The sequence below is a fragment of the Jatropha curcas genome, chromosome 11 (assembly GCF_041381405.1).
Source record: "Jatropha curcas cultivar XTBG-Jc1 chromosome 11, XTBG_Jcur_1.0, whole genome shotgun sequence".
Lineage (NCBI taxonomy): Eukaryota > Viridiplantae > Streptophyta > Magnoliopsida > Malpighiales > Euphorbiaceae > Jatropha > Jatropha curcas.
Window position 1 is genome coordinate 10,317,636 of NC_143161.1, and position 144,179 is coordinate 10,461,814.

Sequence of the window (144,179 nt, forward strand, 5' to 3'; positions counted from 1 at the left end):
CTTATACATGCCACAATTCTTAGTTACATAAAATACTAATCAACTACCAAAATATCTCTTCAGCTCTGATGCTACTCTTCAGGTCTTTAAGCAGCAAGCACAATCTTCAAACTGTGCGTGATAAAAATCAACACGCTGAGTGGATGACTCAGTGGTGCTAAATAACTAACAATTAAAATAACAAGAAATAGCCAAGGCAAAACTCGCAAGTGCTTTAATTATATAAATACCGAAATTGCATTAATGTAGTGAAAACACTGTGAAAGCAATAAGAAGATTATAAGTACAAATATGTCGTCATTCTTTTATAGCAAAAATAAAATTTCACTCTTTTTAGTTAAGGCTCGTACTAATACAGAATGAATATAAGCAGATTTGATCGTGGCCTATGTTAGCGCCACCCCCATTACACAATCGTGGCCTATGAAAGCGCCACCCCCCTCACATAATCGTGACCTATGAAAGCGCCACCCTCATCACACAAGTAAGCGCGTCCGCCTATTTATAAGGGCTGATAACCCTAGCGTATGATCATAGCTTTGTATAACCAAATCAATTCATACCACATTTCAATCATGCATAGTAGAGCCCAAATCAAAATCATTCTTTCACGAAGGACTTTCTTACTTATTCAAAATTCTTAATCAAAACACTTCATTACTAAATACCCATCATTTCAAAATATCTCAACTTACAACTTACAAAAATTACCACATTCTTCAAAAGAAATATTTCAAATAGATATATATACTTAATATAGTATAAAAGTACATATATCAAGAAATTTTCAGCATTTTCATAAACTTGACCTTTGCTGGGTTTTTAAAACATAAATTGAGTTATGGGTCTCCAAATTAACTGAAATTAGATTCATTAGAAAGCTAAGACGAAATGCTACAAATGTTATGAAGGGAACACAGCCCAGATCCATCAATAAGATAGCAAACAAAAGCTCAGAACATAGACCAATAGATCAGACCTGATTCAGTAGAACTAAGTCCAATGTTTATTGAATTCCTATTTAACAAAACACTAAAATTAAACTAATCCAGAACGAGAGAAGTCTCAAGACACAGGGCAACAACTTTTGTGAAGAACTCAGAACCTAATCTTGTCATATAGTGGTAAAAAATGGGCACTCAATTTAGTAATGCATGTGGCCCGACACAATAGAGTCAGTTTGGGTGTTTCAGCCATAAGTTGAGCTATGTATCTCCAAATTGGACACGAGAGGATGGGATGGAAAGCTAAAAGGTAGAACTACACCTTTTATGAAGGACTCAGACATAAATGGAAATTAGAAAGGATAGAAAAATGGTCCTTCATCTCACTCAAAAACACGTTTTTCCCAAATTCAGCTTACTTTAACCGTGAAAGGAACATGAACAACAAAGATACAAGGTAGAAATGTCTACCACACCATACATACTCATCAAACATCATCCAAGAGCATGTAATTGCAACCAAAATTCAACAAATCAATCATTTCATACAAAATCCCAAAAGATACACATGATAGCATAAAGGCACAAAATCAAAAATTTGAGTAAGGTAAGTGTGTTTATAAGCACTAACCTTCAAAACAAGCTTTAACAAGCTTGAATCAAAGCTTCTCAAGCTTTGGTCTTGCCCTTATCCTTTGTAGAAGGCTCTCCACCCTCTACATGTAAGAAACTCAAAATCAAACAAAGAAAACAAAGAAAAGAAGTACTTGGAGCATGATTAAGCATGTATATGCTAAAAGAAAACTCTAAACCCAAAAATAATTAACTTATCATAAAATCACTTACTTGACCCAACTAGGAAAATCACCAAATTTCATGAAATTAGTCACCAAATATTACTTCTCTCGCTTCACTCTCTAAGATTTATTACTTAAATCAAGTTAGATGGGGTGAATTTGATGTGCTTACTAAGTAAGAATTGAAGAAGAAGAAGAAGAAGAAGAAGAAGGAGACGTGTAGGAAAAGAAGAAGAAGGAAAAAAATTGTTGCTCAATAATTGATGGTTGCCTTTAATAAAGCAACTAAAGGGTGTTTTGGTCTTTTCTCCAAATTAGATGGCTAGGATTAAGTCACTAGTAATCTAAGTCACTATAAATATTCTCCAATTAAATTCCTTCAAAATATTATTTATCTCCACAAAACTTTCTAATTTACTCCATAAAAAAAAATAATTCCTCATATTTTCTTACTTAATATAACACCATAATTCACTATTCACAAATTCTCTAAATTCTCCAAAAATATTCCTTACTTACTTTCTACCCATAAAAACCATGCATACATGCTCCAAAAATGTTAAATAAAATATTGAACATAAGTAGTAATTTTTCCGGACAAAAAATAATATCAACGTCCGAACCGGTGGTACTATTCACAGACCGGTAAACTACTATTGAAACACAGGAAAAACGGGGCGTTACAAACCTCCTCTCTTTTATGGACAGTTCACTAAGGGTATAATGTGTCCTTTTAAATTTATCATTTCATTTCTCTCTTTGTTTTTAAGTCATTTAACGGCGAAACACCCCATTTTCAGACGGAAGGACCTTTTCGTTAGACGGAGTTAAAGGTCAGGGACTAGTTATATATTACATAAAACGTCAGGGATTACTTAGATAATTATGGCAAACTCGAGGGACTAAATAATAATTTTCCCTTAATAAAACAATTAAATTACCTAACTTTAAAGCCACATGTAAAAAATAATAATATATTTTATGATAATTAATTAATTTTTTTAGTATTAAATTTTAGTCATATTTTATTCTTTTTGTTTAAAATTATTTACTAATTTTTTTATTCTTTTCGTAAAAGCCAAATTTGAGATTGTTTTAGCATTTTTATAACCTATATTTTCAATTTTACTTAATAAAAATATATTTTAAATATTATATATAAAATTCTGGTTGAGCCATATTGAATCCGATCGAATCCTCCGGTTTAATGAACCCAACCTTTACTGATTCACTGACCGGTCCGATGCTCAGAATATTGGTTGTTACTATCTTAGTGTATATCAGCTGTTTTACTAATGTTTTATCAAACTTAAAAGAAAAACATTTTGACTGCTTACATTCAAAGTTGTTGTCGAATGTGGGATCTCGCCCGAGCATAGTTCCTATTAAGGAAATTGAAACACTCATTTAAAATAGAACTACATAGAAAAAAGCCTCTTTAATCTAATGTTGCTTTTAGAAAAAGAGTCGTCACATTATGTTTAATTATTAAAAAGAAAACTTAAAGAAAAAAAATCCTAATTTGACTCCAAGAAAAATATTTATCCAATGGAAAAGTGCATTACAACTCAAAGCCAAATATGATTCGGAGATTAGATTTTCAATTTAAAATAATAAATCAATTGGCTCGAAATTAAAATAAAATTAGAAAGAAAATCAATTTTCACAAAAATTTATATTATACATGGACATATAAATATGCATGAATAAATATTATAAATAATATTCATCTATAAAATACTATATTTAAATAAAACTAAGGAGTATTACTTTTAGCCACTTGATGAGAATTCCAAGATAATCACACATCTTCCAATGGAGTCAAACTTATTTCATGGAATAGTCTCTCAAACTTCTCAAATATGCCGACATATAAATAAATTTTATGCGTATATTGACAAATGTCTAAATGTAATAGGCTGCATAAGAATTTTTGTTAAAACTATTGTATCTCTAAATAATTTTGTGACCATATTATATGTTCGCATATAAAATTTTACCCAAATTTGTGCTCATATAATTCAAGTGTGTACATTATTATTCTCTTGTACTAAACAATTGCATGAAAATATGAATAAATATGTTCGTCATAATTAAAATAGGATACATATTATGTCAAATAAAGAGAGAATGCATTTTCAATTCTTCTTTTGGCAAACATAAGGACATTAAATGCTTAACTCATATTTTGTCTGCTATTGTCTTGTTTCTCTCACAAAATTAATGCAGATAACAAAGCTAGGTTAAGGGCATTATAGTTTTTTCTTTGGCATTCTTTTCAAAGTTTCCAAATCAAGTAAATTATCTATATAAAAAAAACACTCGAATTAGATATTTTCTCTATATAAATATAATAGAGGAAGTATTATATATGTGTATAAACAAAATTGAGGGATACCATCTTTTGGGATAGAGCATTTATTGCCTAACTTGTGTTTTTTGCAGAAGTGCTAGTGCCTTCTATGTGACATCCTACTGAATCGAGTCGTTGCATTGAGAGAATCGAGTCGAGTCAGACTGAACCAGAACCCGATTTGAGCCATTAGAGTCCAGAGTGAGGTAGAATGAGATTTAAATTAAATCATTAAAAGAATATAAAGATTTAGACTCAATTGAAATAAAAGTATAAGGATTAGGACCGAATTGAAATAAAGTATAAAGTTTAGGTATTAAATGATAACATATTGAAAATTTAGGTAATATTTGGTAATTTTTTAACATACTAGAAGATATATTTAGAGGTTACCCGAAAATTCCATTCACTTTACTTCTCTATCTTCTCCTATGTCTTCTTCCTTCACTTTACCTTCTCCATCTTCTCCTAAATCTTCCTCCATTTTCTACCTTAACATTCAACCTTTCAAGCATTAAATTCAACCTATAACTCTATCCAAGTAAGTTGAATTTCTTGAATTTCATAATTTAGTGAGACTTTGGATGATTAATAAGATGTTATTATGTTTAGGAGAGGTGAGCTCAAAGTGAGAAGAAAAAGGAAGCTAAGAAGAAAGTTTAAAGCTTTTTGGTTAAAGGTTGATATCTCTTTTAGTTTAACAAATTTTATTGCATGAGAAAATATGTAATGTGATGATAGTGATAAGATATGTTGCTGAATGTTGAGTAATAGGTCTGAGAATGTTGATAAAGCATGGGATGCATTGAATAAATGAATTGGATATTGATTTCATGCTGAAACAGGTTTGTTGGAAAACTGACCAGTAACTTCAACCTGAATTTGAACCTGTTTACCGATGGAATTAGGAAGTGGTACAGAAGAGTTATTTGTTCTTTCATGTTTTAGCTGTTTATGAGCTTTGGAATCACCTAAATTGGACTTATAAATGGAAAGATATGCCCAATACAAATTGTGTAGGATGAAACTGGGCGGACTGGAAGGTGCTACTTTAGCTCAATATTTGACTACTTTACCAACATATTTCAGAGAGGTCATAGAAGATATATTTGTACCTTAATGTGTTAGCTAACCATATAATTTAGAATCACCTAAATTGGCCTTATAAATTAAGAGATATGACTAAAATGGTACAAACTGTGCAGGCTGGAAACGAATAGATGGGCAGACTGGAAGTTGCTACTTTAATTCAATATTTGACTACTTTACTAATATATTTCAAAGAGGTGATAGAAGACATATTTGTACCCTAATGTGTTAGCTAACCATAGAATTTATAATGACCTAAATTGGACTTAAGAAGAAAGAGTTATGCTAGAATTTGTGAAACATGTATAGGCTGCCTTGACAGATTTTAAGGCTACATTAGAAATGATGTTGGAATGCATATGTAGATTCATTCAGCCTAAGATTAGTACTTAAATTAAAATAAAAAATTTCCTTAATCTGAATGGTCTAAATTAAGTTACATAAAGATTAGTAAGAGTTGCGTTGCGGGTGCAACAGTTAGATTAATTTCATGCAAGTTCCTTTACAAGTTATCAATTGTTTGCATTATTACTCAATCGATATTACTTGTAGTTGTCTATGAAATCCTTTTAAAGCATGAACCAGGTTAGCGACGTATAGAATGAGACAGCATACAGGTAAACAGTACGGTTTATGCATTTTATGAATAATACAGATAATATACTCCACTGAGGTTAGGTAGAAACCACATAGATAAGGCTATGTCACGACCTAGGATAGCATATCTGTGTCCCATACAGTTTGGTACTTCGGCTACAGGCCGTTGAGTGGATATGATTTATATACAGGTCATAGCAGCCCAGCCATACAGTATTCATCTAGTTTCATACAGTCTTTCTTATCACTTCGGTTTCACTGTAACCTTATGGAGCCATACAGTTATGAAATTGTGTTATTTATAAATTATACGATGTTTAATAAAAATTGTATAATTCATACAGCATAATGAACAGCAGGTAAGACCATGAAAGTATAATGATATGTGTGCTTACATGCTTATTTATTTAATTCTTATTAAGTTGAGATATCCACTGAGCTTTATTTGCTCAGCGAGTTATCTGTTTTAACTCGCAGGTTTTGGGTCTGGACCGTAGAGAGTCATCTTTACAACTGCTGCAGTTCATCTTTTGAAGACCCAGTCTTCAGGGTACCTACTCATTTTGATATTTTGGTTCTGTGGCATGTACAGGGCATATAGTTGGGCCCATTTCATTGTGGAAAATAGTGTAATGTCTTGTATATATTAAATAAATGTCTGTATATAAATGATGTATAAAGCAACAACATGACATAATATTTAGCATACAGGATGATATCAGCATGACAGGACATAGGTTCAACTAGATTGTAGCGTCTCAGCTCGGTTCATTCGGGTTCACGGGTGGACCGGGAAGGGATGTTACATTCTGAGTTCTAAATGTTGTATTGTGGAAAATAGTATAATGTCTTGTATATATTAAATAAATGTCTGTATATAAATGATGTATAAAGCAACAACATGACATAATATTTAGCATACAGGATGATATCAGCATGACAGGACATAGGTTCAACCAGATTGTAGCATCTCAGCTCGGTTCATTCGGGTTCACGGGTGGACCGGGAAGGGATGTTACATTCTGAGTTCTAAATGTTGTATGGTTTGCTTCAAACTCTTGACCACCTCATCCATAGTTGGTCGTTCTTTTGGATTCTCATTCAGACAACTATCTGCTAATTTAGCGATTTTCTCTATTGCTGTGATAGAGAAATGTCTTTAAAACCTACAAGAATCCGAAATCATTATCTTACAGCAAGTAGAACACATGTTGTAGAAAGTGTAATTCTTTGTGAAATATGAAATCTTTGTCTTTTTTTTCCCTTTTTATGTATATTTCCAAAATTTCAATAGAATGCTTTATAGAAATTCATAATCTTTTTTCATCTTTAGTGCAATTTTTAAGTTGGTGCATGAATTTCCATCAATACATGGACAATGATCATACTACTGTAACTATAATAGTCTTAGACTTTTAAGTAATATAATCCTAGATCCCTAAACCTAGGAGACAAAGCACTAATTGCTCGGAGACAATGAGATAAAACAATGTTCTTGACCACAAGACTTTTACAAGGTTATTTTTTAGTGCCCATAAGTTCTTCAACTCTATCACCGTGAAAATTAGCAAGAAAATTTTGTATTCTATGATAGTCAGACATTTTAGCTAAATGCATTAATATATCAAAATGGAAAAACATATATTAGTCTAAATGCCAAAGTGTAATTACAAAAATAATTTATTCACTCGTGACGGAAATAAAAATGAAAAGAAAACAAATACAATAAGTTGATAAAAGTGACTAAGAATTAAATACTATTATTTCATATCACAAACTACTATTTTTTATTCAAATGCTTTAGAAAAGCTTTTAGCAACTCATGAAGGAAGAATAACTCTAAAAATAACAAGAATAAGTTAAATATAATAGGTGTGTAGAACAATTTATATTGTTCATTTGGCACTTTGAAGGAGGCGACATGTGCTTATAAAAATTTTTATATTAGTAACAAAGTCCACGAAATTACTTCTTCTTGAAATGGGAGTTCGTTTAAAGCTGATGAAGGATGTAGTTCTTCAGTTGAGACAACATCTTTAGAGAGGTTGATGCATGAGGAATTACTTTGATAAAATTATTTAAATAGATTTATATTGGAAATTTTAGCAGAAATAATTTTAACAAGTAAGAAGTATTGTAGTTTACATTCAAATTAAAATCGTCATTACTTATGGAATTTGTAAATAGTTTTACAATTCAAGACATTTTTGTTGTTAACTTGGGCTATAAACAACTAGTGGTATTAGCTTCGGTTCTAACTTTCTAATATTAACTTAATCTAAGAGAACAAGTTGTATTAGCTTGATCTCAAAATATTAGAGTGAAATGATGAAATTTAATTCATTTAACAATTTAATTTTCAATTTTTGTTGTTAGCATAATTTTTGATTGAGTATATAGATCTTATATTTTATGTATATATTAGAAGGTTATTTTATCTATATGTTAAAATTAACATTGCATGAATATAATGAGAATTTACAAAATAGAACATTTTGAATGATATTTTTAATAAAGGTAATTTCTAAAATTAATTATTTGGAAAATAAAAATAATTTAGTTAATATTTTCTCACTTACACATAAAGATATAGGGCATGGGTTAGCATAAACTGACGATATATTTTTTTTTTTTTGATATCAAAGCAATATGAGAATTATTTAATTTAAGAGGGAGAAAAGAGTTGTTTTAAAAAAAAAATTCTATCATGTCGTAGTATTAACATCCTTCCTAACCACAACATATAATTTCTAATAAAATGTTGGGTTCATACCATTCAGACCAGAAAATTTGTCCGGATGCATTGAAAACACAGCTTCTTTAATCTCATGCTCCTCAAATTTCTCATTTATCTTGAATGCATTATTTGCGGAAGTAGATTGATCAATGTAGTCATAGACAATTTCACCATCACATATTGAGATTTAAAAGGTTCACAATATAAGACAACATAAACTCCTTCAAACCTGTAGATTTGTCATGTTAAACCCCTACGTCGTCCTATAAGTTTTCAATTCCATTTTTTCTTTTTACGGGCGCTTGCCTTAGCATGAAAAAATGAGAATTGTTATCACTATCCCGCAACCAAAATTTCTTAGCCTATTATTTCTAAAACACCTCCAAATCATTAAGAATTGACTGATACTCCTTACTCGTAGCCTCATACAAACGAAGAGAATGAATATCTTTTTGGGACCGAATTCTATTCAATAGACGTTTGCAAGAATTGAGTCGATCCTTCTTCTACTTCAAAAATTGTCCACCCCATTTCATAAAAGCAGATTCGTTCCCAAATTGGAACACTGCCTAATCTACATTAAGCCTTTTCAATAATTTCCTCGTACTTTTCTTGTGACAACCAAAAATTTTCAAAATGAAACTTTGGAGAAGTATTCTCCTTTGCCAAACAACAACTTGAAGAATAATTGGAGAATTATCAAAAGTAATTGCATTAAGATTAAGAAATTTTGCCTAATGAAAAAGTTGATTCCATGCTCTATTTACAATTGCATTGTCCAAATGTTCCTCCACCCAAGCATTAGAACCTCTCCAATTCTCCCATGTAAATGGATAGTCCATTATATTCAAATAAAAAAGACCATTATCAAAAAGAGTCTACCGATACCCTTGCATAAGAGAATAAGGCTGACCGTATCTCTCTCTCTCTCTCTTTTGAATTGTGAAGAATATCATTGAAGTCACCAATGCAAACCTAGGGGAGGGATGATTGGAGGCTCCCAAGAATCTTTACGTTGACTCCTCTCAGGATATCCATAATATCCAGTGAGATGCCACTGAGGAGAGCTTGTCATATTAACAATAATATCAATATAAGAGGGAAAGACCTCAAAATAGACACATCGCCCTTATCTTTCAAGAACATCGCCAAACCACCCCCTTGGCCCACTCTATCAACAACATGACATCTGTTGTCAAGTTGCTTAAAAATATTTTTCATCCTCCATTTCACTGACTTGATTTCTATAAGAAAAACAAACTTGGGCCTATAAGATTGAACAATATCCTGAAGGACCTAAACTGTACGTGGGTTGCCTAGCCCGTGATTGTTTTAGCTTAGCCAATTCATGATGTTAGGTGGGCCTGAGATCCAGAACTCGTCTTCAACCCATTTTTTGGATCATTAATGTTTGTAACTTGATCAACATGCATATGGAAGTCAGCCCCTTTGTAGCCCAATATGCTAAGCCTAATAACCTCTACACTTTTCCTCTTTGGTTCCACAAGAATTAAACCTCAAAATTCAAATTTCCATCCTTTTTGGGTCCACGATAACCTCTCTCCAACTTCTCCTACTAGTATCTATAATTTATCCCAATGGTGAGTGAGATTCTCTCCTAACGGAATATGATATTCATTACCTCCTCCTTGAAACCTCGACACTACAAAAGGATTTACCACATCAGCATCATTCCAACCACCATCCTCTTCTTTTAACTTCTCCTCCCTCGATCACTATTGTCCAATATTTAGTTGGTTCCTCCGAGAAGGAGCCCGCATCCCAAGAGCCATAAGCTCTCTCTAAAGGCTAATCTTTACTTTTCAAGAGATGTGAACAAAAACTATCCATATGTCCAATCAAACCATAAATGAAATAGAAAGATGGAAGTCTTTCATATTTAAAAAGAACCTAAAACCGTTTTCCTTTTTCTTTTTTCAACTTCATCCATTGTTTTAAAGGTTTGGTAATTGATACGGATCAAGGAAGCAAGGTGAAGGATCCTCTAGCTCTACCCATGGGGCCAATCACAAGGGCTCGTGCAACCAAGCTACGAACAGCCTTGAATGCATTTGCTCAAGAACAAATCACATTGGAGCTTCAAGATCATAATTATGCAAGATGTGAGATTGAACTTGAAGAAGCACCAAAGCTTGTTATGATGCTTAAGGCGTGCAATGAGGCTGCCATTTGATGCATTTTACATGATTCTATACTTAGGCAAATTTAGGAGGTTGTTATCTTATTATGAGCTTAAGTATGGGTTGTGTAGGGCCTTCGGCCCATTTGCCCTATTTTGTTTAAATTCTTTTAGTGGACTTAATTAATTAAGTGTAAGGTTGGTTGGGCTTATTTTCTAGAGTAGGGCCAGCCTAAGTTAGTTAATGTTTAAGTCAGGATTGTTTTAAGTAGTTAGCTTGGACTTGTATTTAATTAAGCCCATTTGGGCCACATTAGGGATAAGCTTGGGCTAACTTAAGTTAATAGCTAAATTAGGGTTAGCTTAGGTTACTTATATTGTTGTAAGAGTTGCACAGCAGCCACCATTGAATTGAAATCAAAACAAAACGTTTTCTTCTTGTTCTTTCAAGAACAGATTGTGTTCTTCATAGAACCAAAATATCCTTAGTAGTTAAGCTTGTGAGTTCTACAAGATTAATTGCACCAAGAATTTCAGAGTTGTTTTCAAGAGTACTTGAAGGTAAGTTTCTGATTCTTGTTCTAAATTCCTTGCTTTCTCTCTTCAAGAGTACTTGGGGGTTAAATGGATTATCGGGTACTTTCGAGATTGCATGCTTTCCGCTAGATGTTCCTTGTTGATTTGCAAGAGTACTTGTTAATTGGCTAGGGTCGTATTAGTAATATAAATCTGAAATTGGATTCTCATATGCTGCCGACAAATTCCTTTAAAATTTCTTTCATTAACCATATCATAAGTTCCAACATAACCTCCAATTATTTTGGCCATAACCTCGTATAGAAATCCAAGCGGAAGTTTATGAACTTGAATCCAGATATCTGTATGCAGTAATGGAATAATTCATGCTTATTCATTACAAATCCACATTACTTAACAATATAGGATGTTGTCCAAATGTCAAAGGACTCATATCCAAGAACCTCTATGTATCCACTTTATGAAAAAACTGAAAAAGAAAATGATTCTTCCCATATTAGTAATATTCACTCCCTTTCCTAGTCTCCATAATGCTGCAATAGTCTGTTTAATAGCCATTAAATTAACCACTCGCTCTATTAGGAAAATACCCACAAGACAGAGCATAAAATCCACCTTGTCCCTCCTCTCCTCCCCCAAGCTACTCTTTACTACCACGACTCCTCCTTCCTCCTTATCTACTTGCGTCAAACAAAAAACATTCTATTCTAAATTAGTCTGACTGGAAGATGCCATAATGGTTTACAAAAAAAAAAAAAAGAAAAAAAGAAAAGAAGAAATTTTAACATAAGCACGAAACTAATTCCACTTATCAACAAACTTGTTAAAGGACAAGACTTTTCAGTTGAATTGTATGCCAGTATTCCGGTTTGTTTTGATACCATTAACAATTTTTAAAAGCGATAAGATTAATAATAAACTTTTTCATAGATAAAGAAAATTGAAATTAAATAAGCATAAATTGAAATTAAGTTAAACTATATCAAGACCCTAATAACATAAAATTATTTCAACATAATTGAGTAATTAAATTATGAACTTAAATTATATTTAATCCAAAACTCATGATGAATAAATAATTTTTTTTTGAGACAATGGTGAATAAAAAACTAATAAAGAGAATAAAAACTCTAATCATATTTTGTTCTTCATGTTGTAATTCCTGGTCTTTGCTATTGATGATCTTCCTTATTCTTGGCGTCAATCTCCAATTCAACGAGATACATTATCGATATAATTTTCTATATATTTTTTAATTCTTTCTTAAACTTTTGGGCTCACTCCTCTTCGGCGTGCCTTCTCTTTGCGCTTTGCGCCTAGGCTCAGCAGCTCTTCGCTTCACTCGGGTGCGCCTTTGCCTTGCCCTTCGCGCCTGGCTCAGCAGCCCTTTGCGCCTGGCTCAGCAGCCCTTTGCGCCTAGGCTCAGCAGCCCTTCGCTTCATTCGGGCGCGCCTTGGCCCTGCTCTTCGCGCCTGGCTCAGGAGCCCTTTGCGCCTATTGCGCCTTTAATTACCTTGATGGCCACTTTCTGAAAACCCTATAATTCCCACGTTTACTCAAAATTTGAAATAGAGCAAACTCAATCGAAGCACGGAAAAATGGAAAAAACGTTTACTCTTATTCAAACAATTGCCACGGCTGGAGTCTTCTCTGCCGTTTCCTTCTGGTTAATCTTAATTCTCATTTTCTTCTCAAATTTCAGTCACTTTCTCAAGAATCTGCTGGTTTTTGAAATTCCGATATTTCTTGAATTTGTTAGGTATGGTTTTATGTTTGGAAGAGAATCAGCCCGCAAGGAGCTCGGCGACTTGATTGAAGATCTTCGCCGTGGAAATTCCACATCAAATCCTCCTCCGCATTCCTAATTGGTACCTATCCGCTCAAATTTTCAATAAGTTGAATTTCTTTTTGTTTTTCTCGATATTTTTTCATCGAATAGTTGTAGTTAATGCTAGAGAGCATTGTGTATAATGTGGATGGATGATTGCTTAATTGCTTTCAGGACTGTGATTAGCTTTTGTTCTTTATATTTGCAATAGTTCATTGATACAGAGAAAACAAGATTATTGAGGCTGTTATCTCCAGAATCCTGATATTGTATTTGCCTTAGAATGCCCCTTTTTTTTTTTTTTTTTTTTTTTTGGTGGAGCTATGAATTTATAAAATTCATTATTCAATTTTGTCTGGCTGCGAGTGTCAAATGTTTAATTTTTTTTTTTTTTTTAAAAGCATATGAATGGAAGTTTGTGAGTTTTGATTTTTCTTTTTCATATTTTTATAGTATTAATAAAAACTACTATAGTGTTCCTCAGTTAACTTCCTATACAAAAAGAAAAATACCTAGTCCAACAGGAGACATCTTATGCATCTGATATTTCATTGACAAATATGCTACTTTTTTTAAGTCCGACGACAAGCCATTCTAATTATTAACTTTGAGATAACATAATTAGGAAGTAAAACCAACCTAAATGAGTAGTGTGTCTTAGGGAGAGAACCTAGCAATGAACGAAATCTTAACATGCTGCAATTCCAAGTGAATTAAATCCATTAGGCTACTGATGAGCTTTGGCTCAGTGGTACAGGATTCGTCTACAAAGCTGAGAAGTCTCAAGTTCCAACCAAATTTACTAAAAACAGAAAAGGCTACTGGGTTAAAACATATGTGGGTTTACTAACCACCTGAAAAGATGTATCTGAAAACTGTAGCATTGGTATTAACGACTTTAGATTTGGTAAGTTATGGAAACTTTAAGGAAACAGGCTATGAGCAAGGATAAACTGAAATGAAGAACTATAACTAATCCCAAACACCAGGCTGCCCTTTTAGCTGAAAACTCGCTTGCAAGAAGAATGAATTTAGCGTAAACTAGTTGACTTTGCAGAAAAAAACCTCTTCAGAAACTGAAATCTTCCTGCTTCTTAGAAATAGCAAATTCTCTGCAAACTATTTCCAGCTTTGGCCTTTAATCCTCCTGCTTTGAAAACTTCTATTTTTATCTGTCACTCTATTTGATTCAACTTCTACTAAACTCATTTGAGGTCTCTAGGCACACTTCTCTATAGGTTAGAAAGGTCGTGATTTGTGAATTAACAGAGTATGATGATATGCTAACAAAACTCTGCTTTGTTAAAGGATGCTATTCAATCTCTTATGCTAAACAGGTTTTGGTTCCTGCCAAACTTTCTAGCTTGAAATTACATTTTATTGTACCCATGACTCTCTCTCTGTCTCTCTCTATTTTTTTTTTTTAAATTTTCATAAAACTGAATAATGCTGGTGATTGCCTCCCCTAAGAGCCCATCTGGATTGAAGTGAAGGAGCAGTAAGCAACTAATGTAACCCTATTTGAAAGAAGTGAGTCAGAGAAGAGTAAGGTTAATAAAGGTAAGCCTTACCCTTCCTTAGTCCTCAATCTCAATTAATTTACAGTTAAGGGTAAACCTCACTTCTCTCCCTTCACCTCTTCCCAAACATAAAAGAATATACATTACCTTTCCTCTCTTACTCTTCCATTAATTCACCTCTTTTCAAACATGAAATGTTTATTATTATAATCTTCCTTACCCTCTCTTACCCTTCCATTGATTACCTTCCCTCACTCCATCCAAATAGACTGTAAAGGTTTAAACAGAATCTGTCTCAATGTAGCAAATCAAAATGCTTGCTTCCTAAGTGTCTGTGATCAACTAACTTCACCATCTTTCAGTTTTTTTTTTTTTTTTTGAATATTTTGATAATTAGATGTGTGGCATTTGCACCTTCTGTTCTTATACATGTGATAACTTAGTTTTTATCAGTCACCTATTGTCATTTTATTCTTCCATTCAATTAAAAACATTTGAATTCTTGTATTCTGACACATTTTGAATGTCTTTCTGGCTTCTAAAGTAGGTTATTTTTGAATAATGATGCCACTGCAACCTTTTATTTGAGAAAATATTGACCTCATAGTTTTACCCCCCTTTCGTTGTTTTTGGTTTGCGTTGTCTTTTTCTTATGAATGAGAACTAAAATGAAAGTAAAACTATTCATCTTAATGGCATTGGTTATACTTCATTTGAAAGGCTTAAGAGCTAGTAATATTGATGCACAGATGCATTACGGATTTTCATTGGATTAGTTGCTTATGAAGGTGCTTTTGTCAAGGTTGAAAGCATCAAGCAGGCAGTGAAAAAAAGGACTTTCATCTTTTTGACTAGGAATTGTTTCAAAAGAGGGTTCTAAAGTTGTTTGGGACTTGCCTAAAAGGTTCTCATAATGTCATTTGTTATGTTTAGTTTCATCTTTCGTTATACTCATCTATGGAATATGATCTGCTATGATGATGTTGAAGAATGGAATTTTGTCTTTAATTGAATTGATATTCCATCTTATGTCTGTGTAATTGTTTGAAATTGATCTGTTCACATGAGTACAGTTTATCTATATATTTTAAAGTTGCTTATTTCTTTTTATATTGTTGATTGTAGCAGCAATCAGCATTAGTCAAACATGTAATTGTTTGATTTATTTACTTTTTGAATGTATGATACAGATATATTGAATCCTAGCAGTCGTGTATTCTTGTGGACTTCACCCAAATATATTGGATCAATGGTCAAATAGTTATCACTTTTTGGCATAAAAAACTGCTAGGAAAGAGATTGGATGCTTAACACTATCTGTTAGTGATGTCTATATTAAGTCACAACATTTGAACCCCTACTCCTAATTGTGAATTTGAGACTCCTGGTCATTTTGGAGAGGATCACTTAGCAAGCCTGCCAGACTCTTCTTTTAGGCATTTTAGTGTGTAGGGAATTGAAATAAGCATAATTTTTTTGAGAAGTCTTATATTTTGTTTCTCTCCATATATAAAGGTTGTAACTCTATGGCACAACTGCATGTGGTTGAATATAAGTTTTTGGGTGCTAGAACCTTACATCAGCTACTCTTTTCAGTATTGGTCTAGCTTGTTGGTATTTGTGGAACCCAATTTTAATTGTGTTAATTTGCAAACTGACTTGGTAGATTCCCACAATACAATTTCAAATTGAATAGCATGCCCTTTGCTGTGTAATGATTGAGAATCCCAGAACCTCTACTACATTTTCTGGGTGGAGGTAGGGATGGGGAAGGAAGGGTAAATTTGGAAGGGCACCCATGAGGCCTTGACTTTCTGTTAAGGAGAGTTTTAACTTGAGGATGAGGGATAAGGAAGCAAGTTTTAGCTTTCTTTACCCCTTAAAGCCCCTAAATTTTGTCAATGCAAATTTGAGTGTAAGGATAGTGAATAACCTACAAAAAACTAAATGCAGTGCTGTTCGTCTTATCCTTTACATTTTTTTTCATTTTTTTTTATGAATGCTTTTGTAGTCCTAACACTTTACTTTGATGAACCTTCCTCACTTTCTCCCAAACAAGATGAGGTTCAATTTTTTAACTTCCTTCCATTTACTTTGGTGAACCTGCCCTTCCCCTACCCTCAACCCATTGAAATAGAGTTTAGGAGGTTGGGTGATATTTTATCATACCTGATGTTGGCTATGGTATCAACAGATCATTTTCTTCTTGGTTTCTGATGATATTGGTCTACTACAGGACAGTAATGTCTAAAATGGTTGGAAACCAGAGTACATATTAATGCCATTGCTATTGTCATGCACTTTAACCAAGATAAATTCCTTCTAATAATGATCTTGAACTGAAGTTGGGTCCTCTATCTTTCATATCCTACTATGGATACATTTCCAGACTCGTGTGATTCTCATTCACGAGGAAATTCTTCTATGCAATTGGTAATATAATGCATTGTTGAGAACGGCATGCTGTAGTGTTTCTCATATTATAGATTGTATGCATGTTGTTCTTGTCTGCCACTGAATGTTAGGGTCTGGCTTGGGTTTTAAATACCAGCAGATACCAGTTCTTGCAACTTTTCTTGATACCTGATGGTGATTTCAATTCAAATTCTAGTGAGAAATAGCCTGCCATAGTCAATTTGGCTGATTAATGTCCATTTTTGTTTCTTTAAAGTTTCACCTTTTCTATAAAAACCTGAAGTTTAGAACCATTCTTGTGAGCCTTCTATTGAACTCCTATCTGTTAACCCAAATTTAGTCTGTTTATAAAAATAATATCAACTCTTTATATGAAATTATTATGTTCGACAAAATGAGTTTAATTAAGTTTTAATTTTTTTTTTATTAATAATGTAGGCTTAATAGGAAATTTTAAACGTTGTTGCTTTCTTTTTGAACATTGTTATTGCTATGCCAATTGCGACAAGAAAATTACATGTTTTGTTTTTCAACAATAAGTTATTTTAGGTGTTGGGAGAATTAATATATTACGAACTCAATTACATTTATTTATTTATTTTTAAGTTGGCAGTAGAACTGGCCGTTTTATTGCATGATATTGATTCTGACCAATACCGCTATTTAAAACTCTGGGTACATATGTTTTTGATATTGATGCTCTCAACAACTTCTCAATGGGAGTCTTCTTTGACAATGTTTACTATGTATTTATTCTTGAAACTTGAATAAATTTTGTGTTTGTGTTTGTGTTTTAATAGCATTTGAACACAGAAATTGGTTTTGGGAAATGGAATAAGCAAATAAATTTAAAATGTGTGTATAAAGTTGAAAAATAATTACAATCACCAATTAATGTAGAAATAACAATGTATGTATGAATTTTAAATGCCTCTTTTAATTCAATTGTAGTGAGAAACAATTATGTTGAATGAAGACCAAGAACCCCAGGGGATTGACTCAAATCTCCAAGGGTTCCTTGAACAGGCCATGAAATAGTGGCCTATTTTCAAATTTTTGTAATTTGGACTGTACGACATTAGATATAAACATGAATTCTTATTCTTGTTTTCAACCATCTCAGCATATTGCATATGTTAAACGTATGGTGTATATGTATGATAAATTTTTTGCTTTAGTTGTCTCCCTCCTTTGCCTATGATACACTGGGCTGCGCGTCATGATTCATTAACATACAAGTGTTTAAATAAGAGCAGCTTCCTTTGTCCTTTTGACATTCTTATCCTTGATAAAGCGAACATAAAAGTTTGTTCCTTGGGTGTCACACTCTGGTAGTCTTTTGTTTTGGCCATGTTCTGACATGCTTTTAACAAACTCCACAAGGTTTCGCCAATTATCCGCTTCAAACAATTTCTTGTTCATTCGTAAGTATGTAAATGCTACTAATCCGTTACCAGATTCTGATCTACTTGTTGCCAAGACTTGTGCATGTGCACCTGCATCATATCTCTCCAATGCATTCTCTCCAGCCAATTCAACTCCAGCTGTCTTTGTGACCATCTTCACTTGTCGGACTAATCCTTCTGGTGAACAATTTGCACTTTCAGGTTGTTCCTTATCTTGCATTTCCATGCAGGTGAAATTGAATACAACTCCATGTTTGCTAAACGTTCGTGCTATTGGTAGGTAGCCATCGTGGTGTCTAGTGTTATAGTATCCTGCAGTGAGTTCTGCTGCATGGGATCTTGTTCTGTAATGCCAATGAATTCCAGCTACTTTTCCAGAAAGCTTTGCACCAGTTCCCTGAAATATTCCTTTAGCAGCAGCTAGGATTCCATCACCATGGTTTAGTAGCTTGCCTGAGTACCATTCTAAGAAAAACTGTCCATATTCAGTATTCCATGTTCCATCTCTTTGGAAAAATCCAGTTTCTTCAGGAAATTGTTTATAGTGGCCCGCGTTGTGGGGTCCACTGCGACCCCAATCCTTCTTTCCAATTGCTTCAGCTGATGCTTCCAGTGAAGCTTTCATGTACTGTTCAACACAGAAGTAGTGTTTTGGAATTAATCCTTTTGAAACTGAATAAATTAGAGTTTTCTGTTTTGTTTCAATGTTATGATTCCGTATCTTTCTTGCCTAAGCGACATCAATCATCTTGAAATGATGGGCCATTCAAGCAGTGATTTGTGCAGATTGTTTGATCAATACATTTGGAAGCACAGAATTTTAGGTTGCAAATTCAAAGTTTACCTTGTCATAACATTGGAATTCTCCAATTCCAGGAAACTTCCATGTCCCATTGCTTTCTGGATAAGATGGATATCTGAGCTCTCCACAAGGACCCATCCCCACTTGAATTTCCTGCAAAAAGAATATGAGTTAGTTTCTTAAGCTTCAAGAAATGACATCTCTGTCCATACGCAATGAAGACAGATTATGGGCTTGTGCTTTAGGGGCTTTTGGATAGGTTTTCTGTAAGAACTTGTTTGGTATAAATGAATTTCATAAAATATAAATCCACATTTTCATGTTTGGTTTAAATGAAAAAACATTTAGAAGTTTATATTCTTAATTCTGTGGAATTTGTTATGCTTCAACCAAATTCTATCAAAATGGATAGAATTTGCAATGAACTCTAAACCTAACAAGGGCTTAAGTCACAAAAATTAATGAATTCTAAGCGCAAGCTAGTAAAGCTAAGTATTTAAAATTGATCTTATAGTTAATCTATATATGAAATTTCATTTGTGAAGAAATTTTTTTGGGTGAAATGAATTCCATATGGATTTATTCCAAGCACTATGTAAGTGTTATTCATCTTGATTGGAGTGCTCTCCTTGGTTGTAGATATTTCTTTTCAATTGGTTTTGACTTCTGAAGTGGTCCAAACTGGTTCATTTTCTGACAAGCAACGGATTGGATTACAAGATGCTAAATTTACTTTTCGCTCTTCTTGAAATCCTTTTTTAGTTCATCCTTCTTCTGTAATTTTCCTTTTTTTGGTTAGCTTGAGGGGTAAGAGAAGAGCAAGTTGCAAAAGCACACTAATACACCTTAAAAGGTTAATAAGGAAGCAATGGCAACTCATATACTCTTCAAAAGGGATTTGTCAACATGACCAAGTATAAATTGTAGTTCCGTTCTAGAAGAAATATGAGATTGTCTAATAAAGGATGGGTTCTGTAGGTTGATTTATTGGAAGTAGGAGCATATTCAGGTTAAGAATTAAAAAAAATCAATAATATAACCTCTGAAAAAATTTTCTTAACTGATATTTTATTCTGGTTATGAGCTCAAGTCTCACCATTGAATCCAGGGTCCTAAACTTTTTCCTTTTTCTCTTTAATTCTTCTAGCATGCTGCATTAGTGTCTTTAATAGAGGGGCCAAATATTTTATTTTCTTCTGATTTTCTAAATTAGGATATATATTACTAATGGCCTCTATCTTCTTTTGTGGTATATTTTTATTCCCATACACTTCTGATTATAAGTGAACTTGTTTTGATCTATCAGCTGTACTACCATTAGGTTAATTTGAAACCATTAATAGTTAATTTCCTCTGTTTCCTGTTAGATGCATTCTTTGATGTAATCAACAGATGTGCTTCATGTGTGACCATATTCTTTTGTGGTTTCAGTTTATTATTTTGTTTTTTCTTTTGTGAAATAATTTGGTGAATTTTTGCTTTGTTTATTTTTCATCAATACTATCCACACTCACAAAGTATTACATCAAAAGGTATGAAGAATTGTAACTTACCACAATAACTTCTCCTAAGTAGTCGCTGAATCTGTTCCGGAAGCTTCTCATGTAATCGGTGTACGCCTGTATGGGTGTTCTTCCTCTTAGTACTGGTAATGAGTCACAACCCAAGGAAATGTACTCAGGATTCCTCCGGCCTGATCTGTCTGTGTAGACAAGATCTGGGTTTTTACTAATCTCTTCAAGCACCCATGGAGGTAGGGGAATGCTAAAATTGAAGAGAAAAAATGGATTAGTCACTGTTCAATCATTTTAAAGATCTGTTTTGCTGGTTTACATTGTAGTAAACTCGCCATAGTATGGAAATAACACAAGTCTTTGTCTAACAAAGATATAAAAAGAATTCAAGGATGAAAAGAAACTCCAAACTGAAAAACTCATTTTGAGAAACCTTGGGTGTAAAAGTATTATAGGTTGGACGCTTGAGCACTGTGCAAAATATTACTAGCCGAATAATTCTTTTCTTAAACTTGAAAGAAAAAATAATATTGAAATTAATAAACTATTAAATGTTTGACTCGGATTTGAATTGATGTCCTTTCATTGATTCCTCCTAAATTGCATTGATTTATCCTAAAGATTTCATTTCAATTGGAATTTGGTTATGCCCCATGTACGAAATCTACTTCTAAACAGTAAAAAGTGGAATGTAAATAACCTGCATGAATCTCCAACATTTCCTCCGCACTGATGGAAGGACATGACAACTTGAAGCTTCAGACCATGCTTTTGCACCATCTGCACAAGCTCAGCATATCCTTCCCAGTTGTACTTAAGAGGTCCATCTTTCTCCACCAGCCCCCACCAAGCATCAACCATTACTCCTGCTACTCCTGCACTCTTCAAGGCCATCAAGCTAGCATTCATTGCTCGTGGTTTATTCAAATTCCCCCTAATTGTTATTGTGTCTAGTGGCAACATCACAAACACAGGCACCTTAGTGTCATTGCTACTATGAGGACCTGATATTGCATGTACCTTCTCTCTCTTTTCACTTTCCATGCCCTCCATCATGAATATATTATCATGTGAGAGCTGTGCTTCTTGGACTGAGTTCTTTGCTTGAAGGCGGCCTGAGGGTTTGATTTGTGCAAAGCAAATTGTGCCAGAGAAATCATCAAACGATTTGAGGCTTTTGGTGTCTTTCAGATTGATAAAAGAAGTAGATGAATGCAGTGTTAAAGTCATATTTCTATTTGGTGTTTTTGAGAATTGAAGAGGGAGAAAAGAGATGTTGGAATGAGTGAATATCATGTGTGTTCTTTTATAAAGAAAAGTCTGGTTCAGGGTTTGAAGGAGACAATGTTGGTGGGCTCTAGTTTAAAAGAGAAAAAGTGCAAAAAATCAAAATTAGTCAGCATACCTTTCCAGTGTCTTTTTTCACTATACGCGGTTATACCTTTTCCACATATAATCAAGCTGGAAAAATTAAATATTCCAATATTTAATGTTCTCTCATTCAAATGATAAATTTTGCCTTTGATTGTAGGATATTGACTAAAGGATATATTTGACATCTTGTAGTTCTAAACTTTTTTGCTATGTATTTTATCCTATATTCACACTGTAAAACATGAATCTTTTGCACCGGCTTGCCTCGCAATAGAATATTGAAATATCTCTGATAATGTGAGTATTTTGATATTTTTAGCTGCTGCTGTGTTTGCACTAGTCTTTGTTGAAGGTTTCGATATTTTACTTTCACCAGCAAGCCACAAGGCTGTTTTAATCATCTCTCTCTCTCTCTCTCTCTCTCTCTCTCTCTCTCTCTATATATATATATATATATATATATATATATATATCTCTGTGTGTGTGCACGTGTGTATATATACGTGATAGTGCTGCTTTTCCCTATGTTTTGCATTTTTTTTTCCAGTGTTTTATATATATAATGGTAATTGTTATTGTTATTGCTTTTGTTTTTATTTGGTTTTAGGTGACTTGCAAGACAGTACGAGATATACTATTAATATGATCGTCCTGTAATTTGGTTATTTCAAACTTGCAAATCAAATCTTTTAGTATGCTAAGTTGCTAACTAATAGTTTGTTTTGTTTGTTTCATATCATTTTGGCAAAGGGCAAAGCCCCTCAAGTTTAGCCCATTATTTTCATGTTTGTCCTATTTTTGTGGCTCTAATTTATTGATAAATTTCAAAATTTCCTTGGTTCTGGTTACCTTTGGATAAGAAGACTGGGGGTTCCTTTTGGTTGGGAAAGCAAGTGGCTAAAATAAGGTCATTGCTTTCATTATTCTTGGAATTTTTCTTTTGTATACTCCCAAAGTCTCAACTATTTGAAGTCTAGCTGATCCACTGATTTACTATGTGTGTACTAAGCTTGCTGGGCTCCATTAGAGTTGTGAATTTGATCAATCCATCCAATCGATGTCAATGTGGTAAAAAGTTGCCTGAAATTGCTTCTTCTTCTTACTGTTGAGTTGAAAAAAAACAATGATATGCCTTTGAAACTAACTGAGAATATGAATCAGTGGGAGATGTAGAACTGGTTTTTGCATCTCTGCATTAGAATTCCAGTATTAATGACTGTTTCACCAATATCAAAGAACATGGAAAAGATAAACTTGATGTTAGTTTTCTACTTTAAGTGGTACCCGTAATTATTTACTGGTACAACTTTGCATTTGATGTATGTACATTTCAGGTTTTTGTTTAGTTTATGTGATAGCATAGAATAGGATGGGAACAAAATTTGAATATTCTTCAATTTGGTTGAGATTTTTAATTGTGGAATAATTATTCTTGGACTATTTATGAAATTACGTACTTATCTTTGTTTGAAAGTTTAAATGTGTAATAACTATTAAATTGAATAGGATAATTCACATGATTATAATACAAAATCCCCAAATTCATTTTTAGTCTATTTTATATTGTACAAAATGAATCCTCTAGTTGGTGGGTGGCCGGATATAATATACTGATTGAATAATTTGATTATTCTAGGATCATTGCACAAGGTTTTGGCTTCTCAAAGTTTGACCTTTTATGAAATTCCCATGTGTAAAAAATGGTAACTTCCTGCATTAAGAATAATACTCATTCTGTCTTGACAAAATTCAGATTACAAAGATTTCTACATTTTGTCTTTTGTTTTGTCATCTGAGTGTGGATACCATCGCCATGTGAGATGTGCAAATGAAGTTACAGATTGCTATTTTATATTTTTGAAGAAATGGCTTTGTAGATTACATGTGATAGCATGATGAACCATTCTAATATCTTTAGTCCTTTGCTCACTTTTTTCTCTTTTCTCTTCAGTACTCTACATTCAATATGGCTGTATGCATATATGCACGGTATGGCTTTTATACTTTATCCATTTAGTAGTGTACTTCTCTGCATGAATGATAATAGTAATTCTAATGCATTGCCTTTGCTCCTCAAATAAACTTAATGACGTCGCTAAAGATGCAATATTGTTGAACTGAATTGTTTACCTTAGAGGAAGAATACAAGTTTTATTGTGAGTTTAGCAAGTGGGTCCTCATTGATCGAAAAAGATAACTACGAATCTTTGACCTCTTGGATGTTGATACTTTGGTATTATTGATTGAGGTCTATTTGAGCTTAGTTATTGGCTGCTCGAGTTGTTAACCTACCATAGCAATTTTTTTTTTTTTTTTGGGATGTCAAACCTTATCTCTTCAAGTCTTTGTTTCTCTATCTCTCTTTCTCTCACACACACAAACACATCATGCACGTGCACAGACGTGTACATGAGCGTGCAAGCTCACATGTGCAAGAATTGTGCAGAAAATTTTGATGATAAGACTTGTTTTGTTACTGAATCTAGTGAACTGACATACACAAGAAAGAATAATTAAAAACAGATAATAAAGATGGGTTAAATTTAGAAAGAGAAGTAAAAAATAATACAGAGTTAAAGAAAAAGGAGAATGACCTTATATTTATATATAGTGGAGTGGGATTAGTTGGTCCTCTATCTTGTGTCTAACATGTACAAGTACAGGTGTAATCGCGGTGAACATTTAATTAATTACCATACATATGCTAATCAGGGTGAGTTCTTAGAAGTTGAGAATTTGAATGGATATAGGGATTATTGTGTCCTTTTAATTTGATCTTTTTGGCAGAGTAACTTGAATAGGCTGCTCAATTTATCCCAGATCAAATAAGATTTTTGAATTTAGACATTTATTTTTGTTCTTATTTTATTTTCAAGGTGGATAGAACATATTCTTAAACATCTTACATCACTCATTCGTTAGTATCACCATGACTTGGAATAAAATCTTTCTATTTGCTAGCTTTGCATAGAAAATGAAATGCTATGTATAAAGTTTGCTTGTAGGAACTTAGGCAGTGTGCCAGTATCTTTAATCTACTACAGGCTAAATGGAGAACAACTATTGTGGTGATATCTACCTTAAAAGGAAAAAATAGCTTTCTCTATATCCAGTCTAGTGGTGAAATTTTAGGGCGGGTGAAAACTTGTAAGATCAACTTACTTTGGTTGATATCTCTCTCTCTCTCTCTCTCTCTCTCTCTCTCAAACAAGGACAATTGAATCTGAAAGGGGAGAGGTGGGATCAACTTTTATTGGTAGATATAGTCGTCTCTCTCTATAGTTTCATTTTCATGAATAAAAATAATGTGATTTTTCTACGTGAGGAATGGAAAAGAAAAAAGGGAAAATACCAATTGCAAAATAAGCTACTATTGTCTTCTTGCATGAAAACAGGGGCAAGGGTCCCCCAACAAACTTTTAATTTCACATGCCTTTCCTTTCCCTTCTTGCTCTGTGGTTCTCCGTTGCTTGGATGTATTCCTTTCAAATCGATACGCATACCATCTTACAACCACTCCTTCAAGTGGCAATTGTCTAGCTTGTAAGATAATGCATATAGAGAAAAAGGGAAAGATTCACTTTTTTAATTGTTATGCTTATTTGATTTTATTATGACATTTACACGAATGTCTTGCCTTGTTTATTATCCCATGTGTAAATTTCCCTTATGCGACATCTTCTTTCAACAACTTCTTACTTCACATTTGATTGGCTCTTGGAGTAAGAATGAAATACAGTTCTTAAGAATATCATTCGTTTGCTTATTTTGTTCACAAGGAATTTAATTATTTTATTGTAATTTGAATTTATTTTGAAGCAACATGTCACTTTAAAGCATAGTTATTAAATTCAGTCTTATCCGGAGGATCAACCTGGAAACTCGGTGAATCGGCCTCAAAATCAGGCCGGTTTTACTTTGAACCATTTAAGAGAAACAAAATGAATTAGCTGACCTGTGGTTGAATTGGTCAACCCACAGATTCAATTAATCCAAATCGAGTTTTTGATATTTTTAATTTTTTTTAGTATGTTATAATTATTTTAAATTATAATTATTTAGTTAATATATATTATTAATATTTCATAACTCACTAATTTAACTGTTGACTCATTAGTTAAATCAATGACCCATCTAACTAGTTTTTTAACTGGGTCAATGTCCGGCTGGGTTTAATAACATTGCTTGAAAGTGTAAATTTTAAGATTATTACTAAATTCTTTTTAGTTATTCTCAGCTAAAATTGGAATAAAATTCCTACTATATATATGCATTTTTAATTTTTGTTTTACTTGTAACACAAGATAGGAATGGTTAGGTTCAAGCTTGTTGGTTATATTATATGGTCAAAAATTGGAACTTTGATTTCATAAGGTTTTGAATCCGTCAGTTTCTCATACGTCTGCTTCTCACTTTCGAAAGTTTCTGCAAGCTATTTGGTTTATTGAAACTTAACAAAAATAAGAATAAAATGAGAAATTCTAATAGAATATCTATTCCAAACTAGTATAATTTTTGAATCTTATCCGTATCTTTATGCTTGGTTTATTTTCAATTTATGGAAGTGGATGGAAAGAGGGGAAAATAAATAATTTTCATTTGAAATGAAAGGGAAAATGAGGAGAAATAAGTTTAGTTATATTTTTATTTTCCTAAAATAATTTTTATTTTTAATTATTATTGGAAAAAAATCTAAGTTATTAAAAGAACAAATTCTTTAATCATTTGTTCTTCTTGGTGAGATGTTTAAAACTTTGTCCCTTCTGATTTTAAATTGTAACTTTGCTTCTCATTTTTTCATCAAATCAGATTAAATCAGAGGCGAGTTCACAACATTGATCTAACCTCGCTGTATTCACCTATCTCATTTTCTTGTTCTTTTCAAACTTCAAAACTTTTAGTTTAAAAGGAAATGAAAGAAAAGACTTTTCCAATTTACTTTCTCAAATTATAAAAAAAAAAAAATCATATCCCAGCAATGTAATTATCCCTAATTAAATTGTTAACTCTATAAATAAAAAGGTGCTTTATGTCATAGGCTTATAAATGACTTGAGTATAAATTCGCTCATTAAAGATATATTTAAGATTCGAGTTGGCCCACCTTAAGCTTAAAATATCAAGCTCAAACTCAGTTTACTTTTTTTTTAAAACGGATATTGCTATTTATTTATATATCTTCACTCGTGTTTTCAATGAAAACCTGATAAAAGGAATTTAGAATATGTATATAAAAGTAAATTTTTCTCTCATCCGGCCTATTAGCTCAGTTGGTTAGAGCGTCGTGCTAATAACGCGAAGGTCGCAGGTTCGAGACCTGCATGGGCCATTTTTTAAATTTTTTTTCCTTTTATCTTTATGCAATGAAAATAATTTTAAAACTAACTAATCAATATGCAATTTCTTATTCATATAATGAAAAATTACTTTATAGTATATTGATGAGGTAACACAATTGTTATTGCTATATATGCAATGAAACTAATTTTAAAACTAATTTATATTATATTTATAAGGCAGCACAATTTTTATGTCATTTATGCAATGAAAATAAGTTTAAAACTAATTAATATGCAATTTATTTTTCAAATAATATAAATTATATTATATTATATTTGTAAGGTAATACAATTGTTATTGCTAAAGTATCAAAATATGCAACAAATATTAAAAAGTGAACATTAATATATTTTATCATTAAATTTAAATTAGAAAATAAATTAAAAGCATTCTCTAAAAAGTCAATTAAGTCACTATTTGGTCACGTTGTTCTTCTGTTTTTTAATATATAAAGCTAGAAAACAAAAAGAATATTTCATGAGTCATGACAGATGAAAAAAAAAAAAAAAAGAAACATAATATATTGTAAATATTTTTGAATTTGAAGTTGAAATCATATATTGCAAATCCCCCTATCTATCTATATATCTATTTATCTGTATATCTATCTTATCTATAATACTGATGTGACACTCTCATTTCTCAACATTCTATTTTTTTTTTTCTTTTTTTAAAAAAGTGTTGAGCTTTTTCTTTTTTTTCATGAATATTTTTTAAATTAATATTTTATAATATGTTATCTATATTAAATTATTTAAATTTAAATCGTAAAACTTTGTCTTCAACTTTATTTCTTATAACCTATTAATTCTTATCTCATTAACTCTGTATAAGCCAAATTTTTCTCACTTCTCTTATGATCACAATCAGATTCCATGAGCATCATGGTAGAAATTACAGAATCTGTGGTTGTTCATGTTGCAGTTTGGATTTGGATTGTGAGCAGTTAAGTCTAACCTCCTCACATTTTGGCATCAATTTGAATTGTTTTCATATGCATTGTTTATCATTGTCTCAATTTTGTAATTTTGTACTGTTAATTTATGGTGGTGTCATAATTTTAGCATTTTATACTAGAGAAAACATGTTAGAGGTAGATTGCCCACGTGTATTTCGAGAAATTATATTGAAACATTAAGTCTTGTGGACAAATTTATTGATCTTATGATTAAAGATGAAAAGATTGAGAATTGCTACCGTATTGATCATTTGCTGAAGAATTTCTGCAAGATAAGCTTGAGAAGGGTTTTAGTATCAGTGCTGAGATAAGGCAGTAGAATTGAACCATGTACCATATTCTTACCGTATTGGATGATCGCAAGAATTAGGTACTAAAACAAATAGTATAGAATTATTGTATATAAAAAAATGATATAATTTCATTTTATGATAATATTTTAATTTAATATGTTTTGGTGGTCTAATTTTTTTTGAAACATTTTATTAATATAAAACTAATTATACCGATTAATTATTTAAGTCTAAATTAAATGAATTAATTTGAACTTTTTTTTTGTGAAATCATAACATGTTAAAATTTTCAGTATTTATTACTAAATACAATAATTTCAAATTTACATTGAATAAAATAATTTAAAATTTTTATTAAATTTATAATTTTAAATCTCCATCAACTTTTCTAGAATCAAGTTAACTTATATTTATAATTTTAAATCTCCATCAACTTTTCTAGAATCAAGTTAACTTATATTTATAATTTTAAATCTCCATCAACTTTTCTGGAATCAAGTCAACTTATATTTATATATAAAGAGTTTATTTAATCTGGTTGAAATTAAATACCTAATGATTAAAAATTCTAATTTTATTATCTAAATCATCAGAAGTCAGTCATATCAATAATTTTATTTTAGAAAATTAATATTTATTTAAAATAATTATCTATCTATATCTTAATTTTTGAATTTTTTTACTTTATCCTTTTATTGGATTGATTAAGATATTTTATTTTCCTTAAGAGTTTCATAAGAAAAAAGTGAAATTCTATATATATATATATATATATTAACTTATATTTTTTTCGGGTCACAAATTTTCTAAATTTTGAAAAGTCTATATAGACTATGAAACCATATATATTAAACAATTTATAAATTATAAATAAATTAAAAACTAAAAGTATAATATATAATAAAAAAATTCAAGCAATGCGCGAGGCTTTACCTAGTGCTATTAAAAGGAGAATACAAACTAGAAATAAAGATTGCAATTTTTAAATAATTCCTCAAAAATTTTAGCAAACATACACTTCAAATGACATGAATGCACCTCATACCAAATAAACAAACTGCCTTTAATTAATATTATGAATATTTAATATAATTTAATATAAAACAAACAGACTCCTTGCATATTTAATACCATCTAAAAAAAATTTAATGCATTAAAACTAATTTAGAAATTAATGAATAGGAAGAACTAACGGATACCACTTGTATCCCTATAAAAGTAATTTTGACACTATTTGAAATGCATCCTCACATAGAACCCAATAGATCATTGTAAGTTTTCAACCAAAATGGAAATTTTCGATACCTTTTGTCTTATGGTAGTAATTCTAAGTCTTTCAAATGTTGCAATTGCATTCAATTTTGAAGTGCAATCACCTTCTTCACCTTCTTCACCTTCACCTTCACCTTCACCTTCACCACCATTAGAGGAAAGGCTAAGAATTGTCATATTTTTAGAGCAATGTAGAAAAGAAATTACTTATGGGTGTGTGGATGAGGTATTAAAATCAATATTTAAGGGAGGAATTGTTACAAATAAGTGTTGTATTGAGTTAGTGTCAATGGGAAAATCTTGTCATGGAGTATTTGTGAAGTATATGGCTCATGAACCACAGTTTAGAGCTCATCTACTGCAGTTCTTGGCAAAAGGGGAAGAAACATACAAGACTTGTAATTCAGTAAAGGTTATAAGGCAACTAAAAAATAAAAGGGAAAAAGATACCGTACGTCCTAGCTTGTTGCAAAATATTATTCATTTTAAGAGTCTCGACAGATCATTCTCTCACGGTTTGATTTCTAAATAAAGCCTTACCGTTCTATGTAAAAGGTCTTTTAGTCTAAAATGTCTCTATAATAAGCAACTACTTTAAAAGTTTTTAGTTTGAAGCAACTTCTTTGCAGCTTTATATATGTTTTAATTGATGTAAATTCAAAAATATAAGGGTTTGTTTGCTCTTTTCATTTTGTAGGATTGGCACTGTTTATGGCTGTTTTCTAATAATTAAAACTTGAATAAATAAATTTTGTAAAGCCTTACAAATCTTTTTTTTCGTTTTTTGGATTTAAGAATATTTTTATTCAATATAAAACAACATGAGTAGAAAGAAAATCAAATTATAGTAAATATTTCATCTAATTATTAAGGTTTTTAATTTTATAATTTTGTTTATATTTTATAACATTTAATTTTTTACTGAAAAATTAAAATAATATTAAACATCATTCTTGGTAAATAATAATAAATTATAAATTAAATAATAACTATCTACAATGAGAAATAACATGTGCAACACACATTTTTAAATGCTAGTATATCTATCTATATAAATATATAATTTCTAATGCCTAAATTCTTATGTGGCAACATGTTAGAATATAAAATGATATGAAATTTTATTTTTTTCATTATAATTAATATCCTTTATATTTAAATAAAAATTAAATGTTATTCATTAAATAATGGAGTTACAATTAAACTAATAAAATTTCATTATAATTAATATATAATAAATATAAAGATTTTATTAAATAGTTTTTACTCTATTTAAAAAAAAAAAACTAATGGAATTGTAATAGAGTCATAGTTAATAAAAATTAATTAAATAATATAATTAGATTAAAAAATAAAAATAAAATATTAATTTCAATTCACTAAAATTTATTTCTTAACATTAAATATTCTTATAATTCATTTAAAATTTGAATATATAAGAATTTCAAAGACAAAAAATAAACAATTAACTAAATATATTAATTAAATAATAAGAATTTGCTTACAATAATTAATTGTGTTAATTAATATTTTAGTTTAATATTTGAAAATTTAAAAAAGAACTTATAATTTCACATGTCATCATTTAATCAAAAATACATAAGCAAATTATTAATCAAGTATATATATATATATATATATATATATATATATTAATATAGTTATTATTACAAAAGATTATAATTGTACGTTTTAATTTAGTAAATTGATTATGTAATAAGAAAATTAATTTAATTAAAATTTAATATATATATATATATATATATATATATATATTAATATTAATATAAATTTTTCAACAAATGTAAAGAATTTTATATTAAATTTTAATAAAGGTAAAAAGTATAATAGTTAAATATAATTTAAATGATAAATATTGATATTATATATATTATAGATATGTTTTATTTTTTAGGAGATTCAATAGGCCGAAGGAACAATATGCACTACGCAATAGGGATAACCTTTACTTTACTCACCAAATTGATGAGGCCTCTTGGCCACAAGAGTTTTCGCCAATTTCGTAAAGACTTCTCACTCTCCAGATAAGTAGAAAACCAACCAGACCTCATATATATTATATATTATAGAATTAATAAACCTGATATTAATAAAGTTGTAAGCTCTATTTTATTTTGTCAAGCTAACACCAAATATCTTCGCTGTATTTTTCAAATTTTTATATCCGTAAAATTATAAATTTAGATAACAAAATAAAAGATAACTTTAATGCGTTAATTATCATGACTTATGCTTATAATTTTTTTTTGAAATATCTTGATTTAATTATTTGTTCTAATAAATTTTATCTTTTTTTAGATATATCTTTTCAAATGTCAATTATTATAATTTTGCTTATAATTTTCTCAGTGAAACATTAGATCCATTATTTTTCTTAATATATTTTATTTTATTTTTTTAATTGAATTGATTTCGAATGATTGACTTTTATAAAGAGTAAATCATGAGTATATATAATAAGTATAAACAACGTGCATCTTACTTTCACAAAACTACTCCCTTCATTCAATTATTTGTGTTTTGATTTGACTTGCACATGGATTTAGTTTATATGGTTAAACTATAATTTGAAATGGATGAAAAAAGGATAGTGTGACAAAAATTATAGGATGAAGAGAGTGGTGTGTATATATATATATATATATATATTTTGTATTCATAAATCTAAGCTTCATGACTTTGAGAAACCACTCACAGTAATTAATCAGTAATTTTTATTAGCTAAAATAGAGAAGTTTTTTTTTTGGAAGTATCATGTTATATCTTCTTCGCTTGTGATAAAAGTAGAAAAGTCAGAATGCAACTGAAGGTGAAGATGATACAACTATTACACTACAATCCTTATATACTTCTTCCCCTTTGGCCAGGAACTGATGAGGAGGATGAGCTTCAAAAACTGGTCCATTTTGTGCTATAACTGCTAGAAATTGATCATAACAAGCTTTTCCCGTTGACACCAACTTAACACAACACTCAGCTGTAACAATTCCACCCTTAAATGCAGAATTGAATATCTCCTCCCACCAGTACCAACTTTTCTGCTACATTCCTCTAATGGCTGTGAGGGCGAAGGAGAAGGTGATAGCGCAATTGCCACATTTGAAAGGCTTAGAATTACTACCATAAAACACAAGGTTTTGAACGTTTTCATTTTGAGGATGCATTTCAAGGAGTATGAAATTTCTTTTTTAGGTAAACAATTGGTGTCGGTTAGTTGTTGCCTGTTCAATGCATTTATATATTTGTTTAAATGATATTAAATATGTTTAAACGGCTAGATGTTCAAGTAATTTCAACATTATTTATGTATGTTTTTGAATTTATTGCATTATTACTGAAATTGTTTCTAATTTTAGGGTTGTAAGGGTGTGAATTTGAATCCAGTCAGACGTAAATTAACCAAAAAAAAAAAAAATTAGAAAACGAAAACGGATATAAATTAGAATAAAATAAAATAAAATAAATTCTAAACAAGTCTTGCAAGATTTCAATTTTTGGTTACATAAACAAGAATCTAAACCTGCATAGTTCCATGAAAACTACAAGATCATATAAATTGGCAAGTATATTTAGGTTTTATTGATGATATTTGCAATTAAAAACCCTTGCAAAGAGGGAACAAACCATGATATTGTCATACCATCTCAAATACATCCAACATTTTTATTTCTATCAAGATAAACTTATACATAAAAAATGAAGAACCTTCACCCTGCTATTGGAAACACAGAGCCGATTCGATCTCCAAAGCTGTAACATTTGATATTTACAGGGTATGGACCCAACTCTACATGATTATCTTGTCCACCCATATAGAAACACAGAGTATATAATGCAACTTCAAACTCTGGGCTCACACCCACTAAAATGGTTGATACAGATTTGAGAACACCATTCCATTCAAATTGAATGGAAAGCAACTGAGTTTCAGAGTCAGGCTGCAAAATAGAAATAGTAAAAGTAAGATACATTATAATACCTGTATTGGCTGATCTAAAATGAACCTAGTTTTATCAAAATAACATCTCAAACCTTAAAGGCCGAAACATTTTCTTTTTTTCAACTGAAGAATATAAAAGCAATATATATATATATAACAGCATTCACTTTCAAGTGTTTCAAAGGAGTTGCGAGGACTTATTCACTGCCAAGCTTCAATTGAGAACATCTTCCACTCAAATCAGTTATATTCATTTTTCAAGAAACCAGTTTAACTTGCTCTCCATTTCATTTTGCAAGTTTTAAGCACCATAATTTACAAGCAACGCTGGGTCCAAATGTCTAACGAGTTATTTATAAGTTCTCTTATCAAACTTAGCTCAACTTAACTTTTGAAATTGTCAAATAAACATTAGCTTTTCTTTTTTAACTAAAAAATGAAATTGTAATTATTGCCATATAATAAATGCCATGGAAATAGAGTAAAAAACTGAATAAAGTGAAACTCTTTCAGTGACAAACAAGGAAAACTTTTGTTGACATTTCTGAAGTACTGGCTACTCAGAGGATAAATAAGACCGCACGTGCATATGAAATACAATAAAAAAACTACTTCTACCAAGAAGATTACTTATTTTTCGCCTAATTAGAAGTTCAAGTAACATTCTTATTTCTACCTCAAATCATAATGGAATGAAAAGTGAGGATCAGATCACTTACAAACTGACCACGTCGCCTGGGGAGAATATAACCTTGATAATCAACATTTCCTTTTGCTTCTTCTAGATAAAACTGAACAAGTGAAAATAGAATTTGAGGACAAGTATATTTCCTAATATTCACAAGTAAAATTTACCATATAAACGATAAATGAATGATACAGTTATCCACAAGGAAACTGCAAATTTTTAAACTGATCATCAGGGACAATTATCGATATTTTCTTGCCAAATTTCAAAATGCAAACTGCACAATATATTATATAGTTATGAAAATAAAATATTTCAAGATGGATGTCGGGAAGACTTTTACTAAGGATGTCTAATAATACCATAGTATCTCATAACAACTCTAGTAATTGATTCAGTAGGATGTCTCATTATAAAGATTTGGCTTTCTGATAAGTAAATACAATAAAAAATGTGCTAAAGATATGCAAACTGATCATGCAAGAGCTGAGACCTGTGAGGCATGGGAACATGTTTATGACACGAAATGGACATGCCAACATGACATTTCTTACAAAAATTAGCACTTGACAGCGTTCAAAACTAAAGTGCAATGCTTCACAGGTTAAGATGTAATTAAAAAGAGAAAGATATTCCTTTCAAAAAAAATAATAAAACTGCAAATAAACATAAAAATAACACAGGAATATCAAAGAAATTTAGAAATGGAGAGTCTAGCAAGACAAACCTGAAGCCAATTATGGAAACCAGATACTTCTTGTTCCCCATGCTGCTTAACTTCTCCAACAAAAACATGCTCAAAAGCAGAAGAGGAACCAGATGTACCACCTCGACCATAGAGGTCGAACCAGAGACTTGACAATATTTTTTTAAAATCATGATAATCTTCAGATACAATGCCTTTACGGGCTAGATACTTGTGAAGATATTTAATTGGAGCAGTTCTGCTGATTTCTTCTATAAAAGCAGCTTGCTCTTGCCTCTCTTCAGAAGTGACAACTTCTTTGCACCCTTCATTTGGGTTGTAATTATCAAGCAAAGAACAAAAACGAGCAAAGGTAGGCCTCATTAATACATCTTCATTTAACCAGCTAAATAGGCTTCCTTCTGCCATATCTTCCTTCTCATAGACCTTCTTCCCTTCAGCGCAATCTATTTGATAGTCCTTGCCAGGAACCAAACGATTTCTATCAAGTTGCCAGAGCCTGTTGCAAGCTTGTGATAGGTCAGCAAGCTCCTCTTCTGAAGGTACTACATTTGCACCATCTTCAACATATTCAGAGTATTCTTGTTCACCAGAAGGTCTTTTGTATCCATGCCAATGATCCTTTTGAATCTGTCAATATGAAAATTAAAAACTTGTTCAACTCTTTCCAACCGAACAAGCAGGTCAACAAAGCAAAAATCAATCCTCCTTCCAATAAACTCTGGAGTTTCTGGAGAGATGATTCTATTGAACATATTGGATCAAGATTGCAGTACCGTGTGCCTTCTCTAAAATGTTGATGAGCAGAATGGAAATATACCTTATGTCGCTGCTTGGGATGCTTTTTGCCAACAGTCTCCCAACCATCATTGCTTTCCTCTCCTCCCTCCTATACAAGAAATTGAACAATGAGAGAATAAGCGTCAGGATTGGGTAGTGAAACTCAAACCATAATGCTAAATGAAACATTTCAAAATCCCCAGTAACCAACCTGTCTATTCCATTGGTTTTTGTTATAATCATGTTGCTCATCACCTTCACTTCTTTCATACTGTTCATGGAAATCAAACTTGTGAGATTTTGAAGAGAATCAATGGAGATTCCTGAGCGAATACAGAAACATGCAAAAGTAGAAAGAGAAAACATGAAGAGTAGTAATAGATCAATATTTAATGCCAATTCATTTTACAAATATGTTATGACAACCATTATCTTGCAGGAAACAAAGGTAAGTTCATAGAATCACCATAAAAACGCCTATATATATAGGCACCGCCGCAGACATTTAAAATTTCATAATTAAAAAGAAAAGAAGAGAAACGTGAATTTCCTAACTCTTTATTTATTCAAGTTCATTAGCGTTTGCCTTTGATTACATATTATTGGAATCAAAATTTATAAAACAAAATTGAATTGGATTTATAGCACATACATATGTGTCCCAACAAGAGCGTTAGCATTTGCATTTTATTGCATTAATGTCAATTATCAACCTAAACATTCGTCATCAATTTTTATGTTTATGCAAAGAAAAGTAAAGACGTTTAATCATTATTTGAGAGATTCAAATGATAAAACCACGATCAAATCAGAATTAACAGCAAAATGAATATAGAAACCTTCGGAGGCTGCATAGAAGGTCTTGAATCCGCTTCGCTCTGATCATTTAAATTCAAAAAACAAAAAGAAAGAAAAAGAAAAAAGAAATTTGATTAAAATGCTCTCCAATTCCAATCCACAAATTAAATAACGAAGAGAGAAAAAAAAAGAAAATTAATTAAAAAAAAAGCGAAAAACCTGTTTTATCCATTGATTTGTTGGACGATAACCATGAGCGGTATGATTGCTGCTTACTTGATCATCGTTATCCTGCTCCCCGGACACCACCTGTACATTTTAGCAAGGAAAAATATGACTCCAGCAGATAAAAAAAAAAAAAAAAAATGAAATGCAAGAGAAAGAAAGAGACAGAGACTACTCACTTCGGCCCAGCTGGATCTGGCCCGTTCATCTCGGGACTGTGAGGTCGATTCCTCATCTTTGTCGTCGTGGCCAAGCGCCACGTCCAGCAAGCCTTTGATCAGACCGTCCATTTTCCGTACACGGAAAGAGAGAGCTTTGACAGAGGAGATATTGTGGGAGTGAGATTTGGGGAGATGAGATGAGGAAGTAGAATTGAAGTCAAAGAAGGTGGAGAATGGCGGGTAATGGCAATATCCGTAATTATTGATCGTTGCCGACGAAATCAGAGGAATCGACGAGACATGTGTTGACATGTGGGTGTGAATGTGCTCACGTATAGTTCTGTAATTTATGGTTTGGTGACTTGGTGGGGGCCCTACGAGTTTGATTGAATCTGCACTAGTGCCTTTCGTGTTTGGTAGATTTAATCAGTATAATAAATAGGATAAATTTATTATTTTATCCCTCTATTTTATTAAAACTAATTAGTCTGTTATTATTAGTATTTTATTTTTTATTTTACTAAAATTAAATAGTCTGTCTCATTATTTTCACAAGTATATTAGATTTTGGAATTAATGTCAATTTGATCCTGAACTTATTTAGCAGGATTAAAAGAATTAGATTTGATCTTTTGGGTTAATTTAGCCCTTGAATTTGTATAAAACAATTAAAAAGATTTGATTTCACTTTTTAGTCCAATTTAACTCATGAACATATATAAAATAATTACAAAAATCATATTTGATATTTTGAGTCAATTTAACCTCTAATTCTTCATTGTACTTACAAAGTGAAATCATTATATAGACATTTACTAAAATTGTAGTTGAAATCGAGCTAACTAATTCATTAAAAAATTAATTAATTATAAAATATAAGAAAATGATATATGAAATGAATTGTATTTCTCTTTACCTTGATCAATGGTTTTAAGTTTATAAATATGTATTAATTTGAACATTTTAAAATTAACCTCTATTACTGGGTTATCGCTTATAAAATCTATGCATTTTTCATGTTGAATAAGTTAAAGTTATAATACATGTTTATAAATTTAATATATTACACGAAATGATATGTTTATGAATTTTAAATTTATATTCATAAGTGTTGAAAAAGTTTAATCTAAGTGTTCTTAGTGTAGGACAAAAAGGGATAAAAAGTTAATCATGTTAAATTAAATCAATTATTAATCTATAAAAATCAAAACAAGTTTAAGGGTTAAATTAACTTAAAAAATGAAATCGAATCTTTTTAATCATTTTATACAAATTCAAAGGCTAAATTGACTCAAAATGTCAAATTTGACCTTTTTAATCCTACTAAACAAATTCAAGGACCAAATTGAACTTTATTCCATTACTTTTTTTGCTAATGTTTAGATTCCATTCAACTAATACCATATCTCTTTGTCAATTTTTTTTATACTTTTACCTATTAATATTTTATGAAAAAGATAAAAATATTCTTTTATTTAAACCAAAAACAATACATTTTCAATGACAAAATTATTATTTTCTTATATTTTATCAAAATTAACTAATTCTTCTCTACATTTAAAGTAAAAAATAAATGAATTGACGCAGATAGTAGTATAACAGTTAGTAGTATAACAGTGCAAAATATATAAAAAATATATTTTAGAAAATATGGAGACAAATTAATTAATTTTGATAAATATAAAAGACCAAATATAAGGGTAAATACTATATAATTACTCATTTTTGGTTATGAATAAAGCCAATATGACGTTTGAACTTGTTTAGAGGAATAAAAAATATCAAATTTGACTTTTTCGGCTAATTTAACCTTTAAACTTGTTTAAAATGATTAAAAGATTATGTTTAGCTCGTAATTCTTTATTGTAGTTATAATGTGAAAATTTTTGTATAGAAATTATATAATTCGGATCACACTACATAATTTATTAAAAAACTAATTAAATAAGAAATAAAAGAGAATAATACATAGGGTGTATTGTATCTCCTTTTATTTTAACTGATTATTTTGAGTTCATAAATATATATTATTTTAAACATTTTAAAATTTACTTTTATTACTAAGTTATTGCATGTAAAATTCATGCATTTTTTATATTGAATAGATTAAAATTATACCACATATTTTGTAAATTTACTGTGTTAGAAGAAATGATGTTTTTATGGATTTTAAACTTATATTCCAAAGTGTTGAAAAGTTTGATCTTGGTGTTTTTAGTGGAAAATAAGAAGGGATGAAAGTCAATCCTACTAAATTGAATCAATTCATTTATTTGTAAAGATTAAAACAAATTTAAGGGATAAATTGATCTAAAAAGTCAAATATAATTTTTTTTTTTTTAAGAAAAAGAAGAGAATAACATAGCTTAAGTCATAATGTATCTAGGGTAAGCCACCCCACAATTATCATACTGCAGTAGACTAGCTAGGCCATGAGGAGGAGACTAAAAAATATGAGCGCTTAAAGTTAGAGTTGAGCCATAACATGCCAACCAATCTGTACACAAATTTCCTTCCATGTATATATGCGAAAGACGAACCTCTCAGCTTTTGGGAAGCATCTGCTGGATGTTCAACACCGGATTAGAAACCACAGAAGAAGTAATAACAACTGATTAACCAACGAGACAGCATGAGCATTATCCAGCTCCATAAGCAAGTGCCGACCCCTTTATGCCAAGCTAGATGCAAACCCACAAAGGCCCCAAAGCTCTGCCATAATAACTGAACAGCTACCCAAATTATAAGCAAAACAAAAACACCATCCCATTGCAACATTTTTTATTACACCCGTTATAGAAAGCCTTATTAGACTGAATAATAACCGAGCCATCACAGTTAAGCTTGAACCAACCCGCGGCTGGTGGATTCCATCCTAAATACCTGCACTCCCTAACACTACCCATTCGCAACACCTGATCTTGCTGTGAAGCCAAAATACTAATAGTAAAGTTACAAACCATCTCTATAGGATTAATTGGCTAACCTTCCTCTGGGGCCAAAATAGATTTATTTCTCCATTTCCATAAAAACCAACTGCCTAGAGCAAAAATTGAACTCCATGGACAACCATCAGACCTCACACCCATAGACTGCAAGTTAAAAACCACCCATCTATCAATCTCCATACACGAGAAGAACTCCATTCTCATTGCCGGAGGAACCAAAAGATCCCATAGCTGACACACCAGCATACAATCTCAAAGGACATCAAGAATTGTCTCCTTATGAACCAAGCAAATCGCACAAGTTGAGCTAGAGGCCAAGTGGCGATGCTGCCGTTCAACATTAATGAGCTAATGATTATGAACAGTTAACCAAAGAAACGTCTGGATTCGCTCTGGCCCTTTTTAAGCCCATACTACCTTCTAGATCGCAGCTCTATCAAGCCATCGATGCCTACTTAATGCAGTATAGGTAGATTTAACAGAGAAAGTACCGCTCAAAGAAAGACCCCAGTGCATCGAATCCTCCATCTCAGATAAAATATAGCTTTCGCACTGAGCAATCCTCTCAAGGATAGCAATCAGAAGAAAGCTTTCAAAATGATGCCACTTCCAATTACCAGTTTGATCAATAAACTCATAGAGGGGCTTATCAAAATCCTCAAGCGGAACCGGGACATAAGTAAGAGTCCATAAGGGGGCACATCCTGAATCCATTGATGCTGCCAAAATCGAATGGTCTTGCCATTCCCAATAGACCAATACACACCCTACAGCATGACCGACCAAACACGAATAATATTACGCTAAAGCTAAGAAGTACCCACTGTTTTTAAATTGATCAGGAAAAGGCCCAACCCTTTTGGTGTACTTACAACGGAGAACCTGCACCCATAAAGCATCATTGTTAACAAGTAAAACCCAAGCAAGTTTAACCATAAATGCCTCGTTAGAGACCTGAAGCTTTCTTAAATCCAAGCCGCCCATCTCCTTAAGTTGACATAGTTGATCCCATCGAATAAGAGACAGACCTCGCTTATGATGGTTCCAGCCCCAAATTAACTTCCTGCAATGTTTCTCAATCTCCAAACAAAGAGAAATAGGGACAGAGACAGTTTGAAAAACATAAGTAGGAATGGCCAGGAGAACAAACTTTGTGAGCGTAATCCTACTAGCCAGGGAGAGTTGCTGCGCTCCATCCTGAAAGTTTGGACTTCACCTTATCCAACAGAAAAGAGAAAGCTTTGGATTTAGATGTACCTTGAGTTAGAGAAATTCCCAAATATTTACCAAGATCAAAAGTAAGCCAAAAGCCACTCCGCTGGCTGATTTCCTACTGAAGCATGGGCAAGACATTCCTCGAAAAATAAAGGAGAGTCTTGGCCATATTAACCTTCTATCCTGAAATACTCGCAAAGTTCGCATTGACTTGCAGAAGAACATCCACTTGCAAGACCGTAGCTTCTGAAAAAAGAAACAAGTCATCAGCGAAAAAAGATGAGAAACCATAGGTCCCCTTCGACTAACCTTAAGAGGCTTCCACCGTTTAGATGTCACTTCTTGCTTGATAGAGTGAGCTAAACGCTCCATACATAGCACAAAGAGGTAAGGTGACAAAGGATCACCCTACTGAACCCCATGACTAGGAGTGAAGTAAGTCGACTGCTCACCATTCCATGCCACACTAAGAGAAGAAGAAGTAATACATTTCATAACAACTTGAATAATATTATCAGGTAAGCCAATATCAGATAAGGTTTGCTGAATAAACTCCCACCCCAACCTATCATAAGCCTTTCCAAATCAACCTTCACAGCCATCCAGCCATTGCCTGAGCGTTTATTCTTCATAGAGGGCACTAACTCTTGCGTGATAATAGTGTTATCTGTAATATGCCTCCCAGCAACAAAATTGACTTGTTCCTAACACACCAGTTTAGACAGAATAAGCTTAAGCCGATTAGCAATAATTTTCGTAACAACTTTAAACACCGTATTACAGAGACTGATAGGCCAAAATTCAGAAATATGTTTAAGAGAGTCATTTTCTGGGATCAGAACAATGAGACTCTTATTCAACTCCTTTATGTCAAATCGATCATAAAAAATGTCACTCACCACCCAAGACAAATCCAACCGACAATAGACCAATTGCGTTGAAAGAAATAAGGATGAAAACCATCGATCCCAAGGGCTTTATAGGGATCCATTTGAAACAAAACAACCTTAACTTCCTCCATAATGACCCTTTGACTTATATCCTCTTTCTCAGTATCAGTTAGAGGAGGAAAGAAGTTCAGTCCATTATACTACGGAAAAACTTGTCAATCTTCTTGGTAAAGCTTAGCAAAATAATCAACTGTCCATTGTTTCAAATGATCTGATTCGTACACCATAGGCCATCTTCCCCTTGCAAAGACCCAATTCTGTTCTTTCTATGCCTTTACATGGTAATCCCATGGAAATACCTAGTATTATGGTCCCCGTATAAGATCCACTGAGCCTGTGATTTTTGAAACCAAAACACTTCCTCTTCTTCCAATAATTGTTCCAGATTGGTAGACAACTTGCTCTCCAACTCAATCAAAAAGTTGCTTTGCTTAGTCTTTAACGCCCCTAGAACTCCTATAATACTAACTAGCAATGCCATTTTACGAGCATGCACACTACCCACCGTATCTCTATGCCATGTACGAAGAGAAGAAGCAAGACTACTAAGGGATTCAGCTATGTTACCACCTATTCTCCAACTATTCTACAAAATGTCTGAGAACCCAGGTTTATCTTGCCATGTAACCAGAACTTGAAACTCCCAACTCTGGGACCAACTGCACCATTACCAGATGGTATGAAGAGTAACAGATTATGATTTGATTTAACTCAGGGAAGATGAGAAACTGAAGAAGACGAAAATCAACTAAGCCAAGCATTATTATAGAGGACCCTATCCAACCTTTCCAAAATTTACCCTTGTTTCCACATAAACTTAGAGCCCTGAAACCCCAAATCAACCAACCCAGCATCGTCAAACCACTTTTGAAATAACCTATAGAAGCTTTGATCATTCACAGTACCACGCTTCTCATTACTTTTAAGGACAACATTAAAGTCCCCTGCAATGCATCAAGGAAGAACGCAACTATGGTTGAGGGACAAAAGATGATGCAATAAACCATTCCTGATAGAGAGGTTTGGACTAACATAAACCACAGTGAACAAAAAATGACAATTATGGTTGGAAGCCACCTGTTCTCTATGCCATGTATGAAGAGAAGAAGCAAATGTTCTCTATGCCACCTGTTCTCTTACTCGAAATGTCGAAGGGTGGATGGTCTTCTTGTAGGTTGCTCATGCTTTTGGTTAGCATCCACATCATAGGTAAACTCAAAGGGACTCCTTTGAGTGGTACCATGTATGCCTCTCATGTAACTTTTTTATTACCCATAACAGAAACAACTTCATTGTTATCAAAATAAAATTTCAATGTTAGGTACCTAATTGAGGAGACTACTTCTAACTCATATAGTGCGGGCCTATTGAGTATGGCATTATAAGGAAAATGAATGTCAGCCACCATGAATTCTATTTTGAGTCTTCTACAAATGTCTTCTATTCTGAGCTTCAGGGTTATGTCCATAACACTCGCCATCATGATTGGTTTTCTTGCCAGTCCTACTAGGGGAGTTTGGACTTTCTTGAATTTATTTTGATCAAGTTTAAGTGCATTGAATACTTCTAGTGTGATCAAGTTAACCACACTCCCATCTTCCACTATCATTATTTTTACTAGAAAGTTTCCCATGATTCCTTCAATGACCAAGGCATCATTGTGGGTGTGGGGAGTGTTTGCCATCTTCTTCTGAGAATGAGATCGGTGGTCGAACTGCAACTTCTGTTTGTGGTATGACCGGATAGATCTCCCGAGCTATCCTCTACCTAGCTGAATTATTGTCACCACCTGTAGAGCCACCAAATGTCATGTGAATAGTTCCTAATGGAATTCATTGTACTTGCTTTTGTCCTTGTGCCCCAATGTGTCCTCTTTCAATTTTCTAGGGTAATTTAGTTGTATTTTATCTCCTTATTTTCTCATCCAATCCAATATGTTCGAGTGTGACTTGTTCAGGGGAGTGAACTCTTTCTTTTAAAAGCTCCTATCTCCTCTGTGGTAGGGCGTCTTTATCGAGTAGCTAGCCGTTGGATGTCTGATCGGTGATCGTCGCCTAACTAGAGAGTGGTATCTTTTGCTATTGGTTTTTTCTTCCTTGAAGCTCTTCGCCATTGTGCCTCATAGGCTTTGTCCAGTTTGGTGTAATTATGTGCTCGGGCCATCAATTCTACAAAATTCAAAGGTGGATCAATGCTAAGGCTTTCAAATAGTTTGTTATACTTATAATTCTTAGACACTGTGCTAATCGCGACTTCATCGTTCAAGTTCTCCACTTGCATTGCCATATGTTGGAATTTGGAGACATACAATCTTAGGGTCTCGCCTTTTTCCCTTCTGAGGCCCATTAGGTCTGAGGAGATTTTCCTTGATGGTACACTCATTATGAATCGAGCTCAGAATGCAGCGGATAATTAGGAGAAGGATGAATAGATCATGTCTTTAATGTTTGATACCATTTTTGGGCTGCCCCCTTAAGTGTGACAGGGTACACTTTGCACATGAGGTCTTCTAGGTTTGTTTGAATGTACATCACAGTTCAAAAAGTTGCTAGGTGACTGTGGGGGTTAGTAGAACCATCATAAGTCTTAAAGTAGGCATTTTATACTTGGGTAGGAATGTTACACCTAAAGTGTTGGCGGGAGAGTCATCTTGGAGTCCATAATCTCCCATTTTGCCTATTTCCTTGCATTCTCATAAGATCTCTTGACAACATTTCTGAGGTTGGTGTTGTATACCCTTAGTTGAGTGTTGCTGGATTGTGGCTATCTGGGATAAATGTGCTCAAATCTGCTATTGATTTGGTTTCTGTGCGTTGTCTCGAGCCTGGAGTTTTGCCTTTTAGACATGTGTTGGGATCTATCTTGTTCGCCTTGCTAGCGATTCTCCTAATTATCCACAAAGGTTTGCCTACCACATTGTGGGGGAACTACTAATATGTGCTCTAGCACTACCGTGAATTGTGCTTATACCTGTGTTAGGGCTATCGCGACTTGGGGATCGATTGTTTGGGGAGGCGACATTATATTTTGTTCGCCTGTTTCTCATCTTTGACTATCAGCTTGGTCTTCCACATTGGTGAATTTTGCTGACTCGTTAGCCATGGTCAAGGGAGCGAAAGAGTAGAGTCTTTTGGGAGAGAGTGAGTTTTTGGAGTGTTTCATGCTCACCCCACCATTTGATAGTCTCAACAATTAATATTACTTCTGTTGTTAGTGTTGAAAGGGAAATTAGTGTAGAGAGTTTTTTCTGTGTTAATTCCCCTATCTCTTCTAAGGAAAGGTCCTCTATATATAGTAGAGGTAGGTGGTTAAGAAAATTAGATAGTGGAGATATTGCTCCATTAATTGGATGATTTGATAGGGATTCTAGGGGGATATGGTGGTCAAAAATAAATTTATTTAATATTTTTTAGTAATATTACCACATTCCTAGCCCGAAAAGAAAGAGATGAAAGAAACATGTTATTCCATCGAAAGAAGTTAATGGGCCACCCTTAGAAAACCATGAATGTTGCCCTAGTTAAAAATGGTTCTTCATGTGTGAAATCGCTGATGGGTGTGCCATAATGAGAGAGAAAGTAAAAATGATGTTTTCTTGCTATTGAGAGATCAGAATATTTCCCTAGGAAGAAGATGGATTTGATAATAATGTTTGATTTTAATTTGGAGTATAATTTTGATTTAAGAATACGAGATGAGAAGATTTTTCTTTTTTAGAAGAAGATTGATTTGAGAATATTGTTTGATTTTAATTTGAAATATTAATTTTAATTTTGATTTGTCATGTTTTTTTATCGAAGAGGAGGTGAGGTGGAAGACATATCATCATGCTTCAATGAATGTTTTTTTTCTTTTTTTCTTCTTTTTTTTTTAACGCTAGAGCTAATGTGCATAACTAACTTGCCACTTGGAAGAAATATTATTGTCTATGTCAAAATGCATGGAATTCATGAATGTGTGTGATTGATACAAAAAAAAAAAAGTGAAATCTACGAGTCACAAAGTCACTTTGGAATAGAGGGACACAACTTTTGAATGAATAATTCAGGAAACAAAATATGTATTCAAGCTTAAAATAAACCAAAGAAAAAAAAATCACTTGTCTGATTGAATCAAAAGGACTGAGGAGCAGATCACACTCACATTGTACCGATCAACCTCCACAAGGTATTCAATGCATGGGATCTCAATCCTTTGTTGGGAGGAACCGCTCTGCCTACTCTCATGAAGACGATTGATGTATTTGCTGCAACTCAACTTTCCAGAGAATGGTGTCGTGTAAGTATATTTAACTGGATCATTGAAGTTGTGTCATTGCTTTTGTATTGTGGGAATGGTAAATTTATGATAGATGTATGTTGCTTTTGCTTGCTAAGAGAAGCTGAAAACTAGAGATTTGGTTTAGATGGAAAAAGAAATTATATTTTCAATGGAAATATGTGCCTACCAAGTGTTTGTAAAAATGACAGAGTGAATAAGGAGCTAAATTATGAACGTGAACATGTTGCAAGCTGCCTTTCATGCTTCTAATAATCTGCAGTTTTGGTTTTGAAGTTGTTTCGTCTCTCTTCCTAGAGAGTTGTTTTCGTCTCTCTTCCTGGAGAGTTATTCTGGTTTAGATCTTGTCGTTGACACATTTTCTGATGGAGGATGAAGACCAAATTTCGAGGGAGGTGGCTAACTTATCAGTCAATGGTGCGTAACCGGCTAGACTTGTTTTTGAAAAAGACGAAGAACTCTCTACAACAATTCAAGTTTTTTAAAAAACATGGGGCTATTGGCTGGTTCTGTGAGTCCGACCCGCCATCAGACATGAGTACCATAAGTTGGAACTGTCGTGGACTGGGCAACCCATGAGCAGTACGTACTTTACGGGATATCATTAGTGATAAGAAGCCAAATTTTATTTTTCTTATTGAGACCCTTTATGCTTCTAATAAAGTTGTGGAACTACAATCTTTATTAGATTATGACGGGTTTGTTAATGTTGATTGTGTTGGCCATAGTGGTGGTTTGGCATTACTTTGAAAGGGTGTTTCGTCAGTAAATCTTATTAGTTCCGGTCCTAGATATATAGATGTTGAAGTGGATTTGCCCCGATTTGGTGTTTGGTGGCTCACGGGTTTCTATGGTGACCCAAATAGATCCAGAAGAAATAATTCTTGGCAGTTACTTCATGTTTTAGCTTCTCACAACGACTTGCCTTGGTTGTGTTTAGGAGACTTTAATGATATTCTTGCTTCGTCTGAAAAGCAAGGGGGTAGGGCTTAGCCTAATCATCTTATTCGGGGATTCCAAGCTGCTATCTTGGATGCACATTTGATTGATTTTCCTACGTCTGGTTATGCCTTCACTTAGGAACATGGTCGCTCTAGCGGTAATTTAATTGAGGCAAAACTCGATCGTGTTCTGGCCACTGACTCTTGGCGACAAAATTTCTCTCAAGCCCGGGCTATGGTTCTTGATAAGTCTTCATCCGACCATCTTCCGATTTACCTTGAAATACACCACTTTGTGCCTAGGGCTCAGGCTAGACGATTCCATTTCGAGAATAGCTGGCGGAGGGAGGCTGTTTGTAAGGATCTGATTAAGGGTTGTTGGCTGGAGACGATAGGTATGGCTTTGGTTGAAAGGATTTCTTGTTGCAGAGCACTTCTTGAGGTCTGGGAGGAAGAACTTCGCCATTATCAAAAAGGGGAATTTGCGACTTGCATGGCCGTCATGGCTGCTACAAGAGGTTCTCGTACCGCAGGGGATAATGTCCAGTTTCTTGAGGTGAAAAACAGGTACCAGGAATTATTGTTACAAAAGGAAATTTTTTGGAAACAACGTGCCAAAGAGTTCTGGTTGAGGGAAGTGATGCTAATACCCGTTTCTTCCATCGAAGAGCTTCAGCCCGTCAGCAACAGAATCAGATTTCTTCTTTGAGAGACGAATCTGGAAACTAGAGTCACTTGAACTCCGGGTTAGAGGATCTCATGGTTCGTTATTTTACGAATGTGTTTGCTTCCCAAAATTGCACCTCTACTTTGGTTTCCGATTTTACTTAGCCTGTTATCACCGAGGAGCAAAATGAGTTCTTGTTAGCTCCTCACTCAATTGAGGATGTTCGGGCAGTAGTGTTTGACATGAAGGCCGACAAAGCCCCGGGACTTGACGGGTTCAATCCTGGTTTCTACCAACGCTACTGGGACATTATAGGTAATGATATTGCTCAGAACTGTGTTGAGATAATTCACAGCAGGTCTATTCCTGATCATTTGAATGTGATTGGTTTGGTTTTGATTCCTAAGAAATCATCCCCAGAATCTATGACTGATTTGAGACCGATTGCCCTTTGCAATGTTTTGTTAAAAATCATTACTAAGCTGCTCGCAAATCCTCTTCGCACTATTCTTCCGCTTCTGATTTCGTAAAGCCAGAGTGCCTTTGTTGCGGGTAGGAATATTCAGGATAATTGTATTGTTGCTTTTAAAGCTTTACGTGCATTTCATAGGAAGACTAGGGGTTCTAATTTTTCTACAGCTGTCAAAATGGACATCAGCAAAGCATACGATAGAATGGAGTGGTCCTTTCTTCGCCAAATACTAACTAAGTTGGGTTTTCATGCTCTATGGATTAATCTTATCATGTCTAGTCTAACTTCGGTCAAGTACTGGATTTTGCAGAATAATAGAGAGCTTGGGCCCATTATCCCCACTCGGGGTTTGCGACAGGGAGACCCTCTATCCCCGTACTTATTCATCATCTGCGCTGAAGGCTTATCAAACATGATTCGCATGTCTATTCAGAATGGTAATCTGAGTGGTTTTCGAGTTTGTCGGGGTGGACCGTTAATTTCTCATCTATTTTTCGCTGATGACAGTTTGGTGTTTTTGAAGGCTTCGATTTAGGAATCTCAATCTCTCAAACATATTTTGGCTATGTATGAGGCAGAATTAGGGCAGAAGATAAATTTAAATAAGTCTTGCATTACTTTCAACGCTAATACCCCTCGGCACTCCAAAAATCAAATATGTTCCCTACTTTAGGTTGCGGAAAAGGATACTTTAGGTACTTACTTGGGTTTACCGTCACACATGGGTCGAAATAGGAAGGAGGTTTTTAATTATATTAAGGACCGAATGTGGAAGCCTTTAAACTCATGGGAGCTAAAGTCTCTCTCCCGTGTGGGAAGGGAAATTCTGTTAAAAATTGTTCTTCATGCTTTACCTAATTATCTTATGAGTCTTTTCTTGTTACCCAAGACTTTATGTATGGAATTGGAACGTATCATGAATCGGTTCTAGTGGGAAGTGGGCGGAATTACTCTCAGGGTATTCATTGGCTTTCTTGGAACAAATTGGCTATCCCGAAGGTATTCGGAGGGCTAGGATTTTGGAAAATTCATGAATTTAATATAGCTCTTCCAGGTAAATAGGGCTGGAAACTCATGGTAAGCTTGGATTCATTGGCTGCACGTGTTTTGAAAGCAAGGTATTTTCCGAATTGTAGTTTTCTGGAAGCTGATCTCGGCTCAAATCCGAGCTATGTTTGGCGAAGCATTTAGGGGTCTAAGAGTTTGATTCAAAGGGGATTATATTTGTGGGTTGGTAGTGGTTCGAATACATCTATTTGGGATTCTCCTTAGCTGTCTAATGAAGAGTGTTCTTTTATCTCCACTCCTAGACCACACGATAGTAATGCTTTCCTGGTTTCGAATCTTATTGTGCAACGAAGATGGGATGTCGAGCGGACTCGACGATTATTCAATGAAAGAGATGTTGCTTGTATCCTCTCTATTCCTTTAAGTAATCACATGGGAGATGACCGGGTTTGCTGGAAATTTGACACAAAAGGTACATATACAGTCAAGAGTGCTTACAGATTACTTCTGCATCACCCTCTTGCGTCACAATTTATGCCTACTATAAGTTGGACTCAGCTGTGGAAGATGAAGATCCCACCCAAAGTTACTAATTTCATTTGGCGTGCCGTATGTGATGTTCTACCTTGTAGGAGGAATTTATGCTCTCGGAAGGTGGACATTCAAGATATTTGCCCTCTATGTCTTGGACATTCTGAAACTAATCTTCATATTCTTGTCAACTGCCCTTTTTCAAGACAGGTTTGGACTCTCTCCCATCTTGGGTTTCGGTGGTCTTCGGCTATGTCTTTTGGGGAGTGGTTTCAGCAAGCCTCTAATTGCTTGACCTTGGAGAATTTGAGTTATGTTTCTATGGTGTATTCGGCATTATGGATCACCAGAAATGATATAGTATGGCATCAAAAAAGCAAAAATCCAGGGGGGTAAATTTGCTAGCTACGGGTGTTTGGCACGCATGGAAGGAAGCTAAGCTTCATGGTTTAGTAGTTCCTTCTCCAGCAAACTCAAATCGTACATGGAGTCCACCCCTGTTAACTGGATAAAAGTAAACACGGATGCTTCAACTGGAGTGGCTTCTGGTTATGTAGGTATTGGCACAGTAGTTAGGAATTCAGCCTTTGAGTTTATTACTGGCAAAGCGTGGAGATTTTCGGGTTTTTTCAATGCTAAGGTGGTTGAGGCCATAGCCACGAGAGAAGCTTTGAGCTGGATCAAGGATCACGGATGGAATTATATTTTATTGGAAATTGATTCTCAGTCAGTTGCAAATGCCATCAACAATATTACTATGAATGACTCGTCTGCTTTTGGCTTGATAATTCAGAACTGCAAATCTCTTTTGTCTGAGATATCAGTCGCAAAATGTAATTTTGTCTATAGGTCTGCGAATTTGGCTGCACATACGTTAGCAGTTGGAACACATTTCGAAGCAAGCTTGGGGGTTTGGAATTCTGTACCACCTCCTGTTCTACTTGATTTCTTGATTTCATAATAAAATTTTCTAATTTTAACTTCAAAAAAAAGCTCCAAATGTGTGCATCGATCAAGATGAAGTTTATCATATTCACAGTAGCCATTGTAAATGCAACTTTATGAAATTAAATACAAATTGTTGAAATTTCTAAATGAAACTAACAAAATAATTTTATGAAAAATATTAATATCTCCTTCTCTCTCCCCCTATTATTGTATCTTTTATGTATTTCTCTCCTAATTTTCAACTAAGGTTTTTATATATTTTGGAAATTAAATATTAATTAAAGAGGAGGAATAAATTACTTTTTTGGGCTATCATCCATTCACATAGCGTAGCAGTAGAGGGAGGAACGGGCAGCGTACTCCCTATCCCTAGCTCAATTCTACATAAATTGATGATTTTTTTTTTTTTATTAATTGGCCCTCTGTAGTTTTGATAATTTTTTTAACCTTCCCTAGCATCAATAAATCATAATCAGCCAAGTTCAAACGTCTCATTCGAGAAAAAGAAAAATAAAAAAAAGAAAAAACGAAAAGAAGAATATTATATGCTTAATTTTTATCACGAAAAAGCAAGAGAGATGTAAATTCATAGTCACAGTCTCACTTAAAGAAAACAATATGCTAAAAACAGTTCATTTGATTAAAAATACTCTCCAGGGCACAAGATCCTTGTGTAGATAAGGCTGCGTCGTTTAGAGAAGCTATCAGCTGGATAAAACGGAATGCTTTTCAAGGTGACTCTTTGCTTTTGGTACAAGCGCTAAATCGTACGTACAAAGTGTCTATAATCCTATTTTGGTAGCATAATTTTAGATTGTAAGCTCTTATTTAAAAAACTGAGTCCTGAACGTTTCATCAACCGATCAGAGAATAGAGTTGCTCACCTTCTAATAACTAATGCCTATTCTGTATCGGATCTTAAGAAGTGGATCTTGACCCTTCTAATTCCATCCTTTGTTCATGCTGTTTTAGCTAACGTTTCTTAATGAAATTGATTATATTCCTTTTTAAGAAAAGAAATATTATTACTTGGTCAAAAATAATCGTTTGAAGAAAACCCTGTACATGATAAAACCCTGTACATGATTGTAATCTGTTTTGTATACATCCAGGAAATTAAAAGCCCAACTATTTTGGAAAATCTATATTTCACTTGTAAGTTACTCTTATTCTTCCTGTGCTTCCAAGATCTCCACTTTACTGTGAGGATCATCAACAATCCTCACGGGCTTCCAATCGGATTCTTCCTTTATTTGCCTTAGAGCAACAAAGTGAAGAGCATCGCTTTTCACTTGATAAATATGACAAGCCCATGGATATGCATCTGGTGCTGACCATACCTTTTGCTCTTCAAATTCTGTTTGCTCCACTAGCCGTTCTGCTACGCATCGTACCAAATTGGGTTCTGGCTCCTCAAAACTTGCCACGGCAACACATCCAGGAGACACAAATCCCTCAGGAGCTCTTGGATGCCAAATTGACACTGGAGTTTTGTAGTCATCCGGACAATTTCTCCATACCTGCATAAATCCCTAGTGTTATGCTCAATGGCTAACGTCGTTGTAATCACATTGAATAACAGCTCCTCGGTAGCAAATTATTTTCATAAACTGATTGAAGGGTTTCTCACCAAGTCATAACCCACAGGAAGGGCAAATGATCTGTCCGCGTTATAATAAACGGCGGCAACATTTGGTGGATGGCTGCCAACATGAGCTATATCTCCAATAGAGATATACCTGGAAAAAAGATGTAATAATGTATTTCGGTATCAAAAGCATATTGAGCACATAAACAGCCTCTCATGGTGTAAAACATAATATATTGTAGACTGTGCATATGATATATGGAGATAATAGGATTCACAAGAACATAAACTAAACAGTAGCATACCCGTTCGGACATATGGGTCTCCAAATGGTACATATCTTAACATCATCAAGAACCTGAAAACCGAATTCATGAGTTGCATTAGCATGCAATGATATGTGGGACTCAGTTTAGCAAAGTAATCAAAGCAAAAACTCTGAGCATAGCTTGATTCATTGGAAAGCACCTGCTTCCTACACAATTTGCATCGACCTTTAGATTTTCGTTCACTGCTCCAAATCTTCAAAAAGGTTATACTGTGTTTTACAAATCTCCCTACATCGGATGCAGAACTTGATGAAGAAAGCTCTCCTGATTTGACAATTGCTTTACTTGGGGTAGGCAGTTCTCCACCGTCAGCTTCACTCCAAGAAAAATAGAAATGTCTCTGACTCGAAGGAACCTAAGCAAGTAGATATGGAGAAACCAATCAAAAACACAATCCAAGAAAAATCAAAAGTAGTTTTTGTCTAACCCCTTGTTTGGAATAAATGGCTTCCACAAAATTTTATGGAATTCATTTATAAATCTAAATTCTGTGTTTGGTATTAAAAAGAAAAAATTGAAAATTTAAATTCTATGGATTTGAAAATAACTAAATCAAATTCTACTAAAAAAGAGAGAATTTCCAAAAGAATTTCACAAACTTAAATAATCAAGAGTTTTGATAAAACTATCGATCCTCTTAGCCATCTATTATTATTTATGCTAAGGTTATTTTAGAAAATAAAAGCAAAAGAATTTTCAATTTTGAATTTATTCTAAACATGAAAATTTAAGATCTATGAACTAGCCCATGTTTGACTAGCCAAGTAGACAAACGATTTACATATGAATTCTATCTAGAATTCCTTGTCAATGAATTCCACATTTTCAATTCATTTATATCAAAAGAAGCGTAAAAGTAAAAAAAATTTATATTCAGTAATAACCTTTGGATTTAGACTCAAGCTTTTCATGTCAAATTGGTATGCTTTCCACATCCTACGTACTACAGAACATATCCTAACAGCTTGCGGTTCACTTCCCTCTGATTCTTCCTCAACATTGCATTTTATGACTCGAACAAAACTTTCTGCTCTATTAAAGTTCTTCAGATGGAGAAGTAAGTGAGACGGTTGGCGGCAGCCTGCTTTTGCCAGTTCCAGGGCCATGAGGTCTTCCCATGGCACATCCCACATGATCTTGGAAGGTTTTTTGTCCATCTTGTCTGGAGCCAGGCACTAGATTTAAACAGAGGATAAGGAAACTTTTTAGACAAGCATGATGAATAGAAAGAAAGATAAACATTAAGAAAAACTTGAAAGCAATCGATTTAGAAAATTGTTTGAGATATCTAAGGATGTGTCGTTTCTATTAACCTGCAGCAGCATGACTCGTTTGTTGGTCACTAAAACAATTCTTTGGTAAGGCACAAAAAAATATTCTTCAAAATAATCAGACAAAGCAAATTTGGAGGGCTCCTTAAATATTTCAGTACAGCCCAAACGTCGACTTGCTTCTGCAAGATAAAGTATCATCTGAAAACCAAAAGGAGAAGATTAATAATTATATCAAGAATTACATTCAAAATTTCGTTGTGAAAAATGATAGGATTAAGACTATCCTTAGGCATGCAATTTTAAGTTCTGATTGTGTTCCAATAACTTCATCCCAGAATTGCAGCCAACAATTGAAAGAGAACTGAATACCCTATCCAAATTTATTCTTCACCATAAAAGTTACAGAATCTCTCAATCACATGTTAGTTTTTTTATTTTCTTAGGATTATTAAGTTAAGACTAGAAAGGACCAATTGGATATTCCAGCTGAAACTAACTACGCTAATTCATTTAAGGATTACTAAAATTGTATGAAAAAGGCAGGAAAATCTAAAACCTAAAATATCAAGTTTTGACAATGCTGAATGACTTTATCTTGGACTTCAGGTTCTTTGTAGGGGAAAGAATTCTACTCACTCTTCCAGCCTCTAACACCATAACAAATAGGAGAACAAGTTACAATTCTATGTCTCAATCGTACTATCAGGATAAAGAGAAGACGATGCTTCCGAATATTTCAGTTGAGACAATGCTATTCAGTCAAGACTTGCCAAATATGAGACAAGGATAAACATCCAACTCCTAGCAATTTCAACATCAATTACATGTCTGAGATGTATTAATTTTTCAAAATATGTTTCAGTGTTCTAAAGCAAGCGATAACGCATAAGCAGCAGAAAACGTACCTGTCCAACTGCATCTTTCTCACTGTACTCCCTGAGAATACAATCAACACGAATAGCCCGAGGATTTCTAATTCTCTGGGAGGTGGTCTTGTTACTGATAACCTCTAAGCATTTAGAACAACTAGCACCTATTCCATCAACTGTCAGTGAGACAAAATCCAATGCCCCACTGACTGGTTGTACTATAAATCCTAAGCATGCACGTGCAACGCCATGAGCAAATCCAAATATACCATTTTCTCTGGCACTCTCAACTGGTTTTTTCACGACTCCAGACACCCCAAAGGCGACACCTTGGGCCAGAGCTTCTGTTCCTTGAATAATTCCATCACCTACCCCAGTGATTCTCCTTGATCGCACCTGTTACCATGTCAACTTTTTGCTTACAAACTAGATCAGATAAATAACATATCTGCATCAGGAAATTAACAATATTACCTGCTTAGATCGTAGTTGCAAAAACTGTCCATCAGTTGAAAGTTCAGCAAATCCTTTACTAAGAGAAGCCAACGTAGAACTTGTCATACCAAGTACATCAACAGAAAATATTAGATGTAAAGGATTATGGATCAGATCTCTCCAAATGCGATTTCCAATGGCAGGAATAATGGAACTTTGTCGCATGAATCTGTCTTGATGCATTACCCTCCTCAAATGCACCTAAATTTGAGATGCAATGTTACACCAATACTCCAAGTATTGCAATCATCGAAATAAGAAAACTTTGAGTTGCAATATTTGATATATTTGTGGAGAAAATAAAGCAACACAGATCTAAAATGTAACAAGCTCCAGTTACATTGAAAATAACACTGGAGAATGCCTAAGCCTGCCCCTGCTCCTCAAAGCTCAATCCCATAAAGAAAGAAGCAAAGAGAAAAAAAAGACTACATTGCTATTGAAAATACAGACACCAATTACTCAAACACACAATGAAACATGCACAAAGCAAACATTTCAAAGCAGCAAAAGCCTCTAAAGCATACAGAAATGCCAAGCTCTACTGAAAAAGACCAAAAAGGATAATCCAATGGCCAAGCCCCTTCACAATGTAAAATGGGACAAAAGAGATTCACTATGCTTGCAGAAAACCAATTAGTATTCACCTTGAAAACGTTGTAGACCAAACAAAAGCTCTTACTTTGAGCAACAACTTAGCCTTCCAAATTTTATTAACAGGGTCAGAGGAATGGTAAGGGAATAGTGACAGGATGAAGAAAGGGGAACCAGACATAGGCAGGATCCATATTTTTTTAAGGAGATCCAGATCTAGGTTTCCTGTCCAATTACTTTACTTTTAAGCAATTGAGCTAACCTGGATTTTGAATGCATTTCCAACAGCAGACAGAATGGGACTCCACACACCTAGAACCCCATGTGGTCTCTGAGTTGGTGCTGTCTCTAGGGATACCTTCAGCCTTACTTCTGAAACATCTATTAGCCTGAAAAGACAAGAACAGATATCTGTACATTAAAAACTCAAGTATCTTAGCGTATGCAGACTTTGAATTCCAGAAGGAGAATGAATTCTTTTCTTAGGGGAAAGAAAAAAACATATCTAAATCCCAAACAAATAAGCCCTTCGTAGCAGGACTCTAATGAAGGAAACATGAATACAACATTTTCTCCAGAAACTATCTAATTTTTCCATAGTGATATTCAGATCTCAAAGGAGACATTATCATCGATAAGGACTTGAGCAAGTTGGGTACTCATCAATTCAATTAAAACAAGGTGAAATGATAACTGCAAATGGAGGAATGAATGTCAGGTAATATAAACTATAAGAGAATAGAAATCATGGTGCAAACGAAAAGACAATAAGAAAGAGTAAGAAGTCAGTAGTCCAACTCCAGTAACAACTATGTGAATGTTCCTCACATGAGAAAATGCAGTGTGCATGAAATAGCCAATACATTTAACTAGTTTTCCTGGGGAATTATATACACATCTGACAACCTGCATGCATGAGAGATGGAGAGAGGAAGACATTGAATGAATCAGCTAGATGTGAGGAAAACCGTGTGAAGTACTATTCACATTTTTAACCTAATTTGGAAAGCAAAGAATCATTTCAGAACCCTAGTGTAAAGGAAACATAAATGGTGCATGTCTAGATTTTATGCAAGCATTGAACAACCATCATTTAACAAGATACAATAGCAATCAAGATTATCAAAAGTTGAAATCGCAGTAAGGCAAGAGCGAAACTCCCAGATGACATTAAATTTTTCAAAGAATACTACAGAATCAATTTTCTTCATAAGTGCAGTCACAGTTATGCATTAGAAAATGAGAATCTTACTCTACACGGATCTCTGGATCAACTTGTGTGACACTAGAACTTTGGGGGACACGGTCAAGCTGGATATTGTTGTAGAAATCTACAAACGCCCAGATAATAGGTTCATGGATATTAAGCCTCCATAACTTTTCAGTAACCTACAATTTCATATTTTCATAAGATCACAGATGTGTTGTGCTCTTCTAAGCACAATATAATTTACACTTCAAGAGATGTTCTGGTGAGGCAATACCCGTATGTATACATATGGATATACTTGGATGCCATCAGTGTTCTCATTGCGTTTTGTAATAGTCATCTTAAAAACTGGATGATGCATATCACTGGTCTGCTCAGGTGCCAACAGCACGGGCATCAAGGTTAGTGGAAGTTGATTGTCAAGCTGCAGATAACCCAATATGAGCTTCAACCTGGCACAACATTAGTAAACTTGATATGATTCAACAGCATTAAGGATGAAATATATCTAAAAGGTCCATTAAGGAATGGAATATGCCGTTTAGTGGATAAATTTTGCAATGATGAAGATATGGCACATAGTTTCAGGAAGTTGAAAGCAATGCAGAGATATTTGCATATCTTTCCCCTACATTTCATAGACAGTTTCATTTATGAAAAGGGTTTTATATAAGTATAGCACCTCATGTTGAACGAATTCAAAAAGCTATCTTATTATAGGAAGCAATACCTGCTCGTTCTCCCACCATCATAGCCAGTTGAATATGATACAAAAACTCTTTCCAAGTACAAGTAAGAGAGCTCTTTTGGTCTATGATCTACAACAGAAATCCCAACTACTCCCAACTCGACTATAAGCTCTACAGGTGAGGAGGCATTCTGCATCTCACTCTGCCTGTTAGAATTTCCCCAATACACAGCAGGTGTGAGAGATGTACTGTCTCCATTTGAAGTTGGACCCTTGTTATCTGTAAACCGAGCAAACTTGATATCTCCCATTTCTGTGACATGGAACTGTAATCCTGTTTCACTGTCCTCAGCAAAAGACATCCCAGTCCTTTCCAAATCAAATCTGCAAACACCAATTTTACCATTACCATCAATCTTGCAATCAATGAATTTCTGGCCATATGGATCTTCCCAAGAAAAGTTTGTTGTTGATAGAGGTTCCAATAAAATCCATGAATCATCGCCAAATCCTGACTGGCGAATGCTTATCCTCTTTCTAATTGTTCTGTTCTCAATCCTGTTTATAAAAGGTAGACAGGTTAGTCACATTGTGTCAGGGCGAAGTATGTACTTGTATTTATAGATCTGCAATAACTACCTGATTGGACCATCAGTTGACCCAAGCCGGAACACAACTATAAAGCGTGATCCTTCTTCAAAGCCTCGTACTTCTGCCCTCAAAATTTTTTGAGTGCCATTTGATCTCTTCAAAACTAGAAATAAGGTATCCTCTTTTGAAACTTGCACAGGGTATGACCATTCTGTATCTTCTAAACGAACCTAAAAATGTTTTCCAAAAAAATAAAGAAAGTTGAGTGCAGTGCTTGCAGCACCACAATTAATCAAAAAATTAATTTCACTGCACTTGGTTGGAAACTTTTACACTCTGTTGGGAAGATAAACTCTCACTGTCCATCATCTTTGCGGCTACTACCTAATTTTTACCCTGTACAATATAGGCTCGCATTTTTTTTTTTTTTCATTTGTTTCTTTCTGACATTGATCTTAAGTAAACAAACCACTCAAACTTCATGAGACAACTAAATTAACTGTTTAAGAAATTATAGAAAAGAGAACTCTTTCAAATACACACAGGTTCTGGAATTTGAACCACAGGATAGCTTACTTTACATCTATTGCTCTAACTCATTCATTCTTCTGGCTCTTATATATTTGTAAGTTTATATAGGTTTAGTACAAAATAATGATCTAATGCCCGAGTCATAAATTTCTTTGATCAATCTAACCAATATTTAACTTTTTTAACTTGCAAGAATGGCATCCTTTCAACAACTCCACTAACAGATTGTTGGAACATCAAGCTTATAACAAAAAAACAAAGTAAGAATCTCCACCTAAATCTTAGCCGATGATATCTCCACAGATCATTCCTCTGATTTAGGAACAGATTACAATTAATTTCCAGTAATTAATCTCTGTAATTCCTTTCCATATTCTGTTTGTATTCTCCCTATTTAAAGGGCCTTATACATCAATACAAATCATCAAGAATTCCAAATCCTCAAACACTTTCATGGTATCAGAGCTTCGGTTCTGAAAATTATCCCTCCCTCTCCTTTCTCTCTCATATTTTTTAGCTGCTGCCGCCGATAGCCATGACACAAACACCCACCTCCATTCACCCTGCCTACTCTGTGACTAACATCCAATCAAAAATAAGAACCCTAGATGGTAGCACAGTTACATACACATCATGGGTGAAATTATTCAAGTTTCATTCTATTGCATACCGTGTTCTTGATCACATTGATGACACGCCACCCCCAGCCTCTACAGATCCATCATACAGTGCTTGGAAAGAAATAGATGCCTTGGTGTCTCAATGGATTTACAGTACCGTGTCTGATGAACTGCTCACCCGCATCCTTGACACTGAAGCTACGGCTAGAAAAACATGGCTGAAACTTGAGAAAATCTTCCTTAGCAACAAGAAAGCAAAAGCGGCAGCTCTTGAAACAAAATTCGTTAATCTCACCCTTGCAGCCTGCAGTTCCGTTGATGATTACTGCAAGAAATTGAAAGACATCGCCGACCAACTGAACGATGTTGACCAACCAGTTACAGAATCCCGATTGGTCTTACAACTGGTTCGTGGCCTTCCTCAAGAATTCGACGCCATAGCTTCTCTTATTAACTCACAAAACGCAGACTGGGACCTTGCACGAACCATGTTGAATGATGAGGTCATTCGCCAGGCTGCACGACAACAAACCACCTCTGTCCTTGTCGCTCCAACCACGCAGACAAACCAAACCCAGCCGGCCACAACTCAACAACCTGAAAACAATCAGCCTCACAACAGTTCTTACCACTCCAATTATAGAGGCCGTGGTCGAGGCAGACGTGGCAGAGGCAGAGGACGCGGCTACAGGGGAAACTCTCCGGGGACTCCTTGGGCTATAACCCATCAGTCCGCCAATCAAACCTACCCAAAATGGGCTTGGTGGAACACTCCACCTTGTCCCTACCCAACACAAACTCCATGGCCACCAAATCATATTCAAAACACACCCAATGCCCATTATGCCGCTTATTCAGAACAGCAGCCATACGGCCCAGCACCACCATATCCCCCTCCACCGCATACTGGATATGATGCTTTAAGTCCTTCCGATCTCAGCCAAGCTTATAACACGATGCAACTCAACTACACAGATCCAAATCTGATCATGGATACAGGGGCAGAACGTCATGTCACCGACAACCGAGGTATGATTCGCAACCCTGACTCTTTTCCTGTTAACACTAAACTTTTAGTCGGCAACGGACACTATTTACCAATTGAGGGCTCAGGAACAGGTTACCTTCCCATCCTTAACCGTACATACATCCTCCCAAACATACTTTACAGCCCACAGATCATTAAAAATTTATTATCTGTCCGCCGTTTTACACGTGATAACAATATTTCTGTTGAATTTGACCCTTTTGGTTTCTCTTTGAAGGACCTCAAAACAGGACAGCTCCTTTCCCGCCACAATAGTACCGGAGATCTCTATCCTGTCACTCCACCAACCCTACCACCACAAGCTTGTTCAATCACATCTCCCAATTTACCTTGGCACGATCGCCTCGGTCACCCTGGCACACAAGTTTTAGATGTTTTAACCAAACAGTTTGGTCTTCCTTGTAATAAGAACAAGCATTTATTTTTTTGCAATTCTTGTCATTTATCTAATAGCAAACGATTACCTTTTTATGAGTCAAATTCCTTTACTTTTCCACCATTTGATATAATACACTGTGACTTGTGGACCTCCCCTATTCCAACCAAATCTGGATATAAATACTACATGGTGCTAATTGATAATTTTTCCAATTATGTGTGGGTATACCCTCTCAAGTTCAAATCTGAAACTTTCACCACCTTTACTAAATTCCATAAACTCATAGCCACCCAATTCAACCGCAATATCAAAACTTTTCAATGTGACTTGGGGGGAGAATTTGACAACCATAACTTTAAAATTTTTGCCCAACAACATGGTCTGTTATTCCGTTTTTCATGCCCCCAAACATCTTCCCAAAATGGTCGGGCTGAACGCATGATTCGTCGTCTCAACGACATCATCCGCTCACTCCTCATCCATGCTCAATTACCACCTATGTTTTGGGTCGAAGCACTTCACACTGCTGCCTATCTCCATAACATCCTTCCAACCAAACGTCTCAATTATTTCACACCCACTTTTGCCTTATATCTCCGCCACCCGACATACGATCACTTACGTGTGTTCGGGTGTGCTTGTTATCCCAATACCTCCGCAACCCAACCCCACAAATTACACCCAAGATCCGTTAGATGCATCTTCCTTGGATACCCTCCAGATTTTAGGGGATACCGATGCTTTGACCCTACAACCGGGAAGATCCTCATATCACGACATGTAACCTTTGATGAACAAACTTTCCCATACACCATTCCAACTCCACCCAAAACATACACATTTCTTGATGAACAACCACCACCAGGATTTCAGTTTATACAACCTCACCCAACACCAAACACCACCCAAACCCAAAAACGCCCAATCTCTCACCCCATAATATACACCCGCCGCCATAAACAACAGCCCCTTAACCCAGTCTCACAAAATCCCAACACTCAGACCACCGCTGTATCAAAACCTGCACAGAATACTCATCAAATGACCACCCGCTCCAAAGCTCGCCATGCCCTTATGACCACCTCAATTTCACCAATACCCACCTCTTATGCAAAAGCTTTTTCTGACCCTCATTGGTTAAGTGCTATGCAGGCTGAGTTTCGTGCTTTGCAGGAAAATGATACATGGGAACTCGTGCCTCGCCCTCCTGACCGACCAGTCATTCGGTGTATGTGGCTTTTTCGACACAAATTTAAATCAGATGGGTCACTTCAAAGGTACAAAGCACGTTTGGTGGTAAATGGCAAATCTCAAACGGTGGGCATTGACTGTGACGATACTTTTAGTCCCGTAGTGAAACCCGCTACTATACGGACTGTGTTATCCATTGCAGTTTCCCGTTCTTGGCCAATACACCAGTTGGATGTCAAAAACGCGTTTTTACATGGGCATTTAAATGAAACTGTTTTTATGCATCAACCCCCGGGTTTCACAGATAGAAGATACCCTCATTTTGTGTGCAGATTGAAAAAATCCCTTTATGGGCTCAAACAGGCTCCACGGGCATGGTACACCAGATTTGCAGCCCATCTGCTGTCTCATGGGTTTCGCAGCAGTGTGTGTGACAATTCCCTATTCATTTTCTCAAAGGGAAATCAGCTTGCTTATTTACTTCTGTATGTTGATGATATAGTGCTCACTGCCTCTTCTAATGAGTTATTGCAGAATATTATCCGCATGCTCTCACGAGAGTTTGCAATGACAGATTTGGGCCGGGTGCATCATTTCCTGGGAATCAAAGTGACACGGACATCTGGTGGGTTATTTTTGGATCAGTCTCAATACACAAAGGATATCATCTCCAGAGCTTCAATGTCCTCTTGCAAACCGTGTGCCACCCCAGTCGATCTATCATCAAAACTGAGTGCTTCTGATGGACCTCTCTTCCATGATCCAACATTATACCGCAGTCTTGCTGGCGCATTACAGTATCTCACATTCACACGCCCAGATATATCATATGCTGTTCAACAAATATGCCTCTTCATGCATGAACCGCGGGATCCACACTATGCCTTTCTCAAAAGAATAATCCGATATTTACAAGGCACAGTTGACTACGGTATAAGAATTGGCAAGACAAATACACATACCTTGGTAGCATACTCAGACGCAGATTGGGGTGGATGCCCAGACTCCAGAAGATCAACTAGTGGCTACTGTGTTTTCCTTGGTGATAATTTGATTTCATGGTCTTCAAAACGGCAGCCTACTATCTCACGGTCTAGTGCAGAGGCAGAATATAGAGGAGTAGCCAATGCTGTTGCAGAGACCACCTGGCTTCGCAATTTACTTCTGGAATTACACCTCTCACTTCAGCAGGCCTCTGTCGTATACTGTGACAATGTTTCCGCAGTGTATATGTCTGACAATCCTGTCCAGCATCAACGCACAAAACACATTGAGATCGACATACACTTTGTACGGGAGAAAGTTCGAATAGGCCACATTCGGGTCTCACATGTCCCATCTGCTTTTCAATATGCTGACATCTTCACCAAAGGCCTATCTCGACAGTTGTTCCAGTCATTTCGATCCAGCTTGAGCGTCTGTCCTCCGCCAGCTCAAACTGCGGGGGAGTCTTAGCCGATGATATCTCCACAGATCATTCCTCTGATTTAGGAACAGATTACAATTAATTTCCAGTAATTAATCTCTGTAATTCCTTTCCATATTCTGTTTGTATTCTCCCTATTTAAAGGGCCTTATACATCAATACAAATCATCAAGAATTCCAAATCCTCAAACACTTTCACTAAAATGCTAAGTAACTATAGAGTATCTAAGTCTATTCTCAATCTTCAAAATTAACCCTGGACTTGTAGATGGAGAATAATCATCATATGGTTTCTAGAACATATAATTTGACAATCCCATTGTTGTTAAAAGCATGCCTAGGCACAGCCTCTCTGCCTACCCTAACCCAGGGAAGGCACAACCCAGTAAGGCACACCTAGGAAGACTTGTGTCATGAGATTTTTAACTTTTGATCACTTCTGGTCCAATCTTTCCACGCTCTTGGAAGACTTTAGGGCAGCATGTGACACGTGGGCTAAGGGGTGCCTGTATTTTTCCCCCATAATTTTTTCCTATTGTTTTGACTCATTTTCTGGTTACGATTCAAGCATTTTGAAATTAAATATTATTGACAGAATCCTAATACTAAAAATGAAAAAGGAAACTTTAGAACTATCTTATCAACTATTACTAAAAAAATAAATAAATAACATAGACAAAGAAAGAGTATATCAAACGTATAATTCTCTCTCCAATCTCTTATAGCAAGCTCCATTTTGTACTTTGATTTAATTTCAAATTACACTTGCGTACTTATAAATGGCATCTTTTGGTGGATTTTTATTAAGTAATAATTTTTTTGTTCCTTTCAATATAGATCAAAAATTCTTATTTTCAGAGTTTCAAACAGTGTGTTCCTTTTTTAATGCCTAAAAGGTAGTTGCTGAAATAGGACAGAAATGGTATGTGCTTTACAGTAATTTAAAGGTATATAAGTTCATTTTATATTTGTCTAGTTAGTACATGTTGAACTCTATATTGTTGGACATCATGTGATTAGCACCTATTACAATTCAACTAGGAAGTATATTTTCTTCCCTTTTTTCTTTCCCAGTCAACATGCACCTTGTATCCACCAGGCACATGCCTAGGTCTGCAGTTTGTGCCTTGGCCTCCAGGACCCTTTCGGCTTTAGTGCCTTGGCCTTCAACAACACTGGATAGTCCATAATATAGATTTCCCTCAATTGGTTGAATAGAGGTAGTACTAGCATTCAAGCAAAATCTCTTGAATCTTTTTATTATCTTTCTTTTTGTCCTTTAACCTGTTTCTCATATCTCTACACAGAAGAACCCAGGTTCTAAAAGGATAAGACTCTCCTGTTCAATTTTTTTCTTCCTACAATAAATAAATATGGTCCAAAGGAACAATGCCGCAATCTAGCATCTTAAAGTTTCAAACAATATTATTGTTCAGGAGGAGCAAGCCTTAATGTAGCATTTTAAATTTTCAAATCATATCATTATTCAGGGTACAAATTTCAGTTGTATTTGGAAAAAATAATGCAAGTTGAAACCTCTTGATGGGTAAGTGTCACAAGATATCAAGCAATCAACAAGATTTATGAGATATGCTTCATTAAAATCTTAAGCAATATGCTCTATGATATTATATTAGAAGGTAAAGACATGTGACTCATGTTTTTTTATTTGTGGGACATTAGAATCCATAACCAGATGTGCAACTCAAGAATGTGAGTTTGACTTTTATAAAAAAAAGTGAAATTATGTGCACCTGACATCTCGAAAAAAACATAGAAAGGAAAAGAACCTGTTGAAGTATGTAGGTAATCCCAAATTGGATAAACATGAATTGAGTAAACGACATATAATAAGAAAGATGAACCAACCAAAATGGCTTAAGCCATTATGTCTTAAAGGTAAGCTCAATTCATTAAAACCCAAATTATTAAATACTTTGTTAATGAATTTGATTAATTATTCTTAGGGCCCAAATTCTTAACATGGCCTAGGACCTGAACCTGTATACGGGAAGTTCCCGTGTGGGTCATACCCTGATGGACCCGTGCTGTATGCTTGTCAAGTGGCCTAATTGCCACTTGATGGGAGAGTGTTGAAGTATGTGGATAATCCCACATTGGGTAAACATAAGTTGAGAATGGCATATAATGAGGAAGGACAAACCAAAAAGACTTAGGCCATTTTGTGTCAAAGGTAAGCCAACTCCCAAATTATTAAATACTTTGTTAATGAATTTGATTAATTACTCCTAGGCCCCAGACTCTTAACAGAACCATTCAGATCCTCAAATATGTTGGACAATATAAAATTAAAGGGACCTAAATTTTATCATTAAAGAGGTAAGTAAAAAATGAAGAGTGACCAAATAAGCATGGTTGAAAATATTGCTGATGCATTCAGTCAACTGACCTGGAGTTTATCTATCCCCTCAGTTTTGTGATGCACAAAGGAAATTCTTGAATCAAATGCATGGAGAACCTTTGGCTCATCTTGACTGTTTAACTTGATAAATATATCTTTACCAAGTCTGTTTGTGAAGGTCATAAATGGCCGCACAGATATCACCTAATAAAACAATATTTTAGTCAAACACCTCACAACTTGGAATACTTTTTGAAGTCTCTAAATTCCGTCACTACCTTGGTTGGGACAGATTGGTAAGGACATTGTTTTGTGGAAACAAATAACCTCATACAGTTACCACTGGCATTGTAAGCGTAAAGATCCAGTGATCCATCCTGACAATCAAAAGATAGCTTTACCAAGAATATCCTTTTCATGTGAAAAATGACAATTTGATAAGTAAATTTTCCTGATGCCTACCATGTCACCAAGGCGAGAAAGATCTGTAACAGGCCCAAAGTGCTGTTCCTGGCCAGTTTGAGCAATTGACACTGACAGACCTAAGAGATTAAAGTTCAAAGCCGAAGCAATTGTATAACCTTCATATATTTCCTCTTCAGTTATTTCCTCCAAAATTACTTCATTGCTCTTTTTGGATTCAAATGGAAAAGCTATCTTCCGTGTATGTTTTTTCCCTGACAGGTCTACAAGCCTACATGTAAGTGGAGGGCATCTGGCAACTGAAAACCAATAAGGGGCATAAACTCTAACGACCTTTGCTAGCAATGGTTGTTCCTTGTCATAATTTTGTTCCAGAATAAGTTGAATAATCCTGCAAATTTGATGATTTAGCAGAATATTAGACTACAAAGATATGTTCTTATATCTATTTTTAAAAAAATTTGAAAACGAAAGTGGCATATTGCATGCATCAGAACCTTCCAGAAACTGAACTTCTTAAGCTTATTGATTTTGATGGAGCTCCACTAGGATGCGATATAAGAACAGCTTCCTGCCAAATGGAAAAGGAGAATTTAGAAAAGATCAAAAGTGACTGCTATACCAACATAAAGTGTTATATCCATAAATCAACAAGACTGGATTAGCTTCTAAAACCTTACCTGTATTGGCAGCCACCCTCTCTGTGGAAGCAGAGAAAAGAACAAAGGTTTCCCTATATCGGCAGTGTGAATCTTCACTGTTTTTCCGGGAGAAAATATTCCCCTAGAACATGCAACAAAATGACCACTTCCTTGCATTTCAAGAACAGAGTATTCAGCTGCAAGGTGAAGAAAATTGCTGATAGATAATGGGGACTTGACCACAAGAGTCCAATCTTGAATAGGATCAGAACGAATGTCTTTTGCAATCTCTGTGGCTTGTATGCTTATACAAAACCACAATCTGCGAGAGCCATTTGAAGAGGTACCACTTACTTGGGTGCAATACAAAAGTTCTTCAGACTCTGAAAGAGTTGATACACATATTTCAGAACCTCTCAACTCGCCATTTTGCTTAGTTTGATCAGGCTTATTCACCACAGAACTCCAGGAATATTCATCAGAAGTCTTAAGACTTGAAGGTTTTAACTGCAAGACATACTTTCCAGGTTGTGTCAAGCCTGATAAGGGAAGAGGTACAGTATCTCCAGGTTTCAATGATCCAACAGGTATCTCATGCTTTGCTTCACTTGAAATTTTTCTCCTATTTCTGATCCATCTCCTTTGCCTTGCATGATTCACAAACTTTCGAGAATCAAATGGTTCAGGCCACTTTAGGCTCTCAATATCTGGAGAATAAACCCAACCCTCAGGGTTCTTAACAGACGATGTATCCAGATGCCAACCATCAATCCATTCCCAGCCTGATGGTATTTCAACTCCAAAAATAGCCTGAATAATTGACAACTATTACAAATAAGATTGTGTACATAGATAATTAACTCAAATTTTCTCTGATATGACAAAGATTATTGCATTGATAACTTACCTCGTGGTGGCCTCCAACTCCTGAGTGAACTGAAGAACTAACCCAACCAAGAGTAGGCGTGTAGGTTTCTGTTTCAAAGAATTCATCCGTCTGAACTTTACTGTCATTTTGTGAACCTCCAAGTTCCATTGAACTATCAGAAGCTTTGGGTACAAGGTGCAAATCAAGAACAAAATCTGTATTATTATGTACCGAAACCAGAGACCTTATGTTGACATATCTGTTGCCGTCCTTTACACTCACTTCACTGGCAACAACATTATTGCCTAATCTCCAACATGCAGCACGGGAAGCATAGTTTAGTCTGACAGTAGTCCAAGGCCCTTGCATGCTAGGACTGATCTGAATAAATCCAGATTTTCTGCCACCAATGAAAAATTCATTTCTCTCCTCAACTTCAGATCCTGGCGACAAGAGAACAGCACACCTTATTCTTCCAGATGATTTGTCGTGTTTATCCCCTTCATTCACAGTCTGCATGCAAATAACCAAGACTATAAATGTTTGCAAGAGGTTGCTACAATAGGTATTTCACAGAATATATAAGTTGAAAAGTCTCCAACATCATAATATTGATGTAGAAAGATGACATCACCATATGTTGCGCAGAGGACAAGTCTATCCAGCTCAAGTAATTCAGATAATCATACTGATTATGGTCATCTTGGATAGTTCTCGCTATCTCATTCAATGGTGCAGAAAAAAATCCAACAGGATCACCTGAGGAACCAACGTGAAGTCAAAAATCAAAAAGTCCAATGAATGTTTGCAAAAGATATATATCTTCTACAAATTTCATTTACTATACATCTTCTAGTTTTCTCATAAACCTCTAAAAAAAAGTCACCCAGTAATCCATTAATCCAGATCTAGAAAAGAAACAAAGTTGCCTATGCAAGAAAAGTTACCAACTAATCTAGTAATCCAGATCTAGTCCTACCAAAAGTATGTAATGGGAGGGAGAATAAACAGACAATTTTTTCCCTCAATAAACCAAGACCAGTGTGTTTGCTGCCCAAGAATTTTACGAATATGCCAAGCAATGAACAATGAGATACAAAAAATACCTTTTCCCATGTCAGTCACAATAAGTTCCAACAAGTAATTATCCTGAAAAAATTTACAGTTAGAAACAACAGAACATAAAAACATGAAGGCAATAAATTAGCATCCAAAAGAGATAATGGAAATATAAAATGAGAAATAAAAGAAAAGAATGCATCTTCTGAAATTTCAAGGACACTAAATCAAAGCTCATATCGAATTTTGAGATAAAAAAGTTCTGTCCTTGCAAAAGAGGATAGACGCGCACTATGTCAAATTCACATGTAAATACAGCAAACCTCCAAGATTTTCTTTTGCAAGCAAAAAAGAGTATTAATTACACAGCGGCATCTCATGTATAGTCATTACAAAGATCAACACAAAACCAACAATGAACAATTTACCATCAATAAATGCACATGGTCTATGAGTCATTCATTGAGTAAAAAAAAAGACATGAGGTTAAATTAAAGTGTTTGCATCCGACTTAACATCGATCATTGATCGTTGAGAACAAGATTTCTAGAGACGTGCATGGTACAAAAGCAACAAACTTAAAACATATAAGGCCAACTCTGCTTTTTAGCATCACTGTCAATTAATGGCAGTGGAGTAAATGGAAATATTAACGTAATTCTGCAGAAAAACCAAAACAAAAGGCAAGAGAAAATTAATGTACTTGTGATGACAAAGAGGGATCAAGAAGCCCAATGCTAAATCTGCCTATGAACTTCCATAGCTTATAACTATACAAAATTGTTTTATGTGATTAAATGAAAGCAATGGAGATGACTCAAAATTTAAAGATACAAGCGGCTCTAGGCAGTGCTGTTGCCATACAAGGTCTTATGGAAACATCCAATTGGTCTCCGCCAATCCTTGCTGAGATCAATTATCCATATGTTAATATGATGATAAAAAGATTTGCAGGCACAGTAATATTTCTTGAAGCAACTCCTCAAATCCCAACAGTATAAAAAGAGTTTTTTTTTTTGGGTAACAGTACAAAGAGAGTTAACAAACTATTATTAATAAAAACAAATTTTTCTTACTTACATGGCAATCGGTTTTAAAGAAAAAGATTTCATTCCAGTGGACCAATTCAAGCTCAGAAGAAGAGTTTGAGAGACTTCCACTTGTGCGAGCACTTTGTTGATGAAACAGAGATTCACCACCCAGACCTTGATTCGATGCAAGACGGATTGCTACAGTGTAGAGATTTGAAGCCAACCCCCTGCCTCTCGGTAGCTGCATCACGTATATAAACAGGTGACTGAAATAATCAAACTATTCTCAGAAAACACAGTATCCAAGCAAAAACAGTCTCAAAAATGTAAGGGGTAAGAGAGCGCAGAGCTATATAATCATCTGCATTGGGAGGAATCCAGAACATGTGTGTTAGCAAATATAGAAATATTCAAATGCACAAAAAAGAAGAGAAGCTCAGAGCAAACTAATCCAAAATCTACCGGCATTTCACATAATGAAGCAACAGATATTTGAGGACTACTTTAAGAGAGAACCTAACTACATTTCTGAACAGCTTATGGGCACTTTGTTTCTGAAAGGAAAATATAAAAAGAGCTTAAAAAGATAGGAGAGGAAAACTATAAAAAAGAAATTCATACCTGTGCATCCACTATGACAACTGTCACCATTGTCCTGACTTTTGCACAAAGCTCTCCATTTAAGTGAGACTCCAACATATTTTTTGAAACAGGAACTTTCAGAGGTTGCACATCCCCAGATGGCATTTTTATTATATCTGAGAGACCACCAATTTCAGTTGCCCGAATAAAAATGTCCTGACCAAGCTTGTTTTGTGGGGTTATATAATAATTTCTCCTCTGATGGATGTCAATTATAGGTCTTCCAACATAAGTAGGAGGAAATGCTTCCTATATGATCAAAGAGACTATCAGCTGATATAGACATATCGACGAATATACAATTGCAAAAGCACATACCACTCAGGATGGATGGGCGGGTGCGCATGTGTGCGTGCATGTGTGTGAGATAGAGAGAGACAGAGAGACAGAAGCATTAGTTTACTCTTTTTTTGTAATATTCGTGGACATGACTAAGATTATCCCAGCTTGCATAAGCTTGAATGATCATATTAGTATTAGATACAGTAACATTTAGGTTTAAATCCCTGGCTGAGACCAAGCGTAGCTGTGAAGTTGCCCCTGGAGCATTAATATCATATTGGTATCTGCAAATGACAACAAATTAGTAATTGACATAAAAATAACCTTTCCAGAAGGATTACATAGTCTAAAAACCTAGGTCATTGCATGTTTACAAAAATTCAAAGAAAAATTAAGGAGAAAAACTGTAGCATCACAAAATTAAGAAAATATTATAATATGTATCAGGATATAGCCAATTCCTTTTCCACAAGTAGTCATTAATATTCATATTTTCAAGACAAAATAAACAATGCCCTTAACACTATTCTAGGCCAAATAGAGGATCTGGCCTCTTAATAGTTCCAGGTCATTCCCTTGCAAGAATGTTACACAAAGTTTCCACTAAAGCCAAAGCATTTGTTTGATCAGTAAGCTTCGACAAGATGAATACCAACAACTAGCTGCACGTGTCAGTTTCAAAATCGTGAGTTTCAGATTCATTACTTTCTGCGTTCCTTTATTTTTAGATCCTTCTATAAGAGGCTTTTTACGAGGTGTTTGGAGAATTCAATATTCCCATCTAAATTTACTTTCAAAGGAAAACATATTTCCAGAAAAGCAATTCTAGTAATGTTGAATTTCATGTTTGATTATTAAATTTCTTTCAACATGTAACATTTGTGTTTAGCTAATATATGAAAAAATGTAATAGATTACAACAATATCCTCTACTTATATCTTTTATTTACTTTTCATTTAGATTTATACCATATATATATATATATATATATATATATATATATATATATTAATTTAATAAAGCTCTTATAAACCACCTGTTGTCTCTTGTATGGTTGTCTGTGCGTTGACTTGTGTATAAACTATTTAGGAGTTTACGTCTCCTAATTAGAATCAAATTTGGTTTCCTATTAAAACTTGTATTCTTGTGTATAAATAGGGTGTATTGATGTCATTAAATAATGGAAAATAGAGAAATAATTCTTTTTCTCTAAGATTTCAAGTTGGTATCAGAGCTAGCCCAGAATCAGATCAGAACTATTAGGGTCAATTTGGTTCCTTTTCGGTAAACCGTATAGGATTGAGAGTGGAGTGATACCACCCAGCTAAGAAGGTAGCCCAGCCGCTGATCAGTCTTCTGCCAGAAACCTGCGACTTCCTGGCAAAGCGCGTGAACTCACGCGCCTTAAGAACTTCCTCGTTTCTTCCACGCACCGGTGTGTGACCCACTTTTCCGGCGACCTTTTTCGGCGCAATTCCTTCCGGTCGTCTGTCTTTCCTCCGGCGACCCTATTCCAAGTGTTAAAACCAATTTTGGTTGAGGTTTCATTGGCTGTCTCTTTTAATTCACACAAAAACGGAACTGTTCCTGCCTATTTGCACCTGTTTCATTGATTTTTAACTATGGGTGATTTGAAAAAAACTATCGAAATTGCTGAACACGCTGAGATTAAATCTAGTTTTTCTAATGATAATCCCTCTTTGCAGATCAGTCCTGTAAAGCTTGATGGTACTAATTTCCTTGCTTGGTCAAGGTCTTTTCTCTTGTTTATTAAAGCTAGAGGACTACAGGGGTACCTTATTGGAACTAAAACCCAACCTACAATAAACAATTCAACCTTTGATAAATGGGATTTTGAAAATTCTCTTGTCATGTCTTGGCTTATTAATTCCATGCAACCTCAGATTTCTAGTGGGTATTTGATGTAGGATATTGCAAAAAAAATTTGGAAGCCTGTTTCCCAAACTTATTCTCAACATGGGAATGATGCACAAGTTTATGAAATTCGAAACAAAGTTCAAGGAACAAAGCAAGGTGAGATGACCATTAATCAGTATTATGCTGAATTGAATAGTTTGTGGCAGAAACTTGATTACTATGAAGATTATGATCCCAAATGTGAAGCTGATGTTGTAGGATATCAGAGGAAAGTTGAGAAGGGACGCATATATGATTTTCTTGCAGGTTTGAATACTGAATATGATCTGAAAAGGATTCAAATCTTGGGAAAAGACCCTATGCCTTCATTGCAACAGACATATTCCCATGCTCAACAGGAAGAAAGCCGCAGAGTGTCATGCTTACTACTACTTTTGCTGAGAAATCCAGAGTTCATATTTCTCAACCTGCACAAATACCCAGATTTCTCCAAAAGATACTAAATAATCGTGTTGAAAATTGCATGGACAACCAACTAGGGGTCATGGTGGTAAAAGGATGGGTTCCTCTAGACCTATTGCACACCAAGCTGAAGTACTAGCAGTTCTTGAAGCATCGTCTGTTGGGAGTTTCTCTACTGTGGAGGTATAATCACTAAATCGTCTTTTGTCAAAGTTCGAGTCTTCATCCACCTCTGCTGCTACTTCTAATTTTGTGCAATCAGGTACGACCCTTCTTGCTACTTCTATTGATGTCGATTCATGGTTTATAGATTAAGGAGCAAATAAACATATGATAGGCTCTTCTAATAAATTCATAACCTATTCATCTTGTTTTGGCAAAGAAACTGTTCGCATTGCAGATGGTTCTTTTGCACCTATTGCCCCAATTTTCTAGTAAATCTTTTATCTGTTAGTGCTATTACAAAATCCCTAAATTGCAACATTGAATCTTTTCCTACTCATTGTGTTTTGCAAGATCTGAGAACACGGAAGACGATTGGCTTTTGGTAGATTGCATGATGGCTTATATCTCCTGGAAAAGAGTTGCAGTTCTTCAGCTCCCTATTAACCCAAGCCCTATTAGAAAATCATAATAATCCTAGTCAAGAAATAATTATGTGGCATAGGCGATTAGGGCATCCCTCTTTTCTAGTCCTAAGGATGTTATATCCTAGTCTTTTTGAGCATTGTCAGTTAGAATCTTTAGTTTGTGATGTTTGCGGACTTGCTAAACATACAAGAAGTTCTTATATTTTCTATAATAATAAAAGTTCATTTCCTTTAATGACTATTCATTCTGATGTATGGGGTCCTACTTCTATTGTTTCATTATCCCGTTATAAATGTTTTGTTACCTTTATTGATTGTTGTACTAGATTAACTTGGGTTTATTTGCTAAAGGCAAAAGTTGAAGTGTTTTCTTAATTTAAGTCTTTTCATAACATGATTAGTAGACAATTTGATGCAAAGGTTAAAATTTTGAGAACTGATAATGGAACTGAGTATGTGAATAGCATGTTTCAAGCTTACTTAGACTCTAATGGAATCATACATCAAACTACCTGTGTAAATACTAGTGCTCAAAATGGGATGTCTGAAAGAAAAAACAGGCATTTACTTGAGGTAGCTAGATCACTTTTACTCACCATGAATGTTCCTAAGTCTTATTGGGGAGATAAAGTGCTCTCTGCAACTTATCTTATTAATAGGATGCCTCTTAGAACACTCAATTTCAAAAGTCCTATAGTTGTCTTTCAGGGTAGTACCTCATACATTGTTCCTCCAAAAGTGTTTTTTGTGAGTATGGATGTGACCTTAAGAGAATCTGAGCCTTATTTCTCCTAAACTCCTCTTCAGGGGGAGATTAGGTTAGAAGATGAGTCTCCTTTAGCTCCTATATCCGTGTCTATTCCTGAACAATTTGTAAATATAAACACTGGTGATAAGCGAGAACCTAAAGAGGGTAGACTTGATAGGCCATATTTAAAAAGGTATAGTCCAAGAGAGAAGGTTAATGCAATCACGCATGATACACCTGGTCAATCGTCATCTCTGCAATCAGCTCCTGAAAATCCATGTGTGAGTCCTCTATAACTCCCAGCTCTAATTCTGATTCAATTCCTTCTGTTAGTATTTTTTTTACCCTGACCCTGTAGTTGATGATGTTGATCTTCCCATTGCCCTTAGAAAAGGGGTTAGAACTTGTACCAAACATCCTATATTCTAATTTGTTTCTTATGACTCTTTATCACCTTCCTATAGAGCCTTTGAGTTGTTTGTTTCTTCTGTTTCTATTCCACAAAATTGGCAAGAAGCATATCAAGATCCAAAATGGAGACCAGCAATGGTGGAAGAGATGAAAGCTTTAGCAAAGAAAAGAACTTGAGAACTTGTTTCCCCTTCATTAGGGAAAAAACCAGTGAGATGCAAATGGGTATTCACAGTAAAGCACAGGGCAGATGGCACAGTTGAAAGGTACAAAGCCAAAATAGTGGCAAAGGGATTTACTCAGACCTGTGGAGTGGACTATCAGGAGACATTTGCTCCAGTTGCGAAGAGGAACACTATTAGAGTCCTATTGTTCTGTGCAGCCACCCTGGACTGGGGCCTAAAGCATGAGAAACCATGGTTCGATAGTTTCAGTAAGGTAAGATTTGTAGATTTGTAGATTGAAGAAAGCATTGTATGGGCTGAAACAATCACCTAAAGCATGGTTTGATAGTTTCAGTAAGGCCATGATCCTTCAGTTATTCTCAAAGCAATGTTGATCATACCTTGTTTATCAGACACTATAATGGTAAGATCACTTTACTAATTGTCTATGTTGATGATATGGTCGTGATTGGAGATGATGAAGAGGAGATTGTATGCTTAAAGAAGTTGTTGGCTCAAGAGTTTAAGATTAAGGACTTAGGGGGTCTGAGATATTTTCTGGGTATAGAAGTTGCTAGATCGGATAAATGGATCTTTCTCTCTCAAAGGAAACATATCTTGGATATCCTAAAAGAAACTGGCACGTTGGGTTGTAAACCAGCTGATTCTCCCATTGAAGTTAATCACAAATTGCAAGAAGGAAAGGGAGAACCGGTTGACTTGGGTCAATATCAGAGATTGGTAGGCAGATTGATTTATCTCTCACGTACTAGGCCTGATATAGCATATGTTGTAAGTCTAGTTAGTCAATATTTGCATGATCCACGTAGTTCTCATCTTGAAGCTGTCTTTCGTATTTTAAGATATTTAAAGTCTATGCCTGGAAGAGGTCTACTTTTCTCTAAGCATCGTCACCTAAAAATTGAAGCCTTTTCTGATGCTAATTGGACTGGATCCAGATGATAGGAAGTCAGCTTCTGGTCATTGTACCTTTATTGGAGGAAACTTAGTTACTTGGAGAAGTAAAAAGCAGACTGTAGTGGCCCGTTCGAGTGCAGAAGCGGAATATAGAGCTATGGCTCAAGGGGTCTGTGAACTGTTATAGTTAAGGAAGATAATGGAAGAATTGCGAATGTCGAAAGGAGAAGATTCGACCTTGTTTTGTGATAACAAGGTTGCCATTAGCATTGCTCAAAATCCAGTTCAGCATGATCGGACAAAGCACATAAAGATTGATAGACATTTTATAAAAGAGAAAATCATCCAAGGTGTTTTGAAGCTCTTACTCATGTGACTTCCGATAATCAGATTGCAGATGTTCTTACTAAAGGGCTTAATAGCAAACAGTTCCATAATTTGGTTTGCAAGTTGGGCATGTGCAGTATCTATGCACCAACTTGAAGGGGAGTGTTGTGTCTCATATGGTTGTCTATGTGTTGACTTGTGTATAGACTATTTAGGAGTTTACATCCCCTAATTAGAATCAGATTTGGTTTCCTATTGAAACTTTTGTATTCTTGTGTATAAATAGGGTGTATTGATGTCATTAAATAATAGAAAATAGAGAAATAATTCTTCCTCTCTAAGATTTCAAGTCCACCTATTAACATGAAATATAAGTATTATTAAAAAAGAACAATAAATATAAAATAATAATAAATTAAATGAATTGTGGAAAAAAAATGACAGAAGTACAAAAAATGATGAAAATCAACCAATGAGATATTTTAAAATTAAGGGTAATAATATCCATAATTTTTCAATATCATGGGAAGGTAACTTCTTTACCTCTTAAAATGAGAAAGTAAATGCCATATCCATAAATTCTTGAATCTATTTTTTCCATTAATATAATGTTCATATGTCAACCAAACACCGGAATCATGTATTCCCAAATCACTTTCTTGTGTGGTTCTAGTGAATAAATGCCTTCATTGTTATTATAAGTAATGGATTTGACGAGCAAGTTTACGGCACATTTTACTTGCAAAATGTATGGGCCTTAACAAAAAAGAAGCACCTTTCATGTATTTCTTTGCTTGCAGTGACAGTGCATGTTGCACAAAGTAATGCTACAACCTTTAAGGATGAACTCATTGCAGATCGTAAAGGACAAAAATGTATACACAGATTAATATGCCTGCAATTGTATCTATTTGGATCGGAAAATAAAATATCTTATTGTAAATCATATTACAATTTAATTCTTTTCCTTTCCCTCCCCTCTCCTCACCCCTTTCTCTTCTTCCTTCTTTTCCCCCTCCTCGAGATCATTAAAAATATTATCTTTTATTCAACTTATTAAATAATATTTCACTAATCTCTAAGATTAGTGACTTTCTTTAAGAAGTATAAACAAAACAAAGCCTTTGCTGGGGAAGAAATGAAAATTATTAAATTTTTTTTTTTCCATTTCATTCAGCACTAAAATAATTTTTTTGAATTTTAACCAAATGGGTGCAAAATGCTACCAAGTTTTCAAACTAGGGTGATAGTGCAAATTCACTGAAGGAATTCGATCTTTTTTTTTTTTTTTTTTTTTTCAGTGTCATAGGGCCTTCATTTTGCTTTGTGGACTTTCAATATAATTTGTTTCCTGCTGTTTAAAATGTATTCAGTACTGTAACACAAAACAACCCACCCCGTCTTCCCCTCCCCCCCAAAAAAAAACCAAAAAAAAGGCAGAAGTAGAATCAAATCAACGCGCTAGGGGATTCAATAGAATACAAGTTTCTATTAAGGGTCAATAGCAAAATCTCGAAACAATTAGGCCTTTTTAATGGTTTTAACAATTTTTCCTCTTCAAAGTTTAGACCATGTTTGCTATTATTTAAGCAAGTCACCTTCCTCTAGCCAGATGATGCATAAGAAAATCAAATCTATGTCTATATCCTGCCATTTTTCACAAACAAACTTCCAAAGAAGATATGATGCCTAAAATAATAATTTACCTCACAAATCCATCAACTGGTTCAATAAGTGGCTCCCATGATTCGTACTTGTCATTATACGATCTCGCAGCTAGAGAGAAGTTGACAGCGGAATTCAAGTAATCAGTTCTTCCATGCAAATTGAATCCTATGCCACTTAAAGATACATTGAATAATGGAACCATCTGCAAAGTCCAGGAGATAAATCAATACAATAATAGTTGAAATCATATATTGTCCTGTGTAGTTGTGTATAGTTGGTAATTTATTCTTCATTATAAAGGGTAGTTTAGGTATTTGCTTGTGGATCTAGCCCTATGTATAAATAGCCTTGTAAACAATTTTTACATAAGGAATGAAAATAACTCTTCAAACAACAATGTGTCTACCTGTTTTCTGAATTAGTGATCGAGATATTTCAAAACCAATTATACATTCAACTCAAACTTCCTGAAAAAATATTACAGAAAGATCAAGTAATCAAAATGCTTAGGCAAAACAGAAACCTATGGGTTTTTGATGGACCTCAGCCTAAGCCGTTAAGGGTACATTCCAGAAGGTCCAACGAAGGGCCCAAGATCAACATGGGGATTGCTGCATTGGGAATTAAGGAAGACACATCAGCCACACCAATGATTGGGACACCTGTCCAAATTCAGTTACAACCAAGGGGGTGATCGTGAATATAGTACAGCAGAGGGCAAGGAGGAGGGCATCTGAAAAAAATATTCCTTTTCATTCGTATTGATGGAGAGCTACTGAAGGCTCTTGGCTTGATTCTTAGGATTCAAGAATTCCCTTTTGTTCGAGTTTCTATTTCTCTTCTTCTTCATTTTCAATATCTGAAGATTGTAATCTGAAACACTTGGTTCTGAATTGAAATACAGATTTCTTCTCATATCCATTCTAGAATTCTTTGATCTTCTGTTTGGTTATTTCCTTACTCTATCAGTTCTACAGTCCAGATTATAGAAGATGGACTCTAGTAGGTCTTTCCATTACTAACTAGAACATTTGCATCAACTGCAAATTCTTCCACAAAAACTTTTCTTGCCTTTTCTTCCCTGTTATTAAACATTATCTAGAATCTGTTGTAAAGATGCAAGGCACCATTTTTCATAAAATCCTTCACTTGTTAAATTAAAGTTTGGGGTTTCAGATCCAAGAAGCTATGTCAATTAACATTGTAAATTGTAAAAGACCAACCAAACATAGACAGAAAGAAGATTATAAAAGGCAAAGGCAGCCAAATCTAAAAAGATCCTTTTCATTTCACTGAGCATTGTGTTACGATGCCAAAGTCATCTATACATGTTCCTAACATATAAGAATACCCAAAGACTTCAGAACTAATTGTTTAACTAACAACCAGATATTGGCTCACTCAGCATGTAACCGTACAAATAAGCAATCACCACCGAGTTTTCCCATGAATTGACCCAATGACCAGTTTCATAAATCTGACATTGCCATTTCCACATATACTAAAGGAAAGGACTGCAAATAGACAGAGATTCTTAGGTAGCTTAGCAGCTCTGTGTTGAAAAGAACAATCAACTGGGGAGAACAACATATACCAATTAATTTTTGTTCTAAGAACATTTTATTTTTTGGTAGATGCATGCATCAGTCAGTTATCTATCAGACTATACAAGACTCTAAATTCGAAAATCATATGCACTTTATCACAGCTTATGACAACTCCTCTTGCATTTCAACTCCAAAATTCACCTTGCAACATTTAAACAATATTGTCTGGGGTAGTCCCTAGAACTTTAATTGAGGAGAGATCTTAGTTAAAAATTAATACACCATTCTAACATTACTCTAGCTAATTTCCCCATTTCCTGGACTTCAAAAGCATGAAAATAAAACAGAAACAAAAGATAATTAATTAGCTTTTGCAATAGGAAAATTTTCCTAAATAAGCCTTGTCTATATGCATGATTTATGGCGAATCATAGATCAGAATATCAAATTCAGTCGACCACTTCAACTAAAACAACAGATAAGGTCAAAATACTGGCAATAAAATCAAATAAAGCTACAAGGAAGGAAAGCTCTCACCAAGCCACCATAATCATCAAAAATGGCTGCAGATAAAGTTCCAATTTCTGCATCAATGACAGTATCATCTGAACCACTTGGTATGTTAGGATCTGCCAACTTTAAAGCAAACCGTCTTGGAGGTCGTTTGAGACCACTTCGGACGATAAAGGTCCCCAACTCATTACCAACTGTCCATATGCTAAATGCTTCTGTTGTTAAGTTGAACTCAGATGTATCCCATGCACTTTCCTCTAGGAACTGATCCCCCGCAACCATATCACTACGCATGCACCTCAACTTACTGAAGTCATGTTGTTTTGGTGAACCCTTACACGCAACACAGCCAAGTGAAACAAAGCCAGGAGGGGCTTGAGGCATCCAGAAAGAAATGCTTTCCAACCCCCTCTTTTTCTTAATATGTCCAACAAGTTGGTAATCCAAAGGAGCTTTGAAAAGCTCTTCATCTCCAGTATCATGAAGGACAACGCAGGTATTTGGAGGCTCATACCTAACTTCCAAACAATAATCAAGAGTTGAACTTCTCTAGTTTAAAATAAAGAAATGAATCTATTAGATAACAAGAGAATCATGGTAAAGCATTATGTACCCTTTAACAGCAATATCACCGAAATATACCATCCCTTGAGGGACAACTGGACGCCATATGGATAGTTTCTTCCTTGAGCTTGAAGTCCGATTCCACCATATCAATTGAAAACTAGCAACAGCTTCAAAACGTCGACCAGAGTTTACAGATGCTGATTTTTTTGATTGCAGGGCATCAGAATCACCAGAAGAAAAATTCTGTACATCTGAACTTTTGGATGCTTTTGGAGAAAATTCTGGAAGACCAAATTTTATGTGGCGCAATTCATAAGCTCCACCTATTGAGGATAGGTTTGCTGGATCTGCCGGCAAGAATGTACCAAAAGAATTTTCCACACGCCAAAAGGCCAAAGTTGATGGATATCTGAGTTTCAAAACAAAGTACAAAAGTCAGTAACTAATCCTGTCAAAAGAAATGGTTCATTCTGTGTGCACCTGCCTCTGTGCATGATGATGTGTGTCCATCCACGTGTTTGTGCATGCATACATCTCTAACGTGTACTAAATTCACTCACAACAGAGAACAATTTATGAAAATTCCACTTACAAATTGTTAGAGAAGATAGAAATACAATCCCTCAGGGAACAGGGTGAAACAAGAGAAGCCAAAATGCAAAAAGCAGAAGATAGAGGTGGCTGTGTTCTTCCTGCAGAGACCACACAGCCCAGTGCAACATAACCTTTCGGTGCTTGGGGAAACCAAATAGAACAGCAATCATCCCCTTCATTGTGGCCATTTGCTGAAAAGTTGGAATGGGTTACAACCTGATCAGCAGCTTCCTTACAAGCTAATGGTGGCCAAATCAGTTTGAAAGATATGGGTCTTTTCACTCTTGTAAAGTTCATATTCACAGCAACAACTCCTTTTGTAGGCGGCTTGTCTCTGTCATATGGAAAGCAGTTATATGACAATCAAACCAAAGAATACACAAAGTGAACTTTGACAGAGTATTGATAATAGTTTTTACTAACATTGGAGTCAGACAGTCGCCGAGAACAGCAAAACCAGGTGGTGCACGAGGTCTCCAAAAGGCATAGATTTGGTCATTATATGTATCTGTAAAGCACAACATTAGAAAATAAATCACCACCTCAAGACCAAACACATGCTCTTATCCTTCTATCACAGATACAGAAGATGGAAGAAGCAAGCATATTGCATACTTCTTATTGTTCCAACTTTATCAAACTCGGAACAGGGTACTGTTATCTGCTTTGAGGTCATCCTCAGAAATGCCAAAATGTCCTCTTCAACAGCTAAGAACAGCCTCAAGACACTGAATGTAAAGTTCATAAATAAATTTGAAACAGATAAGTGTATATTGGTCTTCCCAGAAGCATTTGAATAATTGACCGAGGTGTCAAAAGGCTCCAAAATCCTGATTCCATTACTCTCCATCATCAAACCAAGTGTCTTTGCAGTCATTTCAATTGTATCACCCTTCAAGACAAACCTGTCAGCAGCAAGCACATCAAGTGGCATTACTACACAAATGGTAAATATATTTCCCACTTCTAAAAATGCACCCTTCAATACTTCAAAACACGGAGTTACAAGCAGGAAACATGAAGCAGATTGGGGAGGAAGAGCAGCACACACTGCTTAAATTTTCTTCAATACACAATACAGTTTTTGAAGGCTGAACAATCATAAAGAAGTACTAAACAACAATTAAGAATTGTTCACGTTTACATTCCCTACGAGGCTAATGCATATTGCATATGTTATCATTTGCTATGATTTGTTGTGATTCCCATTGTAATTAGATGCTGAGATTAGGGCTGTAATTAAGAGATTGTATTGATTTCTTTCTTTACTTGTATCATTCTTCATATTATTTAATCCCCAAGAGCTTGAGGGAATAATCAAGCATTCAGCTTCGAACACAAACAGTTCTTCTCCTAATTTCAAGGTATACATTCCCTACAAGGCTAGTGAACGGAATTACATGCAATTACTTTTATATCCTATATTGTTGGTCATATGAATTCCATACTAGAGTGCACAGGCACCAAGAACGCAAGTTCAAGTCAATATGACATCACCGTACTCAAATTTTTAAGTCCAAAACAAAAACAATCCACAAACGTTTAGAGAAGACAATAGAAATGGATACAACCAAGAAGTATGTAAAATTGACCCGCATCATAGAATTCCAGAGAAAAGAAGTTGCAATGATGCCAATTCTTTTCTCTTTTTATACGAAAGAACAAGATTTCAGTAGAGAGTGAAAATTAACTTAAAACAGACACCTTCTTTCAGCCATTTAATTTCACTCACACACCCACTAATGCACAGAGAGGATTATAGATGACATCATTGTCATGCACAGTTCCTTTCCTGCAAATCAGTTCTTAATATCATCATTATTAAGAAATAAACCTAAGATGCACAGAAAGCCCAAGCTACCTATGGCAGGATAGATATAACATAATCGGGACCAAGGTTACCAAGTCCACAGTACGGTCAGGTCGCAGAATGTAGTACGAGTACACAAAACGCAATTGGGAAAGGGATCCTGCTTTGGGTCGCTATCTTGGGTTCAAATACATTTAGAATTTTTATTTGGGACGCCTTGGTTTAAAATTCTTAAATATAATATCATGGATAAAATTAAAACATCCCCCTGATTACACATACCCATGGTCCGATCTCCTTTAATCCCATCCAATTATAAATAATATGAAGTATTAAGTTAAGATTAAATAAGACACCTGTCCCACCTCAATTAATCCCAGTTCCCAAACCTATTTCATTTATTCTCTCTACATTACAACTACAAGACTTTAGATCTAGACTATGGAAAATGTCCTCATGTAGCTCTTCATTTCTTCTTCTTGTCCAACATTTTTATTTTCTTCTTTTTCTTCTACTTATTTCCTTTTTTTTTTTTTTTCCTTCTTATCCTCTTTCTTAATTTCTTCTTCTTTTTCTTTACTTTCCTAGCATGAAAAGCATCACGATAACGGAACATTTCTTTCACCAAACTAGAATGGGTACCAAACCGTTTTGGAACCGCTTTCTTAGATGCATGGCCCAATTTGCAGTCCCACTGTATGATGAGCGAATTTGGTGACCCTGATCCGAACAACATCACATGACCTATTAAGTTAACTGGTCATACAAAGAAAAATAATTGTTGTTAAGAATTCCACATCAACGAAATACCAAATCTACAAAACGGATATAAGGGTGGCAAGCTAGTTAGCTAATTGGTTAGTACTAACATTTTAGCATTAGTTGGCCAAGCCAAAGTAAGCCCACATCACATATTTTCACCTCATGGGTTCCAACCTCTTACCCAATTCATTTCTACCCTTTCATTTGTAATATGGTATCAGAGCAAGTCCGACCCCGTTCAGTTATTCCTCAGTTCATCAGTGTTGCCGCTGCGTTTCAATTAGAGCTCTCATCTGGATGTCCAGTCCCAACGAGGCCCATTCAATTTCAAGGGCAAAACAGGCCCAATTCAATCTCAGGGGGAAGATTTCAAGTTTCAAGTGTCAACCGGAAGTCTAATCTCAGTTGCACTTGAGGGGGAGTGTTAAGAATCTCACATCGACTAAATACCAAATCCACAAAAGGCATATAAATGTAACAAGCTAGCTAACTAATTGGTTAGTACTAACATTTTAGCATTGATTGACCGAAGCTCACAATATGTAACTATCATCATTTTAGATTAACACTAATTATGTTCAAAAGATTTATGCAAGCATAATTACTGTATTTGTTCCATCACTTAATTTACTTCCACCAACACCATCCTTGCCATGCAATTAGCCAACTCCCACCCCCAAAACCATTGCTGCAAATATAAAGTAAATAAATGGAAAAAAAAATTCTTATCAGATTAAATTACATTTATTTATTCCCACATAGGATTAAAACAATTATCACATTCATTACATCCTACCAAATGTAGCCTAACTACTTTATCTGAAACCCAGTTGAATTTCAGAGAATATGGGGAGAAAATTCTTTGAATATGGGGAGAAAATTCTTTGTATTTTTCTGTATTACTTCATGAGATTATACATATTATTTACACACAAAAATAGAAAGAAACATAAATAAGGTAGGAACAACATTGTTTCCTGAATAGGCTATACAATGATATACTAGATCATATGAGTCAACAAAGCCAAAGATAAACAATTTGAGAAAAATATGAACATATAATCGACATCATAAAAGACTTACTCAAATCCTTAAACAGATGGACAATAAAACAAAAACTAATATAGGCATCATTGTAACATCATTGTGCTAAGTTACCTTTTGATTATATTCCAGTGACATAATATGTCAGTGCATCAACTTTGTGAAGACTTTAGAATAGTGTAATGAAAAAGTCACAACTACAATCAAACCTGGCAAATGCGTCCAACTGTGCATGTAAAAGTTTGTTAGAGAGAACTGGAGACATCCCCACATTTTTTGATGTGTTATAGAAAGTAAGCTCTGGACCAATAGCCTGCAAAAAATATCAGTCACAAAAATGCCGAAAAATAAAAAAGGCTGGGCAATAAGTAAACTTCCAAAAAAATGGGAATAGGAAGTAAAAGAAAAGATTCTCTTAAGAAGTTTTTCATGCATATGATGGCATCAATATGATGGCATCAAAATAAGAAAACAAAAAGGAAATAAACAAGTGAAATAAACATGATAGACATGAAATAAACATGAAATAAACAAACAGATACAACAAACTAATAGTTTTTAGCAACTCCAAAATTAGCAAAGATTCCTACTACTTAAAACCGAAGAAAATTGATATAAGAGAAAATCAAACTGATGAGATTTCACTTTGGGAAAGAAAAACAAAATGAAAACACATGATTTAGAATGTCCAAACTAGATCAGACAAACACCACATCAAATTAAGGAAGAAATGTTCAGTTCCTCGCACTTTAAGTTTGTTTTTCTTAAAGAATCTCATTCTCTGTGCCACATCTATTTGAACAACTTGCACTAAAATATTTGGTCAAATCTAAGTGCAAATGAGACTAGAATGCCACTTTCATGTGTACTAGGCCCAATATATGAACTGTCATATCTGCATTGATATGTACCAAGAATACCATAGTTTTCAAAACAATTTACTACACACTTGTTAAAAGCAAACTAAACAGCTTGACCAATGTAGATAACACTGCGAAGTAGGGCTATGCATGGTTCCTGGGGGATCAGAACCGAATCGAGAAACCGTACTGAACCGAACCAGAACCGAAATAGTAGGAGCCGAACTGTACCGAACCGAATGCAATTTATTATTTTGGTTCTGGTTCTGGTTCCGGTTCTTATAAAGAACCATAATGAAACCGCACCGAAACCGTACCAAAATACTGTTTTGTCCATATATTTTTTCTTTAATATTTCAATATATTATATTATTTGTAGAAGACATTAAATTTTATTATTTGAAAATAAAATCTTTATTAGTTGATACTCTATAATGAATAATACAAATGGAGTATAAATAAAAATTATTTACACAGCATAAAAAATTAATATCTAATGATTCTCGTCATCTCTTACTGTATATAATATTTTAACAATATGTAATTCATAAATGTTTATACGGTGTTTTACTATATCTATAATTTAAATAAAAAGTGTTTTTTTAAATTATTTTTATCTTTAAAAAGTCTTAATTTACTGACATATTTATCGCGTGACAATGAAGGTACCATCACTTTGGATATTTCGTTGAACTTAAATTCTTTTTGTTGACAATAGAAATAAAACCTCATTATTCAATTGTTACTTATGATTTGTTGATATTTGTAATGTTCATGTTATTACTTTGTAGATTGCTTAGAATTTGAAAGATGATGTGGGCTTCTTCTTATAATGAATAAAAATAAAAACTTCATTATTGATCATTATTTTTTTATGTATATCTTAGCATGATATGATTTTTTTTTTTTTAATTAGCATATTGTAATTTTATTTTGATATTAGAATATTTTTATATAAAGGAACTTTGTAATGTGTTTTAAAAATATAATAATTTTCAATAGGGAAACTGAATCCGAACCTAGAACCAAATCCACATAAACAGAAACTGAAAAATTTAAGAACTATACTGAAATTTTGGTTCAGTTAGTTTCCGGTTCTTTAGTCTTTCGGTTTCAGTTCCGGTTCCTAAGATGAAAGCATCGAATTTTTGGTTCGGTTCCAGTTCTGCATAAGAACCGTACCGGAATCGAACTTGTACAGCCCTACTACGAACTGCATAATTTCACAGTGAGACAACAGCCATATACATGTGAAATACAGAATTTTTTTCTAAGAAGAAATCTTATTAGGAGAGAAATAACAACAGACACAACAATAAAACAAAATCTGCCTGGAAATAAAAAAGTGATAAAAGAGAAGCCTATACTGAAACAATGACCCACTACATATAAGATAAAGCACCTCGTTAAACACATCACAAAGAGAACATCATAACTAAAACAAAGCAAATTACTTATTAATGACAAATCTTTGAAGTTATCACATTTGACTCCAACAGAGCACACCACATTTCTCCATAATTCACAGAGCATCAAAGATTTCTTGCATCCTTTCTCATCCCAAACCTCTATATTCAACCAGCAAGGATTCTTACCAACTATGTGGGGGAAAATCATAGCACGCCCACAGCAAGAAGTTTGACCCACATATCCTAGGCTGGAAAGCAAAGCAAAATCACATACCAATGTCTATCCATTCCTTAAAACAAATCAACATAATTCAGTATCTCCAAAACCCATAACAAGTTAATTAATATCGATCCTATCAAGGACAACTAAATTAGAGAAACATTTAGCATAGCATAAAAAAGTAGCAATAGGAATTGAATCAAGGCTAAAAAAATGGCCAATTTATGCCAAAAAGGTTGTATGAAGGATGTCCTTTACTTGTTTTAAGCTAAACCTCAAAGTGAAAGGAAATGAGAAACTTCAGTACAAAGAAGCTCAGGCATTGTGGTCAACAATATGCTTCCTTGAAAAATAAAGTTACAAGAGAAAATTATCTTACCACGAAACATATAAACTAGGAACAAGTGCATTATAGAGAATGGAAGAAAGTACAGAACAAAGACAAGGAAAGCCCATGCCCACAGATCCCCTCAAGGCGGATACAAGAACTATCACCAACTTAACAACTGACAAATATGTAAAGGAGGAAAACACCAGAGAAATTAATTTCCATTTAGCACAAGTGACATTGATTCTAGCCTTTGCAACCCACACACATTATTCAAGCAAAACCTACTTCTAATAATCACCATGAGCAATCTGGGTCTAAACAGTTCCAATTATCAAGTCTATTTCTATACTAAAATAATGTTCTCAATCACCAAATACCCCACACCTGCTTCAAACTTATAAATACAACCTTTGACCCAATCAATTAGACAACTGCTCCATTCTCCCCAACAGTAAAACAAAAGAAGCCTCTGTGAATTTCTCAATTGTTGGACCACACAACAACCCAAAGGAGCAACCAAGGACAAACTGATAATCCAAGTAATCTAACTAAACCACTATAGTCGAATTTCTAAAATCTTCAACAAATGAATCCAAATCAAAGAAAATAGATTAGAAAAGCCACCCATGTTATCATAGTACGTTCTCATCCACTCTAGACCACAATGTCATTAGAATTTCAGGATGAACTATAAATGGCTTCAAAGGCTCCTAGTCAGTTGTTTATTTTAGTATTTCCATTTATTTCTTGTTGGTTTTAATTTTCCATAGCTCACCGATTGTTTGGTTAATAAGAAAAGGTGAGAAAGAAAAAGAATCAAAATGGGCATCAGTTTGAATTTGTTAATGACTTTATGTTTATTTTGTTTATTACAAATATGGAAACTAAGGCACTAAGATTAAAATTGAATGGCTGTTTAAATTCTTTATATTTCCATTTGAAATGACATTGGAATAGTGGAATGAGTTTTGGAATTTGTTTTTGTTTTTGTTTCTATCACTACTTCCCATCTTTCACAAGGAAAATCCATCTTTTGCGAGGACAGTGAGTTAGTGGGAGTATTTCCATTGAAAATAATATTTAAAAAAATGATTCAGTGAGAATACTTGCCAATGAGTATATATGTATATGTAGGACAGGGAGGGGGTAAAAATTGTATAAGCAAAAATACCCATAACAACTTATTATTATGACAATAAAGGACAAAATTTTAAAAATTAATAATTACTAATTAGGAATATTTAAAGTCAATCAAGAATCCTAAAAAGATGTAACTAGAAGCATCCCACATTAGTAAGCTCTAAGGAAGGTTGATATATGCAGCCTTCCCATTCTTTTGCAAAGAGGCCGTAGCCGTGCAGTAACTTAACTGTGACATCCAAGCTACTCTCTTTCAATTAGGAAAAAAAAAGGCTCAATTAGGAATCTTGAAATTTAAAAAAAAAAGAACAAAAAAAAGACATTTTTTAATTGAGTTAGGAAAAAAACAAGAATATCCTTGGTAATTTATTATTATGACAACAAAAAACTAGTATCTGAATTCAATTAAGAATTCTAATATTTTTTGTAAAATAAAAACGAACTCAATTAACTTTACTACAAATATTTAAACTTGATTAGTAATACTAATTATTAAAAAAAAAAACTCAGTATTTATGTGGGAAAAGGAGGCCTAGCCAGTTAAGACGTCCTCTGTCCATAATTTTTAATGCTATTTGATGTGAATAATGATGTCCTTATGTTATACCAAGGAGCAAGTTGCCAACATATATGAAAGAAACTGTAGATTGTTTTAGTACCCATTTTCATTACATTTAATTTGTGCATTCTTTTCTTTTATTATTCCCCACCCCCACATTCGAGTAATGAATTTGCTTTATATTTCCTTGAAATAGTTACATATCATTTTCGTAACACCATAAGGTATCAATGTCTAAGCTTTGCTGTGGCTTTTAAAACGTTTGACATCATCGGATGGGTAAGTGTATATGAAAACCATGGACACATGGGTACAACCTTGAAAATTTATTTTTTATTTATGTTTTATATATTTTCACATCATAATCAATGTATTTAATTATTTTTATAGGAAATTAAAAATCAAACCCTTATGTAAACCCTCACCAATGTTTATTATATTATTGTGTGCAGTTTTCGGTAAATTGATACATTTTATTTTAAATTTTGTATTTTTTTTTTTTTTTTTTTTGTCTCACTGGTAGTCTACAACTTGAAACTAATTTAATAAGCACAATAATGGTTAAATCAAAATTATTGATATAATGTATCAAGTAAGTACTTTAAATAAGATTTAATTAAATTATGTACATTTAATTAAAGTTTTATCAACAATGTCTTTATTTGTAATAATATTAATTAAGTATTCATATTTAGTATTTAAGATGTTGAATCTTGTTTCAAGGGAGAATTCAACTATTCTAAATAAAAGTACTACCTTGTATAAATCTTGCAAAAATTGAAGTAAAAAGGTTTATGAAAATGGTGATGCCAAAACAAAAGGCTATAACTGCGGTTTTAAAGATGTAAAAATTATTGAAATTTATAAATTTTTGAATTTTTTTTATAATAATCTTTCCTTTTATCTAGACACATAGAATAATATTTTACATTATTGAACTCCTTTTATTGTATTTTTTGTTTTAATTATATTATAGATAGATGCTTGATTGCTATGTTGATTTTTTGAAGACAAAGATATATAAAAAACAAAAGATCAACCTGAAGAAAAAGAATAAGATTGAAAAAATAATGAAAACTCTATTTTTATTTAAATATTAATATTTTCGATCCTAAAGATTAATTTTAAGATTTTTTATTTGCACCCTTTGATTTATTAAAATTTGGAAAAAAAGAAGATTGCTTCATGGAGTTTTATTATTTTGTTCGAGACCACTTTATTATAATTTTTAAGTTAGCTTTTACTACTTTACAGGTACACTTGCAATAGCAATAGCTCATTGTTAACTCGATACCAAACTAAGAACATTTTAAGAACTATTGTATAAGTCAAAAGATAGTTCGATTTTTCAATTTAAACTACTAATTCTCACCCTAGCTTGAATTTGAGATTAAAATATCATTATGCTCTCAGGTTTTTAACAATATACAATGTTTATAATATATATTATAAACAGAAAATTAGTAGAAATTGAATAACGACTATGTACAATGAGTACAAATAATATGCAATATACGTCCAAAAAAACTAGTATTAGAAGAGGGGCAAGCTATTACTCATTGCTTTCTAGCACAGCATTTGTTCTCGCAAAACCAAATGAACCAATTGAACCAATAATTCCATTCGGTTTCCATCATAGAAAACTATTTAGACTAATTTGGTTTGCTTCGAACCAAACCAAATGATTGGTCACCCCCAAACAACCTTAACTAGCCTGATATTTTCTCTGACTCTTCTGAAATTTCAAGAGTCGTTTCACGAACAGCTATTTTGTAATAAATGTACTAAGACGCTAAAAGTCAAAACCAAACTATCAACAAGCATAAAATGAGCTAGTCACAAGCTTGAATATCAGGCTACAAGTGAGTTGTTTCTGTATCCCCAAAGAACCAAGTTTCACTTAGCTAAAGATTAGCCTCAGTAAGTTACGAGTTCTAAAATTAGGCTCATGCTTGGCTTGTTAAACCCAACTAATGGTTAAAAGTAAGCCTTTACCAAGTTGAGCTCCACAGTGTCAGATAATGTGTCCCATACTCGAGCCCTACTAATTTCAAAGGGAGCCTACTTCAAACGGAAATCTTCATTCATTCTATCGACCAAATCAATATTAGACAACAATTACCATCAAGCGAACCAGTTCAAAATTATTTAAGTTTCAAAAAGACAAAAATAGCTGGAAAAACAACTATAGAAAGATGAATAAAAGCAATGCTTGACCTGAAAATTATTTAAGTTTCAAAAAGACAAAAATACTTGGAAAAGGAACTATAAAAAGATGAATGAAAGTTATGCTTGACCTGAAACTCGATGATAAATTCTGTGGATCTGTCAGAAGTATTTAGATTCTGTAAATCAGCAATGTTCTCTCTTGAGTGTTCCAAGTCAGAAGCCTCACACTCTTCCTCCAGATAAACCTGATCATCCCTTGTAGCAGAATAGCTGCTATTGCTTCCCAATAAAATACAAGAATCCAAATATTTCCCATTCTAAAGAAACAAAATTTTCACTACTGATCAGTAATTGGGATGAGGACATGATTTCTAAATTCCTACTAGATTAAGAATATGAAAGAATAAAGCATTACCTTGATGACAACATTTTTGAACTGCAATTTTTTTCCACTTCCAACATATATAATAGCTTCCTTGCTTGGACCACAAAGATTATGTCCTTCTCTATCTTTTAAATGCAACATTCCACCTCGACCGTCATAAATGAAATGGTCGAATCTTTCATTATCCACAATTAATGGTTTCAGTGGAGAGAGTGTTATTTCAGCAGAGGGTTGCCTAAAAATTGACTCATCCAAAATAATTGAATCAACCGCTAGCATCGGATCCTTATTTTCCTCATTTGACAGCATATTACCAACTGTAGGAACAAAAAACTCAACAAAAGCAAGAAGAAAATCAAGTGCAACAAGCAGTTGTGGCCTCTGAAGACAGAGAGACATAAGCGTTGAGTGTTGACCAAATTTCGCATCAAGTATAAGCATTGTAGGAGTTGCATCTGTCTTGCTATCTTTAAAATTTGTATCAGTCATATGCTGATTTCCATCAGTTGGAGAGTGATGGATACCATAACCAATATTCTCAGGCTTTCCTATTGCCAAACGAAATTCGTCTTTGGTTCCCTCTCGATCATCAATCACAGTAAAGCCCTTAAGTGTTGCAGAGAGGAAACCTTCTCCGAAGTTGTTAGACTTGTAGAGAAGCCATGCACCTGCAACCTGCATGGCAACAGGCCAAAATATTTAATCACTACATTCTTTCATCATAAACCAAGTGAAACTTGACCATGTGATTACACATTTCAGAACCAACATTATAAGAATAGAAATAAATTTTCTTTTAATAAATGGTAAAAAAAGAAACTTAATTGATAAAAAAAGATAGTAAACCATGGGTAATTACTACAAAGAATAACATTTATAAACAAGCTGAAAGTAATGCCCTCCAATCAAGTTGGAAAACTTTCCAAAAGCTCTGAACAACCTAAAGCGTATTTCCCTACATAGAAGGTAAAAAAGCCACCTTTTTCCACAACAAACAAAAGGGTCATTTTGATTTTGAAGATACTTGCATTTCTCTCTATGCAAAGACACCATATTACAGCATTATATATATATATATATATATATATATATATATATATAGTACATCTCCAAAGAATTTTGGCATCTTTCCTGCAGCCAAAACCTCTACATTCAAAACAAACAAAAGTCTCTAAAGATTCAGGATATACTCGCTGCTCCTCAGAATTGTTAAAAAGATAATAAATTGCAAAGCCACTTCACAATGTACAAGCAATGGAGAATGAATTTTGAAACAAAGAAATACATAAGGGTGCTCCAAATAGAGAACAACTTTTTTTGAAGAGTAATAGAAAATATCTTGACTCTTAAGAAATGGGATCCTCCTCTAACTTCCAAGAATAGTTCGACAGGCATAGTGTGCAAAAGTCTAGTCGTAAATTATGTGCTTGATAGAAACTTCAATCTAATGAGAAACCAGCAAGAAGGTTCTGAAATTTCCAACCAATAACCACAAACCTTTCCATTTCATATGTTCTAATTTTCCTCCATTTCCAAGCAGAAACAACAAATAAAAATTCGCTACTAAATGAACGGCCCAAAAATATCATGAAACATGATGTTTACTCCAACATGGATGCTTATAATTCAAAGCTGTAAAAAGAAATTTGGCAATCAAGCTGAAGTTGTAAAAATATGATTAGTACTCAATTAAAACATAGTAAAAATAAAAAGAAAATTAGATCCGCGGAAGCAATGGAAAAGATTTTAAAGTAGAACCTGAATAAAATATAGCAAATTGCAATTGCATTGAATTTGATTTCTTTTGTAATTAGACAATCATGATACTACCAATACTAATTATGTTATAGAACTTAATAACAATAAAAAAAATTGATAACTTGTCTTTTATGGATAAATCACCACAACTTGATATATTTTAGCCTTTTAGGATGCTATGAATGTCTGTTGTTCTACAAACAATAAAATATTAAAATTATAATAAAAAAAAAGGTTGAAAGTCTTATAGATTCTGAAATTAATATATCAGTGAGGCTCAGAGGCAGCTTCGTTCGTTAATCCTTTATCATAAATATTAGGAATAAAGCTCAATTTGCCCCCCTCAACTTGTTTGAGATATTGAATATGCTCGAAACCACCTTTTTTTGTCAATAACCAATCCAACTTTGCATAAAATAAGTAAAATGCCACAATTTTTGGTAAAAATATTAAAATGATAATTTTTAATTGATAAAAACTATTTAAAATTTTTTTTAAATTCAAAAAAATTTAAAAAAAAAATTTGAAAAAAAAAACCTCGCCTATACACTATTTAAAAATAATAAATAATATTTTCCATATTTTTAATTCATAGAAAAGAATTTAATTTTTGTGGTACAAGTTTTCTTTATAGTTTTTTTAATTAATAAAAATGTTCTAATAACGTTTAGGAGAGTTTTCTTGTTAATTATTGTTTTTCAAATAGAATTCAATTTAATTAATAAAAACTTGATAAATAATGTGTTGGCAAATTTTCTCAATAGAGTTTAATTTAATTAATAAATAAACTCGAGTAAAAATCTTATAGTTTTTCAAATATTTTAGTTTTTGTACATTAAAAATATGAAAATAATATTTTATTGTTTTTCTATAAAAACTGAGGTATTTTGCTCATTTCATGCAAAGTTGGGTTGTAATTGACAAAAAAAAAAAAAGATTTTTTAGCAAATTGAATATCACAAACAAGTTGAGAGGCAAATTGAGCTTTATTTCTAAATATTAACTTTTAGTCCTAATTTATAAATAAAATATAAACAACATATGAAATATGTTGTATAAAATATTTCCCTGCTGACCAAACATTTATATATACAATAACAATCAAGCACTAATATCAAGCTAGTTACCTTGGTTACATGAAACATTTATTTCCATGCCACTAAATTCATAATTCAATCTGCACTAACATCAAGAACTAGCAGATCTTTTAGGACAACTCTCTATATGGTTCTAGGTCTACCTTTATCCCATATAATACCCTTTACCATCAATATATCCACTTATAACATGGGGATCTACATAAGACACGACCAAACTATCTAGATGTCCTCCTTTCATTTTATTTGCAACTTGTGCTACAACTTTTTGTCAAATACAGTCATTTGTAATCTTGTCCAATCTTCTATGAACACACATGTCATTTTAAGAAATTTTAACAATATGATAATTCATGCATTCCTATTTAGTAGAGATTACTTGTATATGTATTTGTATCAATTGATTCGTGAAATATTTTATCTCTTTAACATGATATCAGAGCAAGAGAGTGTAAAATTTTAGTGTTTAAAATTTTCTTTAAAATTTCAAGTCAATAACTGCTGAAAATTTAGGTCATCTATCTAGGGCAATAGTTTTCTCTCACCGCCCACCTCAAGAAGATCTCCAATTGCTAACCAATCATAATCCCAAGATCCAGTCATCGGATTTCAGCGAGTGGCTCCCATGTGTCACTTCTTTGTTTCTGCTCCGACTCATTAGCCACCACTGATTCTCTTCTCTAACATCACCTCTCATTCTATGATGCCTTTTGTGGTCTGTTGACTATTAATATCAACTTGAAGGTCCAACTTTGGTATTTTTACTATCAACTAATATATATGTTGTTGAAATTGAGATCTATTTAAAAGACTTAGCCTGTGAATTTGTATTTTGGTATTTTTGGTGCTTGTGTTGATTTTTTATTCAAGAATTTACCATGGCAGATGATAAATCTATGATGATTTCCGGTATAATTCCTGTGACATCCAAAATCACGGAGCACAAAATGTCTGTAATTATCTGGATTTAAGCAAGACTATATTCAACAATGTTATTAAACCCATCCAGACATTGACCCAACCAAAGAATCGGATGGATAGATCACTGGTTTAATCAGGGCTTAATATACTATTTCACCACCAACTTTATGAATAGTTGTATTTTCACTCTAATTTGACCTTTGTTCCATAAGCACCCTAATTTTCACCTTTAGTTGCAATTGCACCAAAAAAGCAATTAATGATTTATATTAGTATTAAAATATTATAAAAAATGGGCTACATAGTCTAAATTCAATAATCTTTCCCACCTCGCCCTTCTTTCTCTTTCATTTTCCTGCGTATTCCTCTCTCCCTATCTTTTGTTTCTCTACTAATCTGCTTCTTGCCTTCCATTGAAGTTCTCATGCTAGCTTCAAACTTTTCTTGAGAAATCCCCATACGACCCCACCAAAAGATAGGTTCCTTCCTTTATGGACCCTAATTTTCCTATCTTTTCATAAATTTAGCAAAATTTCATCAATTATATTAAATATATAAAGGTTGAGAAGATTTGTATATAAATATATAAATGGAGGATTACAAAAAAAAATAATAATAATAAATAATACAAGTTGGATTGTAAAATTATAAGCAGATTATACATTAATCTCTATATGGGCATAACAACAATTCTCTAATGATATGTAATCTTAGTGATTATTATTCTGTGGAAAAAAAAATTTTTTCCAGCCATATCAGCAGTCTTGAAATTTTCATCATGAAGATTATGGGAGTTTCTACATTGTTGCGAAAGTGTTAAAAGATGGATTTTTTTAGTTTTGTCAAAACATGCAATTACCATGAAGATTTTGTAATTTTTTTGTTTTCCTGGGTTGGTGAGTGATGAGTATGAACTGAATAAGCTATCAACTTAGTCATCATGAGTAAAAGCAAAAGCAAAGGAGGATTCCTATAAAAAAAAAAAAAGAAGAAGAAGAAGAGAGATAAAAAGCCAAGTAAGAATGATCTTTAAACGCTGAAACCCAACAAATTTATGGATATATTTTTAGATTGATTTTTGATTTCTTGTTTTTTATCTTTTGTTGCTCCATTAAAGGAATGGAGTACATGGAGATAGAATTGGAAAGACAGTGGGAGGGAGAGGAGGCAAAATACGAAATGTGATTGAATTTGGATTGTGGGACCCCTTTATTATAATTTTTAATTCTAAATTCTAATTTTAAATTGGTTTTAGGGTGCAATTTGCTACTAAACTTGAAAATTGGGGTGTCTCTAGCACAAAGGTCAAATTAGAGTAAAATTGTAATTAGTTATAAAGTCGGGGGTGAAATTAATGGTTAACCCTTTAACTGGCAAATCAATGGGTCAATGTGTGGGTAATAAAAATATTGAAAATACATATTAATTAAGTAATTATAATAATAATTTTATATAATTATAATTATCAAAAAACCGAACCATTATAGTTGATTGCTCATGCATCCAATGGATGCATAAGGCACCAGAAAAGCAAAGTTAACAAAAGATGCTTGCTTCACTATGCCATCATGAGTTGAAGCCACAACTAACATTGAGAAGCAAGAGAAAGATTAACTTTATCTCAAACTTTGAAATGAATAAATGTCAATAATCGACATGCTACCTGAATTGTGGCCAAAGATGCATCCTTCGTAACCCCTGCATGTAATCTCAACTCAACTAGATTGATAAGAACAGAAACTTCCATTGAAATCCATGCTTCCCCAGAACTCTGACCTATAGATTCAACACCAACTGAATCCTCAGAGGTGACGGGTTCTACCATATCAACAGAAAATGTCCCAGAACCATGGTTCAGTGGGGGTACAATATGCGGAGTCTCAGAAATATTGGACAGTGCACATTCAGAAATAATCTGGTACTCCCTATTTGACAAAGCTGCTGTTAACTCTTCTATCTGATGAAGCACAGTGTCAGATGCAAGTGAGCACTTACGTATCACTCCATAAATTCAAATAATGGAAAAAATTGAAGAAGAAATTATGAGATGGGGAAAAAAAACTTTTGATGGAGATTAGATTAACTTTGAAATGCAATACCTTGACTGCAGCTGCTATACTGGGTATTTGATGCAACAAGTCCCGGAGTGACCTCCGAATGGAAATAGAAACCCCCTTGACATCTTGAATTATGCTTTCACCTAATTCTGTTTCCGTCCCAACATTTAAATTGATGTCCTCAACCTACAACTCTTAAGAAATAAATGAATAGGCAGGTCCATAGGATAAAAGACTATGTACCCAGTAATCAATTCTGTGCATTACAAGCACTTTAAAAGCTAAATGCATTTTTTCTGATTATTTGATATATAACCGATCAAAACAGATCAAGCTAACCATCAATTTTTCAATTGGATGATCCACTTAACAAATAAGGCTGCATGACAACTCTAGCCTGCCATTCTCACCTTAATCATTAATATTTCCAGATGGACAGCATTCATGTCACTTTTACCGCCATTAAACCAATGGAAGGTGTTTTGTACAGTTATGTGAACCACATCAAGCTTCAAGTAACTGTTAGAAATTCAAAGAACTGAATTATATAAGATATAGCCATAGTAAAAAAGTCGATAGCTTTCTTAAGCCTAAATGAAAACTTACTCGGGACTGTCTGTTCTCCTAGGCATCAAAATTATCGGCTTCCTAAGTGAAAGATCCAACTTCAGTGCAGGTGATCCTTCAATTTCACTGGTTGTAAATGATTTCTCAGAATTTGTGACTTTATCTTTTAACTTAACAACACCCTTTGAATTATTGGGAACAAGACCCATAAAGTAATTAACAACCTACAAAAAAAAAAAAGGAAAACACAAGAAAAATGAATAAACTGCACCGAAATGCTAAAAACAAATAAAATTAATTTACCTCCTGCACAAATCGGTTCAAATATACAATCCGCACTTCTGAAAGCTGCCCAAAAAGGCTATATTCATAACCATCATAGTCATCATCCTCAACACTGAATGAGGTAAAAACCAGCTGCATAATTACAAGTTAAGGTTTGTAATCCAAAATACAAAGATAACCGTAGATTCACTTAAAAGGATTAAAGACAGTATAGAATTTTCAAATTCAGCTGAAAGCAATATCAGGCTGTGGGAATCTATGAAAATAACGAAGAAGCCCATTTTTCGGAGTAGATTCCTTGGTGCAGAGAAGGAAACATAAGAAGGAATAGTAAATACCTCCACAAATGAGCTGCCCCCAGGATTTCGCATATCACAAATCCAGAAGTATGAGTGGCTGTCAGGAAGACTCTCGTCACTTATTCTTAGATTTCCCAAAGCTGCCTTTATGCTAAATGAGCTTGGAAAGACCTTACCAAAAAAAAAAAAAACATCATAGACAAATAGTACCCATCTAACAAAAAACTTAACATTAAGATTGAAGGGGAAGAGGAAAAAATTTAAGTAAACCTTGATATCCGTATGTAAATTATCTTGGGATAAAGAAGCTAGCTTTGTTTCGTTTTCATTCATCAACAAAATCTGAGCACGAGCCATATTCAACATTAAATTGAAAATAGTTCTGGATTTTCCCTTCCCAAGCAAACCCTTGACAACAGGCTCCTCAATGGTTCTCATATATTGATCATCAACCACATCTTCACTAGATATTTCATGTTTAATCAGTGCTGCCGAAAAACCATCATTGGCAGATTCAATATTTCCATCCTCAATGTTAATAGCATTGATAAATTCCATGATGGCAAGAATTGTAGGTCTGCGGCAAAAAAATGACAATGTAGCGAGCGTAACTGATACCTGATGACCATTTTAAAAAATTTGTAAGTCTACTAACTACAAAGAATTAGGGCAGAAACTTAAAAACAGAAAAGTATCCACCTGCATATCAATGTTGTTGTATAGAGGAGAGTTATGGTCATAAATAACTATCTGTGCTTTCACAAAACTTTCCAACGTGTCAGTTAGTTCAACACCCTCCATATTGTTTTGAACAGTATCCGAAGGTAGTAAACCAGCAAGACGACTAAAACTGGGAGGCTTCAATGATGCATCAAATGGAAGTGCATTCCGGGGAGTCAGATACTCAAAGTCAACTATATCTTCTGATGCCTCATAAAATTTGTCTTCGCCATCACTAGGAGTTACATTATCATTGTCAAAACTGTGACTTCCAGCTTCCTCAAGGGATGAGTTCTCATCTGCACTTCGAATGAATGACCTTGCCAGGAAAGAAGGCCGAGAAATACCACTGCAGCAAACTAAATCTTCAATCTCCAAAGATTTCAGAACAGTTCCAATGAACATGTCATTTTCTCTAATTGAAAGTTCAACCTGGATAAAACTTAAATTCTGTAAGGGAGAGAACATAAATGGACCATTGAACTTTACCATAATTCAATATTTTTAATACCTGGCCACCTATTGCTCGAAACTCAAACAAAGGACTCTCCTCAGCAAGAAGTACCTTTACAAAATTCAGGTCATGCTAGAAAAAGCAGCATGCTTATCAGATTGTAGCTAGTTCTATCAAAAAGGAAAGACAAAACATATCTGCGAATGAAGGCTCTACCTGATGATTGTAATTGAAACATATCTTTAGCTCATCAAGCACTCCTGTCAAGAATATGTTCTCCATCCTTAATAAATGACTTGCATCAACATTGTCATTAACCTCCATTTCTGAGTCATCCGCATCTGATGAAGTTTCAGAAAGAGCGGCAATAGGTGCAAAACCCTATGTGGAAATGAATGGTTAAGATCTTTGTTTCTACCATAGAAATGTTTCACTACAAACCACATGAATTCAACGATAAAGGGTAGAGGCATAGAAATATTTTGTGGTTCGAAAACTATCTTAGAGCGTCTTTGCTTTGGAAACTTTGAAGCATTTATAGTTCCTTGTAAATTCATAATTAAAAAGTTGATTAAAAAAAAATTGCTCAGTAATCATCTTCCTGGCTACGTTATAAATTCATTTTCATCTTTTAGATATCAATTTGACAATGTTGTTAGGCACACGTCCAATCACTGATTGATTTACTTTCCGATTAAACTACCTCAATGATCATTGATCTTATGTTGGTTAAACAAGAATTTCAAATTGGCAATTAAATTAGCAAACACTGAAGAGAACACACAATTATCAAGAAAGGAAGAGAATGCAATAAAAGAATAAAAAAACAATTTAAGAGTCCGAAAAACCGCCAGAAAACACACCAACAAAACTAAGAAGACTTTAAGAGTCCTAATTATAAAAAAATAATAATAAATAAAAGCAATATTAGTTAACCTTTTAACATAGAGTACATATTATGCCAAAAAAAAAAAAAGAAAAGTAACAAAAAAACACTAGGTGATGTATGTCATGTGATGCAAATCAATAAGCACATGATGATCGTGAGGATCTACAAATTCCCCAATGGACCCATCACAAGGACTACAGTCTAAGAAGATAAAAGAAGCCTTGCATGAATTGGTCAAGGAGATATTTGGGGCTGATAATGGCATGCCAATTGAACAGATGGACTTGAAAGAACATCCAAGGCTAGTTAACATGATCCAAGGCTAGTTAATTAGCATAACTGAGCTTATTTGAATCGAGCCTTATGTTTTATTTAGTTTTTATGGTTTCTTAAATAAAGATAACTATGTTGTAGCTCTAGTGGAATTACAGAAAGGCCAATGTCCATTGAAAGAATTGCATATCAAGTCAATTCTATACTTGAAAAGGAGTTGCACAACACCTTCGTGCAACCAATGAAACATAATCCTTATAAATTTATTGATAATTTATAATAGCATTCACCTTGATTTTTTCGTAATTTATAGTGAGAATTCAAAACTGCAAAAATTGGATGCGTATTTTAACAAGGTTTTAAAAATAAAAAGAGAGCACTTATATTAGCTGGGAGAGATGACACAATATTCGTTCCAATCTGATCCTATGCTAGAGAGAATTAAATAACTCTCCATTAATCTAATTGCATGTGTGTCATGTGATGGAAATCAGCAAGCACATAGTCATCATGAGGATCTAAAAGTTCCCAAGTAGACCCATTATAAGGGTTAAGACTAAGAAGATCCAGGAAGTCTTGCATGGATTGGACAAGAAAATATTTGGGGCTGATGTTAACATGCCAAGTGAAGAGATGGGCTTGAAAGAAGATCCAAGGCCAATTAACACGATCCAAACACGTGGGCCTTGAGCCTTTTTCTTAGTTATATGTTTTAATTAACATAACTAAACCTGTTTGAATTGGCTTTATGTTTCATTTAGTTTTGAGGGTTTCTTAGCCCATAAATACTTAATTTTCAGTATTGTAAGTCGGATAACAGTTTATGCATTTTCATCAATCAAGATTCAAGAGAGACAAATTCACTTCAGTTCTTCATTGAACTTCCTTGCGAATTTATCGAAGTAATAAATCTTTCTGGAGTTCAATCTTTCACCTTGATATATTTGGTTCATATTTCTAGTTAAGTATTAGGTCAAAATCCATTATTCAATCCAAGAGGAATTTCCTAATTTGGAATTTATTTTTTATGTATCAAATCTGATTTTGGTGAGTCAAGACACAATTCTTGGGGCCCACAAAACTAGGGGATAGTAAAAGCGAAAATTAAAAGAAATATACCCTTTTAAACCTTTATACTATTCCATTGTTTAAGAATATTGACAGACTGCAGAATGTTTTTAATTGTTAGAATACTAATTAAATAAAACAAGAATGGTAAATTAAACAAAACAAAGGATTTACCGAAGCACGATAAATGGCACCCTGCAAACGGCTTTGCCAATTTCTCCGTGAATCATCAGAATCACATAGTAGTATTAGTGCATTCGCATCTTCTATAACCTATTACAAGTGAAATGACCATTAATATTAGGTGATGTTCAAGGAAGTACTTCAGAGATGAATGGTTAAATAAAAGGCTATTGAACTACAAAGATAACAATCACAACCTTGTTAATGGGATGTCCAGAATCACAGATAGCCAATACATGTTGCACACCACCAACCAATTCCTCTGGAAGTTGACGTAGATGCTTTCCTCGTAAGCTGCAGCAAGTTGATAAATAATATGAAAATCTTTAAAAAACAACCATATCACTTGCAACTAAAAGCAACAAAATGCAATATACATCTGAAATACACACTTTTGATTTTCCATCCAGCTCTAGTAAATAACATGAAATACTAACCTTAGCAACAAAAATCTTAGAATTTACATCATTGTTTGTTGACTTTGAAGATGAACTTACAACATTCTGGTTAATTTAATAAATACCCAAAGACCTTTTAATGAATATGGAATATGTAGGTCCAAGCTCGTAGTTTGTTATAAATATTTTGTATAATATGCAAGATGGCAAAGACAATCAGAATGTTGCCTCTTATCAGTGCTCATTGTTCATCTTTTCTGAATGGTCACTTGGTGCTGATTTAATAATAAAACAAAATAATATTTCAAGCATAATCCAACGCTTTATTTAGAGAACAACACCAAATCAACCAAAACCAGAATATAACAATTTCAATAGCATGAAAACTAAACTAGATACTTTTATCAATAGCTTCTCCTATTTGACATTATGTCTCATTTTTTAAAATCCATATCGAGATATCTGTCGACGAGTATATTTATCTGCCAAAAGTTAGAATTAAAAAGTTGGGCTGCTTTCTGAACCTGATATACTGCTTATAGGATTTAGAACCAGGGTTTTCCAGTACGTAAAGAAATGGCCCAACCAAGCAAAGATATCGATGCTGCCATACAGCTTCCCTATTTGCCATGCCCTGATATCAAACATATGATGAAAAGTCAAAAGCTAAAATGAAAAAAAAAAAAAAAAAAAAAAAAAAAAAAAAAACTATGGTTGTTAAAAAGCTCTTGTTCTTGACATTAAACCACCAAAAATAGAGAGAGAGAAAGAGAGATAACCTTTCGAATAAGCAAATGTAACCATCCCTCAAAGTCCGCTTGATTCCAAGGGCAAACAAGATTTGAATTCTCAACATCCTTGTCCTGAAAGATCTTTGCCACTTGCATCAATCGATGATACCGTGCAGGAGAAAAGTGAAACCCTAATGATGGTAACCGCACAGAGAGTCTTGTTGAAGGGTAGGATGGGTTTTCTAATCGGATCTGAATATGAAAATGAGATAAAATCAGCTTCCGGGACTCAAGAAGTCATGGAATATCGCAAATATGCATATCCTCATGCACACCAAACATAAAAAACTAGTGTAGGTCAACATGCACATACAGGCCAATAATAAGTCAAAACTTAAGGTCAAAGTATTCATACTTTACCTGTTGAAGCCTTAAGATTACCCCACACTTATCAATAACAGGTAAAAAGCTAATACTGCTTGACTGGCCAGAATCAGCATGCTCGTCCAAAGAGGCTTGTCTCCAGTCATAATCACCATCAACCAAAAAAGCAGAGACATCACTCAGAACCAAATCAAATTGCAAATACATATCTTGCTCCGCAGATGGTCTCTTTTCATCCTGCAAACATTTGAAAATTCATACCAAGTTTCACATTTTATTCCAAAATATCAAGATCAAGTTTGTACATTAACCTGTGAGCGAATCACCAGGTTTCCCAAGTCCAGCAGAAGTTTGGTTGAATGGATGTTGTTAGGACAAAACTCAGTAGGAATTGTAATCTTTGGTGCCGCAATATCCAAGTCCAAAAGAAACCTATCAAGAACATCAATGCAAAATGTCATTTTAAATCAGTAAAATAAGGCAACTATCTGCCTAGGAAACCGAAAGTGGGCATCTGACAATAGATTCAGAGACCATTCACACATTGTTACTATCGAAATAAAATATTCCGATGATAATACAACTGTAACCCTATAGCATCTGCTATTAGCTTTCCAAATCCGAAATCGCTATGATCTTCCGACTTCAGTGAAAAATCAAAACGCTAGCAATATAGCATTTTTGCGAAATAACTTCAAAGACACTCATAAAAACAACACATGAAGATCATATATACGCAGAAAAAAGAAATCAGTTTCCTCCCAATAAAAAACCATTAATAGAGAAATCAGAGAAATAAAAATTGGTGAACAAAGTACCCACCTTGCAAGAAAGTACACAAAAGGAAAAAAAAAAAAAAAAAAAAAAAACACAGTAACATCCTCAAAATGGTTACAGTATTAGCTAAAACACGCTTTGAGACTGCATAAACAAAAAATTATAAGAATCCAAAGAGTGCAATATATGAGTTATCCAGATGTATATAATGCTTTGATCAAAGAGTCAAGCATGGTCACCACAATAAAATAGAAAATAAAAACAAACCTTGACTGATCCTTCAGTGCTCTGTTCATTTGTTGCTGAGCAGTGCGCTTTACTTCATCTATTGTCATCTAGATAACAAAGAAATAAAAGAAACTCACCAAAGTGTCAATAGAAAGAAACCTGCTTTTCCTCCCTCTCAACCACCCCCCCCCCTTTTCTTCTTTCTGTTCCCTCTGTTTCCCCGTGCAAAAAATAACAACAACAACAACAACACACAGCGACAACTAAGCCTTAGTACCAAACTAGTCAATAACAATAACAACAATAAAATAAAACAAATAACTTCATTTTCTGTTACAAAATCCTATCATGCCAGGATTTGAACCAGGAAAACCTCGCAAAGGGTTCTACGACTCATGGAAAGAATCATTCTAAGCCCTAACTACCAACGATCTGTTGACATTTCTATAGCTAATAGCAAATTTTGGAACAAAATTAGGAGTAATTTTGTTGACCAGATGGATGTATCTTTCTGCATAATGATTTTTTGTGGACTTGAGAATGATTTTGGAAAAAAAATTCAAATTTTAGGCCCACAAAAATAATACTGCAAGAATCAGTTACTGATTAGCCCATGAGAATTCTTCCTAGTTTTTTATCCAAAATCAGCTATCCACAGCAGCAATGCCAAATAAGCCCTTAAAACAAATACAAAATTACTGCAAACACTTGTTCAGGCTGAAACTATCTCAAAAGTCCATGGCAGTATTGTAGTGAAAGAAGAAACTAAAATTTACTTTTTCTCTTACCAATTTGCAAGCATCTGAAACTAAGAAATCTCAGATCCATATTTTTATTCAAACATATAAGCAGCATATTTGCACAACCCAACTGAATAAACCAGAAACAAGAATGTATAACTATGCAAGTTCTTGTACTGCAAACAAATTATGAGCCATATAAAATTTCATCAGTTATCCATGCATCCAAGAATTATAAGCATGCTTGTGCTATTTAAAAGATGCATTACTTCAAAGAAAATCAAATTTCTTTCCTGAACTTCAAACCCCTTGTTTGCTACAGAGAGTTGACCAACTTTGCGCTCCTACTTATTGACTACTTATGGCTTCATACACCTTCCAGATCGATACTGAACTATGAAAATTCCTCGAATCCGGCAGTGAAAGTGCCAAATTGGCAAGCTTATCACTCAAAGCCAAATAATCTAGAGAAATGCATAAATGGGAAAATACCTGAACAGCAGTAGCTGTTTCCAGCGCAATAGCCTGACTAACGGCATGATTGCTCTCGAAAAATTTGATAATCTCATCAATGGAGTTCTTCAAATACTGGCCAAAAATGTTATTCAGAAAAGAGGCACAAGTATAAGTGAACCATCTTAAAGAAATAGATATTAGCACCATACAGTCATGTAACATGGAGAAGCTTTGGCAACCATGCTCCAGTCCACCTTAGCATCAAATGGCTTATAGCTGAAGACACCAATTAGAGACTCTGAAGCAGTTGCACTCTGCATGGAGAAAGATTGAATGATGTATGTATCATGTTAATGCCCAGGGGCAAATAACAAGGATTAGGAACCATCCACGAACTTTCCATCAGACAATGGGAGTACCAACCTCAGCAAGGAGGCCATTTGGTGAAGATAAACGATAGGACCCTAATTTCATGTCAAAAACCTTTGTTTCTGGATAAAGCTTAATGGAGCAATCAAGATTATCACACGATAATTCAGCAAGAGACTCCTGGTCCCCATCAACAAGCTTTGAAGCATTATGCTGCATGTGAATCTCCAGATAAGTATGAAGAGCATCCATCTTCCCATCAAATATTACCGACTGCCCATCATCACCTTCCTTATAACCTATCAATTTGTTTAGCTGTTCCCAGTCCTCATCACTGAAATGAAATTGTTCAGTTTCATCTTCAAGAGATTCAGTGCCCCTGAAGAAATTGACAGGCATAAAATTTTACTAACATTACCACATAAAGTAAACTCGGATAAGTATTAAGAGGTTTATTCTCAAGAACAGAATTTTATTACCATCCAAATGACCACCATGATTTCTTAGTTTTCTGTTTCCTTGAGTAGATGTCTGATTCAATTGACTTCTCCACAAACTTATGCGCCAACATCCTGCCAATATCAGGATACAGTAAAATACTTTCACCACAAAAATAAAAATAAAAATCTAAAAATGTATCATCAACTGTAAAACATGTAATAATTAGCATACTCATAAGCAACATATGACTGCAAGCACATAGAAATCCACATACAAACTACACAAAATTTATGTGTAATGGATGAAGAAAAAAAATGTCTAGATCTAGATGCATATGCATGTATAGATGCACACATCATTTATCCTGTTCAATAACTAGGTTGTCTCCAGCCATAAAGCCAAAACATAATTTCAGAAATCTAAAATGAAAAATAAAAATTTAGAACACTGGATTTGTGTTTTCAAACTTCCTATGTGGATCATGATTAAAGTGACAATGCACTGTGTGTTAGAGTAGAAAAAAAAAATAATGATTAAATATGACAAGCAATTAGACATCGAAATTTTTGGTCTGAAATAACACACAAGCAGAGGTAGCTCAGTATCACTGGATTAAAAACAGGTGTTTTTGAAACCACATATCTTAAGACAGGAGTGATTAGAAGGCCAAGGGCGGGCTGTTAGAGTTGGAAGACTACTCACCCAACTGCAACCAACTGTATGTATGTGACTGCATGCACATATGAGACAGAAAAAAGAGGGTGAAAGAAAGCAAGATAATGACGTTGGTCTAAAATAATTTTGTCCCAAGAATAGCCTTCTATTGCTTTTCACATTATCAATGTGTCAAATAATACACTTACAGATCACACATCAAAACTTACACCTATAGGTTTGTCAGTACCTCCATTGTAGTATGAGTTCGATATCAAGTTCACGATCCAACTCCTCAATTTCTTTGTTATCATCTATTATTGCCCGGCTTGGATCAGACTTTAGCAGAGAAGCATATAAAGAGATATATCTCTTGCGTAAGCTTGCATATCTTAGTATCTGCTCCCAGGATAATTTCCCACTGCCACAAGATTATTTCCTTAGCAACAGCAGTAATAAAAATTTTAAAACTAATCATAAGAGTGTTTGTGTTTGTGTCCATATATATATATATATATACACACACACATATATAAATACATAGTTGTCAAAAGATACTAAAAATTTAATTGCAAATGATGTATTTACATGAATTTCAATTCCAAATCATGTATTGAACACAAAATGAAAGAGAACCTCATGACTTGTGCAGTTACCAAGTTCAAAACATCAAACCATGAAGTTAAAATTTTAAAACAAAAACAAAGTAAAATTATCAAGCCATTAATTTCCTATCTAAATCTATATTCATTCATTTTTTCCAAATTCAAGCCCTTCATCATCTTCATTTTCTCATATAACTATATTCTCTTGCTCTTCTTTCTTTACATTGACTTTTCAACTTGTTTTCTTGGGTAAAGGGTAGCTTAGGCAGTTCCTTATAGTCTTAGTCCTGTTAATCACGGAACTCAACGAGATATTTTCACATGGCATTTCCTGATCGGGGGCCATGTAAAACAGCCTCCTGCTCCAAAAAGTTCAAGGAAAGCTGCTAAAATGGTGGACCAAGATTACACTTCACATATAAAATTGATAATGCATGAACCTAAAAACCTTCCAATTTGTTGTAACATGTACCATGAAAATTCTAGAAAGCACCTGCACAAAGAGCTCATATCATGCTCTCAGACAAGCAGAAAGAAGACACTTTGCACCAGCTGACATCATATGCAATTGCCAGAAATGTTTATTACAGGCAAGCTCGCGTGGTTTGCAACATGTATATACTTATACATGTATGGTAATAATTTGTAATGATTGCATTCTCTATAGGAAAAAAAATATATTCAAATACCTTGCCTTCTTCATCTGATCAGAAACAGCTCTGTACGCATACTTCCACCACAATCGTGGATTAGATTTCACAGACACAAGTGGCCGATAATGAGCATATGTTAAGCGTTGGTTAAAGGCAGCAAAGTTATCAGCTAATTTTAAGATATCCCTGTATCCATCCTGTAAACATAAAGAGACAACTTAATGAAGACAACATGAACATAACATACTACCCTGAGAACCAAAGAAAACTGGACCTGAAACATCAATGACAACCTTGGACAAACGAAGTGTCACATCATCCAAGTTTACAAATGCTTTCTGTAAAGGTTGACCAACATTAGCAGATTCATTCTGCTGCAACTTCAAGTATTTTGCATTCCCAGACACTGGTTGCAGAATGTAAGAGTGTTTCTTCATGATGTGATCAGACGGCTTACCATCATTTGTACCAAAACTGAAAACCTGAAGTTTCACAGGAATTTGATATTTGTAGAATTTGTGGATAGAAAAAATAAAAAAATAAAACAAATCCAAATAGATGAAAACTACTAGTAATGATAAGGACTAGGAAAATAGTACCTGAACCCACTCTGAAGGAAGCAAATCCTCCCATGGTTTTTTAACATACCATGGAGATATATCAGAATCCAGATAAAGAGCAAGTTGATCAAGTTCAACAGACTGAAAACAATCAAAAGCAAATACATGAATGTCCAAAATCATAGTATCAACAAAATCGTACATAGAAACATCATTGGAGGAAAATTTCCTTCTTTAACAAAGTCCAAATCATCATTTTCCTTTCCTTTCCTTTCCTTTCCTTTCTCTCATATTAATTTTTCTTTTCATCCATCAAAGATCCTAGAAACTTTCCTTTTCTTTTCCCCCAGTATTTTCTATTAGTTTCCCTGAACAAGAAATCCTTCAACCTACATCTCTCTTATTCTTCTTGTTCTTTTCCCTTTTTTTTTTTTTTTTTTTTTTGGTTGCAGGAACATTTTAGCTAAAAAAAGAAAAATACAACTAATTCAATTTTTCCCAAAAAAAAATTTCTGACAATGTTGTCAACTATAACAGCAGTCTAAGAAGAACTATGCTAAACGATGCAGACAAGGAAATCAAGAAAATTCAAATTCAAAGGCTCAAGAATTTTAAGATTCTGGACTAGTTTTCAATTCCTATTAGGTAAATGTTTAGGAGTAGTTTGGGTCAGTGAGTATCTGCATGCCTGTAATGCTTGTTAATCAAGGTTTAATTCAATAAAATTACAGCAGATTATGCTTTTTGCTTGAGTTGGATGCAATTCTAACCATAGAAAGTGTAATTCCTTCTTTATGGGAGTGAGTCCTAGACCCTATTAGTGTGCTGCTAGTAGTTCATTTTCGTTTGCTGAATTCTTCCTTTATTTTCTAAAGAAATTCAGATCTGCAACACTGATATCTTGATTTCTATAACCCTAGCATTAATCTCCTAACACTTCAAGCTTTCCCAGCTGGACTGTGAGAATAAAATTTTATCAAATCCAAAATATCCAAAATCTGGATCAAGATATTTGCTTGACGTGTCTATAGGAATGAAATACACAGTAGTAACTTGGTCAATCGAGATCCAATTCAAGGACTTTATGCACAACTACTCGAAACAAAAATCTTCAACGTCAATTAGCATTAGATCATCAAAAGGGTGTAAACCAGGATTTAAAAGCTCATCAGAGGTTATGCAGAAAGAGTGATTTGGAATGTACGAAGAGAATTAAGGATATAAAAGAAAAATTAAAGAGATAAAAAAAAAAACTCAATAAAACAGAGAATTTGAGTTTCAAATATATGAAAACATAGAAAATGATGGCTACAAAGAAAAGAAGGCTTCATATGATCTTTAGAGGACAAGGAAAACAAAGTTTTTTTTTTATGTGAAAAACAAGGAAAGAAAATATGATGTTTTGGGATTAGCCCAGAAAGAGAAGCCCAAGTACAAATTGATATGGTGCTCAACTTGGTAACTGTATTTATAAATGCACCATAAATAAGCGGGAGTGTAGGAAGACGTTGAGGGAGCAGAAATAGCCCCCCCAGTGAACAGCCAACACATTTTTCAAAAATAATCAACAACATTATGATTCTATCTCTTACTCTGCTATCCAAAATTAACCATTTCAATATAATTTAGAAGAAAATTAAACAAAAATATATACTTCAGAAGAAAATTAAACAAATGAAAGTGTTCCACAGCTTGTCCACCAAAAAAAAAAAAAGGTAATACACAGGATGAAAATATGAACCTTCTGAATACTGTCTAGAGTACCACCAGTAACAAAAGTTTCCATCCCATTGTCATCAATTGTCACAGCTGAGAGTTTCCCCAAAGTTATACCAGCTGCAAATGGGTGGCCAGGATTGCTGTAAAATAGAAGAATGGTTCCAATCAAAGTTAACTTACAATAAAAAAATTAACACTTGTAAGAAAAAGCATACCTCTCAAGGTCTTCATATCTGATATGGATATTTGAAATTGACAGCTTCAGATTCCCAATGACAGTGTTGATAAGAGATCCCAACCACGATTTATTCTTCAAAAGTCAAACAGGGAAAATCCAATGGAGGTTAAGTTCTAATAGAAGGACACAGGATTTTGAGAAACAAACATAAAAAAAAAAAAAAAAAAAAAAAAAAAAAAAAAAGATAACAAGATTACACTGTCAATGAAGTTAGACTGTGTTATGAACCAATTCCTGGAACAATATTATTTATATGGCAACAACAGAAGCCCAATTTCAGAACAAATAAAGCAACATGAAGCATGGTATGATTCAAATTTCATATATTAAACTCCACTCATTAAAAACGAGTAGAGTTTAATGTATGAAAGTGATATTGAAAGAACAGAACAATCCTCCGAGACCAGATATTAAGCTAAATAGAGGTTTTACATTCAGATACATAATCCTTCTCGGCCATGCAACTTGCAAATATTTCAACCTTCCAGAATCCAACTAGACATTTGACAGTGATTTCCAAACTCTAAAGTTTCAACTAATCTAATAGAGGTACAGGCTGTTCAATTGAAACATCTCACAAGCAAGGAATGCAAATTCATGAAAGGTTGGTTCACAATTTTCAAGTTCAACATAGAATTAATGTTTGTAGCAGCCAAAAACTGCAACTTTTTTTATATAATTGAAAAATGCCACAAAAGAAACACGAACATCAGAAGGCAGCCATTCTTGAGTTGGATTTCGTCAAAGGTTATAACGGAGTTAGTCATGAATTTACAAGAAAAGGTAATGTAGATGAAGAGTTTTGGAGTCAGATGGAAGAAATAAAATAATGGTGCTCACATCTGCTGTTTCTAAATCTTCATTTCAATGATGGTCAGCCTAAGAATTAATTCAAGTTTTCTAGGACTTGAAGCAAGGTGATAAGTTGCATCCATTCTTATTCAATATTGTGGTTGATATTTTGATTCTGATGATTGATACAGGTATAAATGGGACTTTATCTGTAGCATTAACTGCTAAATGGGATTTAAGTTCTACACATGCAAAAAAAGATTTCTTAAGAATGAAAGAAAAGAAATATGACTTGGAGGATAAGGTATTCTCCTTACTGAAACAAACAACAACAAAAAAAAAAAACAAAAACAACAGCAGAAGCAAAAAAGTAAAACCAGAATAAAAAGGAGAAAAACCTCCAAAATGCGCATCATGTTCACAACAACAGCACACTAATTAGGAGATAAAGCAGTATTAGGCCACATCAGGAATTTATATAATTGTAAAAAATATTTATATATGAAGCAACTAATTGCAGTCAACAGGTTTAGGTGTTTAAAAATGCTAGATAAATATTATACCACTTCAGACTTCAGTCGTTGTGCCCTCTCCAATAACTTCATTTCCATTTCCTATGCCACAAAGAATATTAAAGACAGTTCATCATTCAAAAATGCTGCATACAGAAACAAAATCTACTTACTCATGGCTCACCATTTCTTACCCGTACTCGGCTTTTCTTTGCTTCTTGTACTGCATCATCACTGCGCCCCTCAACTTGAGTGGCAGGTTCAGCCAATAAATAAATCCGATCCAAGTAAACTAAAACCGGATCTTGGCCAAGCCTGCTCCATGGAACCTGAAATTGATATGCGCTGCGTATATAATTCTTGCGCATGGAAAAGAAATTACCATATCCATAGCTAAGCAACAGAACAAGCTCTTATATTAGTTGGAAGGCAGAAAGAGAAGAAAAATACAAAAAGATGTGGAAGTAAAGCGAGAGTCATTCACTCTGAACTTGCCAATTTTCCTATGCTGTGCATTGTGGTTTTTTATGTGTAGCAGTCAATTTTTTAGTATCCTTTTCACTGCAAATTCAGAATTAACTGTTTACCAATACCATGATAATTGTGAAAGGGCCCAAATTTGATTTGTAAGCAAAATGACATTACTGTGAGATAGTGTCAGAAGTTCAAATAACAGTGAATACTTATGAAGAAGAAGACAGATAAAAGATTGGCAACCATTGAATGGTATGATTGGCAATCATGCTCAAGTCCAATTCACCTATAAGATTCGCATCGGTGGGCATGAGAAACAACTTGAATCATACGATTCGAATCGCAAATCACAAATCTGAATCGTATGGTTCTAATAACACTAGTCTAGAATGTAATTTAAAAAATTATTTTGCTTGATGAGTGACAATTTTATTAGTATGCAGTATGCAGAGGACTGCAAAACGAAGAATGCTGGAATATGAGCAAGCATGAGTAGCTGCATCTGTATTTCAACCAACCATAGATTGCTCCTAAAATAGAATGGAACAGATTCTCAGAAATTGTCTTCACTCTTATCCAAAATTTCTGAACAGCCATAAATCCCTAACACCATTTTTACAGGAATTAGATGGCAACAATAAACTGATTACTGAAATACAGTGAAATCAGGATGGTCAATCAACTCCCTGTCACATCTCCATAAATGTTACCAGTCTAAGAACATAAAACTTAATGTAAGGTAAGTCCTGCCCCTTTCATCAATAGCCACTTAAATCAAGTCCAATTCAGCCATCTAAATGAATGTGACATAATAAACATTCATAAAATAATTTATTTTGGAAATATTCAACAAATTGATTCCTAGTATATTAATGTATTGACAAATTTCAGGCGCTAACAAACTAAAGCACTAAAAGTACACCAGGTCCTTGTTGAAAGATAGTTTTAAAGGTTAATCTCCCTACCAACTATCATGCTAGACCGTCCCTGGAATAGAATTTGGAACCATCCCAACCATTACAAAGTTCAAATACTTTTCAGGACACCCAGTGATCAAGGGAACCTCACTACATAATTCCTCTCCAAAACATCTACCACAATGCACATTTCAAAACCATATTTGACTACTGCACCCTTGCACAACCACTTTGACCATAAAGGCGGGTAAAACTAAAAATCTTTCCTTCCAAATCCTTGGCAAATATAAGAGCAAAGGTGGTAAAAATTAACCAACCTAAACTCTCAAGAAAGTCTTCTACATTAATCTAGTCTAGAATTGACTAGTCTTTTCAGAACCTAAAATCTAGAACTGTTCGCAAAACTATAGCATGTTACTGTTCACAATACTGTAGCAAATTTCTAATTAGAGTTATTTTATGTTTAATTAAGTCAGGCCTTTTAAGAATAGTCAACACCTACTTTTATTAGGATTTATTATTTAGGACTTTATTATCCTACCAGAATTTTATGCCATAGTCCTTATTCTATTGGTATTCATGTTTAAAACCTTACTCTAGTTGGATTAGATGCTTACAAATAGGACTGTGATGTTCTGTTTAGAGGCAGATTTCAGAAATTGAAGTAATAAAAGTAGCAGTTACTGGTAGTTTATTTTTCCAGCCGTGTCACCAGAAGACTCAGCGATTTTTTGGTTGAATTATGATTTATGGTTGTCTCTTTCAACTATTTCTCTCTTCTAACTATTCTCTTGTCAAATCTACAACTTAACTGGTGAGGGTTATTTCTGCAACATCATTATCATTCACATAAAATAAGACATTCTTTATTTCCAAAGCACTAATTGTGGAAATAAAAAACTTCTCACATATTTCTTCCCCATATTGACCTGATCAAAATTCACACAGATTTAAGATTAGAGATTCTCAGCCAAATAAAAAAGATATAGATATAGAGTTGTCACCTGAAGCCCACCTTGCCACATTAAAAATAAGACAGTAATGTACAAAACCGTTATATATGCCGGAAAACAAAATTTTGAGTGGGTTAACAGTCTGAAGCTTAAGTACAGCAGAACCTTACATGCCCCATACATGCAATCAGGAAATGTAATCATACACCTCAAATCCCTTCATACATGCAGACATGAAAAGGAAGAAGAAGAAAGAAAAAAGGTTGGATCACTTCAAACACAAGACATGCAATAATAGTCCATAAAAAATAAGATTTACTTTAATTAACATGCTACACCCACAAACCTTAAGTTTCACTGATCCAAGAAATCCTGCTTTAACCTTTACAGGCAACTGCAATGCATTGAGTGCCTCTGGCTTCAGTTGCATATTTGTTAGCTCTACATCACCTGTTTTTAATTTTCAAGGAATAAGTAAAGAACCAGAGACACCTAGTAAATAATAGTTATAACCTCCAAATTAAGCAGAATGCCCCATTTGATGATCAATCCAATTTATTTGTAGGATATTCATGACACAATTGCTCAACTAGAAAATCATAATTGTTTAGATCCAGCGGCACCCAACCACCACCCCCCCCCCCCCCCAAAAAAAAAAAAAAAAAAAAAATCCAAAACTGCTTGTCCCTCTCTTATTTTGAAAAGAAATAGTTTTGCCCCTTCCCCCAACTTCAAATCCTAGCTCTGCCACTGCTTTAGTAAGCTTTTCTTTGTAAGCTTCAAACATACATATATCATGATTGGAACAAAAAAAGACCTTAATATGTAAACTACAAAGTTCTTTTTGATGCACAGTTAGGTGAAATATGGTAAAAGACCCACATTTAACTTGATTAGTAATTTCAAAATGAAGAAATATGGTAAAAGAGCCACATTTAACTTGATTAGCAATTTCAAAATAAAACACAAGAATCATTATAAAAAAGAAATGCAAAGACCAGGGACAAGGATTTAAGCCCAAACCCTATCAACTCCCAAAAGTTATTATAGATAAGAAATGCAAAGACCAGGGACATGGATTTATGCCTGTAAACCTATCATTTCGTCCAAGCTCAAATATCATTTATTTGGCATTTCTTCACAATGGTAATAACCCAACAGGCCAACATAAACACAGGATTGTGTTGGTGGCAGAACACAAAAGTGAACCTAAAGAACAACATTTGGAACTGGTAAAGCTACAAACAGGGACAAAAGCCATTGATGGCAAAGTGGTTCTCCAGAAATAGGATATACAAGAAATAAGCCTGAAGGTTATATTAGTTCATAAGTTTAGAACAGCAAGCTAGGATAAGAAAAAGGAAAAGCCTACAATAGAACAAAGGAGATCTCCAACCTGCTGCATGCAGTGCTTAAAAACAAAACAAGGTACTCAAGATTGACTCAAGCCCAGCTCATTAAAACGCTCATGCAAGCTCTTTCACTAACAAAAGAGACCAAACTTCAAGAAGAATTTGAGTTTAATCATTTTAATGAACAAAATCATAAATATATAAGTATTTCATCCAATATTTTAATAAGTACTAATTAGTAATTATCAAATTAAAAGAGTACTGCAACAAATGAATTTTAAGCGTATAAAAAGGGGCAGTTGTATACATTACTTCAATAGAAATGCAATGGCTAAGTAAAAGTTAAAATTAGTTAGTATGAACAAGCTAAAGAAAGGCAGCACTACACTCAATGACTGGGGTCAATTCAAAAAACTGAATGTTTTAAGAAAAAACAAAAGTTTTGGAGATTTTGGCTTTTGTCAACCATACTAAATACAATATAAACTAACAAGAGACAGTTTCTTTTCTTTCATGTTTCAATTTCACAAGTTAGTTCGTGACCAATAAACAAAAATCACAATTCACTGCAAATAGTATTTATATAATGACCAATAAAAATTGTTCACTAGAACAACAATAAAAAAAATATGTAAGCCCTTTCATCTTTCAATATAAAAATAAAAAATAAAAAATAAAAAGAAGAAAGCCCACTTTAATAGACAAAGAAATAAATATAGAAGAGATGCCATGAAATGTTAATACAACAATAAGAAGATGATAAATGGAAAAATTAAAGAAATCATTTAACTATTGTAAAGAAAGTACGTAACAAAAAAAATCTTAATTTCAAAATCCATGTATGTTTTATTTGGAAACAGTTGTTTAACATTTTACCTTACTCAACCTCAATAGTTAAAAATTGATTAAACTATTTTAATAAGTTAAGTTTATAGAAGTGTTAATTTATTATTAAACATTAATCCATTGAACAAAATTTTTGCACAATTGATAAATGAACCTTATTCAAAAAGTTAACCACCCCCTAAAACTGATTTACCGGGTCTATTCGGCAAAATTAGTTATTTGAGTAACCTTTCATAAAAGGTTAAAAGCTAAACATTATAGGGTTAACCTTTTATAAAAGGCTTCTATAAACTCTAAAGGCCAGTTCAAATGCTATGTCACCAACACTGTAAAAAATTACTCAAAAGTTGTTGCCCTAACACAGCCATTATCGCCAAATGCTTAGACAACTTCAAATTCAACTTCAGGATAAAATATAAGAATCAAAACTTTGTTTCAAGAATATATGTGTACGCGTGTGTGTGAATTTACTTCCATATGTGATATGTCAAGCAAATGGAAATCCACAAATCAATTGGAACCAGCATTCCGTTACATTTGCTAGCTCGATGTTAACTAAATGTAAATAAAACGACATTGCATAACACAGAAGCGATTACAAATCGCCAAATGTGCAGACGACTCAAATTCAACTTCAAAATTATACAGCACCTAAAAACCCCCAAAAACTGAATTAGAACAGCACTCTCTTCCATTTGCCAACTCAATCTTAAGTAAACATAAACAAAAAATTTAATTATCTCAGGACTTCAAATTCTAATTCAAGAGCATAATCACAGCCACTAAAACCTCCCCGAAATGAACTTAAACAGAATATCTAACATCCAAGAAAGAAGCTTATCGTCGCAAAGTTGATGAAGAAGGAAAAGAAGAAGAAAACGCAAACCTTGCCATACACTGATCTTGAGAGCTTCTTTACTAAGGCCTTGTACGTAGTTTCCCAAGTATCTCTGCAAGAGATACGCTACCTGATCCTCCAACATCTTCTTCTTCTTCCGTATTCGATACTCGGATCAGTGTTTTAGCGGTGTTCAATTCGTAGCAGCATCGCCTGGTGCGGAAGATCGGAAAAGCTGATAATCGAAATTCTTTGATAAAAACAGTGATGTGAAATTGAAGTATTCGGGAGCAAAGTTCCGTTGATTTTTCTTTTTTCCTTTTTTAATTCATTTTAAAGGATAGAAGAGAGATTCGCGGGTCTAAAGAGCACGTCTCTTTTGTTACTTTGCCGTTCCGTTTCTTTCTACTTCCAATCTGCCAGAACATGCTACTTGCTAAATTGTTCCTCCTTGTGGACTGGAAGGTACAAGAAGAGCGGTTATTGTGTGTGTAGCGTCCAAGCTACAATTGGCTACGTTCTCATAAGTCAAAACTAGTAAATGGATCCCAAAAAAAAAAAAAAAAACTTCGTATATACTCGAAGTGTGTCGCCTTTTAGCTTTAAGACATACGAAAAAAAAGAAAAAGGTTTATCTTGATTAAATAAAATTTACATCTCAATTACCTCAATACTCTTTTATTAATTTCCAAACATCCATATATCTTTCTTTTTATCTATTTATATGAAAACTGAAAAAAAAACAAAAATCAACATTATTTCTTTATTCAGCATTTTATTTTTTTTAAGAAATTTTTAAAATTTTTTCTTTATTTTTCTGTACCGCTATTGGACAACTTAAATATTTTAATTAATAGTTTATTTATAAATTATTCATATTGAATTATTAAAATTGTTAAACTAGATCTATACATAATACATAATTATCCATCATAAAACACGAGATTTAAATTGTTTAAATTATAGATTATCTAAAATTTAGAGTTAAAGTTTTAAATTGAAACACAAATTATAGTTTTTATATAACATTTTCATATCCTTCGTATCAATTCACGCGACCTCATTACTTCGTTTTCTTTTTTTTTTTTTTAATCTCTTATCCATTCAAAACTGCTTCAAAAAGGTTCTCTCCACACTCTTAATCACTTGATCTTTCTTTAATTTACCATTATTAATTAATACACGAATTTTGCTTTCTGGTTCATATAGGTACTGCGGTATCATTCTCTTCTCCGACCAAAGTTTCTCTTCTCCGACCATTATTAATTAAAAAGTTGCATTTTGATTGACATTTTGCTGCTTCTGCAGGTAACATACGATGAGGTGATCGCTAATCTGCTTTTTGTCTTTCTGCTTATCTATTGTAGACATAAAGTACAGTCTATCAATTTGAGAAAACAATATAGAGAGGACTTTTATTAGTTTAATAGATTGATTTGAATTTTAATGTTCAAAACAAGTTGGTGAAAGTTGAATATAGGTATTACAAACAATATTATCAAGTTAATATTTTTTTTAGTTTTGTGTAGAATTATTTTATTTCTATATATGGACATGATGAATAAGTAAACAAGCTATATTTGAAATTTAGTAATAGTTTATTCTATTTCAATTAACTTCATCAAGCTCTATAGGCAAACTATAAACTTGCCAATAGTACACTAAAATATTAGTTTTGCTTCGATTTGATTCTTAACCAATTTAATTTTATTTCAATGTTAACAAAAAGATTAGAGAAACTTTTAATTTAGTTTGATTTTTATTAAGTCCAAAAAATAAGTGCAAACTTATCCAAACAATAGCTAAAAATTGAAAGGAATCGGTTATGTACATTAATCGATTTTCATTTTAAAAATTTTGGATATATTAAGTTTATACTGAGGTATATTGTATTTAATATGAGATGAATAACTAACTGAATAATGTGTTTTTTAAACAAATATATGAAATGACATTCTAATAAAAATAAGGGAGAATAATTTAATTAGTCAGGATCTTACATAATATATTTTTAAATAAATAAATAATATATATATATATATGCAGATAATGCTAGTCGCTGAAAACAAATAAAAAAAAAAAAGGTTTTGCTCAATCCCACATCGGGGAGATGAGCAAAAAAGGGTGGTAGGTTTGGTTATAAAAGAAAGCTAATGTTTAGGTTTCTAAACACACCAAAAACACTTGAATGTGTTTTATATTAAGGATTTAGAGCAAGTCTCTTAGAGTCCTTTGGAGTATAAAATATTTGGGGTGTTTTGAGGGTATCAGGTAGAAAAATATTTTGTAATTGTGGTTGTAACAATTTGCCGCATAGTGAATATTTTTCTTGGTTGTCGTTTGGCAACGGCTGTAGTTTTTCTCCACTTATCGTGTTCTCTTTAATTTCTCAGTCATTATTTTATTTTCTCATTTGTTCCTACTTGAAGCCGATCCGAAGGGCGGGAAATATAGCGATTTTCCCAACAGATAATTGGGACTTTAATCTAAATTTTAAATTTAATATGTTAATTTCAAAATTATATCACATCATCGTTGCTTAAAACTAGTCTTCATTTGTTAAATAATAATAAAAGGAGATCAATACCTGCAGATAGAATTAATATCATAACATCTTTAAATTACTTTTTGGAATTAGTGAAAAAATCCCATCGAAAACAATCCGAACAAAGAAAATTATAAAAGTATTAAATATTTTGGCTATTTTCCACGATTAATTAACAAAAAAAATTATCTTTTTTATTAATGATGTAATTTTTAAAATTATTATATAAATATTATTTTATGTTATTTAGTTAAGAAAAAATCTCGAACCTAGTAATAATAGTCTTTTTGTTTTTTTATGCTCACTAAGGTATGGCCTAGTAATAAGTATATGTACGATCCGGTAATAGATCCGAATTTAAATCTCCTTTCCCAATACTAAAAAAAAAAGTCTTTTTTTTCAATGAATTTTATTTTTTATGTTTCTTTTTTTTTTTTTTTTTTGAAAATGAAAATCAAAATATTATTAAGAAAAGAAGGCCATATGAGCATGAATAAAATATCTAAGAATGAATAGACTTCCTCCATAAACAACACCTCCTCCGTACAAGAAGAGAAAGCTTCCTTAGCTAAAAATTCTTTTTTTTTTTCTCTCTCTCTCTCTCTTTTTGAAATATCATTCCTTATGTTATTTTAATTAAAAATGAGAAAAACATTTTATATGGTTATATTTTAAAAGAAAAATACATATTTAATAATATTATTTAAATAATATCTTCACACAAGCGAGCAAAGCGCGATTTTTTACGACTAATTATATTTTATAATTATGTGAGGTTTAATAAATAAGAATAAAAATATAATAAATTCTCTTTTAAATTTTAAAAAATTACACTTAAAGTGAAATAACAAAAATTTTAAAAACTAGACTAATAAATTAGTAAAAGCATAAGAAGATTTTTAAAACAAAAAAAAAATAAATATATAGAAGATTTTTATGTACAAAATTTTTTTAAAATATGTATATATTATTTTAAGATAAATATATTATTTTTTATTTGATTTATTATATAAATAAATAAATAAATAATACTTATTTTTTATTATTTTAAATAATTGTAAATAAAATGATTATATAAAAATATTAATTTAAAAAAAAATTAATAGTTAGTATTTTTACATAAAAAATATTAATTTTACAAAAAAAATCAATGCAACATTGATACGAATCCGCTTGCAAGTAAATTAAACACTCTTTAACTTATCTAATAGGGAAAATTATTATTTAGTCCCTCAGGTTTTACATAATTATTCAACTAATCCCAAGGTTTGCGCTAATATATAACTAGTCCCTCAGATTTAACTCCGTCTAATTAAAAGGTCCTTCCGTCTGAAAAGTGGGTTTTTTTTCCGTTAAAATCAGTTCAAAACAAAGGCAGACATCTTATAATGATAAAGAATGCCCTTACTGAACTGTGCATGAAAATAAAGGAGGTTTGACCAAATTGCATTCTCACAAAACGCAGAGAAAGGAAGGGAAAAAACAAAAGCTCATCTCCATTTGCAGGTAACAAGCGACAACCTACATGTCTTCTTCAAGCGCAGCTGATGGAGCATGGGAAGGAAGGTATGTGAATATGTATTGCAAGTGTGGGAAAAAAAGCAGGCATTAGGATCTCAAAGACACAAAAAAAAAACAAAAATTGATTGTATTATTACTGTATTGAAAATGCATGCGGGTCTTTTCTTGGTTGGTGTAAAGCTATAGATTCATCATATCGATCTCAAGGAAGCGAATTCGAAGTGAGGCAAAGGAGTGTAGCTACTGACTTGTTTGAATTTAAGGAAGAGATGTTGTACATGAAGAGGGAGATGATGAAAATGTACAGTGAGATTGTGACCATTGCAGGAAAAAGGGAGTGCTTGGAGTCGGAGATTGGCAGCTTGAAGAAGTTGATATTCATATGCTTGATGGCTATCATGATGCTTTTCACCTTACTTGTAATGTTGCTGTTCAAGGGTAACAGAGGATTGTGAATAATTTTTTTTTTATGTATTTAGGGTAGTTTGGTTAGTTTTTTGTAGTTTATGTTGTTTTTGTAGTTGGTTGTGTTAATGTGGTGGGTTAGTTGTTGAATGTTAGTAGCTCAGCTGGGCACAGTCAATTTGAAGATGACTTGAATGTAATATACTTTCTGCAATAAAATGTGTACTTTTTGTGAAGTATAGCAACTGCAAAGCAAAAATATTTATTCAAACTTGGCTCCCATGCAGAAGAGTGGTTACAAATAGTGCCATTATCATTAGTCAAATGTGTGCAATTCATAAAAGACAAAAACAACATATTTACATAATGTGCATCACAAAAACCCTACTCAAATCAAACTTGGTCCACACACACTTGCGTGTTTGCTGTCAAGAAAAAGACAGATTCAATGGAAAAAAAAAGTTACACATTTGTTCCTGTGCTTGCTAGAAAATCAAAAGATTCCTTGTTCTCCCTAACTGTGGAATCTGTTGTCAGCAGCAGCACCTGTTCACACAAAATGCACATAGCAGGATATCCATATTGCAAGATGTGAAGCCCAAAATACCATCTGTAACACCTCAACAACCCAAAAGAACATCCGCATCATATTAGTCCACAAAAAAACCATCTTCAACATTTGAACCAAAAAACCATCTTCAACATTTGAACTAAAAAACCAAATCTGCAACATATTTAACACAGGACAAAACATATATATTCACGATATAAGATGTCCTCTCCCTCTCAAACCAGAAGCTCCTCTCCCTCTCAAACCAGAAGGACCTCTCCCTCTCAAACTAGAAGCACCTCTCCCTCTCAAAGCAGAAGCACCTCTGTCTCTTGTTGCAGCAACATCTCTCCCTCTTGTTGCAATAACACCTCTTCCCATAGCAGCAGCAGCACCTCTTTCCACAATAGCATCAGATCCAGATGAATTTTTTCCTCCTCTTTGCACAAGTTGTTTGTTCCTCTAATAAAACAAATGGTACGTAGTAAGTATTCACATACTATAAAACATCATAGTAATTATTGAGATTGCAAAAGTGAATCTGACCTGAGATATGGCTGGTGGGGCTTGCTCGCATGTTCTCTTATTATGGCCTAGTTGTTTGCATGTCACACACTTAACTGTGCAAGATCTTTTAGCTATGCTTGGATGAGCTTCTTCCTCTTGAAGTATTCTCCTTTCTTTTGGTCTGCCAGGCTTCCTTTTAACGTTTGGAGGCTTTAGGAATGGCAAGTCAGTTTGTGGTGGGATGTTGTAATTTGGAATTGGATGAATGACTCCTTTGTAGGCCTTTACATACTTCTCTACTGTGAAATACTCGTGACAAAAGTCTTCAAGATTGAGTCTCATGTATCCAAGTGCAATGCAAGCATGTTTACATGGAAGACCTGAAATGTCCCAATAATTGCAGGTGCATGTCCTTTTCCCAATGTCAACAGCAAAAGCCACAGGCCCCTCTCTCACCTCAAACTCATTATTGTTACTTGGTAGTATCCTACATTGTCTAGATTCTTTTATCAATCTGTGACATCCTACCGAGTCGAGTCTTAGCATAGAGTCGAGTTGAGTCGAGTTGAACCAAACCCGGTTGGGGTAGAATGGGTTTATAAGTGGAGTTACTTGATTGAGAGAAAAGATCAAAGTATAAGGGTTAGGATTAATTTGCATTAAAAGACCAAGCTTGGGTCTTAAGTAGTAACCTGTTGACAATTGAGGTACCATTTAGGAAGTTTCACATAAATTCATTGATATTTTGATGGCCTACCCGTAATACCCATTTCACTTTCCCATTTTCATCTTTATCTTCATCTTTTTCATCTCCTTCCTTTCTCCATCCATTTTCATGGTAGTTAAGCCTTAACTCCAACTTCTTTTCTATCCAAGTAAGTAAACCTTCTTGAAGTTCATAATTGAATCATTTGGTGCTATTTTTTTTAGAATATTCATAAGAATTCTTATTTATAGGTGAAGTGAGTTCAAAGGTAGTAGAAAAAAGAAGCTAAAGAAGAGCTCAAGCTTTTTGGAGTAAAGGTTTGATATCTCTTGTCATTTCCATTTTCTTTGCATGAGAATTTGTGTGGTGTGTTGCTAGTGAGACAATATATTGCTTCATGTTGAGTGGGAGGACTGGTAGTGGTGAGAAAACAGGGGAGGAATTGAGTTTATGCTGAAACAGGTTTGCTGGAAATTTTACCAGTAACTTCATCTTGATTTTGACCCCATTTAATGATGGAATTAGGAAGTTTCATAGAAGAGTTATTTGTTCCTCTATGTGTTAGCTTTAAATGGGTTTTTGAATCATCCAAATCGGAGTTGTATATTGAGAGATATGACCAAAAGAGTACAGACAGTGCAGGCTGGAAAATGCGATGCGCGCGCGCGAATTGCATGACGAGTTCGCGTTGCACTTCTCACGCTCGCGAATTTCAACTGCGCGCTCGCGACTTTCACTTGAAACTCTCTGACTCTCATTTGGCACTTCTCGCGCTCGCGACTTTGCACTGCGCGCTCGCGACTTGTGCCCGATAACTCACTGTCTCTCATTTTACACTCTACGCGCTCGCGACTTTCAAGTGCGCGCTCGCGACTTGGCCCTTGGCCTGTAAGCGCTCGCGACCTTCATCGCGCGCTCGGGAATTTGGCCTGGGAACTCACTGTCTCTCATTTTGCACTCTACGCGCTCGCGACTTTCAAGTGCGCGCTCGCGACTTGTGCCCGATAACTCACTGTCTCTCATTTTGCACTCTACGCGCTCGCGACTTGTGTTTTCATGCACTTTTGGACTTCATTTTCTATGCAATTGTATTACTTTGCTTAACTTGTATGCCTCCAATCATTTTAAAACAAAAATACAACATTAGAACATGTATTAAAACAACATGCAAGCATGCAAATGATATGAAATCAAATAAACATTATGATTTATGAAGTTATGAACTATTAATATGATGTTGTGTTATACTATGGACATACCACCATTATGCTCCATTGAGGTTAGGTAGAAACCATGTAGATAAGGCTATGTCGCGACATAGGATAGCAGATCTGCACCCCATACAGTTTGATACTCCGGCTAAAGGCCGTTGAGTGGATATGATTATATATGGGCCATAGCAGCCAAGCATACAGTATTCATCCAGTTTCATACAGTTTTTCTTATCACTTCGGTTTCACTATAACCTTATGGAGCCATACAGATATCTTGACATAACATTTCATGAATCATACAGTATTATAAACAGTACAACAGATAATCAAGGTATAATGATAGGATCATGCTATGTGTGCTTATATGTGCCTTATGTGCCTACATGCTTATTTTTACACATGTATGTGCTTACTTATTTCTTTATATGTTGAGATATCCACTGAGCTTTATTTGCTCAGTGAGTTACCTGTTTAACTCGCAGGTTTTGAGATTGGACCGTAGAGAGTCAGCTTACAACTGCTGCAGTTCATCAATAGAAGACTCAGTCTTCAGGGTAGCTACTCATTTTAATGTGTATCTTTTGTCTAGCCTTTTCATGGCATGTATAGGACACACAGTTGGGCCCATTTCATTTTGTAAACTAGTAACATGTCTTGTAAATATTAAATACATTAGTTATGTAAACAACATTAGCATGATATTATATTCAATATACATTATGATTTCAGCATGTCAGGCCATACAGTCAACCAGATTGTAGCATCTCGACTCGGTTTATTCGGGTTTACGGGTGGACCGGGAAGGGGTGTTACACAATCTGTTCAATGCACACTTTCATTTTGGAGTTACTCTCCCTTCCCAAGTAGTAGCCACTGCAAAACTTTTATGAAGCATAACCATGCATTTCTGCCTAATAGAGTCTATTAGCTCAACAATTGGTTTGTTCCTCAAGTTTCCAAGCCAGCTGTTGAAACTCTCTGTCATGTTATTTGTCATATCAACGCTTTTAGCTGCTGGATGAAAGGCATGTCTACTCCAATGTGAAATAGGAATATCTAGTAACCATTTTGCAGCCCTTCCCTCATTCTTAGCCTCAACATTCTTCATATGCTGCTTAAATGCATAACTATGGCTAGACTTAACTGCCATCCAAAATTCCTTCCTCAACATCACCCCTGGAAAGCGCTTCTTGAAGTTCATTAACAAATGTTGACAACAATATCTGTGGATTGAACCCTCAAACTGTGTCCTCACAGCCTCAATCAATCCCTATGTTCAAAAAGAATTCAACATCATTAGCTAAAAAGTTGAAAATGAAATATGAAATACTTTGGAGGAAGTTACCTTTTGTCTGTCTGAAATAAATGTCCATGGCTTTGAATCACATTCCGGTCCAATGCATTGTCTAAGACAGTCAAGAAAGAAGGTCCATGTTGCAATGCATTCATTTTGAACAATTGCAAAAGCTAGTGGGAACACCCTCTTATTCCCATCTAGTGTAACTGCACTTAGTAAACATCCTCCAAAAGGGCCCTTCAGGAAGCATCCATCCAATCCAATGAGAGGCCTACATCCCTCCAAAAATCCCACTTTCATTGCTTCAAAACATATGAAAATGGAGCTAAAGACAAGTGGCTCATCCAAATTGTTCCTTGGCATTGATTCAAATTTTATAAAAGTTCCAGGGTTTGACATTTGAACTTGTGCAATGTATTCATGCAACTTATTGTAGCTCTCAACGTGTGAACCTGCAACTTGCTCTCTAGCAGCTGTCCTTGCCCTATGAAGCTACCAATATTCAGTCTCAATGCCCCATTTTGCCTTCAACTCAGCTTGCATTAAAGCATAGCTCATTCCTGGATCAGTAGCCAATTGAGATTCCAGTTTCTTCTTCACCCACTTTGTTGTTGCATTGAGATTCTTGTTGTTTAATGGCCTCGTGCATGTATGCTCAGGTTGTAGGGTTTTTACTACAAAACTCACTAAGTCTGGAGCCACACTAGCATGGAACCTAAATGTGCAGCCCTCCCCCTTACATTTTGCTGTCACTCTTCTACTATCATTCTTGATAATCCTCAGTATGAACCCTCCCCTAACAGCATAATCCCTTAAAGCTTCCCTACAACTATCAACACTTAAGAATGCATGCCCAACTCTGAATTCAATATCACCTTCAACTGGTGTTTCAAATATATTGTCATATATTTTCTTCCAAGGATCTCGTGTTTTCTTTTTAGGTCTTCTCCTTCTTGGTGCATCAACCTCCATGTCACTACTTTTAGCTGACTGTTCCTTGTCAGTATCAACATCACTGGGACCATCATCAACATCATCATTGAAGTTAACTTCCTCTTCTGGATCTGTTTCCATTCCCTCAGGTGTTTCAGATTCACTACTCTCATCTTCAGTATCAGAAAAGACATAGTCATCATCTGTGGACTGACTATCAACAACAGTTTCTGTTTCTCCCCCCTCCCACTCCAATGGTTGTTGTTGTTGTACCCTATCTCTAAAGCTGTAAGAGGCTCCAACTGCAATTGCTCTTTTCCCCTTCCTATTGTCCCTATTCACATTCGCCTCATGAACATTTGCCCTGCCTCTACATCGCCCTCTCCCCCTCCCTTTTCCCCTGCCTAACTGGTTTACATAGCCTGAATACTCAGTGTTGTCAGCCAGCACAATATCCCACATCTGTGATCCTATCAACATTTCTGCCCCCTTCCCCTTACCACTACCTGTACCCTCTGTATTTCCAATCCCAGCACCTACATTTTCTTGCTCAATAATGCTCACATCTCCAACATCCCCACTTATCTCAGTTTGTGACCCAATATTACTTTCTGCCTCCCCAACACCATTGCCTGGAACTTCCCTATTAGGCTGCAAATTTTCATTATGTAAACTCATATTATCTGCCACCTGACTGTGGAACACATTTGGCATAACAACACTAGGTTCACCTTGCCTCCTAACCAAATTCAATTCAATATAATCAGTTTCCTTGAATCTTTCAAACATTAGAGTAACGTCTGCATCATTCTCTATTCTATAATTTTCAGAACATGTAATATCCACATTCCCATGTTTTATCTTGTGAACTTTGCATACGTTTTGTAAGAGGACAATGTAACTCATTCTGTCAGGTTGTGCATCATACAAATACACTGTATCCCCTTCATATATGACCCCAATGGTGTAACTTTCAGGCAAAGCCATCAAATTCAAGTTTTCCTACATTGTAATTTAACACATGTGTTATAAAAAAGGCGTTACCGTCTGCAAAAACCCTCAATACTTTATCATTACACACAAAACAACTCATAACGATGCTTAAGCATTTCAATATACCAAAAATCATCATCATAAACATCCTCAATAATATTGATTTCCAATTTTTTTTCAAGCAAAAAATGAAGTGGGTCTGAGTATGTGGTATTTACCTCAAAACGAAGCTTTAAGACTGTGATTCCACGCAAACGAAGCACTACATGCTACGACCACTCATTTCGTTTCGTCAATAAACATCATTTTCCACAAAAATTCTTCAACATTTCCACTGGAGATGAAGACGTTTTTTTGCGTGAGAGAGTTGGGAGAATAGCAGTCTGACCTTTCGTTTCCCTCGCTTGGAAGGTCATACTGGTCCACGTCAGCGAGGGAGGGGTGTTTTAGTCTTTTATTCTTCAATTAACGGAAAAAAATCCACTTTTCGGATGGAAGGACCTTTTAATTAGACGGAGTTAAACCTGAGGGACTAGTTATATATTAGCGCAAACCTTGGGATTAGTTGGATAATTATATAAAACCTGAGGGACTAAACAATAATTTTCCCTATTTATTTTGAAAATTTTCCCCTTAAAATAAGACACTAAAATTTGAATAATGAAACCAATAATAACTTCATTTACAAATGAAAAAATTAGGCAAAAAGTTATAACTCAAGACTTCATTCTTTTAGCATTAAACTTTTTTTTGCACAATATTTTACATTTAATTTTATTTTTCAATATTATGAAAAATTTATGAACAAGATTCATCGTATAAAAATTATACTAAAATAAGCATCTCGAGGTCTTTCAAACCTTTTTTCATTCTCTTTCCCCCAAAAAAAAAGGATACTATTTTTTTTCCTTCATTAAAGTTTTCACACCTCAATCATTCATCTATTTATTTCTAAGTTTTTTTTTTTAAACTTGTCGATTTATTAATAATGAATATAAGTTGATTAAATCATAATATTCCTATAGGAATAAGGAATACAAATATAGAAAATTGAAATATTCTCGTTGGAGATATTCTTGATTTTGGCAAAACATATTAATTTTTGGGTAAAAACTGATCCATTTTCAAATAGGACGACAAAAGAACTTTTCAAAATGTCCTGTACATTGTTTTTTTGGAAACTTATTACAACTAATAATCGCAAAAGAGTTTAATATACCAAACTTTAATAGAGGAACAAGTCGCTCTGTCAGGCTCTATTGATAAAAGAAATTTATCCGAACTTGAAAATCTAAAGTCTCTAACCACAAGCAATCGACAATCCATCTTGTCTTTTGAATTGCCCGAGAAATAAAAGTTCTACACAAAAACTCCTTAATAAAGAGGAACAACCCAATGAAACGAGAGAAATTAATAACCCACTAAGAGGATACCAAAAACACTCAAGATCTGAGAGATAAAATCCAAATTTTGTTTCACATAATCATATATCTGAAAATTATTAAAAAGAAGTTAAACAAAAAAAAAAAAATGATAGAGAGACGAAAAGAAATCACCACTGACCAAAGAAGACAATTCAGTGTTTAAAAATAAAATTTAGAATATCACAAAAAAGAGAGTCAGGGAGAGAGATAGATGGGGTTTTTTTCTTCCTTTCAAGTCTTTTAATTAATAGCTAACATTACAACAAATACTAGTGTTCCAATTTAAATAAATGAGTATACATGTTAACTTTTCTTCATGATTTTGTATGATTTTATAACATTTTTTTTTGGTATTTAGATATCCAATTAATTTATATTGAGATTTGTTAAAAGTACTTATTATATCTCTTTTTCTTTTTTACTTTTCTTTTTTAAATTTTGAACATTAAAGGTTTATTTATTTATAAATTTGTCTTTTATCTTTTGCTTTGATGATTGATCATCCAGTATTTTCTTTCTATAATTGGTTAATTGGTGTTAAGTATAGCTTTATATTTTAGTTTGATAACTGTAGTTGAAAATAAAATTTCAAACACCTAAACAAGAAAAAAGCTTCTCAATTTTGTTGATAGGAATTATTCAATTTACTCCAATTTATGGAGAGAATAGTTGATTTCAAAATGGAGGTAGTAAAATGAGAAGTTTTTTGAACAAAGACTAGTGGTTGAAAACTTTAATTAAATATTAAAAATAAGAAAAAACATTAAAAGGGACAAACAGAAATTCCAGTTGTTAACTTTAAACAAACAACACGTATACTACCATATTAATAACATGTAGCAAGTAACTAAAAGTGATTATGATTATTAGCATTTTTTAAAGATTTTATATGAATTTAATTTTTTTTTCTTGAAATAATAAGAATTTGAATTTATTATAATATTTTAAAACTTAAGAAGACAAAAATTAATAATATTATTCAATAATGTAATTTTTTTTATATGAAGTTTTATCTTCTCATGTATAAGAACTCTCCTACGGCTCGCCCAATTTGACTTGTTTCTTTAACAAGCTTCTTAGCTAATATTTTCCTCTTTTTACTTTTTCCTAATTATTTTCTCCTTATTATTTGATTGATTTGACTACTTTTCTTTTATTAGTTTCTTTTTTTCTTTTCTTTTTAATCTTATCTGTTACCTATTTTTGAGACTTCTTGTACCATGAATGATAAATCATATATAAAAGAAAAAAATTATATAGTTGGATTAATTGTAAATTTGGTGTTCAAAAAATTTATATTTTGATGTTTGAATCCTAAAAAATTGATCAATCAAGCGTTTCATGCCTATCTAATTACCTGAATTTCCAAATTGGATGGCTTGGACTCATTCGTCCCAAAAAAAAAAAAAACACGCTAAAAAGCCAAATAATGATGGGAAGAAGCACGTGAGATAAATGTGAATTCATACAAGTTGTAATTTCAAATTTAGCCCTTATATAACCTAAATTGCTTTTCCCCAATCCTTGGCTTGTAGTCGACTTAACTTTACTTCATTCTGATTTAGGGTTTTTATCGATTCTCCTAAAATAATAACATCAGTCTTCAATGTGAAAGGAAAAAGGAGACTGGAAGCAAAGAACAATGCATTTTTTGTGAGTGATTTTTATCGTGCAAAGTAATTTCTAGATCAAGATATCGGTGCACATCAAGATTAATAGGTCTCCCGGTCATATACTTTAATTTTGTTTTAGCAATTGTGTAATGTCGGTGATGTCTTTTGAGAGGTATACAATTGGATTTTTTTTTTCTAACAGATATTTGTCTTTGTTGAAAGAAAAAAGCATAAGCATTTTCCATAGTTATATATTCGTATATATTGAAAAGATTGCATTTTATATGTTGTGTTATTTTATATAGGAATACAAGGTTTGTAATAGATTTATATTATGGTGGGGTTTTCATAAATTATGGCAATAGTGGTGGACGTGAGTATGTAGGAGGCAATAAGATGGAACTTGATGTTGGCAGCTGTAAATTTTACTTTGAAAATTTCTTGAATATTATTCAAAAAGTTGTGGGGTTTAGGAAAGTAAACAAGTTGCAGTTAAAAAAAAAAATTAGAATAGTTTTTCACATGGTTTGAGACTTTTATATGAGGACCCCTTATCTGATATGCTAGAGTTAGGCAAAAGATTTGGCATGCTTAAAATAATTGAACACCTCTCGCTGAAGGGATAATAATGAAATTTCACCAACTAAAATAAGAGGTCTTAATTTATGATATAACTGATGGGACAGATGAGGTAATATTGAGTGAGGCAAGTGAGGGATTTTATAATGTTGGAGAAGTTAACTTAAGGAGGGATGAAGTTGGTAAAGTTAGTGAAGCAAATGCCTGTAGTGAAGAGCAATTAAATGAGGCTAAAGCTTTACATGAGGCGAATGTTGAGCTTAGAATATAAGAAATACAAGAAAATGAAGGGAAAGTTGAGAATAAGGATGAAGATGAATTATTTGAATGTGAGTGGATATCCAAGGATGATAAGAAGTTGCAAGAAGCAAAAGATGTTATAAGCTGATTCAAGGAGATGCTAAAAAAGGATCTAAGGTTGGTGAGAGTAGCCAAGGAAACGATAACAATGCATCACCAACATCATCAAACTAGCATAGATTCACTTAATGGAGATGGAAACTTGCCAAATTATGTTAATTGTGATGTTAATTTAAGCTTTGGAACAGGAAGTCATGGTGATCATGCAATTAGGAGAAGAAGAACATGCCAAGCCTTTGATGCAAATGCAGAGAAGATAAAATTTTCATTGGATATAATTTTCAATAATGTTGAACAATTTAAAGAAGCAGTGAGCATAAATACAATCCAAGATAAAAGGAAGTTAAGTTTATTAGGACTATAAAGAATCAATTTAAATCCATGTGTGTTAAGAAATGTATACTTTAAATGGTATTTTTCTAATAGATTGTCTAAATATGATTAATTATGCATGATACTTAATTTAGGGTGTGTATTTTATGTTTAAAAATGTGGCATGGTGCCTTTTTAGGGTTTATGTTTTAATGAACCAACTAAGACAAGATATAGTCATAAAAACTTATCAATCTGAGCACACATGTTCTATCTCTTTTGAAGAATATGAGATTTACTACAAAGCGGCTTGGAGAGCATATAATTCCAAAGGTTGGTGCATTTGAGTCCATTACACTAATAGACTTAAAGAAATAAGTGAAAAAAAGATGTGATTATAGAAGTGAGTCTAACTAAGCTTAAGAGAGTTGAGATGATTTACCTTGCTAGGCTGGAGATACTTAAGTTGGATAAGCAAAACTTTAACACTATTTGGGAGAAGTAGGTCCAAAATAGTCCTTATTCGGTTCCTTACAAGGTGGAGGGCAAAAGCCAGTCAAATGATAAATTGGCCCACTAAACTAAACAAGTGGACACAATCTTGAAGAACATCCTCCCCGTTTATTAAAACCACTTGCAAACCTAGTACATCCCATATTCAAAACTTTTATAGCTAAAGTTGTTTAGTAACTTTGGAATTCAACTTTTTGTTATTTCTGTGTTTCGGTGCAGTATTTATTTACAAGAGTTTGTAGTTATACAAACTTATCTTAGGATACAGTTAGTTACAACAATATAAAATATACAGCTGGTATCCTTATCATGGCCCCTCAATTCGAGCATTCTTGGAGAATGATCGAATTGTTAAATGAAACATTAGAGCTTGATGCCGCGCTTTGGAAAGCGGTTTTGTTAAGATATCAACGAGTTGATCATTGGAACAAATGAACTTGACCTGAAGCTCCTTCTTTTGTACTTTGTCACATACAAAATGAAAATCAACCTCGAGATGCTTTGTGCACGCATGAAAAAGTGGATTTACTGACAAATATGTAGCACCAATATTGTCACACCATAGATTAGGTGTATTAACAGAATGAAAGCCAATATCACGTAAAAGCACTTGGATCCATGTTAATTCAGTGGCAGCTAATCCAATGGCTCTATACTCCGCTTCAGTGGAAGAGTGAGCAACAGTCTGTTGCTTTTTGGAATTCCAAGAGATCAGATTTTGACCCATAAAAATTGCATAACCGGTGGTGGATTTTCGATCATCAAGACTGCTTGCCCAATCAGCATCAGTATACACATTCAAATCAGTATGAGTGGATTTTCGAATGAGAAGTCCGTAATGTACTGTCTCTTTCAAGTACCTTAAGATGCGCTTGACTGAACTCCAATTATCATCTGTAGGAGCCTGAAGAAACTGAGAAGCTTTATGAACAGAGAAACAGACTTCTGGTCTAGTTAAATTGAGATACTGCAGACCACCCACAATACTACGATATAACTTAGGATCTGAGAATAAGGAACTTCCAGTCGATGACATTTTATCCCTTGAGACAGCCGATGTAGCAATACCTTTGCAATTTTCCATTCTAGCCTTATTCAACAAATCCAGTATATATTTTTGCTGTGTAAGAAGTAGGCCTTCAGGCAACCATTGTGCTTCCATGCCTAGAAAATAATCTATCTGCCCAAGATCTTTAAGCATAAATTTCACCTGTAAAGAGGCCATTATTCATTACATCTCACTAAGACTAGTGCCTGTTAATATTATATCATCAACGTACACTAATGAAAAAAGTATGACATTGTTTTTAGCATAGTGAAACAATGATGAGTCTGCAGGTGAAACACAAAAGCCATGAAGAATCAATGCAGAATGCAGTTTCTTGTACCATTGTCATGGTGCTTGGCACAAACCATAAAGAGAACGGTGAAGGCGACATACATGGTCTGGCTTCATTTTGTCTTGGAACCCTGGTGGTTGTTCCATGAATACTTCGTCCTCCAAGTCACCATGCAAAAATGCATTGGAAACATCTAATTGTTTGACCACCCAATTTCTAGATACAGCTAGAGACAAGATTACTCGGATGGTAGTTGGTTTAACAACTGGTGAAAAAGTCTCAAAATAATCAACACCGGGGCGTTGATGAAACCCATTTGCGACTAGCCGAGCTTTGTGACGATCAATACTACCATCAGCTTTTTGTTTGATTCGAAAGACCCACCTGCAACCCACAACATTCTGTGCAATACTACGAGGAACTAATTCCCATGTACCGGTTTGTAATAATGCATTTAATTCCTGAATCATAGCATCTTGCCAATGGGAGCATTTAATAGCCTGTGTATAACAAGTAGGAACCAAAGTTGAAATGGTAGCATTTTGAGACTGCAGAGACCAAGGAATTTTGGGCTTTAGTTTTCCAGTTTACTGTCGTGTCACCATTGGATGCTCTTTTGTGGATTGTTGGATGCTGTTAAGAACAGAAGATGAAGGCAGTGGCAGTGGAAGAGAGACTGCTTCTGGTACTGCAATGGCGTGTTGAGTAGATGAAGGAGAGGTTGGTTCGGTGGGAGTTTCAAAAGTTGGTTTAGTGGGAGTTTCACTTAGTGAAACGGTGGGCATTGAGTTAATGGTGGGGTCCTGCTGGTTTAAGGAAACGGTGAGTACAGGTTGATTGGTATGATGTGGGCTTTTTGAACCAAGTGAAGGATTTGTTGTGGTTTGTGTAGTAGAGAGGTTATTAGTGCTGCGTTTTGGTTGAGCACCTAAAAGTCCAGCAACTTGTTGAATAGGTACAGGAGGTAATGGAATTGCAGTTGGCTGAGGTGGTGCAGGTTCTCTCGTGCCAGTATCATCTAGTTTCTGGTAAGGGAACACCTGCTCAAAAAATAAAACATGTCGTGAGATAAAAATACGCTTAATGGATAGCTCAAGACAAGTATAACCTTTGTGAATTTTGCTATACCCCAAAAAGACACAATGAGAGGATTTAGGTGCCAATTTATGTGGTGAATATGGATTAAGCCAAAGATAACATAACGAACCAAACACTCGTAATTCATCATAATTAGGTTTCACCGAAAATAAAAGCTCATAAGGTATTTGATTGTGAATGTTCGGTGAAGGCAAGCGATTAATAGTATATGCAGCAGTGTCAAAAGCATAAGGCCAATATGAATATGGAACTGAAGCATGGTGTAATAAAGCACGACCCAATTCGACAATATGTCTATGTTTTCGCTCGGCACAACCATTTTGTTCACGTGTGTGTGGGCATGAAACACATTGAGTAATCCCATGCTCTTTGAGATATGTGGTTAAAGATCGAAACTCATCCCCCCAATCAGACTAAAAGCTTTTTATTGAAAGACCAAAATATGTCTCAACTAATTTATGAAATTGAACAAATACTGGAAAAACATCAGATTTTTGCTTTAGAAAATACAACCAACAGTATTTACTAAAGTGATTATAGAAAATGACGTAATATCGAAAACCATCAACAGAAACAACAGGCGAAGGCCCCCAAACATCGGAACAAATTAATTCAAGAGGTTTCTTTGCATGATAAACAGAATCAGGAAAAGGAAGTTTATGAGACTTTCTCACATTACAAGCGTGACAAAAATCAAACTGCTTATGAGAATCAATAGAAATTTTATTAGTCGTAAGAACATGCTTAACAATACAAATATTTGCATGACCCTGTTTTCGCACCGCCCCCAAGTGATTCGAAGAACGTCGCTTTTTATGTTTTTGGATTTGAAAAAGCGATTTTTATTATTGAACAATGGTGACAAAAGCCTTTTGGATACGATGCCGATAAATCGGACTTCTAAAATATTTTGAGTCGCCACCCATTATTTCGGCAATGAGACCATTTCCAATTTTATTTATAAAAATGACTCCATTTTAAACCCAATTTTATTCAAGTCCAAATTATTTAGAAAACTGGTCAAGCGCACCAAGGCGATTCTGGGTAAGGGAATTGGGTACGCCGGCCCGTTGGAAGCCGACGCCCTGAAAATCCGGCCTCTTTTAACCTACGATTTCTAATTTATTTTAGTTAGAAAAGCCAAATTATTTATTTACTTAAACCCAACCCGAATGAATCGAACCGAGTTCTTATATGGAAAATTAATTAATCATCCCAATTAAATTCAATCATTGCATTCATAATCATCCAAATCATCCATAATCATCCAAATCAAAGTAGTTAAACCAAAATAAATAAAAGACCCGCTCTTGCTTTGTGGTTAAAGGCGGGCCACAAACCGAACCTAAAAATACATTCTACCCAAATAAAAATTTGAACCCAAAAACCCGAAATCATGCATAATTACATTTTAATATTATAAACTTAATTAAATTATAATCTGTCCATAATTGGTCATTTTCAGATTTATTGGGAAAAATTAAATTTTATTTTTGTACAAAATTTATTATTTTTTCGAAAGAATAAAAATTCTTTCTGGAACCCTAGAACAGTTGCGTGGCGGCTCTTCTGGGTAAAAGAAACGAAATTTTGGATATGAACAGTTCCGTCACGCAACTGCCAGCTCCGTTACGGATCTACTGGATGCGTGACGCAACTGCTCTGGTCCGAATTCTGTTTTTAAATTGTTTGTTTAAAGCGCTTTTTATTTAAATATGATTCAAGACAACCTCGAATGACCAAAACGAACAGAATACAATCTAATTAAGACTAAACTACTAAAACAACAATAAAATAAATAATCAATGAATAAAACACAAAAGGTGTAAGGGGAATTACTTAATCCTCATATTGAGGATTGTAAACAGTTTAACGGATGAAGGTTACGGTGATCCAGAAGCTTCGTCACCAAGGATTTAAGCGTTTACTCTTTTCTCTCTTTTTTAGTTTAATTCACCTAAAATTGATCTCTAATGGCGATTCTCCTTCAAACGAACTCAAAAGAGCTTTTAGAGGAGAATGTGGCCGCAGGGCGTGTTTTAGGGTTTTGGAAAATCGTCCCAAGTTGTCAAAAGTTGTTCCAAACGTGAATTAAAGGATCTATTTATATAAGTAGGTCACAGAGCATAGTTGCGTGACGCAGCCGTTAGCTGTGTGACGCAGCTTACTTATTGTATTGTAGCTACATGTCATTCAATACAAAAATGGCATGTAGTCTAACATAGCTGTGTGACGCAGCTATGACCCAGTCAAACACTTAACATTGATTTTATTTAAATCCTTGGATTAAAAGGCTTCTAGATAGCATTACCCCATTCATTTCACATCATCGTATCATTATTGGATTAGGTGGGGCCATCAAATCACAAGTCAACAGTTTGCCCCCACACTTTATCATTAATTGTGTAAACGATTAATGTTAAAGTGGCCCATTGACGCGCCTTCAATCTTGGCTTGAATCTGGTCACGTCCAAAGCTCAGTGTAATCAGCTTTGTTGGCTCCAGTCGGATTGATAATGATCTCCAAAACTCGGTCTGATTGGTTTTGAAGATACCTCCGAAGCTCGGTCCGATTGGCTCGAAGGATCTTGATTTGATTGCCCTAATCAACTTCGTAATCCACCATCATTAATCAGGAAAAGAATTGACTCGATCCGCTTCGTAATGCATCATCACGAATCGAGAAAAGGATCCAAACAGCTTCGTAATTCATCATCACTGCTTGACGTGAGAACATTTTCAAAAAGAAAAGAGCAATTTCTGTGTACAAACAGATCTTGCCTTTGTTAAATGTTGGAGCATCACATGCCCCCATACATTAATAACCATAGACTTTGAAATTTGGTTGGCTCGAAAGATTTGAATTTACCTGAAGGCTCCAGTCGGACTACATCAATGTTCTAAGCATCGGCAGTCATCTGGCCACGTTCAAGATGATTTTGAAAATGGCAATTTCTGTATATAAACAGATCTCGCCTTGGTAGGTTCAAATAGCAATTTCTGTATACAAACAGATTTCGCTTGGTGGGTTCAAATAGCAAATTCTGTATACAAACAGATTTCGCCTTGTCCAAAGCTCGGTTTAATCGGCTTTGTTGTTCATCTCCTCAGCTCGGTCTAATCGGCTTCAGGGGATTTGAAAAGAATCCAAAGCACGATATAATCGGCTTTGTTGTTCACCTCCTCAGCTCGGTCTAATCGGCTTCAGGGGATTTGAAAAGAATCCAAAGCACGATATAATCGGCTTTGTTGTTCACCTCCTCAGCTTGGTCTAATCGGCTTTAGGGGATTTGAAAAGAATCCAAAGCACGATATAATCGGCTTTGTTGTTCACCTCCTCAGCTCGGTGTAATTGGCTTCAGGGAATTTGGAAAGAATCCAAAGCACGGTATAATCGGCTTTATTGTTCACCTCCTCAGCTCGGTGTAATCAACTTCAGGGGATTTGGAAAGAATCCAAAGCACGGTATAATCGGCTTTGTTGTTCACCTCCTCAGCTCGGTATAATCTGCTTCAGGAGATTTGATTGATGTCCAAAGCACAGTGTAATCGGCTTTGTCCACCTCCTCAGCTCGATGTAATCGGCTTTGGAGTGTTTGGTTGTGTCCAAAGCACAGTATAATCGGCTTTGTCCACCTTCTTAGCTCGGTGTAATCGGCTTTGGAATGTTTGGTTGTGTCCAAAGCACAGTATAATCGGCTTTGTCCATCTCCTCAGCTCGGTGTAATCGGCTTTGGAGTGTTTGAGATTGTCCTGATCAACTTCGTAACACATCATCATTAACCAGGAAAAGGATTGACTCGATCCGCTTCGTAATTCATCATCACAAATCGAGAAAAAGATCCAAACAGCTTCGTAATTCATCATCACTATTTGGCGTGACCAAACGGCTTCGTGAAATCATCACCGGGTGACCTGAAAACATTTTCAAAAGAAAAGAGCAATTTCTATGTACAAACAGATTTTGCCTTTGTTAAATGTTAGGGCATCACATGCCCCCATGCATTAATAATCATAAACTTTGAAATTTAAAATTTTTGCATCAGGGCAAAAGATTTTATTTTTGCCCCCAGTTTGGAATTCCATCCTGGAACCAAAAATATTATCTTTTAAGCAAACCTTGAAAATTATATTTTTTTGTCCGTTGCAAAAAATTTTGAAATTTTAGCAAAAATTTTAACTTTTAGCAAAAATTGCCAAATTTTTCTAGTCCCAAACTTTCAGGTATACCCTTCCTGATGCGGTGTTTGAAAGAAAACTTACCTGAGGATAATTTGGGCAATTTGATGATTTTGCCCCCTGTGTGGCGAGTAGATGAAATTGTTGAAGTATATGAGCTACACACCGACTCCAAATTGATCTTTTTTTTTTATTTTGCTTTATTCCTGCACAAAGAAAACAAAGCCACAAAAACAAAATGGAGGCATCCCACCCACATGCAAGAGTGGTCCATCTTGTTAACACGGGCATAAATGCCCATCAACATTATTCCAAAATGGACGAAAGACAATACAACAAAATGAAAGCCAACCAAAACCACAAAAACGAAAAGGATTTACATTTTTTGAAAAAGAAGGGAAGACCCTTTTATCACCTGCAACATTCAGAGAGAGATAAAATATGCAACTTCTTCATGTATGCATGAGCCTATTTAAGCGCTAGGGATTTTTGTTCATGGTCTTTCTTTATTGATCCATCCAAGGAAATCACCGAGAAAATAGCATTTGACCTTCTGATCTCCGTCTAAGAGAATCCAATACCCGGGCAGGACCAATAGCAAAAAATCTTTAGAACAAATGAGCAAATGCTGGCTATATAGGCAGAGAGGAAGGTCTTGTAATCAAAGATCATGCCCCAAAAACAAAAGGGAAGAAGAATTTGAGAATCAAGCTCTTTATTGCTCTTACTTCTTTCAACATCATACAGAAGTAAAGAGAGACTACTTTAATACAATGGTCATTCATTCTAACTACTCATTCGCCTATTCTCCTTCTTGTCAGGTTGATGGCATTGAGCAACCAGTCGCAAGTATGTCACGAATGCATGGCATAGATTTCGCATTTAAACTAAGCACCATGCGTTAATCTCAAAAAAAAAATTTTTTTTTATTAATTTTTTTTTATTTTCTTTAAACTCTTAACTTTTGCCTAGCCCGCCCTTTACGGGTTTTCAACCTAGCGAGCTCATTTCTTACCTAGGTCGCCCTTTTCGAGTTTTCAACCTAGCCCTTCTTCCTTTTTTTTTTTGCTCTTTTTTTTTATAATCGAAATCATCATCTCAGACATAGAACCTTTTTCATATAGTCTTGATTAACGATCTGATTAGAAGGCTTTCCCTCCGAAGTGACCAATTCAGCGGCACCCTTGTCCAACAGTTTCTGAATTCTGAACGGTCCATGCCAGTTGGGTCTGAATTTCTCTCCAAGATGACGTCTGCTTGGAAGTGAAGACCATTGTCTGTAATGATGTGATGAGGATCACCATAGCGACAGAAAATGTTCCGCTCGACAAATCTAATCACCTGTTTGGCAGTCAATGAATAAAACAGACTTTTTTGGAAGACTCACTTTTGGCTTCTTTTTTTTTTCTTTTTTTTCTTTTCTTTTTTTTTCTTTTTTTTACTATATTATTTTTTATCTCGTCATCATTTTTCTTCTTTTTTTTTCATAATGGAATAACATCCCATTCTTGCAGCACTGTCGATCAGAACATCCATATGTGGAAGAGAGAAGTCATCTTTGGGCGAGGCTGTAGTCGACATAGACTCTTAGTCTCCCATCCTTCTTTAGCATAGGGACTATGTTTGCCAACCACTCAGGGTAATGCACTACCTCCAAGAAATCTGTGTCTAGCTGCTTCTGAACTTTAGCCTTGATCTTATCTTGCCATTCTGGTCTGACCCGTCTTCTTTTCCGCTTTACTGGCTTGATATTCGGATCGGTAGGGATGAAATGCTTTGCAATTGACTTGTTGATCCCTGGCATATCAGCACAACTCCAGGCGAAAACTTCTGAAGTCCTCTTGAGACATTCTTGGAGATCCTTTCTGAGCTCAAGCTTAAAGTCTGATCCGATTTTGATTATTTTGAGATCTTCGATGGTGCTTAGGTTAAATGCAAAATGATGCAATGCATTTATGCCAAATATGCGTGTGGTATAATCAATGCCATGAACGTGACAATCAGGAGAAGTAAGAAAATAAGTAATCAAAATTCATTTCCATTGATTGAAATAGTAAATAAAATCCATCCATATTATTCTCAAAACAACATTCAGAAAAACAAAAAGCAGAATTAAAAGCTTGTTCAATTCACTCATCACTGCTAACTTTAATGGTTTCCGGACGTCGGCTTGCTATGCTCAGGAGGCTTGGTGATCTTCCCACTATCTATCAAATCTTGTATAGCATACTTGAGCTGGAAGCAATTATCAGTAGAATGACCTTTGCACTGATGGTATTCGCAGTTTTGATTAAAAAATCTACCCCGAATAGGTTTAGACGGATCAATTGGCAACTTTGACAGTACACCATTCTTGATGCAGGACCTCATAACCGTGCTTAAAGGTCTTCCTATATCAGTGAATTCCCTTCGCCCTTTCTCGTTAACTGCTCCAACAGTATTGCTACTCCCCGACTGGTTCGTAGCAGCATTGCCAACATTCCTATTATGACCACTGTGGGAAGACAGGTAATTACCAAACCCCCGGTTTTTCTTTTCCTCTTCCTTGTACAGCTCTTCAATATTCAACCCAGCCCTTTGCACCAGAGAAAAGTCGGTGAGAGGCTGAGCCAGCATCCTCTCCTTAAAGTAAGGTAACAGACTTCGACTAAAAATCCTGATCAGCTCTTGATCCTTTGGTCTTGTCTGGACCATGAACAGCTTTGTCCTCCATCTTCTGTAATAGTCGGAGAAGCTTTCATCCTTCTTTTGCCTCAAGCTCTCCAAATCCCGAAGGCCAAACTCATCACTGTCATCCGTTTTGAAGTGCTTGAGGAAAGCGGTCTGAAGTTTGACCCAGTCTCTCTACGTTCTCCATATCCAAACCATCATACCATCTCCTGTAGCTCTTGTGCAGTGTCTGAGGAAATGCCCGTAACACATCCTCCTCGTCATACCGGTTCATTTGGGCAACCCGAATGAATTCAAACAAATGTGACCTTGGGTCATTATCTCCTTCAAATAAGGTATGTTTGAAGGTCTTGGAAGATGTAGAGCTTGAGGGCTTTAGGACATATTCAGCCACATGGAATTAGTAACCGGATCTTTCTCTTTCAAAACAGATATCCTCTCCACCTTATCTTTCAGCTCTGCTAACTGCTTAATTAGATCATTCTCAATTGGAGCAGCATTACCAGCAGAGGCTTGGTTACTCGAGGTGGGTTCTGGAATCTCCCTTTCCTCAACTATAGGCTGATTACTTGAAGCAGGAGGAACCTGATTCTGTGCCCTCTCTTGGGCAAGAGCAGCGGCTATTATCTCAGTAATAGCCCTTAGCTGGGCCGAGGAAAAGCCAGTATCATTCACATTACCGTCAGCCATCTCAACCAGATCTGAATTAGAAACCGAATCCGACGAACTTCAACGAACCACAGGACTAACCGGAGCAGGCTCGGGGATTGGGGACACTCTGACCAAACGTTGACCAGGGCGTC

General features: G+C 34.3%; 7 protein-coding genes and 1 non-coding gene across 18 annotated transcripts; 4 read left to right on the forward strand and 4 right to left on the reverse strand.

Moving 5' to 3' along the window:
• The first annotated feature begins 12,486 nt into the window (after window positions 1–12,486).
• Window positions 12,487–25,372, forward strand: LOC105636623 (Putative membrane lipoprotein). Of its 9 annotated transcripts, none has more exons than XR_016318800.1 (4): window positions 12,487–12,860; window positions 12,954–13,062; window positions 23,690–23,756; window positions 24,005–25,372. XR_016318800.1 is itself a non-coding variant. In XM_089716230.1 (4 exons), exons 1-2 carry the CDS (start codon window positions 12,793–12,795, stop codon window positions 13,057–13,059), a joined length of 174 nt encoding a protein of 57 aa, XP_089572356.1. In that variant the 5' UTR covers window positions 12,487–12,792; the 3' UTR covers window positions 13,060–13,062; window positions 24,005–24,042; window positions 25,048–25,372. The 9 variants fall into 9 exon arrangements, 8 of the variants coding, with proteins under 8 accessions (XP_089572356.1, XP_089572355.1, XP_089572353.1 ...); XM_089716230.1 differs by lacking the exon at window positions 23,690–23,756 and having other exon boundaries at window positions 24,005–24,042; window positions 25,048–25,372; XM_089716229.1 differs by lacking the exon at window positions 23,690–23,756.
• On the reverse strand, window positions 18,036–21,909 carry CT-BMY (chloroplast beta-amylase). The gene is made up of 4 exons (XM_089716223.1): window positions 21,380–21,909; window positions 20,719–20,929; window positions 19,208–19,318; window positions 18,036–18,991 (listed from the first exon to the last, which is right to left on the reverse strand). The coding sequence occupies exons 1-4, from the start codon at window positions 21,907–21,909 to the stop codon at window positions 18,200–18,202; spliced, it is 1,644 nt and encodes a 547-aa protein (XP_089572349.1). The 3' UTR covers window positions 18,036–18,199.
• Window positions 25,373–27,307: 1,935 nt separating the features above from the next.
• Window positions 27,308–27,381, forward strand: TRNAI-AAU (transfer RNA isoleucine (anticodon AAU)). Its single transcript has one exon. It is a non-coding gene; the product is annotated as a tRNA-Ile (tRNA).
• A 6,107-nt stretch (window positions 27,382–33,488) lies between these two features.
• LOC105636614 (poly(U)-specific endoribonuclease-B protein) lies at window positions 33,489–37,560 on the reverse strand. Its single transcript, XM_012219940.3, has 8 exons — window positions 37,253–37,560; window positions 37,068–37,157; window positions 36,890–36,928; window positions 36,262–36,321; window positions 36,091–36,159; window positions 35,292–35,900; window positions 34,596–34,667; window positions 33,489–33,874 (listed from the first exon to the last, which is right to left on the reverse strand). The coding sequence occupies exons 1-8, from the start codon at window positions 37,544–37,546 to the stop codon at window positions 33,644–33,646; spliced, it is 1,464 nt and encodes a 487-aa protein (XP_012075330.1). The 5' UTR covers window positions 37,547–37,560; the 3' UTR covers window positions 33,489–33,643.
• Window positions 37,561–47,115: 9,555 nt separating this feature from the next.
• Window positions 47,116–50,640, forward strand: LOC149492550 (uncharacterized). The gene is made up of 6 exons (XM_089716467.1): window positions 47,116–47,136; window positions 47,706–48,245; window positions 48,398–48,759; window positions 48,844–49,142; window positions 49,595–49,704; window positions 49,978–50,640. The coding sequence occupies exons 1-6, from the start codon at window positions 47,116–47,118 to the stop codon at window positions 50,638–50,640; spliced, it is 1,995 nt and encodes a 664-aa protein (XP_089572593.1).
• An 88-nt stretch (window positions 50,641–50,728) lies between these two features.
• On the forward strand, window positions 50,729–51,205 carry LOC149492551 (uncharacterized). The gene has a single exon (XM_089716468.1). It carries the CDS (start codon window positions 50,729–50,731, stop codon window positions 51,203–51,205), a length of 477 nt encoding a protein of 158 aa, XP_089572594.1.
• A 991-nt stretch (window positions 51,206–52,196) lies between these two features.
• LOC105636609 (pleckstrin homology (PH) domain-containing protein) lies at window positions 52,197–119,058 on the reverse strand. 3 transcript variants are annotated; one of them, XM_089716173.1, is made up of 64 exons: window positions 118,667–119,033; window positions 115,929–116,032; window positions 113,433–113,567; window positions 113,290–113,340; window positions 111,912–112,006; window positions 111,719–111,836; window positions 110,017–110,118; window positions 109,711–109,899; window positions 109,454–109,614; window positions 108,410–108,580; window positions 107,544–107,636; window positions 107,119–107,443; window positions 106,905–107,009; window positions 106,732–106,827; window positions 105,539–105,606; window positions 104,806–104,926; window positions 104,531–104,731; window positions 104,159–104,362; window positions 103,904–104,013; window positions 103,179–103,275; window positions 102,973–103,071; window positions 100,785–100,949; window positions 100,626–100,700; window positions 100,094–100,546; window positions 99,665–100,012; window positions 99,434–99,565; window positions 99,114–99,227; window positions 98,850–99,034; window positions 98,654–98,762; window positions 98,286–98,429; window positions 97,850–98,143; window positions 92,441–93,085; window positions 92,154–92,342; window positions 85,547–85,650; window positions 82,337–82,626; window positions 82,145–82,229; window positions 81,720–82,055; window positions 81,174–81,536; window positions 80,585–81,074; window positions 78,539–78,702; window positions 71,455–71,617; window positions 71,031–71,300; window positions 70,459–70,650; window positions 69,426–69,468; window positions 68,954–69,078; window positions 68,359–68,832; window positions 67,491–68,261; window positions 67,308–67,381; window positions 66,850–67,201; window positions 66,666–66,764; window positions 66,436–66,591; window positions 58,879–59,060; window positions 58,282–58,797; window positions 57,826–58,003; window positions 57,594–57,730; window positions 56,604–56,730; window positions 55,727–55,948; window positions 55,289–55,648; window positions 54,423–54,581; window positions 53,994–54,284; window positions 53,249–53,464; window positions 53,086–53,138; window positions 52,823–52,931; window positions 52,197–52,712 (listed from the first exon to the last, which is right to left on the reverse strand). In XM_089716173.1, the coding sequence occupies exons 1-64, from the start codon at window positions 118,761–118,763 to the stop codon at window positions 52,359–52,361; spliced, it is 13,050 nt and encodes a 4,349-aa protein (XP_089572299.1). In that variant the 5' UTR covers window positions 118,764–119,033; the 3' UTR covers window positions 52,197–52,358. The 3 variants fall into 3 exon arrangements, with proteins under 3 accessions (XP_089572299.1, XP_089572300.1, XP_089572301.1); XM_089716174.1 differs by lacking the exons at window positions 115,929–116,032; window positions 118,667–119,033 and having other exon boundaries at window positions 113,423–113,545; XM_089716175.1 differs by lacking the exons at window positions 52,197–52,712; window positions 52,823–52,931; window positions 53,086–53,138; ... (7 more) ...; window positions 58,282–58,797; window positions 58,879–59,060 and having other exon boundaries at window positions 57,877–58,003; window positions 118,667–119,058.
• Window positions 119,059–126,901: 7,843 nt separating this feature from the next.
• On the reverse strand, window positions 126,902–127,726 carry LOC149492552 (uncharacterized). The gene is made up of 2 exons (XM_089716469.1): window positions 127,412–127,726; window positions 126,902–127,336 (listed from the first exon to the last, which is right to left on the reverse strand). The coding sequence occupies exons 1-2, from the start codon at window positions 127,724–127,726 to the stop codon at window positions 126,902–126,904; spliced, it is 750 nt and encodes a 249-aa protein (XP_089572595.1).
• Window positions 127,727–144,179: the final 16,453 nt, after the last annotated feature.

Excerpts from the sequence above, each read along its gene's own strand:
- LOC105636623 (XM_089716229.1), top strand. The coding sequence starts at position 12,793 with ATGGAAAAAACGTTTACTCTTATTCAAACAATTGCCACGGCTGGAGTC. Across the intron at positions 12,861-12,953 it reads TTCTCTGCCGTTTCCTTCTG|GTATGGTTTTATGTTTGGAA; the intron begins GTTAATCTTAAT and ends TGAATTTGTTAG.
- CT-BMY (XM_089716223.1), bottom strand. The coding sequence starts at position 21,909 with ATGACTTTAACACTGCATTCATCTACTTCTTTTATCAATCTGAAAGAC. Across the intron at positions 19,319-20,718 it reads ACTTAGGAGAAGTTATTGTG|GAAATTCAAGTGGGGATGGG; the intron begins GTAAGTTACAAT and ends TTCTTTTTGCAG. Across the intron at positions 18,992-19,207 it reads AATTCCAATGTTATGACAAG|TACATGAAAGCTTCACTGGA; the intron begins GTAAACTTTGAA and ends TGTGTTGAACAG.
- LOC105636614 (XM_012219940.3), bottom strand. The coding sequence starts at position 37,546 with ATGTCAACACATGTCTCGTCGATTCCTCTGATTTCGTCGGCAACGATC. Across the intron at positions 36,929-37,067 it reads CAAATCAATGGATAAAACAG|AGCGAAGCGGATTCAAGACC; the intron begins GTTTTTCGCTTT and ends TTAAATGATCAG. Across the intron at positions 36,322-36,889 it reads CTTCTATGCAGCCTCCGAAG|TATGAAAGAAGTGAAGGTGA; the intron begins GTTTCTATATTC and ends TTCCATGAACAG.
- LOC149492550 (XM_089716467.1), top strand. The coding sequence starts at position 47,116 with ATGGGGCTATTGGCTGGTTCT. Across the intron at positions 49,143-49,594 it reads TCGCATGTCTATTCAGAATG|ACTTTATGTATGGAATTGGA; the intron begins GTAATCTGAGTG and ends TTGTTACCCAAG. Across the intron at positions 49,705-49,977 it reads ACAAATTGGCTATCCCGAAG|CTGTCTAATGAAGAGTGTTC; the intron begins GTATTCGGAGGG and ends GATTCTCCTTAG.
- LOC149492551 (XM_089716468.1), top strand. The coding sequence starts at position 50,729 with ATGGAGTCCACCCCTGTTAACTGGATAAAAGTAAACACGGATGCTTCA.
- LOC105636609 (XM_089716173.1), bottom strand. The coding sequence starts at position 118,763 with ATGTTGGAGGATCAGGTAGCGTATCTCTTGCAGAGATACTTGGGAAAC. Across the intron at positions 112,007-113,289 it reads AACGACTGAAGTCTGAAGTG|AATAAATCGTGGTTGGGATC; the intron begins GTATAATATTTA and ends TGACTTTTGAAG. Across the intron at positions 105,607-106,731 it reads AAACAGCTACTGCTGTTCAG|ATGACAATAGATGAAGTAAA; the intron begins GTATTTTCCCAT and ends TTTGTTATCTAG.
- LOC149492552 (XM_089716469.1), bottom strand. The coding sequence starts at position 127,726 with ATGCCAAGGAACAATTTGGATGAGCCACTTGTCTTTAGCTCCATTTTC. Across the intron at positions 127,337-127,411 it reads TTATTTCAGACAGACAAAAG|GGATTGATTGAGGCTGTGAG; the intron begins GTAACTTCCTCC and ends TTTTGAACATAG.